This window comes from Bufo bufo, chromosome 2, assembly GCF_905171765.1.
Source record: "Bufo bufo chromosome 2, aBufBuf1.1, whole genome shotgun sequence".
NCBI classification, from domain to species: domain Eukaryota; kingdom Metazoa; phylum Chordata; class Amphibia; order Anura; family Bufonidae; genus Bufo; species Bufo bufo.
Window position 1 is genome coordinate 447,571,123 of NC_053390.1, and position 144,179 is coordinate 447,715,301.

A 144,179-nucleotide genomic window follows, 5' to 3' on the forward strand; every position below is an offset into this window, starting at 1 on the left:
GTACAGCGGTTTACGACCACATATGGGGTGTTTCTGTAAACTACAGAGTCAGAGCCATAAATATTGAGTTTGGTTTGGCTGTTAACCTTTTGCTTTGTAACTGGGAAAAAAATTATAAAAATGGAAAAATCTGCCAAAAAAGTAATATTTTCAAATTGTATCTATTTTCAATTAATTATTGTGGAACACCTAAAAGGTTAACAAAGTTTGTAAAATCTGTTTTGAATACCTTGAAGGGTGCAGTTTCTAGAATGGGGTCATTTTTGGGTGGTTTCTATTATGTAAGCCTCACAAAGTGACTTCAGATCTGAACTGGTCCTTGAAAAGTGGGTTTTTGAAAATTTCTGAAAAATTTCAAGATTTGCTTCTAAATTTCTAAGCCTTGTAACATCCCCAAAAAATAAAATGTCATTCCCAAAATTATCCAAACACGAAGTAGACATATGGGGAATGTAAAGTAATAACTATTTTTGTAGGTATTGCTATGTATTATAGAAGTAGAGAAATTGAAACTTGGAAATTTGCAAATGTTACCAAATTTTTTGCAAATTTGGTATTTTTTTATAAATAAAAATTGACTCCATTTTACCAGTGTCATGAAATACAATATGTGATGAAAAAACAATCTCAGAATGGCCTGGATAAGTCAAAGCGTTTTAAAGTTATCACCACCTAAAGTGACACTGGTCAGATTTGCAAAAAATGGCCTGGTCCTGAAGGTGAAAATGAGCCCGGTCCTGAAGGAGTTAAAGGGGTTAACCTGGAAAAGATAATGATGACTAATGACCCTCAGAATAGGTAATCATTATCACATCAGCGGGGGTCTGAGTCCTGGAATCCCGCTGATCAGCTGTTTCAGGGAGCAGCTGTGGTGAGCAATGCAGGCTCCCGGAAGCTTTCCAAGGACAGCGCCATACATTGTATAGTGGCAGTGCTTGGTATTGCAGCTCAGCCTCATTGAAATCATTGACTTGAATGGGGCTGAGCTGCAACTAGGCCACGTGATCGATGTACAGTGATGTCACTGGTAGGGTGGCCGCTTGCTTCACCCCAAAAAGCAGGACCTTATAACCAAAAGAAAAAAAGTACTGGAAGACATGAAGGTGAGCCGCAGAGGCCAGGAGTGCTTCTCTCACCCTCAGCGTGACACGTCTCCGGCTCTAGTGACTGGGGATGAGAGGAGCCTCAGTCAGTTAATTTGTCGCTGCAGCTCATACTCGTATTGCAATGTTGCTGTCTGAGTGTGGAGCCACTGAAAAGGACACCCAGCGTCCCTCCAGGCCCTGCGTCGGATGGAGCACAGGAAGCCTGAAGGCCGGACGTCTGGCCACCCTAGTCACTGGGTAAGGAAGAGGCAGCATGGAGCACCCAGCCTCTTCTAACAGCTGATCAGTGGGGGTCCCGGGTGTCGGACCCCCACCAGATGTGATATTGATGACCTATTCTGAGGATAGTCCAGTCATATAAGAAATAGAAGATTGTCAAGGCGTCCCTGTACAAACCACGTCACTTTGTTAAGGTGGTGCTCAGACTGTAAACATATGAAAAGCAATGGAGCGGGGCGCAGCCGTAGCGAAATGCGGCTTAACTATGGTGGAAGGTAGTGGCGTAAAGGGTTAAGCTTAGGCTGTAAGGAGTGTGGTAGGGGAGGAGAGATGGGTGGAGCAGCATTTTCGTGCCGGGGATTTAAGGCAGTGAGGGGAGGGGCTTGGTGAGTTTTAAGAACGTGGAGTTACCCACCCACCCTCCCGTGTTTTTTATTATAGTTGGGGGGTATTTTAGTATATTGCTATTGTCGTAGCGGGCAGGTAGAAGAGGGATCCTGGGAGGCAAAACTTGGAATAGGTGCATGGCTCTATCTCTTTTTCGGCGTGCATCTAGGAGGTTGTGGTGAATGGAAAGCTGGGGGATCCTGTTTGGGCTAATAGCCTGGCAGAGGATCCTGTTTGGGCTAATAGCCTGGCAGGGGTATAATTTGCAGGAGTTGGTGCCCTTGGGTTGGAGAGTGCGGCCAAGGGTAAAGTTGGATTAAAAATCTTGATCATAAGTGGAGGTTCGCGAGGGGCGAATATGGTTTACTTGGATTTCCTTCTAGGATACCTTCACGTCATGTAGGACTATTCGGGGACAGGAAGTGAGGAAAAAGTTTACATGTATTAATGTTACAATGGTTACAAGGTAAATGTACAATTCATGGTAATTATTGGTTGTTAATAAATTGCCGCTACGGCCTTTACACCAAGTCACATTGTTGAATCGTTCTTTGGGTTAAGGGTAAATATGAGCCAGAGAATCTTCCATCCCAGGAAGTCATGGTAAAGTCCATAGATATATAGAATATAGTAGTCGGCACTCACCAATGTAGAAAAACACACTTCTTTATTGTCAATAAAGACATTCCAATAAAAGGCAGGGGCGGAACAGCTCTCATACAGACAGGTAAGCGCCGACGGCCGTTTCACGCTCTCGTGCTTCTTCAGGCCAACCAACGTCATCACGCCACTGCGTGCTCGCTTTTAAATATCGTATGGCGGGGTAGTCATAGTAACTAATGTTACTACTGTTGATCTACTTTCAGACGTACAAATACAAAACAAGCCCCACATACATACATAGAATTAACATTTATAAGAATACACTTAAATCATTTAGGCCTAATGATCCATCTTGCTTCCTTTTGTAAGAATAGGCGGTGTCTATCGCCCCCTTGTGGGGGGGGGGGGGCAGGGAATTAATTCAATACCTGCAAAACTCAGGCAACTAGGATCCCTCCATGTGCTTCCCTCATATGTTCTATGAACCTGGGACATCCTTTTCCTGATTTTAGAGAGTTTACATGTTCCCTAAACCTCTCATACATGCATCTAATTGTTTTTCCTATATAGAAATGGCCACATTGGCACATCATCAAGTACACCCCATATGTACTTCTACTGTTATCAAACTTTTTACTCTGTGACAAATTCCTCCAAAACTGGGAACCTTATCCTGGGAGTTATATTTACAAAAGGGGCAATTTCCACACCTAAAATTACCCCTAGGCCTACAAGTCTGTAACCAACTGGTATTCCTTTCTTCTACACAGCGGCTTCTTACTAATCTATCTTTTATAGTATGGCTTCTTCTGAAGGTCACTAATGGTTTATTCTTCACATACTCCACTAAGCTGCACTCATTTTTTAAATTAACCCAATTATTATAGATTGCCCTGCGTATAGTTTCTGCCATAGGTCTATACTTAAAGGAGAAAGTAAGTCTCTTCTGATCTTCTCTCCTATTTTTTCTACTCCCCATCAAAAGATCCACTTGGGAAAACTCCCCCGCTTTTTTCATGGCTAAATCAAAGGTTTTACTCGGGTAACCTTTCTCTAAAAGGTGCTCTTTTATATCCAAAGCTTGGGTTCTATAACCTTCCTCAGTACTATTGATCCATTTTCCCAAGTGGACCTTTTGATGGGGAATAGAAGAAAGAATAGGAGAGATGATCAGAGGCCCGGCAGTGGTAGGGGATCAGTAATGGTGACTACTATTATTTATTTTTATTTCCCTGCAAAATCCTGCCTGAATACATTTTTATACAGCTCAACAAGCACAGTGCTGTCCATTGCATGGCAGCTGTGCTTTGAATTGCAGCCCAGGCCTATTCACTTGAATGGGACTGAGCTGCACCCAAGCTATGTGACCGATGAACGTGACATCATATGGCCTAAGAGCTCACTGAGCACCACCGCCTCTTCATATAGCCCTTGAATGAATTTCAGTGCTTCAAATGGATGTTTTGCAACGGGACAAAACAGAACACACTAATAGGGTTTCGAGAAAGTTTCTAGGCTCAGTCTGAAAAAGGGGAAGAGCTTTGCGGAAAGTGTCCATGGCCCGAGATGTGATGGTTTTAGCCAAAACTGCCCTTCTCTTTAGCCTCATTCACATGTCCGTTTTCAAATCCATGAACAGGTGGTCAGTGATGTCTCCGTGAAAGGATCAGTGTTTGGTCCGTGTGTCATCCGTGTTTCACTGACACTGTGCAGCTGAAAAACTATTTTCAAAGCATCTCTTCCTAATGAAACACGGATGGCATCTTTGGTTTTCATGGACCCATAGACTACAATTGGTGTGATGGATCTGTGAACATGGACAAAATAGAGCATGCTAATACACGCATGTGTGAATACACATGAAGTAAGCCGGATTGGGGTAATGCACTCTGACGCTATAATATGCAATGACTGGGTCAGGTGTAGGTAATAGTTAATAGTTTTGTTCATGACGCCAATTGCAGCGTGCGCAGGGTACAGTCTCAGGGCCCTTTAAGGTGTTGCAACTCACGTACCAGGTTAGGAATGCCAGAGTGGTGTAATGTCTCTATGTTATAGTGCCAATGGTGTCAACGGTGTCTCCTACCTTGGTACGGCTGGACTCCTGGATCCTGGCTCACTTGCAATAAAATGAGTGTTGCTAGTAGGAGTAATTGAGGGATTGAGTAGAAATAATTGAGATCCAGACTTGGAATATAGTTCAAACTGGTCTTTACTTGATGCAGCAGTAATCCATGTGAGATACAGCAATAGTCTTGGGTCCCAGCAGGTATTGGCAATGTGTGGCAGGGATCTTTATCTTCTGCTTCTATGATGTGCCTGGAGCTCTCTACAGAATAAGTTGTCTGCTTGTGGCTCTGTAATGTGTCAGGAATCTATATCTTCTGCGCTGTCTTCTGCTGTATTGGGGACTGACTAGCTGAGGAGGAATTTGGCTTCTCCTGGTCTCTGGATGGTACTCACAGTTGTGCTCACAGGGTATGCTTCTTCCTGGAATACTGGAGATGGCTGCTTGCTTACTACCAGCTGAGGCTGAAGGCTCAGACTGGGAATGATGATCTTTTGTCTCAGCCGAGACAAGATTCTGGCTTGGATCCCTGGAACTGGGAGCTCCTACCAGCACAGCCTTCCCCTAGCAGGGGTGGCTGGCAAACTAACTCTAACTTCCTTCCCCACCCATGAGGCAGGATGTGGGAACATTCCACACCTCCTCAAAGAGGGGGGGAGCTAAACTGGAATGTACTATTCCAGTCTAGATATGCTAAACTGTTACTAAGGCCCTGCTGACACATTGCTGACACCTGCTGGTAAACATTGAAATTACAGCAATATATGATTTACAAGGCTTCCAATGCACATTAGTGAGGTTGTGATGTTAAATTACACAGGATGACAATGCAGATACACTTAACAGGTTGTAGCGGGGTAAAAGAGTTTCGTAACATAACTCTGGGATGTTACACACACATTAAAATTTATCGGTACGTGTTCTGTCCATGGAGAACACGTATACAGCATGTGTACGTGGAACATTGATGTGTGAATGAGGCTTTAAAGTAAGCCAACCAATAATTAGTACACAACAGATAAGTGTCTAGCCATGCACCCAATTTATCATCAAGCCTGAGGCACTGTGATAAATCTGGTGCATGCCTGGACAGCCTAAATTTATGCCAGTTATAGGATTAGAAAATCTGCCCAATGTCTGCAAATTATAGGAAAGAATAAGACTCTGGGGCTAAGTATCACAAGCTGTGTCATGTGAGCCCGACAACCCTGTTCACTAGTGTGCATGGGGGCAGTGTTGCTGTGCTACCCCCTGATGTTTCCTCCTGCTCCCCGTATAGGTAAGACTACCCTAGCCTGACTCCTTGATCTGTGAGCCCCCTCCCTGGAAATTGTCGGGATTGGTAGAGATCGAGGGCAAGTTTATGATATAACAGCCTACACTTGTGAAGTTTTATCTTTACTGGTTAAAGGGAGCCTGCCAGCAGTTTTGGACATGATAAACAGTAAAAACATACCTTTTGTGGATCTTTTCTCATTAAGTAGTGTGAATATGAAGTTTCATTCTGCCAGATTCTGCTCCAGTAAGGGCAGGGAAGTGCTTTCTGCATTGAGCTGCTTACAGCCCCTCCCCTCTGCTTGACAGATGCACTGGTCTCCTGGTTGGATCTACAGCTGTCACTCAGAGCAGGGGGTCCAGGGCGCAGAAGCAGAATTTGGCAGCATAAGGGTATGTTCACACAGATTTTTTTTTTTTTTCAGCCTACAAAAAAAACAAGTATTTTTTTTCCCATGACATTGTTTTTGATGCATTTTTTATTCCGCCCATTGTCAATGGGAATTCTGGATGCAGATTACATCTCAAGAATAGACACGTCACATTATTATTTTTTTCTTTCAGTGGTGCGTTGAAATTAACTGGGAAGATATGCATAGTACATATTCTCATTACTGCCAATGAGAAGCCCTACAAAAGAGAATTGCATTACTCTCCCTAGCCCCTATATCAGGGATCAGCAACCTCTGGCACTCCAGGTGCTGTAAAACTTCAACTCCCAGCATGCACATTTATTTGGCTGTTCTTGTAATTCTCATAGAAGTGAAAGGAGGATGCTGGGAGTTGTAGTTTCTTTACAGCTGGAGTGCTGATCCCTGCCCTAGATAGTGCTGTCAGCAGTTTATCATGGTCAAAATTGCTGACAGACTCTGCACCTGGATGTGTTTGTGAAAGTCTTAAAAGAAACTGAGGCACCCAAGTTGCACGTATTGTATTCAACAAACTAAGCTGCAAAAACCAGTGTCAGGCAGCTGCTGCCAAGGCCAATAAGATAATGGGTTGCATCAGAAGGGGCATAGATGCCCGTGATGAGAACATAGTCCTACCACTTTACAAATCATTAGTCAGACCACACATGGAGTACTGTGTACAGTTCTGGGCTCCTGTAAACAAGGCAGACATAGCAGAGCTGGAGAGGGTCCAGAGGAGGGCAACTAAAGTAATAACTGGAATGGGGCAACTACAGTACCCTGAAAGATTATCAAAATTAGGGTTATTCACTTTAGAAAAAAGATGACTGAGGGGAGATCTAATTAATATGTATAAATATATCAGGGGTCAGTACAGAGATCTATCCCATCATCTATTTATCCCCAGAACTGTGACGAGGGGACATCCTCTGCGTCTGGAGGAAAGAAGGTTTGTACACAAACATAGAAGAGGATTCTTTACGGTAAGAGCAGTGAGACTATGGAACTCTCTGCCTGAGGAGGTGGTGATGGTGAGTACAATAAAGGAATTCAAGAGGGGCCTGGATGTATTTCTGGAGTGTAATAATATTACAGGCTATGGCTACTAGAGAGTGGTCGTTGATCCAGGGAGTTATTCTGATTGCCTGATTGGAGTCGGGAAGGAATTTTTTATTCCCCTAAAGTGAGGAAAATTGGTTTCTACCTCACAGGTTTTTTTTTTTTGCCTTCCTCTGGATCAACTTGCAGGATAACAGGCCGAACTGGATGGACAAATGTCTTTTTTCGGCCTTATGTACTATGTTACTACTATGTAACAGTATACCCACCGTTATATACTCTGCAGCTGACTGGCATTTAAAAAATGAAGGTAAAATCAACTTTGTGGGAGGGAGGGTGACTTTCTCCTTGCAGCTCACGCTCAGACTGCACAGTGCTGCTGTCTGAGAGTGAGCTGTTCAAAAAGACATACCTGCGTCCGTCCAGGCCCTGCGTCGGACGGAGGACAGGGAGTCAAACCTGTACTGTCGGACTTAGAACCAGACCTCTGGCCAACCTACCCACCATACATGCTGTACTGCTGTTCCCTTTGTGATCAGATGAGGCTTGACCGTCCTAACCTCAGTTCAGATTGCTAGACTATTGTGATCCAGATTACCACTTGGAATTGTAATGTCAGACAATGGTAAAAACCATATTCAAAGAAATCAGGTTTGTGATTACTCTGTGCTAGGGGACTTAACCCATTAGTGACCACCAATATGTCTTTTTATGGCAATCAATAAAGGGCCTTTTCAAGGCGTCCCAGCCTGTGCTTTACCATTCTCCCATGCAGAGGGGAGTGGGGTCTTGGCTCTCGACTGCTTTAACAGTCCGGACTGGCAGGAGCACCAATCCGGGTTGTTTAACCCCTTCAATGCCATGGACAATAGCGACCTTGGGATCCAAGCAGTTACAGAGGGAGCGGACTCCCTCGGTCTCCCATTGAAACACCACAAATTTGTGGGGTGCAAATGCATTGGCATTTCAGCCTAGGACTAATAAAGGCCCATGCCTGCTTTCAGCACACTTCTAGCAGGCAGACCCTCTCTGGCGCAGCCTGCTGGTGGATGTTAGTATAGCACTGACAGAAAAATACATTGCATTAGCAATACAATGTGTTATAGAAGCAATTAAAAGACCACCTATTAAAGTCCCCTTGTGGGACTAGAAAATATAAAAAAAAATTAAAAAAAGTTTCAAAAAATACATCCTTTTCCATTGAGAAAAAAAGCTTTTTAAGATAAAATCCCTTCCACATTACCAAACCAGAGATATGAGCAGTAGTGTTGGGCGAGCACCGCGTGCGGGTAAGTACTAGCACTCACTGTAATGCCGTAGCCATGTTGGTCATTGGCATTACAGTGATTGGCTGGCCGGAACATAGTAACATAGTACATAAGGCCGAAAAAAGACATTTGTCCATCCAGTTCGGCCTGTCTTCCTGCAAGTTGATCCAGAGGAAGGCAAAAAAAAAAACTGTGAGGTAGAAGCCAATTTTCCTCACTTTAGGGGAATAAAAAATTCCTTCCCGACTCCAATCAGGCAATCAGAATAACTCCCTGGATCAACGACCCCTCTCTAGTAGCTATAGCCTGTAATATTATTACACTCCAGAAATACATCCAGGCCCCTCTTGAATTCCTTTATTGTACTCACCATCACCACCTCCTCAGGCAGAGAGTTCCATAGTCTCACTGCTCTTACCGTAAAGAATCCTTTTCTATGTTTGTGTACAAACCTTCTTTCCTCCAGACGCAGAGGATGTCCCCTCGTCACAGTCCTGGGGATAAATAGATGATGGGATAGATCTCTGTACTGACCCCTGATATATTTATACATAGTAATTAGATCTCCCCTCAGTCGTCTTTTTTCTAACGTGAATAACCCTAATTTTGATAATCTTTCAGGGTACTGTAGTTGCCCCATTCCAGTTATTACTTTAGTTGCCGTCCTCTGGACCCTCTCCAGCTCTGCTATGTCTGCCTTGTTTACAGGAGCCCAGAACTGTACACAGTACTCCATGTGTGGTCTGACTAATGATTTGTAAAGTGGTAGGACTATGTTCTCATCACGGGCCAACCAACGTCATCACGCCACTGCGTGCTCGCTTTTAAATATCGTATGGCGAGGTAGTCATAGTAACTAATGTTACTACTGTTGATCTACTTTCAGACGTACAAATACAAAACAAGCCCCACATACATACATAGAATTAACATTTATAAGAATACACTTAAATCATTTAGGCCTAATGATCCATCTTGCTTCCTTTTGTAAGAATAGGCGGTGTCTATCGCCCCCTTGTGGGGGGGGGGGCAGGGAATTAATTCAATACCTGCAAAACTCAGGCAACTAGGATCCCTCCATGTGCTTCCCTCATATGTTCTATGAACCTGGGACATCCTTTTCCTGATTTTAGAGAGTTTACATGTTCCCTAAACCTCTCATACATGCATCTAATTGTTTTTCCTATATAGAAATGGCCACATTGGCACATCATCAAGTACACCCCATATGTACTTCTACTGTTATCAAACTTTTTACTCTGTGACAAATTCCTCCAAAACTGGGAACCTTATCCTGGGAGTTATATTTACAAAAGGTGCAATTTCCACACCTAAAATTACCCCTAGGCCTACAAGTCTGTAACCAACTGGTATTCCTTTCTTCTACACAGCGGCTTCTTACTAATCTATCTTTTATAGTATGGCTTCTTCTGAAGGTCACTAATGGTTTATTCTTCACATACTCCACTAAGCTGCACTCATTTTTTAAATTAACCCAATTATTATAGATTGCCCTGCGTATAGTTTCTGCCATAGGTCTATACTTAAAGGAGAAAGTAAGTCTCTTCTGATCTTCTCTCCTATTTTTTCTACTCCCCATCAAAAGATCCACTTGGGAAAACTCCCCCGCTTTTTTCATGGCTAAATCAAAGGTTTTACTCGGGTAACCTTTCTCTAAAAGGTGCTCTTTTATATCCAAAGCTTGGGTTCTATAACCTTCCTCAGTACTATTGATCCATTTTCCCAAGTGGACCTTTTGATGGGGAATAGAAGAAAGAATAGGAGAGATGATCAGAGGCCCGGCAGTGGTAGGGGATCAGTAATGGTGACTACTATTATTTATTTTTATTTCCCTGCAAAATCCTGCCTGAATACATTTTTATACAGCTCAACAAGCACAGTGCTGTCCATTGCATGGCAGCTGTGCTTTGAATTGCAGCCCAGGCCTATTCACTTGAATGGGACTGAGCTGCACCCAAGCTATGTGACCGATGAACGTGACATCATATGGCCTAAGAGCTCACTGAGCACCACCGCCTCTTCATATAGCCCTTGAATGAATTTTAGTGCTTCAAATGGATGTTTTGCAACGGGACAAAACAGAACACACTAATGGGGTTTCGAGAAAGTTTCTAGGCTCAGTCTGAAAAAGGGGAAGAGCTTTGCGGAAAGTGTCCATGGCCCGAGATGTGATGGTTTTAGCCAAAACTGCCCTTCTCTTTAGCCTCATTCACATGTCCGTTTTCAAATCCGAGAACAGGTGGTCAGTGATGTCTCCGTGAAAGGATCAGTGTTTGGTCCGTGTGTCATCCGTGTTTCACTGACACTGTGCAGCTGAAAAACTATTTTCAAAGCATCTCTTCCTAATGAAACACGGATGGCATCTTTGGTTTATCCTGGACCCATAGACTAACAATTGGTGTGATGGATCTGTGAACATGGACAAAATAGAGCATGCTAATACACGCATGTGTGAATACACATGAAGTAAGCCGGATTGGGGTAATGCACTCTGACGCTATAATATGCAATGACTGGGTCAGGTGTAGGTAATAGTTAATAGTTTTGTTCATGACGCCAATTGCAGCGTGCGCAGGGTACAGTCTCAGGGCCCTTTAAGGTGTTGCAACTCACGTACCAGGTTAGGAATGCCAGAGTGGTGTAATGTCTCTATGTTATAGTGCCAATGGTGTCAACGGTGTCTCCTACCTTGGTACGGCTGGACTCCTGGATCCTGGCTCACTTGCAATAAAATGAGTGTTGCTAGTAGGAGTAATTGAGGGATTGAGTAGAAATAATTGAGATCCAGACTTGGAATATAGTTCAAACTGGTCTTTACTTGATGCAGCAGTAATCCATGTGAGATACAGCAATAGTCTTGGGTCCCAGCAGGTATTGGCAATGTGTGGCAGGGATCTTTATCTTCTGCTTCTATGATGTGCCTGGAGCTCTCTACAGAATAAGTTGTCTGCTTGTGGCTCTGTAATGTGTCAGGAATCTATATCTTCTGCGCTGTCTTCTGCTGTATTGGGGACTGACTAGCTGAGGAGGAATTTGGCTTCTCCTGGTCTCTGGATGGTACTCACAGTTGTGCTCACAGGGTATGCTTCTTCCTGGAATACTGGAGATGGCTGCTTGCTTACTACCAGCTGAGGCTGAAGGCTCAGACTGGGAATGATGATCTTTTGTCTCAGCCGAGACAAGATTCTGGCTTGGATCCCTGGAACTGGGAGCTCCTACCAGCACAGCCTTCCCCTAGCAGGGGTGGCTGGCAAACTAACTCTAACTTCCTTCCCCACCCATGAGGCAGGATGTGGGAACATTCCACACCTCCTCAAAGAGGGGGGGAGCTAAACTGGAATGTACTATTCCAGTCTAGATATGCTAAACTGTTACTAAGGCCCTGCTGACACATTGCTGACACCTGCTGGTGAACATTGAAATTACAGCAATATATGATTTACAAGGCTTCCACTGCACATTAGTGAGGTTGTGATGTTAAATTACACAGGATGACAATGCAGATACACTTAACAGGTTGTAGCGGGGTAAAAGAGTTTCGTAACATAACTCTGGGATGTTACACACCACATTAAAAATTTTATCGGTACGTGTTCTGTCCGTGGAGAACACGTATACAGCCTGTGTACGTGGAACATTGATGTGTGAATGAGGCTTTAAAGTAAGCCAACCAATAATTAGTACACAACAGATAAGTGTCTAGCCATAGCACCCAATTTATCATCAAGCCTGAGGCACTGTGATAAATCTTGGTGTGCATGCCTGACCAGCCTAAATTTATGCCAGTTATAGGATAGAAACTCTGCCCAATGTCTGCAAATTATAGGAAAGAATAAGACTCTGGGGCTAAGTATCACAAGCTGTGTCATGTGAGCCGACAACCCTGTTCACTAGTGTGCATGGGGGCAGTGTTGCTGTGCTACCCCCTGATGTTTCCTCCCTGCTCCCCGTATAGGTAAGGACTACCCTAGCCTGACTCCTTGATCTGTGAGCCCCCTCCCTGGAAATTGTCGGGATTGGTAGAGATCGAGGGCAAGTTTATGATATAACAGCCTACACTTGTGAAGTTTTATCTTTACTGGTTAAAGGGAGCCTGCCAGCAGTTTTGGGCCATGATAAACAGTAAAAACATACCTTTTGTGGATCTTTTCTCATTAAGAGTGTGAATATGAAGTTTCATTCTGCCAGATTCTGCTCCAGTAAGGGCAGGGAAGTGCTTTCTGCATTGAGCTGCCTTACCAGCCCCTCCCCTCTGCTTGACAGATGCACTGGTCTCCTGGTTGGATGCTACAGCTGTCACTCAGAGCAGGGGGTCCAGGGCGCAGAAGCAGAATTTGGCAGCATAAGGGTATGTTCACATCTGATTTTTTTTTTTTTTCAGCCTACAAAAAAAACAAGTATTTTTTTCCCCATGACATTGTTTTTAGATGCATTTTTATTCCGCCCCATTGTCTATGGGAATTCTGGATGCAGATTACATCTCAAGAATAGACACGTCACATTATTATTTTTTTCTTTCAGTGGTGCGTTGAAATTAACTGGGAAGATATGCATAGTACATATTCTCATTACTGCCAATGAGAAGCCCTACAAAAGAGAATTGCATTACTCTCCCTAGCCCCTATATCAGGGATCAGCAACCTCTGGCACTCCAGGTGCTGTAAAACTTCAACTCCCAGCATGCACATTTATTTGGCTGTTCTTGTAATTCTCATAGAAGTGAAAGGAGGATGCTGGGAGTTGTAGTTTCTTTACAGCTGGAGTGCTGATCCCTGCCCTAGATAGTGCTGTCAGCAGTTTATCATGGTCAAAATTGCTGACAGACTCTGCACCTGGATGTGTTTGTGAAAGTCTTAAAAGAAACTGAGGCACCCAAGTTGTACGTATTGTATTCAACAAACTAAGCTGCAAAAACCAGTGTCAGGCAGCTGCTGCCAAGGCCAATAAGATAATGGGTTGCATCAGAAGGGGCATAGATGCCCGTGATGAGAACATAGTCCTACCACTTTACAAATCATTAGTCAGACCACACATGGAGTACTGTGTACAGTTCTGGGCTCCTGTGAACAAGGCAGACATAGCAGAGCTGGAGAGGGTCCAGAGGAGGGCAACTAAAGTAATAACTGGAATGGGGCAACTACAGTACCCTGAAAGATTATCAAAATTAGGGTTATTCACTTTAGAAAAAAGATGACTGAGGGGAGATCTAATTAATATGTATAAATATATCAGGGGTCAGTACAGAGATCTATCCCATCATCTATTTATCCCCAGAACTGTGACGAGGGGACATCCTCTGCGTCTGGAGGAAAGAAGGTTTGTACACAAACATAGAAGAGGATTCTTTACGGTAAGAGCAGTGAGACTATGGAACTCTCTGCCTGAGGAGGTGGTGATGGTGAGTACAATAAAGGAATTCAAGAGGGGCCTGGACGTATTTCTGGAGTGTAATAATATTACAGGCTATAGCTACTAGAGACGGGGTCGTTGATCCAGGGAGTTATTCTGATTGCCTGATTGGAGTCGGGAAGGATTTTTTATTCCCTAAAGTGAGGAAAATTGGCTTTCTACCTCACAGTTTTTTTTTTTTTTGCCTTCCTCTGGATCAACTTGCGAGATAACAGGCCGAACTGGATGGACAAATGTCTTTTTTCGGCCTTATGTACTATGTTACTACTATGTAACAGTATACCCACCGTTATATACTCTGCAGCCTGACTGGCATTTAAAAAATGAAGGTAAAATCAACTTTGTGGGAGGGAGGGTGACTTTCTCCTTGCAGCTCACGCTCAGACTGCACAGTGCTGCTGTCTGAGAGTGAGCTGTTCAAAAAGACATTCCTGCGTCCGTCCAGGCCCTGCGTCGGACGGAGGACAGGGAGTCCACACCTGTACTGTCGGACTTTCTAACCAGACCTCTGGCCAAACCTACCCAACCATACATGCTGTACTGCAGTTCCCTTTGTGATCAGATGAGGCTTGACCGTCCTAACCTCAGTTCAGATTGCTAGACTATTGTGATCCAGATTACCACTTGGAATTGTAATGTCAGACAATGGTAAAAACCATATTCAAAGAAATCAGGTTGTGATTACTCTGTGCTAGGGGACTTAACCCATTAGTGACCACCAATATGTCTTTTTATGGCAATCAATAAAGGGCCTTTTCAAGGCGTCCCAGCCTGTGCTTTACCATTCTCCCATGCAGAGGGGAGTGGGGTCTTGGCTCTCGACTGCTTCAACAGTCCGGACTGGCAGGACTCGGAGCACCAATCCGGGTTGTTTAACCCCTTCAATGCCATGGACAATAGCGACCTTGGGATCCAAGCAGTTACAGAGGGAGCGGACTCCCTCGGTCTCCCATTGAAACACCACAAATTTGTGGGGTGCAAATGCATTGGCATTTCAGCCTAGGACTAATAAAGGCCCATGCCTGCTTTCAGCACACTTCTAGCAGGCAGACCCTCTCTGGCGCAGCCTGCTGGTGGATGTTAGTATAGCACTGACAGAAAAATACATTGCATTAGCAATACAATGTGTTATAGAAGCAATTAAAAGACCACCTATTAATGTCCCCTTGTGGACTAGCACAATATAAAAAAAAAATTAAAAAAAAATGTTCCAAAAAATACATCCTTTTCCATTGAGAAAAAAAAGCTTTTTAGATAAAATCCCTTCCACATTACCAAACCAGAGATAGAGCAGTAGTGTTGGGCGAGCACCGCGTGCGGGTAAGTACTAGCACTCACTGTAATGCCGTAGCCATGTTGGTCATTTGGCATTACAGTGATTGGCTGGCCGGAACATAGTAACATAGTACATAAGGCCGAAAAAAGACATTTGTCCATCCAGTTCGGCCTGTCCTTCCTGCAAGTTGATCCAGAGGAAGGCAAAAAAAAAAACTGTGATGGTAGAAGCCAATTTTCCTCACTTTAGGGGAATAAAAATTCCTTCCCGACTCCAATCAGGCAATCAGAATAACTCCCTGGATCAACGACCCCTCTCTAGTAGCTATAGCCTGTAATATTATAACACTCCAGAAATTCCATCCAGGCCCCCTCTTGAATTCCTTTATTGTCTCACCATCACCCACCTCCTCAGGCAGAGAGTTCCATAGTCTCACTGCTCTTACCGTAAAGAATCCTTTTCTAGTTTGTGTACAAACCTTCTTTCCTCCAGACGCAGAGGATGTCCCCTCGTCACAGTCCCTGGGGATAAATAGATGATGGGATAGATCTCTGTACTGACCCCTGATATATTTATACATAGTAATTAGATCTCCCCTCAGTCGTCTTTTTCCTAACGTGAATAACCCTAATTTTGATAATCTTTCAGGGTACTGTAGTTGCCCCATTCCAGTTATTACTTAGTTGCCGTCCTCTGGACCCTCTCCAGCTCTGCTATGTCTGCCTTGTTTACAGGAGCCAGAACTGTACACAGTACTCCATGTGTGGTCTGACTAATGATTTGCAAAGTGGTAGGACTATGTTCTCATCACGGGCATCTATGCCCCTTCTGATGCAACCCATTATCTTATTGGCCTTGGCAGCAGCTGCCTGACACTGGTTTCTACAGCTCAGTTTGCTGCTTATTAAAATTCCTAGATCCTTTTCCATGTCAGTGTTACCGAGTGTTTTACCATTTAGTATATATAGCACCCGATGACACGTGGGTCAGCTCAGTTTTAGTCAGGGAGAGCTGCAGCAGAAGGGACAGATAGTGTAGGGACAGGAATAGTTTTTTTTCAGGCAGGGTTTACTGTTGAAAGGTGTTAGAAACCCAAAAGTCCTTTTAAGGACTATTGTTTTATCGGGCTGCAATATATATTTTAGCGCAACCTGCGCTAAATTGTGTGCAATTGTTTGGCCGTTGCTGACAGTGATACAACCTCTGCTACATCTGTTGTTTTACATTTGCGCATCCTAAATATCTGTGACATTCAGCACAATTGTTTGGCCGCTGCTGACAGCAACATTACCTGCGCTACATCTCCTGTATAACGTTTGCCCATCCTAAATATCAGTGACATTCAGTCTAATTTATTTGCGCATACACTTACAAAACCTGCGCTACTGTACGTGTGACATACTTGCAAGTATATACCATTTAATATGCAGAAGGCGAGCAGTAAGGGACGGGAAGTGGGCCGTGCTGCTGATGGTGCATGCAGAGAAACTGTGCTGCTGCCAGAGCACAAGAAACCACACTCATCCACGATACCTAGCTTCAGTCCCAGTTTGCAGGGCGGCGCAGGACACCACTCTCACAGTCACACCAGTGCGACCAGGGGTCGGTTGGATGCAGCGCTTCCAGTCGGTTAAGCACCACCTTGTCTTCCACAAATTCCAGTCTCAGTAGCCAAGAGTCTGGTCAACAGATCCTCCGTCCTTCTACCATGGAGAGTCTTGGCAAACAAGTGATCCCACACTCAGATATTCTGAGGAGCTGTTTTCAGCGCCATTCCTTCATTTGGGCATCTCGCCAAGCCCGCTTGAAGAGGGACATGAGGAGATCTGTGCACTGATTCACAAACTCTTGAGCATCCACAGTCAGAAGAAGATGACGGTGGGGAACGGCAAATTTGTGTTTTCACCAAGGTGGATGATGATTATGAGACACAGTTGCCAATAAGTCAACGGCAATTAGTGTCTCAAGAGGTTGATGATGAGGATGAGACACAGTTGTCAATAAGTGAGGGTCTTGTTAGGTCAACAAGTCAGGAGGATGACCAGAGTGAGGAAGTGGAAGACAATGAAATCACTGACCAAACCTGGGAAGGTGGCAAGCCGAGTGAGGACAGCAGTACAGAGAGGGAGAGATCCGCAGCACCGCAACAGGCTGGAAGAGGCAGTGGGGTAGCAAAAGGGAGAAGGCGGGCCACACCAAACAGGCCCACAACTGTTCCCCGGAGCACCCCCTTGTGGCAATCTCCCTAGGTGTTCCACAGTCTGGCCCCTTTTTTAAAGGGAAAGTGCGGATGATAAAATAATTGTCATTTGCAAACCTATGCCGTACCAAACTGAGCAGGGGCGGTGACAACTAGTAACCTCATGACCAACAGCATGAGTCTGGGGCGCCCCTCACGACCAACAGCTGTCATGGCGTCTGGGGCGCCCCTTACCTTACACATGAGGGCAGATTCTACATATCTTGAGGTGCCATATACCCTCAGTCTCCCCCATATATGTATGAACAGTATGTGCTTTCAGTGGGGGGAGAGGAGAAGAGACAGTGGTGGTTATCTCCTGAGACAGCAAATGGATCAACCGCTAATAATGTTGGGGGAGAGTCTTGAGGTCCACATAGACATTGCCCCACTGAAAACACTGTTTGTATGCAGTCCTTTAGCTCTGTGCACCCGAACGATGAGTGGGGGGGCTGGATCCAGAAACTGCATTTGGTATCATGCGCTCGGCAGAGCCTTGAATTTGGAGGTTATACAGGTCTCTAGTATGGAGCCTCTTGGCCTCCCCACACAGGGTACATACGTTCCCGTTTGCCAAATTTTTTGCTTCTGAAAATCAGTTCCATTCGTTTGAATGGGGCAGCGAGCACATGGGTTTCTGCTTGCCCCATTTCAGATGAATGGAACTGATTTTCAGTTACGGAAAATTCTGCAACAAAAATTTGCAGCGTGTGGGTTATGTTCAGATGTCGGATTTTGAGCGCAGGTTTCAGTGTAACTTGGCTGAAGTCACCTGTCATTGTTTCCAATAGGAGGCTGTGCTGCAGTTCCTATGTGGCTCAGGGATTTGCCTAAAATGTACAGGCACCTAGTTATTGTCACTGTACCCTCACAATGGAATTAACCCTATAGCAGATCCGCATGAAAACCCACAGCAGAAACCCAATCCGTGATGAAATCTGCTGCGCATCTGACGGCAGAAACAGCTGCTGTGGGTTTTCACGCAGACCCACTGTAGGTTTAGCTCCATTTGAATGGCGCTAAACCACGAGCATACTCCAACTGCAGCTTTGTGAGGGGTCCTTGGCCACATGAACTGTGGTGCAGCATCAGATCTGCGCCCCAAAATCCTTCTTCTGAACATGCCCTAATACACAGGCGGCAGAGTGGGATATGGTTAGTTATATTAATAAGGTAACCGGATTCGTCACAAACACATTCGTATTCCAGCAGGAGGGGGTGTCACATCTCTACGGAAGTGTTCTGTGTAAGGAGGCAACGTGCGGCGTTTGGTTAACTTCAGTGGTGTAACGGCAGCGCAGACAAAACAAGACTGGCAAAAGTTTGGAGCATTGATTGGGGAAATACTCATTTGTCTAGTCATCTTCAGTCAGCGGAAACCGACGGGGTCAGTTCTGCAAATAGTTTGGGTATAAAACCAACGCATTTCCCACAAACGTCTGATAGATTTTCACCATGGAGAAATGTCAGTAATGTTGTGAACTGGTTTATGGTGACTGGTGAGGTGTTGCCGCTATCCTTCATGGGTCATGTTATTTGGCACGGGGCAGCCACAGGGAGATGCTATACTGTACTGGGAGAGGGGCACCCACAAGGAGACGTTACTTATTAGTCCGATGTGACAAGTTGATTCGTGCAAGTTGATTCACTGATTTAGCGTTTTTTTTTAATCTACTTTGGCATCTTAGAAAGTTAACCCCTTCCCGACCTTTGACGTACTGTTACATCATGGGAACCACTGAGTTCCCGCAATTTGACGTAATAGTACGTCATAGTGATTGCGCGGGCACCGGAGCAGTGCGCGCGCGATCACTGCAGGGGCCCGGCAGTCCGTGGTACCCAGGCCCCTGCTGTATCCGCCGGCATCGCTGTAAAAGCCGATGCCGGTGGATTAACCCCTTCTATGCCGCAGTCCATGCTGACCGCGACATAGAAGAGGTTTGTGTTGGGTGAGCGATCGCATCGAGTCCCCGCGCTGCTGTGGCGGGGACCCGATGCGACACAAGGCAGCCCGATGCCGTGCAGAGAACTGACTTCTACGGGAGCCGAGGAGATCCAGTCTCAGGCTTGGTCTCCTAAGCAACCTGTTAGTGTATGACTCAGTGTCATACACTAACAGGCAATGCATTACAATACAGATGTATTGTAAATGCATTGCAGAGGGGATCAGACCCTCAAAAGTGAATGTCACAAATAAAGTAAAGTGTTAATAAAATTAATAAAGTAATAAAATTAATAAAGTAAAAAAGAAAAAAAAATGCCCCTTTCCCCTTATTTTATAATAAAAAACAAAACCCACACATATTAGGTATTGCCACGTCCGTAATGACCGGCTCGATATCACATGATCCACCCTGTCCGATAAACACCATAAAAAAATGAAATAAAAAAATAAAAACTGTAAAAAAAGCGCCATTTTTGTCACCTTACATGACAAAAAGTGCAACACCAAGCGATCAAAAAGGCGTATGCCCCCCAAAATGGTATCAATAAAACAGTCACCTCATCCCGCAAAAAATGAGCCCCTACCTAAGATAATCGCCCAAAAAAAAAAAAAAAACTATAGCTCTCAGAACATGGAGACACTAAAACATCATTTTTTTTGTGTCAAAACTGCTATTATTGTGCTAAAGTGAAAAAAATATAAAAAAAAGATACATATTAGGTATCGCCACGTCTGTAACAAACAGCTCTATAAAAATATCACATGACCTAACCACTCAGGTGAACACCGTAAAAATAAACTGTGTAAAAAAGCCATTTTTGTCACATTAAATCACAAAAATTGCAACAGCAAGTGATCAAAAAGGCGTATGCCCCCCAAAATAGTACCAATCAGACCGTCACCTCATCCCGCAGGAAATGAGACCCTACTTGAGAGAAACGGTCAAAAAATAAAAAAGCTATGGCTCTCAGACTATGAGACACTAAAATATGATTATTTTTTGCTTCAAAACGGCTATTATTGTGCTAAAGTGCGAAAAATTAAAAAAGTATACATATTAGGTATTGCCACGTGCGTAACGATCTGCTCTATAAAAAAAAGTCACATAACCTAATCCCTCGGTTAAACGCTGTAAAAATAAAAAATATAAACGGTGCCAAAACATCTATTTTTTTTGTTACCTTGCCTCACAAAAAACTTAATATAGAGCAATAAAAAAAATCATATGTACCCCAAAATTGTACCAATAAAACTGGTACCTTATCCCGTAGTTTCCAAAATGTGGTCACTTTGAGTTTCTACTGTAGGGGTGCATCAGGGGGGCTTCAAATGGGACATGGCATCTAAAAACCAGTTCAGCTAAATTTGCCTTCCAAAAAATGTATGGCGTTCCTTTCCTTCTGCGCCCTGCCGTGTGCCCGTACAGCAGTTTACGACCGCAGAATCAGGGTTATAAATATTGAATTTTATTTGGCTGTTAACCCTTGCTTTGCTACTGGAAAAAATGGATTAAAATGTAAAATCTGCCAAAAAAGTGAAATTCGGAAATTTCATCTCCATTTTCCATCAATTCTTGTGGAACACCTAAAGGGTTAAGAAAGTTAGCAAAATCAGGTTTTGTATACCTTGAGGGGTGTAGTTTCTAAAATGGGGTCATTTTTGGGTGGTTTCTATTATGTAAGCCTCACAAAGTGACTTCAGACCTGAACTGGTCCTTAAAAAGTGGGTTTTGGAAATTTTCCCCAAAAATTTCAAGATTTGCTTCCATACTTCTAAGTCTTGTAACGTCCCCAAAAAATAAAATGTCATTTTCAAAATGATCCAAACATGAAGTAGACATATGGGGAATGTAAAGTAATTACTATTTTTGAAGGTATTACTATGTATTATAAAAGTAGAGAAATTGAAATTTGAAATTTGCAAATTTTTCTAAATGTTTGGTAAATTTGGTATTTTTTTTTATGAATAAAAAGGTGTTTTTTTTTTACTTATTTTTACCACTGTCATGAAGTACAATATGTGACGAGAAAACAACCTCAGAATGGCCTGTATAAGTAAAAGCGTTTTAAAGTTATCACCACATAAAGTGATACGTCAGATTTGCAAAAAATGGCCCGGGGTTGAAGGGGTTAATGGGCAAAAGCCGAGAGGCAAACGTTTGTGTGAACCTGTGTGCATCTGTAAAGATACACATCAGGGTTACTAACAAGAAGGGGTGTAGTGCTTTTTTTTTTTAAAAAAAGGAAATAATTTTTTGGGAGACCATGCCACTAAGTAATAACGTACTAAAATGCAAACATCTTTCTTTGGGACTTCAGAAAAAAAAGCTGCAACGTCAGAAGATGCAAAGCAACTGCAGATGACAAATTTCTTCGCAAAGACCTCTTGTTTGGAAAGTGAAGTGGAACTTCTTACTGCAGAACCAACCTGCACAAGAGAAGAACAACCAGCAGAGGAGTCCCCTTCAACAAGTCACTCTCAAAATGATGGAAAAGGGAAGTGTAAGCAATATTGGTGCAAGGAACTCACGTGGTTAAAATTTGACCATAACATGGGTATAGCCATATGTGAGATCTGTGCTTACTTCCCTGGGATTGCTGACCAAGCATCTAAGGCTTCATTCACATCATTGTTTAGGAGCAGGAGAACGGAAAGGACGGAAAAGGCACATAACTGACGCCAAACTGAGTCAAACGGAGCCTAAGGGCCCCATAGACTATAATGGGGTCCGTTATGTTTCCGCTCAGAAGATGATTTTTAAGCAGAGACAAAAGTTGTGCATGCAGGACTTTTGTCTCCGCTTAAAAATCATCTTCTGAGCGGAAACATAACGGACCCCATTATAATCTATGGGGTCCTAAGGGCTCAGTTTGGCGTCAGTTATGTGCCTTTTCCGTCCTAAACGGAGCAGGAGAACGGAAAGGATGAACGGTGATGTGAACGTAGCCTAAGTGTGTGAAAGGGTTTTCAGGACCATTTAAACTGGAGACCTTCAATAAAAACATGGAAAGTCTCTCCAGCATGAAAAATGTGTAAAGGCAAAACATGCTCTTTTGGCTCCAGAAGCTACGCCATTGGCTGCATGTGTTAAGAAAATTCATCAAGAGATGTTCAACCACATGAACGTTCTATTTAATGTGGCTTATTATATTGCAAAACATAACAGACCATATACAGATTTTGAAGGTTTGCTAGAGCTGACTGGGAAACTAGGGATTGCTGTGAGAGAGGAGTATGGAAATGACAAGAGATGCAAGGAATTCATCTCGCATATTGCAAATGTTATCAGGAAAGAACTCATCTGCGAGCTAAAGGAGGCGAAATATGTCAGTTTGATGCTATACGGATCAACTGATAAAGGAGGAGTCGAAGAGCTTATATTGTAGGTACATCAAGAAGAATAAGATTAATGAAGTATTTCTATCAGTCCTACCTCTTGAAATGGCTACTGCAGATGGGTACGTAGAAACCATTACTAAAGACCTGAAGACACATGGCCTCAGACTGGCTTTCTTCAAGCAAACTGATTGGATTTGGTACAGATGGCGCTGCCAGCATGATTGGAGCTAAAAATGGACTGGTACAGAAAGTACGGCAAAATCTCACACATTTAATTGCCATTCACTGTGCTGCACACAGATTAAATTTAAGTGTATTAAGCTCTGTTTTAAGACAGAAAATACATTGATGACCTCGACTCTGTTTTAAAGAAGCTGTACCAATTTTAATCAGTATTCACCCAAGAGATTGCGACAGCTGAAGCAGGTAGCTGATAGTTTTCAGGCAAAAATCCTGAAATTTCAGTACTAGCATAACGTAAAATGGGTGTCGAGCAAAGTCAGTGCTCTCTCTGCACTCGTCAAAGACTGGAAATGTGTGACAGTCCACCTTGAAAGTGTTGCTTCTTCTGCAGTTGCACATGGTTTGTTAACGAAACGAATCGATTTTAAATTCGTTCACATGCTCCATTTTCTGCTTGATTACCTTGAAATTATTAAGAACCTTTCTCTTTTATTTCAAAGGGAAGAGCTTTTCTTAAGCACAGTTGAGTTGCATGTGAAAAACACAATTTCATTCTTAAACGCACTCAAAGATGTGCCAAAACAGCATGAGGACAGATTTATCAGTGGAACATCACTTAACCACCTCCGGACCGCTGTACGCACAGACGCGTCCTGGAGGTGGTTGATTCATTCCTCCTGGACGCGCCGGCGCGTCCTCTCGCGAGACGCGAGATTTCCTGTGAACGCGCGCACACAGGCGCGCGCGCTCACAGGAACGGAAGGTAAGAGAGTTGATCTCCTGCCAGCGGCGATCGTTCGCTGGCAGGCTGGAGATGTGTTTTTTTTAACCCCTAACAGGTATATTAGACGCTGTTTTGATAACAGCGTCTAATATACCTGCTACCTGGTCCTCTGGTGGTCCCATTTGTTTGGATCGACCACCAGAGGACACAGGTAGCTCAGTAAAGTCCCACCAAGCACCACTACACTACACTACACCCCCCCCGTCACTTATTAACCCCTTATTAGCCCCTGATCACCCCTAATCACCCCTGATCACCCCATATAGACTCCCTGATCACCCCCCTGTCATTGATTACCCCCCTGTCATTGATCAACCCCCTGTAAAGCTCCATTCAGATGTCCGCATGATTTTTACGGATCCACTGATAGATAGATGGATCGGATCCGCAAAACGCATCCGGACGTCTGAATGAAGCCTTACAGGGGCATGATCAATGACTGTGGTTATCACCCCATATAGACTCCCTGATCACCCCCCTGTCATTGATCACCCCCCTGTCATTGATTACCCCCCTGTAAAGCTCCATTCAGACGTCCGCATGATTTTTACGGATCCACTGATAGATGGATCGGATCCGCAAAACGCATCCGGACGTCTGAATGAAGCCTTACAGGGGCATGATCAATGACTGTGGTGATCACCCCATATAGACTCCCTGATCACCCCCCTGTAAAGCTCCATTCAGATGTCCGCATGATTTTTACGGATCCACTGATAGATGGATCGGATCCGCAAAACGCATCCGGACGTCTGAATGAAGCCTTACAGGGGCATGATCAATGACTGTGGTTATCACCCCATATAGACTCCCTGATCACCCCCCTGTCATTGATTACCCCCCTGTAAAGCTCCATTCAGACGTCCGCATGATTTTTACGGATCCACTGATAGATGGATCGGATCCGCAAAACGCATCCGGACGTCTGAATGAAGCCTTACAGGGGCATGATCAATGACTGTGGTGATCACCCCATATAGACTCCCTGATCACCCCCCTGTCATTGATTACCCCCCTGTCATTGATCACCCCCCTGTAAAGCTCCATTCAGACGTCCGCATGATTTTTACGGATCCACTGATAGATGGATCGGATCCGCAAAACGCATCCGGACGTCTGAATGAAGCCTTACACGGGCGTGATCAATGACTGTGGTTATCACCCCATATAGACTCCCTGATCACCCCCCTGTCATTGATCACCACCCCTGTCATTGATCACCCCCCCTGTCATTGATCACCCCCCCTGTCATTGATCACCCCCCCTGTCATTGATCACCCCCCTGTCATTGATCACCCCCCTGTCATTGATCAACCCCCTGTCATTGATCAACCCCCCTGTCATTGATCACCCCCCTGTCATTGATCACCCCCCTGTAAGGCTCCATTCAGACATTTTTTTGGCCCAAGTTAGCGGAATTATTATTTTTTTTTCTTACAAAGTCTCATATTCCACTAACTTGTGACAAAAAATTAAATCTCACATGAACTCACCATACCCCTCACGGAATCCAAATGCGTAAAATTTTTTAGACATTTATATTCCAGACTTCTTCTCACGCTTTAGGGCCCCTAGAATGCCAGGGCAGTATAAATACCCCACATGTGACCCCATTTCGGAAAGAAGACACCCCCAGGTATTCCGTGAGGGGCATATTGAGTCCATGAAAGATTGAAATTTTTGTCCCAAGTTAGCGGAACGGGAGACTTTGTGAGAAAAAAATAAAAAATATCAATTTCCGCTAACTTGTGCCAAAAAAAAAAAATTTCTATGAACTCGCCATGCCCCTCATTGAATACCTTGGGGTGTCTTCTTTCCAAAATGGGGTCACATGTGGGGTATTTATACTGCCCTGGCATTCTAGGGGCCCCAAAGCGTGAGAAGAAGTCTGGTATCCAAATGTCTAAAAATGCCCTCCTAAAAGGAATTTGGGCCCCTTTGCGCATCTAGGCTGCAAAAAAGTGTCACACATCTGGTATCGCCGTACTCAGGAGAAGTTGGGGAATGTGTTTTGGGGTGTCATTTTACATATACCCATGCTGGGTGAGATAAATATCTTGGTCAAATGCCAACTTTGTATAAAAAAATGGGAAAAGTTGTCTTTTGCCAAGATATTTCTCTCACCCAGCATGGGTATATGTAAAAAGACACCCCAAAACACATTCCCCAACTTCTCCCGAGTACGGAGATACCAGATGTGTGACACTTTTTTGCAGCCTAGGTGGGCAAAGGGGCCCATATTCCAAAGAGCACCTTTTGGATTTCACTGGTCATTTACCTACTTACCACACATTAGGGCCCCTGGAAAATGCCAGGGCAGTATAACTACCCCACAAGTGACCCCATTATGGAAAGAAGACACCCCAAGGTATTCCGTGAGGGGCATGGCGAGTTCCTAGAATTTTTTATTTTTTGTCACAAGTTAGTGGAAAATGATGATTTTTTTTTTTTTTTTTTTTCATACAAAGTCTCATATTCCACTAACTTGTGACAAAAAATAAAAACTTCCATGAACTCACTATGCCCATCAGCGAATACCTTGGGGTCTATTCTTTCCAAAATAGGGTCACTTGTGGGGTAGGTATAATGCCCTGGTATTTTAGGGGCCCAAATGTGTGGTAAGGAGTTTGAAATCAAATTCTGTAAAAAATGACGAGTGAAATCCGAAAGGTGCTCTTTGGAATATGGGCCCCTTTGCCCACCTAGGCTGCAAAAAAGTGTCACACATCTGGTATCTCCGTACTCAGGAGAAGGTGGGGAATGTGTTTTGGGGTGTCATTTTACATATACCCATGCTGGGTGAGATAAATATCTTGGTCAAATGCCAACTTTGTATAAAAAAATGGGAAAAGTTGTCTTTTGCCAAGATATTTCTCTCACCCAGCATGGGTATATGTAAAAAGACACCCCAAAACACATTCCCCAACTTCTCCTGAGTACGGAGATACCACATGTGTGGCACTTTTTTGCAGCCTAGGTGGGCAAAGGGGCCCATATTCCAAAGAGCACCTTTTGGATTTCACTGGTCATTTACCTACTTACCACACATTAGGGCCCCTGGAAAATGCCAGGGCAGTATAACTACCCCACAAGTGACCCCATTTTGGAAAGAAGACACCCCAAGGTATTCCGTGAGGGGCATGGCGAGTTCCTAGAATTTTTTATTTTTTGTCACAAGTTAGTGGAAAATGATGATTTTTTTTATATATTTTTTTTTTTCATACAAAGTCTCATATTCCACTAACTTGTGACAAAAAATAAAAACTTCCATGAACTCACTATGCCCATCAGCGAATACCTTGGGGTCTCTTCTTTCCAAAATGGGGTCACTTGTGGGGTAGTTATACTGCCCTGGCATTCTAGGGGCCCAAATGTGTGGTAAGGAGTTTGAAATCAAATTCTGTAAAAAATGACGAGTGAAATCCGAAAGGTGCTCTTTGGAATATGGGCCCCTTTGCCCACCTAGGCTGCAAAAAAGTGTCACACATCTGGTATCTCCGTATTCAGGAGAAGTTGGGGAATGTGTTTTGGGGTGTCTTTTTACATATACCCATGCTGGGTGAGAGAAATATCTTGGCAAAAGACAACTTTTCCCATTTTTTTATACAAAGTTGGCATTTGACCAAGATATTTATCTCACCCAGCATGGGTATATGTAAAATGACACCCCAAAACACATTCCCCAACTTCTACTGAATACGGAGATACCAGATGTGTGACACTTTTTTGCAGCCTAGGTGGGCAAAGGGGCCCACATTCCAAAGAGCACCTTTCGGATTTCACTGGTCAGTTTTTACAGAATTTGATTTCAAACTCCTTACCACACATTTGGGCCCCTAGAATGCCAGGGCAGTATAACTACCCCACAAGTGACCCCATTTTGGAAAGAAGAGACCCCAAGGTATTTCGTGATGGGCATAGTGAGTTCATGGAAGTTTTTATTTTTTGTCACAAGTTAGTGGAATATGAGACTTTGTAAGAAAAAAAAATCAAAAAAAAAAATCATCATTTTCCGCTAACTTGTGACAAAAAATAAAAAGTTCTATGAACTCACTATGCCCATCAGCGAATACCTTAGGGTGTGTACTTTCCGAAATGGGGTCATTTGTGGGGTGTTTGTACTGTCTGGGCATTGTAGAACCTTAGGAAACATGACAGGTGCTCAGAAAGTCAGAGCTGCTTCAAAAAGCGGAAATTCACATTTTTGTACCATAGTTTGTAAACGCTATAACTTTTACCCAAACCATTTTTTTTTTTACCCAAACATTTTTTTTTTATCAAAGACATGTAGAACAATAAATTTAGAGCAAAATTTATATATGGATGTCATTTTTTTTGCAAAATTTTACAACTGAAAGTGAAAAATGTCATTTTTTTGCAAAATAATCGTTAAATTTCGATTAATAACAAAAAAAGTAAAAATGTCAGCAGCAATGAAATACCACCAAATGAAAGCTCTATTAGTGAGAAGAAAAGGAGGTAAAATTCATTTGGGTGGTAAGTTGCATGACCGAGCAATAAATGGTGAAAGTAGTGTAGGTCAGAAGTGTAAAAAGTGGCCTGGTCTTTCAGGGTGTTTAAGCACTGGGGGCTGAGGTGGTTAAAGGACTGTATCAAAACATACAGTTACATGGACTCAGCCATACTGCAAATTCTTCTATCCAACATGAAAAAGACTAATTGATTCAGCATGGTGTTGCATATCTGGAAGAGCGATTTCTGACTCCGAGGAAAGTGAACGTTCCACAGCAGTGTTTGATACATTTGCCTGGCCCATACAGGACTATGGGGTTGATGACATTACAGCATGGGCTCGTCATTTCCAGAAACAACTCTCACTGCCTGAAATGCATGACAAATGTATGCAATTCACAATGAGTGGTATGAATTTAAAGTCCTTGGCAAAGGGAAGAAACTGAGTGATCTTCTGGATTTGGCACTCTCCAACACAGACAGATTTCCAGTTTTGGGAAACTTGTTGTCTATAGTGTCTGTGCTGCCTGTCTCAACCGCATGTTGTGAAAGAGGGTTCAGTTCAGATCATCAATGCAGCAAGAAAGTTTAGGTGATTTGTTAATGATCAACATGAATGGACCATCTGTGAAGGAGTTTGATCCTGCAAAGGCTGTTGACCATTGGTACTTTAATTTAAAAAATACAAGGCATGTTCATGGCCACAAAAAGCAAAGTGAAAAAAAAATTATCTATTTCATAAAAATAATCTGGTGTGTCACATCATAATATTTTCATTATCTTGTTAATGCCCATGTTGTTTGGTTCTAGACTTCTTTATATGTTAATTTAAGAGGTGTTATTTTTGTCGCTGAAAATAAGGCTTTATAAAAAGGAAAAAAAACTTAAAAAAAAAAACCAGTTCCTAATTTGTCAAGACCTGTTTTAGAGGGTCAGATCAGCAGCAGGCCCTCACCCCTAATGTTTTAGATGGTCAGATCAGCAGAAGGCCCTCACCCCTAATGTTTTAGATGGTCAGATCAGCAGCAGGCCCTAACCCCTAATGTTCTTGAGGGTCACCAGCAGGCCATCAATGATAATTTTTCAAGGCTGTGTATTGTGCCCTCCTTTATGTGTAATAAAGGGTGTATTGTAGTGCCGGTTCCTTCTAATTTTTAGCAGCCCTTTCCCGTAGTGCATAGACTTTATGAGTCCCACTACCTGAACAATTGTACCACAATGTGAATGAGGCCCTCCTTTATGTGATATACAGGTTGTATCGGAGTGCCTCTTCCTTGTAATTTTTGGCAGCACTTGCACTTTATATACAAGTAAATATACAGGAAAGAATGTTTCCTAACAATGTTTCCTCTAAAATCGATTTTATCTTCGGTTTTGTGCGTATTATTGTCAGTCTGTAAAGTGGCGTACTACTCGGACAACATCGTTCCCAGTAGCGACCTGGGAGTCTAAGATGCACCCAGACATCCTCCCCATGCTGTTCCCGAACCATTTCAGTGGTGTTTCCATCAATTTCTGACCTTTTCCTATGAACCAGACCCCCTCCCCTCTTCAGAGCAGGGTGTGCCTGGTTTAATGCTCTGGTTCTCCCATTGACTTCCATTGTGCTCGGTAGAGCACCAGAGCATCCCGAAGTGTACTACTCGAGCACCAGAGTACTTTGGTGCTCAATCACACTAATTAGCAGTTAAAGGGAGTCTGTCACCAAAATTTGACAATATAAACTGCTTACGTGGCGCTCTAGCACAACTACACAAGATTCCAATGGTACCTTTGTTGTATTCTTCTGACTTTCACCAGCTGAAAAAACAGTTTTATCTATATGCAAATGAGGGCTCGCAAGTGCCCAGGGGCGGGGTTCTTGTTGTAGGTGCCCAGGCTGCTCTGCCTTCTTTTCATATTACCCCTCCCCAGCCTCTTGCTGGTCCCGCCCTATAAGGCCGTTTCATCATCCCAAGTACCGGCCGAGATCCGGCGCGTGCGCAGTTCAGCGCTGGCCCGGGCATATGCACTACGATGCTCAATGTGGGGAGCAGCATCACTTCATGTTGTGTGCATGCACCAGCGGACGGCATGAAACCAGCGGCAAGGGGGCGGACCAGAAGCAAGCAGGGAGACTGGAGGCAAGCCGAACAAGAGAAAGGTAAGTACAGGGTGGGCCATTTATATGGATACACCTTAATAAAATGGGAATGGTTGGTGATATTAACTTCCTGTTTGTGGCACATTAGTATATGTGAGGGGGGAAACTTTTCAAGATGGGTGGTGACCATTTTGAAGTCGGCCATTTTGAATCCAACTTTTGTTTTTTCAATAGGAAGAGGGTCATGTGACACATCAAACTTATTGGGAATTTCACAAGAAAAACAATGGTGTGCTTGGTTTTAACGTAACTTTATTCTTTCATGAGTTATTTACAAGTTTCTGACCACTTAAAAAATGTGTTCAATGTGCTGCCCATTGTGTTGGATTGTCAATGCAACCCTCTTCTCCCACTCTTCACACACTGATAGCAACACCGCAGGAGAAATGCTAGCACAGGCTTCCAGTATCCGTAGTTTCAGGTGCTGCACATCTCGTATCATCTAAAGGCAATCGTCTATGTATCCATATAAATGGCCCACCCTGTATATCCACATTGCAGTGCGCATGCCCGGGCCGGCGGTGAACTGCGCACACGGATCTCGGACGGTACTTGGGACGATGAAACTGCTTTACAGGGCGGGACCATCAAGAGGCTGGGGATGGGTAATATGAAAAGAAGGCAGAGCAGCCTGGGCACCTACAACAAGAACCTCGTCCCTGGGCACTTGCGAGCCCTCATTTGCATATAGATAAAACAGTTTTTTCAGCTGGTGAAAGTCAGAAGAATACAACAAAGGTACCATTGGAATCTTGTGTAGTTGTGCTAGAGCGCCACGTAAGCAGTTTATACTGTCAAATTAAACCCTAAAATGGTTCCTAAAAAACAAAATATCCTGCAACCCCCGAAAAATAAAAATGAAAAAGTTATGACTGCTGGAACACAAAAGGGGTAATTATTGGTCCTTAAGGCCAAAATTAATGATGTCACTAAGAGGTAAAAAATTCAAGTGTCCCCCGAGTTTTGCGCCAACAAGATTTACTGCTGACACATTAAAAATCTACAATAAAAAAGTGACATTTTTGGGAGGGTTTTTTCCAATTTTAACATGACTGTTAAGAGGTTAAAATGATACCAATGAAAAGTACAAGTTGTTCTGCAAAAATTAAGCCTTCACACAGCTCCATAGAACGAAAAATAAAAGTTATGGGATGCAGCAACGCAAAAACTTTTTTTTTAAATTTTTTCTTTAATTGTGCAAAAGTAGTAAAACTTAAAAATACATATGCATTTGGTATCACTGTAATTGTACTGACCTAGAGAATAAAATTATAAGGCCTCTTTCACAAGAGCGTGACAAATTGGCTCCGGATGCGTTCAGTGAAACTCGCACTATTTTGCAAGCAAGTTCAGTCAGTTTTGTCAGCAATGCGTTTTTCACGCGCGTGATAAAAAACGGAAGATTTACAAACAACATCTCTTAGCAACCATCAGTGAAAAACGCATTGCATCCGCACTTGCTTGCGGATGCGATGCGTTTTTCACTGAAGACCTATTTACTCCTATGGGGCCAGGGCTGCGTGAAAAACGCAGAACATAGAACATGCTGCATTTTTTCACGCAACACAGAAGCGATGCGTGAAAAAAAAAAAGCTCATTTACACAGACCCATTGAAATGAATGGGTCAGGATTCAGTGCGGGTGCTATGCGTTCACATCACGCATTGCACCCATGCGGAAAAGTTGCTCATGTGAGAAGCGCCTAATGTTGTTCATGCTGTGAGAGATGGATTTATTATTCTATGCATATATAATGCGAATATTCTGTAGTACACATTTCTGTCCACTAGATGGCTGCAAACCATATGTATGAGAAGGTCAATAAGGGAGGGGGAAGAGGGGATTACATTACAGTTTTCAAATACACCTATAGACTCAGTTGAAGTTGCAGAAACCACTCCTATCAGGTTAAGGAGCGAATAGTCTCTTCTTAAGGAACACCCCTTTTGTGATGTCATGTCTGCTATTTAAAGTGAAAGTACTGTGAATAAAGGGTCTCTTCTACCATGGCTCAGGGAAGATGAGAAGATGCTTTCATGAAACCACCTAGTGTGTCTGGTCTCATTATAAAGCTGTATGGCATGCACATACTTCTACTTCTAATTGATTTGGCACCACACAAAGAAGAAGGAGAAGCGCATGAATTGCGCTAACAATGCTAAAAAATAAATGCAGAAAAATTTGACATAAAAACTAAATCGCGGTATTGCTGTTTTTCCCACCCCTCCCCTCAAAAAGAGAGTTAATAAGGCCCCTTTCAGATGAGAGCTATGTAACCCTTAGAGGTCTGGAATGTATTGGATAACACTGACAGCATTATGTCAGTGTCATTAATACATTCCAGAACTCTAAGGCCCCTTTCACACAAGCGAGTATTCCGCGTGGGTGCAATGCGTGATGCGAACGCATTGCGCCCGCACGGAATCCGGACCCATTTATTTCAATGGGTCTGTGTACATGAGCGTTAGTTTTCATGCATCACTTGTGCGTTGCGTGAAAATCGCAGCATGTTCTATATTCTGCGATTTTCATGCAACGCTGGCCCCATAGAAGTAAATGGGGCTGCAAGCAAGTGCGGATGCAATGCGTTTTTCACGGATGGTTGGGATGAGAATTTTTTTGTATACCTTCAGTTTTTTATCACGCCCGTGCAAAATGCATTAAATCGCATTGAACCCGCGATATAAACTGAAAGCGATCGCAGTTTTCACTGAACGCATTCGCAACGCATCCGGACCTAATCCGCACACGCTCATCTGCAAGGGGCCTAATGCATCATAAATCAATATAATGCTATGTGACCACGGCAGTGCTTGGAGTTCGGGTCGGGTGCTTTGCTGCGAGTCTGCAGCGAGACACTCGCTCGTCTGAAAGTTAATTAGCAAGTTATGTGTGAACCAAAATGGTGCCATTAAAACTTACAACTTGCTCTGCCAAAAACAAGCCCTCATACAGCTACATCGAATGAACCATAAACTTCTAGCTCTTGGAAGGTGACGATGAAAAAAATAAATAAAAAAAATAACTTGGTCACTAAAGCCCAGAACAGACTGGTTACTAAGGGGTTACAACATAATTAACACAATTGGGTCTATTGGTGCAGACTACATCAATACAGAAAAAGGGACAGTGGTAACAGCTGATGTCATGGTACGTTATGCATACCACGACATCAAGACCACAATTGTTCATTGCGCACATATCTGAGGACTATGTGTAAACAGGAATTTAGGGGGGGGGTTCCGATTGTGGGTCTCAGTTCCCTTGGCATACTCTGTGGGAGATTTATCAAAACTGGTGTAAAGTATTACTGACGTAGTTGCCCACAGCAACTAGGGATGAGCGAATCTGAAACATCCAAAGTCGATTCGCATAAAACTTCGTTCCAATACTGTACGGAACAGGAGCTCCATACAGTATTAAAAATGTATTGGCTCCGATGAGCCGAAGTTATTGCCTTGTGAAGTCTCGCAAGACTTTGGGTAATAACTTCATAAATTAATCTGTACTGTAAAAATCTATTTCTTGAACTCTGGTTCGATTCCAAGTGGTACCTTGGAACCGAACCCAAGTTTGGGAAATGTTTTTTTTACAGTACAAATTAATTTATGAAGTTATTACCCAAAGTCTTGCGAGACTTCACAAAGCAATAACTTTGGATGTTTCAACCGTAGTGGATTCGCTCATCCCTAATAAGCAACCAATCAGATTCCACCTTTCATTTTTCACAATCTACCCCTCTACATTAGCACAGCGGCCAAGCTGAATAAGCAAAGTAACACCTTGTGGAATTTGAATTTTTGTTGGTTTTTGGTCCTAAAAAAGTGTATTTTGGCACATAGAATTTTTTTGGACATTTTATCACTTTCGAAGTGGGTGGGAAAGCAGGCGTGGTTAACTTGTCAAATAGGTGTTCGCCAGATTTAAAAAAAATACAACCTTTTAAAAAAGTTGCAAAAATGTAGCAGTTTTACTCCTATGGATGGGTGCAAAAAAACGGATGTAAAATTTCCAGACATAGTTAGAGATGTGCCTACACAGACTCAAGCAAAATGGATTTAAAAAATGTCCCTCCTAATCAATCTCTCTCCTTGAGTCTCTGGAAGCCTAGAGTCACCAGAAATGTCACCTGTGGTGGACGTCTGATTCCAGTAGACTACATGAACCAGTAAAGCTGAGCTGAAGTCACAGCTCTATCCTAATGGAAGAGAACGAGACGGCAGTAAACTAGGTCAGACTATAGATAAGGGTTCATGCACAAGGCCGTTGTGCGGTCGTTTCGAGCATTGGGGACCGCAAATTGCAACATCCGTGCGGTGGCCGGGACGGATAGAGACCTATTTAACTTGAATGGGTCCGTGATCCATCTGCACCGTAAAAAAATAGAACTTGTTCTATTTTTTTGCGGTGCGGAGGCACGGACAAACACCACGGAACCACTCAGTAGTGCTTCCATGGGCCTCCGATCCGTGCTTCCGTTCCGCATCGCGCGGATTACGGACCCATTCAAGTGGTGCTGGTCGCAATACGGCCACGGCCGGGTGCATGAGCCCTAACACTATGAGAAGCTGCAGATTGTTAGATCACGTCCACGCCCTCCCTATCAAATTGCGGATCTGCAAAACACGGACACCGGCCATGTGCGTTCCGCATTTTGCAGACCTCACATGGCCGGCCCTGTGATAGAAATGCCCATTCTTGTTCGTGGATGTGGACAAGAATAGGACATGCTCTATCTTTTTTTGCGGGGCTGCAGAACAGAAGTGCGGTCCGCATTTTTTGCAGCCCCGTTGAAATGAATGGGTCTGAACCCGTTCTGCAAAATTGCGCAATGGATGCGGACGTGTGAATGGACCCTTAATGGAATATACCGGTTATATCAAGTTATCCCCTTCCCAGAAGTTAGGGGATAGCTATTAGAGATGGCTGGAACCTGCACTGATTGTTAGACCCATATCCAGCAGAACCACCCCAAATGAATAGATTAGCAAGTCAAGCTTGTGTCATGCTGCTCCATTTATTCTCTACGAGACTGCCGGAAATAGCTGAACACTCTACTCTGCCACTCCATTCATTTTGGATGACCTTGCGGGATATGGTTCTTATGATCGGTGGAAGTACCAGTAGTTGGACTCCTCACCGATCTAATAATTATCCCCTATCCTGTGATATCCCTTTAAAAAAATAAAATAAAAAAGACAAAAAATTGTATTGATGCAGTCCATGACATAGTGCTGGGTAGCATAACACACTCAATAAAAGACACAAAATCCATTTTCTCTGAACCCATTTATTGTAGGTTAGTTAGCACCTGCCAGCTGCATGCAAGCCTCGCTTTAAGACTCAATAATCATTCATAACCTCGAATAAACAGGAAGAAAGTGACTATACAAACTTTTTAAACAAAGATAGAATTACTGAATTAAGAACTCTGGGGGTCATTTATCAAACTGGTGTAAAGTAGAACTGGCTTAGTTGACCATAGCAACCAATCAGATTCCTCCTTTCATTTTCCAAAGGAAATGTCCAAAATGAAAGGTGGAATCTGACTGGTTGCTATGGGCAACTAAGCCAGTTCTACTTTCCACCAGTTTGATAAATGACCCCCTCTGTCCGTATAAATTCACAATGTCATTCTGTATGACAGACTGCTTCTTCTGCAATACTATACGAATAGTATACACAACCATAACGTGGTAATAAAGCAGCCTAACGACCAGTTCCTGCCAGGCTGGTGCTGTGCTTCTGTGACTCCTCCTTTAGAAGTTCGGAGGCGGCCTCTGAAGTCAAACTCCCATCAATCGGTAACTTTTGGCATATTTAAGTGATAAGGTAAAATTTACTATGGGGTCAAATGCCCTTGAAATGGGTAAATTGTTAAGAGGAGGAAATACTTTACATGAACAGAAGTATATTTAAAAATATTAGACACTTCACTAATGACCACGACATCTCCATAATCCCACGTGGCCCAGCCACACACAATGGTTTGGCTTTGTCAATTTTTTATCTGCTTGTGCAGCCGGCTATACAAATACACAATTACAATTCTATAGAACACATCTCTGATTTGCTTCTGACATTTAGAGAAGAGCAGGTCACAGCGGAGTAATAACGCCCTGTGCGGAGCAATAAAGAACAATGCTGCTGGGAGACGGGTTTAGTTTTCCACAACTAAAAATCTGTTCCAGCAGTACGGTGCCTTGCAGTGCTGGGGTCCTGGGTTCGAATCCGACCACGGACAACACCTGCATGGAGTTTGTATGTTCTCCCCGCGTTTGCGTGGGTTTCCTCCAGGTACTCCAGTTTCCTCCCACACTCCAAAGACAGACTGATAGGGAATTTAGATTGTGAGCCCCATTGGGGACAGCACTATAGAAGCTATATATAAGTGCATAAAATAAATGAAAATAAAATTCATTTAAATTGGGCGGCAAGAACATTTATTTCTGCAAGCCTCATTCAGGTGAACTAATTTTCTGCAAAATCCACAGCGTGTGAAGGCACCTTAAGGGTACATTCACACGACTGTATAATTTTAGCCGCTTCCGATTCGCATCCGTTCCGCATTTTGCAGAATAGATGTGGATCCATTCATTCCTATGGGTGAATAAAATGTGCGGATAACATGTCCGCATCTGTGTTTCCGCATTTCTAGTCTGCAAAAATATGAAGCTTGTACTACTATTGTCCGCACAGATCAGTCCGCAGCCCCATTCAAGTCAATGGATCCGCAAATTGCGGATGACATACGGAATGTTTTCCGTATGGCATCCGTTTTTGCGGATCCGTTTCTGTATTTCCTTGACAACTATGAATTAATAATTCTTTTTTTTTTTTCCCCTTCCGTTTTTTGCGGACCGTAAAAAACAGCAGACATACGAAACATAAACACAAGTCATTCGTCCGCAAAATGCGGACACACTGTTCCATAATTTGCGGTCCGCAAAACGGAAAGGATTACACACGGTCGTGTGAATGTACCCTAGCTCCTCAAGTATAGGGCTGGCATCAGCATTTCAACTGGAGGTAGGAGGAAAGCAGCAATTCTGGAGGGCAGAACTCTCTGTTCCTGTTGACCACACGCATCTGACGTTTGCCGTCGAAATTGGAACCTAGACAGAGGTTAAAAAGGGTAATTAAAAAAAGAAAATGAACCAACCATTATAGTATTCATCAGTCTCATATGCTCGTGGATCTAAGCATTTAAAGTGATACTGTCATGAGATGGGGGTGCTTTATTCAGGGGCTAAACAAGCTGGCACACAGCCTTTTACTACAGCTGTAGGTACTGTACACCACTTCAGCCATGCTTGTGGAGGTATATTCTGTCAGAGGCTCTTCTCCATTCAAAGTAGACAAGGTCTCTAACTGCTGGTTTCATGCTTAACCCAATTCATAGTAACGGGTTGATCCAATTTCATGGTATTCATGACATCAGTTCCATATTGATAGGGGTTCAACTCCCGACACCCCCACCGTTCCTCTGGTTGAAAGGGCCGCAGCGCTCATGTCCTCATCTATGTTTTCCTGCACGCCATCCTCTTGGTAGCGGCAGTGCAATTTCAGCTGTTCATCCTGTGCACTTAAATAGGAGAGGAAGCTGTAATTACACCGCGCCACCACTACAATATAGGCAAACACTGAAGAGGATGCAGCACTGGCAAGACTGCCGCGGCCCCATAGGGGTGCCTTGAGTCAGACCATCGATCTGATGACCTATCTTGAAGAGAAGTCAGAAACATCATGAAACTGAAAAAAAACCTTATTATACTCAATAGGCCTTGACACCTACAATCATCTATGGTGACATTTAAAGGGTTAGAAACACACTGCCTGACCAGACGGTAAAAGAAAAATAAAGAACACTATTTAGTTATAATGATAAAAAAAAGGTACTGAAGCCCCCCTGTGGCTATCTCAACTTCCAGGCTAGATGTAGTGCAGCACAGCCTCCGGTGCTCGTGTGGCCATCTACGATGGCCATCAAAGCCACACGAGTGTCGGAGGCTGTGCTGCAGGTTACCAATGTGGCCAGCGTTCCTCTGATTGCTAAGGCACTAGTCTCTAGGGCAAACTCTTGATGAAACACTGTAAACAATAGTGTGGAAACACGTTTTGTATCTACAGCTAGTTATTGTAGCAAGCAATGTAACAGACACTCATCGGAGCAGAACCTGGAGCAATAGTTGTATGGCAGAAAGCAATGGCTGATGGGTCTGTGAAGGCAATAAAACAGCCCCTACAGTAGAATACAGACCTAAAGCCAGCCTCCCTCTGACTGTGTGTTACCAAGGAGGGATCTGATGTCTATGTGTAATGGTATCTCCCATGGTCAGTTATATGGAGTGAATGGGATGTTTGACTAGGTTTATAGAGATGCATTATATTTGCTATGGCTAGCATCCCGTAGACCAACGGTCAATACAATTTAGGAGTGTGGTCTCTATTATCACATCAGGGACACACACCTTTACTGGCCTGCATACTCCAAACACTACATCTAGCCTGAAAGTTGAAATAGCCACAGGGGCTTCAGTACCTTTTTTTTCATTATAACCAAATAAAGTTTTTTCATTTTTCATTTTGCTTTTCCAGTCTGGTCAGGCAGTGAACTTCAAATCTATTTCAGACAAAAACCTTTTTCACCTTCAGCTGTGATAATTGACATTTTAAGGCCTCATGCACATGACCGTTGTTTGGGTCCGCATCCGAGCCGCCGTTTGGCAGCTCGGATGCAGACCCATTCATTTCAATGGGGCCGCAAAAGATGCGGACAGCACTCCGTGTGCTGTCCGCATCCGTGGCTCCGTTCTGCGGCCCTGCAAAAAAAAATATAACATGTCCTATTTTTGACCGCGCTTTGCGGACAAGAATAGGCATTTATATTGCCGGCTTCCGTTCCGCAAATTGCGGAAGGCAACACGGGCGCTTTCCTTTTTTTGCGGATCCGCGGTTTGCGGACCGCAAAAAACGGCACGGTTGTGTGCATGAGGCCTAAAGGGTACCTATTATTTTAACAAACTTTTACATTGGCTTCAGGTGTTGAGGCCCCACCAAATCACTAAAATAAAAAGGGACAGAAGTGTTCAGCTCATTTTTGATCATCTCAGCTAGACTTCATTCTGTGAATCAGTACAAGGTTCCCTCTGTTCTTCAGTGAGAGAAGAGCAGAAGAAAGAAGGGACACAATGCTCAGCTGAGCGCTTCTGCCCCTTTATTTTAGTCATTGGTGGGGGTCTCGACTCCTCCACTCCAATTATCAAAACTTCTGACATGGCACTTTGCTTGCTAAAATGATAGGTATACTTTGGTGAGAGTTGGTCAATGTAGTGCAAGTATGGCCTACTGACGTGTCCACGACAACCAATATTTTCCAGAACAAAATGGACTAGCAGTTTTCTACAGGGACACTAAACCCCAATGAGATATTTAATTTACTGAAAATCTGGGCACTTCTGAATGGCTGCTGCTCCATAATTTAGGAAACAAGTGGAGTTATGAGTAGTGTTGAGCGAACTTGTGTTTTAAGTTCGGCGTCTAAAGTTCAGGTTCGAGTTATCGAAGAATCGCGTTATGGATTCTAAATTTCGTTATGGTCCGTAATAGCGGAATCCATAACGCGTTTCTTCGATAACCTGAACTTTAGACACTGAACTTAAAACACAAGTTCGCTCAACACTAGTCATAAGATCAAACGCCACCATTGTAATCTTCTAACATGCAGCATGAACATGCCAGAAGGTCAATTTTGGGCAGATTTCCACCACTTGAAAAATAGGGGGTCACAGACTGCATCACATGATGGGATTCCTTTTAAGGGCTCTTTCACACTTGCGCTGTCCGGATCCGGCGTGTACTCCATTTGCCGGAATTACACGGCGGATCCGGAAAAACGCAAGTGAACTGAAAGCATTTGAAGACGGATCCGTCTTCAAAATGCGTTCAGTGTTACTATGGCAGCCAGGACGCTATTAAAGTCCTGGTTGCCATAGTAGTAGTGGGGAGCGGGGGAGCAGTATACTTACAGTCCGTGCGGCTCCCGGGGCGCTCCAGAATGACGTCAGAGCGCCCTGACGTCACTCTGGAGCGCCCGGGGAGCCGCACGGACGGTAAGTATACTGCTCCCCCGCTCCCCACTACACTTTACCATGGCAAACAGGACCTTAGCGTCCTGCAAGCCATGGTAACCATTCAGAAAAAGCTAAACGTCGGATCCGGCAATGCGCCGAAACGACGTTTAGCTTAAGGCCGGATCCGGATTAATGCCTTTCAATGGGCATTAATTCCGGATCCGGCCTTGCGGCAAGTGTTCAAGATTTTTGGCCGGAGCAAAAAGCGCAGCATGCTGCGGTATTTTCTCCGGCCAAAAAACGTTCCGGTCCGGAACTGAAGACATCCTGATGCATCCTGAACGGATTTCTCTCCATTCAGAATGCATAAGGATAAAACTGATCAGGATTCTTCCGGCATAGAGCCCCGACGACGGAACTCTATGCCGGAAGAAAAGAACGCAAGTGTGAAAGGGCCCTAAGAGCTGCTGACTGACTTGAGGGAACCATGTGATACAAGCTATGACTCCACAGAAACAGGAAATACTTTCCTTACATCTCCCTTTAGGGACTGTTTAGCGGGTACAACTGTATCAATTAGCTTGGGTGTAAATGCACTGACTAGTATAACTATAAAAGAGGTCTTATTTTATTAGGTGACAGTATCACATCCCAATTTAGACCTTCACATGGATAGCCCTCATATAGTCATTTGCCCTGTTGGCAAGGTCCCAGGAGCCTGTATTCTCTTGGTTAGTGTTGAGCGAACTTCTGTTTTCAAGTTCGGCGTACAAGGTTCGTGTTATCTAAGAATTCCTTTATGGATTTTGCTACCATGGACCATAAATGAATTCTTAGATAACCCAAACCTTGTATGCCGAAGTTGAAAACACAAGTTCGCTCATCCCTACTTGTGGTGCACTGCAAAAACACATGTAGTAAAGCCAATTGTCAGCCATCCCATGGGATGCCCGGTGCCTACACTGCAACAAGACAATACAGACTGATGGCATCATACTGGAGTACTGAATACCGCTAATATAATCGAAGCTCACGCTTCAGTAATACGGCAGGGTTTAGTACATATCATGAAGCATCCCGTCCCAGACACCATAACTGCATTTGAAGATTTCCCAATCTACATCCCACACAAATCCCAGAGTTCTTACTGGCAGAGGCCAGATCCATGTACTGACACACAGCATGCAGCAGGAGGCGCTGATAACTGCGAAAGAACCAGATGAGAAACAATGAGACTGAAATACATAGCACATGGAATGTACTATAAAATAAATGCATTGCTGTTTTCTAAACGGTTGTGGTGCTGGAGATCTTCTCTAGTTAAATAGACAGATTCAGAAAAATAAAAAAATATATATTCTCACCAGTTTATATAGAGCTACAATCTACATATAACAAAAACAGAACGTCACATCTGTACATAGAAGAGATGTCAAATAAACTGAACATTTTGTGCTGGTTCCGATTTGCCGTATGTATTATACAATAGGTTTGCATTAAAAGTACTGCTGGTTGCTACTAGAATTATTGACATCAAACCTAAAAAGGCAACTCCTAAAGGGGTTGTCCAGGTGCAGAGCTGAACCCGGACATATTCCCATTTTCACCCAGGCAGCCCCCCTGACTTGAGCATCGGAGCAGTTCATGATCCGAAGCTCTCCTTTGTCCTGCGCTAAATCGCGCAGGGCAAAGGCATTTTCAAGAGTTCCGGTGACTTACCGGGGCTCTCCATGGGGCTGCCAGGAAGCCCGATGATGTCATTGGCACTGATGGGCGGGCTTTAGCGCTGCCCTAGCCAGTAAAATGGCTAGGGCAGTGCTAAAGCACGCCCATCAGAGCCGGTGACGTCACCGAACACACTACCGGGTGGAAGCCTCCGCCCAGCAGTGTGTTATTGTAAACAAAAGAGCCCGTGCCCTGCGCGATCTAGCGCAGGGCAAGGGAGCGCATCAGATGCTCCGATGCCAACATCAGGGGGGCTGCCTGGGTGAAAATAAGGGTATGTCTGGGTTCAGCTCTGAACCCGGACAACCCCTTTAAGATCTTGCCATTCCTTCTGAAATGCTCTATTAGGTCAGATTCACATCTGTGCTGTGAACTCGGTTCTGGTCACTGTATCCCAGTCGCATATATCCCGGCTTTTAGGGAGACCAAAAAAAATAATAATAATAAAAAAATAATATATAAATACTACACAAAGCATTTTTGCCCAGGTGAAAGCAGATATATATATATATATATATAAATATATATATATATATATATATATATAAAATCTCTATATCTCCCGTAAAGCCGGATCCCATTATAATTTCAGATTCAGCAGACTGCCAGAGATCACAGCACAGATGTAAATTGAGGCCTTCGATTTAGTTAAAGGGGTATTCTGTGTTATAGATAATAATGACTTAACCTCTGCATAGCCAATCAATATCAGATCAGTAGGATAGGCCATCAGCTGTTCACAGCAGGCGCCAGAACTAAGGCAGAGAATGGAGTCGGAAGCACAACCCCATCCACTGTGCAGCAGCCATGCCAGGTTGCTGCAGCTCGGCTCCAATTCAGGTGAACAGAAGTAGAGCTGGAGGAACCAGTATTTGGAGAAGTAAGAAATGTTGAGTTCAACAGTCTGCACAATTTTGAAATAATGAGAATGGCCTAACAAATTCACATTTACTATTCACCTTTTACACAAGCAGATTTCTGCCTGCAATAAGTACCGGTCGAAGATCATGTGCTCGCTTGTCAGCTGAACATTGGGTATGTTTATACAAAGTAATGATTGGGAACACAATCACAATTGTTCGCTTCATCATCTATACGTGTAAGGGTGAGAGAGGCGGCAGGGAACCACACGAGATCCCGTCCTTTCCGCCTCCCTTCACTGGTCTTCCAGTCCCCATCTGAACTTGTGGAAGTTTACAAATTGGGCCAGAAGACCTGTGAAGGGTACTGGAAAGGAGCAGTGGGGTGAAGTATTTTTATTTTTTTGGTTTTTCACCACAGGCACAGTAGGCTTGGGTTGAAATTTTCAAAAGTAAAAAAGCTGGACAACCTCTTTATCTTCAATGGTTTGTCGGGTATTTGCAAACATGATGAAATTCTAAAAGGGAGTCTTCACACGTAGCAGAATCTTTCTGCGACTGAAAATCAGTTCCATTCGTTTGAATCGAGTTGCTTTGGCAGCAAGCATGTGGATTTCTGCAAGCCTTGGTCCGATGAATGGAACAAATTCCCAGTCGCAGAATACTTTTGCAGCACAATCTGCTGCGTGTGAAGGCATGCTAAAAGTTGCAACAAGCTGCATTTCCTGCAGTCAGTTTTACAAATACGGTTACTGCATAAAAACAGAAACATTGAATAAAACGAAGATTAAAGGGGTTGTCTCACTTCAGCAAATAACTTCCTAATACAAGGCAGTTACTAATGTATTGTGATTCTCCATATTACTTCCTTGCTTTTTCCATAACATTATACACTGCTTGTTTTTCATGGTTACGGCCACCCTGCAATCCAGCAATGGTGGCCGTGCTTGCAGCTTTTTCCTATATTGTGCAAGCATGGCCACCACTGATGGATTGCAGGGTGGTCGTAACCATGGAATCGAGCGGTGTATAATGTGATGGAAAATGAATCAGCCAGTAAAGGAAGCAATATGGATAATAACAATACATTAGTAACTGCCTTGTAGTAATTTTCTCTGCATGATAAATACCACCTGCTGAACGGAGACACCGCTGCATCGCTCTGTACCAGCGGAGGAACATGCCAGCCCCCTCTCTGCCAATGTCTCTTTGTCCTTGCTGAATATCTTTTTGCTTCATTTGGGCAGACATTCCTGGGTGGCAAGTACTTGAATATCATACTAAGCTCCTCACATCCAAACTATTTCTTCTATCTCATATTTGTAGTTTTTCCCTTTATTACCCCCTGATGAACCCTTGCTTTGGGGGGAAACGCGTTCGAGTGCAGGGACTATTAAGCTACCATTTACATACACCATTGACGTCATATAGGGTGTTAGGGTGGCTTAAGATAGGAACCAGGACAGGAAGCCCCTACCTTCTGGGGGTATCCCTGGAATGAGGGCTATACAGGGTCTATCAGGGAGAGATTATCCCATTCCCAATATTGGCTCTTTTGACCTACATTTGATATCTATTGTTATCCTTTACCATAAAAGGACTTTTTCTTATTATTTTTTCTTTTTTCAGTGTGTTTTTAGCACTTGATTAACATATATTTTTAATTATATCTTTAATAAAGGTTTGGTTTTAGGTAGGGGTGCACCGAAATGAAAATTCTGGTCCGAAACCGAAAATTCAGGATGCCCTTGACCGAAAACCGAAACTGCCTTTTTGCCCAAATACTTTTAAAATACTTTTTTTTTAATGATTTTATTAATAATTCTTTTTCATGAATGAAATTCATCTGTGGGTGGCGCTGTTATGGAGGGGGGGATATGTGCACTGTTATGGGCATAACAGTGCACAGATCCCTTTCCCCATAACAGTGCACAGATCCCTTTCCCCATAACAGTGCACAGATCCCGTTCCCCATAACAGTGCACAGATCCCGTTCCCCATAACAGTGCACAGATCCCGTTCCCCATAACAGTGCACAGATCCCGTTCCCCATAACAGTGCACAGATCCCGTTCCCCATAACAGTGCACAGATCCCGTTCCCCATAACAGTGCACAGATGCCGTTCCCCATAACAGTGCACAGATGCCGTTCCCCATAACAGTGCACAGATGCCGTTCCCCATAACAGTGCACAGATGCCGTTCCCCATAACAGTGCACAGATGCCGTTCCCCATAACAGTGCACAGATGCCGTTCCCCATAACAGTGCACAGATGCCGTTCCCCATAACAGTGCACAGATGCCGTTCCCCATAACAGTGCACAGATGCCGTTCCCCATAACAGTGCACAGATGCCGTTCCCCATAACAGTGCACAGATGCCGTTCCCCATAACAGTGCACAGATGCCGTTCCCCATAACAGTGCACAGATGCCGTTCCCCATAACAGTGCACAGATGCCGTTCCCCATAACAGTGCACAGATGCCGTTCCCCATAACAGTGCACAGATGCCGTTCCCCATAACAGTGCACAGATCCCGTTCCCCATAACAGTGCACAGATCCCGTTCCCCATAACAGTGCACAGATCCCGTTCCCCATAACAGTGCACAGATCCCGTTCCCCATAACAGTGCACAGATCCCGTTCCCCATAACAGTGCACAGATGCCGTTCCCCATAACAGTGCACAGATGCCGTTCCCCATAACAGTGCACAGATGCCGTTCCCCATAACAGTGCACAGATGCCGTTCCCCATAACAGTGCACAGATGCCGTTCCCCATAACAGTGCACAGATGCCGTTCCCCATAACAGTGCACAGATGCCGTTCCCCATAACAGTGCACAGATGCCGTTCCCCATAACAGTGCACAGATGCCGTTCCCCATAACAGTGCACAGATGCCGTTCCCCATAACAGTGCACAGATGCCGTTCCCCATAACAGTGCACAGATGCCGTTCCCCATAACAGTGCACAGATCCCGTTCCCCATAACAGTGCACAGATCCCGTTCCCCATAACAGTGCACAGATCCCGTTCCCCATAACAGTGCACAGATCCCGTTCCCCATAACAGTGCACAGATCCCGTTCCCCATAACAGTGCACAGATCCCGTTCCCCATAACAGTGCACAGATCCCGTTCCCCATAACAGTGCACAGATCCCGTTCCCCATAACAGTGCACAGATCCCGTTCCCCATAACAGTGCACAGATCCCGTTCCCCATAACAGTGCACAGATCCCGTTCCCCATAACAGTGCACAGATCCCTTTCCCCATAACAGTGCACAGATCCCCCCTCCCCATAGCAGTGCCATAGACCGATCCCCCTACCCATAACAGCCCCGGCCCTGCTGCTCACAGCAGACTAATCACTCACTGCATCTTTATTTTACCTTACAATCGTGACGCTCCAGTAACAACTCTGCAGGCAGAGCGGAGGGCGGCGTAACGTCACTTACTCACGTGACGCACCTGCTCCGCCCACTTTATGAATGAAGGAGGCGGAGCAGGCGCGTCACGTGAGTAAGTGACGTTACGCCGCCCTCCGCTCTGCCTGCAGAGTTGTTACTGGAGCGTCACGATTGTAAGGTAAAATAAAGATGCAGTGACTTAAAGTAAACCGCCCGCCCGGGTGACAAATCCCAAACCCCATATTTTCTGCCGATATGTACCAATATCGGCCGAAATGGATTAGGCCCATTTTCGGCCGATATTTTCGGCCGCCGGAATTTCGGTGCACCCCTAGTTTTAGGGATCACTGGCCTAAGGGTGCTGCCACATGTTCAGTTTTTTGATGCAGTGCTGGAGCCCAAGTGTGGATCAAGAAAGGAGAGAAAGTATAAAGGACAGATACTATCTAGCTGTTTATTTGAATCCCCTCCTGGTTTTGACTTAAAAACCTGAATGTGTGGCAGCACCTTTAGGGTAGCTTCACACGATTTTTGGAGGAGGTTTAAAGGCAGATCTGTTTGCAGGTTTTTCAGCCAAGGCCAGAAGTGGATTTGAAAGAAATCGGAAATATAAAGAAAGGACTTCTACTTCTCCTTCCTGGTGGAACCACTTCTGGCTTTGTCCGAAAAACTCGCAGGAGAATCGGTCTCAAAACCTCCCTCAAAAAAAGACCATGTGAACGTACCCCAACTCACTCCTTCATTCCATTGCAGTCCAGCATGTGTTATCTGCTCCACCCAACCGCACAGTATACCAGTAATAAAGAACAAGAACAACATACAATAATGTTTTAATGTTCCAACTTTGCCACTTTTAGCAGTGAGGCAATCTCCCCTCGGGTTTTCTTTCATATCCTCAGACTCTGGCACACCGTTCTTTATTACTGGTGTTTCAGGAGAAAGGGCAGAACAGAGCAAGGAAGGAACCGAGAAAAGTCCCCATGCTGCTCCATTCTGCCCCTTGGCTCTCAAGTTGTTCTATACATGTGTTTGTTATTTTGCCACCTGTAGTATTCAGGCAGCATTCGAGATCTCAGAGCAGGGACCACCACTCTTTGATCTTTACTACTCCGGCACAGCAGCAAGATTTCAGGGCCTAGGCATCAGAGCAGCGTGGACGCTGGCCCTCTTAATCTCACCGGGAGAGGTGGAGGTGAAGAGGTGTGTCTAGCACCTAGTGTCGAGCAAACTTGTGTCTTCAAGTTCGGCGTACAAGGTTTGGGTTATCTAAGAATTCAGTTATGGATTCCTCTTCCACGGACCATAGCTTATGGTCCGTGGTAGCAGAATCCATAATGGAATTCTTAGATAACCTGAACCTTGTACGTTGAACTTGAAAACAGAAGTTCGCTCAACACTACTAGTACCTCATCTCCAAATACTAAAAAGAATTTCTCTGGATCGGTAATACCCCTTCTTTACCGGGCCAATTTTTCAGTTTTAGAAATGGGCCTATCTAACTTCAAGGAACTAATTTGTTTCTAAATCAGCCTACATGCATTTGATATTTTTCACAGGACACATTATACCTTTGTTTTGTGCCATTTAGATGACAGATATATAATTTTTTTTTTATATTTAAGGAAAACTGAAGATGAAAAAAAATATATGAAAATATATTTTTGTTAATTTTTTTTCTGCTACAAAAGGTCTTCCGATAAAACCATTACCATATGGGTGTACCATGAAAATGGATGCTATTTGTGTAATTTATCTACTGGCTGGACCTGCCACAAAACTTCAAAAGGACAAGAGCACATTTTGGAGGTCTATTTTTTGCTTTTTTAATAAATGAAAAAAATATGCGTGTTTGTATATTTTATGCAGGACCCCTGCCCACCCCCTGATATACTAAATATGGGTTAAAATTAATACCTAGCTTTTCAAATGTATTTATTTTTTTAACAAAAAGGAAAAACTGTGTGTATTTGTATATTTTACATACAACGTCTGCTATACTATTGCTAAAACAAATACAGAATATATTTTTATTTTTTCATGAAAAAAAGGGGGAGGGGGAAATGTGTGTTTTATTACTTAAATTTTTTTAAGTATTTATTTATTTATTTTACTTTTTATTAATGAAAAAAGTTATTTAATCCCTTCCTGCATGCAAGCTCACAGTGAATTTTACAGCCAGCAGGGGTTTGCTCTTCTTGATCAAGACGAGACCTCCCCTGCCCGATTTTACCCTTTACACTGTGATGGATGCCACGCATAGAGACCGCTTCTGCTCGTCTTTGGCAGATTTACTGTTTGCTGGAAGATCGCAATGTAACCCAACGCTTTTATACGTCAGGTTACCGTTCAGAGCTTACCGCCATGATGTTTAAAGCCATGCATCAGTAAAAGTAAGTGGTTAAAGTAGCATTCTAAGCAAAAAAAATACACATCCTTCATGTATATCCTACACAATTATACATGACACAAATAATGATGTCCACTGATGTGGTCGTTATTGACATGGAAAAACCCTGAGGACACTTTCTGTACCTGTTTTCCATCATAGAAATGTACACAGATTCTGGGTTGACTGAGAAAAATGAAAGCATCTCCTCTTCCAAGTCCTCCAGTGTACCCTGGTTAAAGAAAGATGCATCAACAATTGCATTATTTCAGATTACATAAACTATTGCATGTTCTTATCACCCATGAAGACCTTGCTACCTGGAGCTTTAAACTTTAGGCTACTTTCGCACTAGCGTTTTTGGGGATCCGTCATGGATCTGCAAAAACGCTTCGGTTACAATAATACAACCGCATGCATCCGTCATGAACGGATCCGGTTGTATCGTGTCTTCTATATGGATGACGGATCAGTCTTGAACTCCACTGGAAGTCAATGGGGGACGGATCAGTTTTCTATTGTGCAGATTGTGTCAGAGAAAACTGATCCGTCCCCATTGACTTACATTGTGTGCCAGGACGGATCCGCTTGGCTCTGCTTCATCAGACGAACAGCAAAACGCTGCATGCAGCATTTTGGTGTCCGCCTCCAGAGCAGAATAGAGACGGAACGGAGGCAAACTGATGCATTCTGAGCAGATCCTTATCCATTCAGAATGCATTGGGGCTAAACTGATCCGTTTTGGGCCGCATGTGAGAGCCATAAACAGAAAGCCAAAATGCCAGTGTGTGAAAGTAGCCTAAAGCTGGCCATATACCGAGTGTCAAGAGGCATACGTTACAATGTATCTGCAATCTCAGGAGTAAATCTCCACCATCTGCAAGGGATTTAGCAGAATAAATGTGATAACAGTAGTCTTAGTATGTATTATTGAGTATGGCTGGGGTGATCTCCAATTCATATAGGATATCTTTGTCAGGTTTCTACTTTCCCCTCTGCATCTCATGAATTATGCAATTTCATTAAGAACTGCACTTATTCTGAATATTTCATTTTTATGTAGGGTTACCTAGAGCTGTCCACACAATTAAGCCAGGTCATTTTTTAAGCCTTCAGGAGCACATACATATACACACACACACATACATATACATACATATATATATATATATATATATATATATATATATATATATATATATATATATATATACACATATACATATATATATATATATATATATATATACCCAAAATCATTGTTTGTGTAATTGTGCTACCCAGAAACAACGAATCTCTATGTGGAGGAGCAACTGCATTAAGTGATCACTGGTCACCATACAGTGGAGGTGATTGCTGCATGTAAATCAGGCAATTATCAGGAACAAACCCTTATTACAGATAACTGCCTGGTCAGTCAGCCCATGTAAAATGTCATTTAGTAAACTGGGGAGAAAGACGAGTCTGGTAAGAGGAGGAAGTATTTTTTCTGTGATGAGATATATTACAATGTTTCTTAAATTAGCCTGTACTATTCATTTCTGGGGGGAAAAAACAACTTGACAGTTACTCTTTTAGTTGCCTCAACTACCTGAATCCCTTAATGTACCATTGCCGCAAGGGAATAATGAATTAGCTAAATGATATAGTGTATGTATACTTTCACTTTTTCTGCTGCACAGTAATTACTTTTTATATTAAAAGGAGTTTTTCAAGACTAAAAACTTCTTTAATAGCCCTCTTCAGAGTGGCTGGACCAATGGTGGGCTTCATACTTAGCTGGTCTCCTCTGCTGGATTCAAGCTGCATTGCTCCATGGCCTGTCACCCGTGCGGCACGTGACCCAGTACTATACTGCATGGGTGACGTGGAGCGGTGCAGCCGGAATCCAGTGGTGGGGACAGGGTCCAACCATTCCAAAGTTTAGTATTGGATAACTCATTTATAGGGATCTATCAGAATATTAAAAAAAATATATAAATTATACTTATTGTTTGCATGCCGCTGATCTATCCTTCCCACTGGCATTGGTTGCAACATACTATATGTGACCACTGCAGTCAATGACTGACTCCAGCGGTGTCATGCTGCATACCGCTGAGGTCAGTGACTGGCTCAAAAAGCCGTCTGCAGTATATGGCAGATCATCACTGCAACCAAAACATTATGTCGCAGCTGCAGGGAGGAGAGGAGCTGCTGAGCTGGAACGCAGAGGGTTCTGGAGCGTACCACTCAAACATAAGGGCTCAGTGCGGGCACTGGCCGTGTGCACTTCATGGTACGGATGCTGACCCACTGACTTGAATGGGTCCACGATCCGCCAGATATGACCGGTAACCTCTTATGTTTTGCGGAGTGGAGGCAGTACGAAGCGCTTCTGTGTCTGTGCCTCCGCACCACAAAAGATAAGACATGTCCTATTTTGTGAATCGCAGACCCATTCCAGTCAATGGGTCCGCATCAGGAGTGCACACGCCCAGTGCCAGTGCATTGCAGACCGCCATTTGCGGTCCCCAGCATGGGCACTGACCCCTTACATTTATCTGCAAGAGCCCTAAGGCTAGTTTCACACTAGTGTTTGTGAGATCCAGCAGACTATTCCAGCAGGGAACAGCCTGACTGATCTCTCTGTATCGCTACATGGATGCAGTCCAACCCCATTAACTATAATGGGGACGGGCAGAGATCCTGCTGCAACCGGTCTTACAAATACCACTGCGTGCACAACAGCTTGCTAGATCTCACGACTGCTAGTGTGAAACTAGCCTCAAAGTATAACCTTAAAATGAAAGCTGGCATGCTAACGTGACCCAAGGCTGACTATTTTGAACAGGCCAGCTGACCATCTAATCTGTATTGGGTCCTCCCTATTATCTCCAGATAGCAGATATTGGAGGAAAGAAGATCTATTTTTGGGGAGTCTGGCAGTGGCTTCCTCCACTTTCACCATTCAGAACACATGTACATGATTTAGTGTCCATGTGTATTGGGGGGAGGGTTAGGAGGAATAGCCATTACCCAACAGTTTTCTAAAGTGTATGGCCAGTTTAGTTTAAGACGTAACATAAACTAGTGATAAACACTACAGAGTGCGGACTGGACAAAATGCTGACTCACAAGTGATACATTTATCAGCCCTGAACAGAATGAGGAATACGGAGGAAGAACTGTTCCGGAAAAGAATGCGTCTGACTAGAACAACTAGTATAACAAAAGCCTTGATTGCAGAGGGCACCACATTCTGCGCTTCAATTACTACCATAGACACCAAATGCAGTGTAACAAGTTGTACAGTGCCATCTGGATCTATATATTACATGGTGCGGCAAGCTTACTACCTCCCCTATCAGATCAATTAGATGGAATGTTATTTTTTCATATGGAGGTTTAAAAAAAAAATATAAAAATGTAGTTTAACCCTTTCACTTCCAAGAACACATGTAATGCAACAGGATTTTAAAGGGTTTCTGTCATCAGAAAAATGGTTATGTAGCTGGCTGACATTAGCGATGTGCATAACTGTATGACTTATATCTCCCTGCCTGCCGCCGTTCGCGCTAAATAATGACTTTTATAATATGCAAATGAGCCTCGAGGTGCTAGTGGGGCGTTGCTGCAGCACCTAGAGGCTCCGTCCTCTCTCACTGTTTGGCACGCCCTTGTAAAGGTGATTGACATCCTCGGTCTCCTCCGTGCCCCGCAAATCCTGCGCCGTCCATTTTAGTATTAGGAGCAGTGAGTGAAGGACGCTCACCTGCTGCCATCCTTCACTCACTGCGCCTAATACTAAAATGGACGGCGCAGGCGCGGGATACGGAGGAGACCGAGGATGTCAATCACCTTTACAAGGGCGTGCCAAAGGGAGAGAGGACGGAGCCTCTAGGTGCTGCAAAAAACGTAGATTGTCCAGCTTTACCTCGCAGTGCGTGTTTTATTAGGAAACGTGCTTAAAAACCAAACATCAGGCTCATTTCATCAACATGTTTCGGATCAACATATATTACAGATCCTTCCTCTGGGTGCTGCAGCGACGCCCCACTAGCACCTAGAGGCTCATTTGCATATTATAAAAGTCATTATTTAGCGCGAACGGCGGCAGGCAGGGAGATATAAGTCATACAGTTATGCTCATCGCTAATGTCAGCCAGCTACATAACCATTTTTCTGATGACAGAAACCCTTCAAATGCCTTCTGCGGTGTTAATATCTTACAGAGTCCATTATCGTCATCTATCCCGCTATACCGCCTCCAGTGATGCTCCATTGCTTAGGAGGGATATATATAAAACTTTGGATTGGATGGGGTGTTTTTTTTTTTTTTAAACTCATCTCTACCAGAGAGATGAGCAGTTGCACGTGGAATCAGCCTCTGCAACTAAGCAGGACATCAGTGTAATCTTTGAGAGGACTACTGTTATCTGGACAATAGAGATTTTTGGTATATTATGTTCACGTATTCACCAGTACACATGTGCATGAAGGCTACACATCTGGAACTTATTTTTAGGAGGTGCTGGTGTCTCGGGGTTTGTTTAGGTCAGACTATTGATCACAAACTAGAATTTTTTTTAATTTTCTTTTGCTTTGATGGAAAACTACACAAAAGGTACTGTGGGGATTCGCTCTGGTAGTTAGGACTAGCGGATGCAGTATAGAAGCAAAGTACACAGTTCTTGAATCAAACAGCGGTCTTTATTCACACATTGGTGTTTAACAAAATGCAGATAATGTGTATCACAAAACGCAGGTAGCTTGGTGTTTGTTCACAGACAAGGAAAGTCCATAAGCAATAAAAAGTCACCTTTTCTCCTGGGTGTTAATTCACACCCTGTTAGCAGTTAAGCCTCATCAAGTCCATAGGCGGCCTGTTCGCCTTTAGAGGGGCCAAAGTCCTCCAGCCGGGCTCAAACCTCAAATCCCAGCACAGCCCTGAGTTCACAGCACACAGACTCCTGAGCTCCACTGTCAGAGGGAGGTAAATCCACCACAGCTGGCAGTGCTGGCTGGTTTTTATGCCTGGAACTAGGGCTGTTGCGATACCAAATTTTTGATTCGATTTCGATACCATAAAAAAAAAAGTATTGCGATACTCGATACCATATGAAAAAAATAAAACACCAAAAAAGCCACGTGCATTCCGCATTTAAAAAAATGGCAAATCACGCAGTTTTTATTTTTTCTGTTCTGGCGTTCACCGCATAGATTTTTAAAAAATATTTTAATACTTTGGACTTTTCGGACGTGGCGATATGTGATATGTTTATTTATTTATTGTTTATATATATATGTAAAATTGGAAAAGGATGTGATTTATACTAAATATTTTGGTATTCTTTATTTTTACTTTTTATTTAATACTATTTCCCCCCTTAGGGGCTAGAACCTGGGATCTTTTAATCCATTGTCCTATGCACCATGATAGAGCTCTATCAGGGTGAATAGGACCTCACACTCTCCCTGCTGCTCTGTGCACACAGCATCAGGGATGTTACCATGGCAGCCAGGGCTTCAGTAGCGTCCTGGCTACCATGGTAACTTATCAGAGCCCCAGGATTACACTGCTGGGGCTCTGATCAGAAGCTGCCACGGCCACCAATGAGAAGGGGAGGGGACCCTGTGGCCACTGCCACCAATGATTTTAATACTGGGGGGGTTGAGGGCGGCGGGCGCACTGCGCCACCAATGATAATTAACCTTTAATACAGGAGGCGGGTGCCTGCAGCAGATCAGCGGCAGTTAACTCCTCAGGTGCTGCACCTGAGGGGTTAACTGCCGCTGATCGCAGCTCCCTGTCAGAGGCAGGGTGCCGGCTATTTGATTCTGCTGCCAGCACCTGCCTCCTGTATTCAAAGTTAAAGACGACCTTTCATGGGTTCGGACTTTGTTAAGTAGCAGGCTACATAGAGCGGCGCCCAAGGATCTCCCTGCACTTACTATTATTCCTGGGCGCCGCTCCGTTCACCCGCTGTGGCCCAGTTACCGTCTCCTGCTCCGTATGCTAATTACTACTATCGGAGCAATGGGGAGGAGACATCGCCCTTTCTCCTGGGCGTTCCTTCTCCCTGGCTGTGACGTTCTGCGCTGCGATTGGACAGCGCTACAGCCAGGGAGAAGAAAAGCCCAGGAGAGAAGCTGATGTCTCCTCCCCATTGCTCCGATAGTAGTAATTAGCATACGGAGCAAGAGACGGTAACTGGGCCACAGCGGGCGAACGGAGCGGCACCCAGGAATAATAGTAAGTGCAGGGAGATCCCTGGGCGCCACTCTATGTAGCCTGCTACTTAAAGTCTGGACCCATGAAAGCTCCTATCATTGGTGGCGCAGTGCGCCTGCCCCTCCTCCGCCCCTCTCTCTTTATAGGCAGCGCGGCACAGGGGGGAGGGAGAGACTGCTTCCTTCTCCCCTGTGCTGCTGAGGGAACATGAGCACGCCGACAGCAGCACACTCATGTTCTGTGATACTAGACTGCGCAGCAGCGCAGCCCAGTATCGTATCGATACCGGAACAAAAGTATTGATTGGGTATCGAAATTTCGATACCCGCAACAACCCTACCTGGAACATGGGGAGTAGTCACCCACCCAGCACTTTGACTACTCCCAGTAAGAGCCGTCCCGGATCAGCTATGACAGCCATGCTAAATCTCACAGTGTCAATTAGCAATAGCTGCTGCTGACACATAAAATACCGGCTCTTACTTCACCGAGGCCAGGAACCTCGGTGACACATACCTTCCATCCACGATGATTCCAGGTACCTTCTTACAGACCCCTTTACTGTAAAGAGCTGGTTGGCTTTACCACAATATGCCCTGTATCTACTTATTTGGGTTTTTAAAAGTGTAAAACTTGTTCTGGCAGTGACAGCATTAAAATGATTAAGAGTGAGGAAATTAAAAATTACTAACCATTGGTATCTGGCGTCTTTTCAGGGTGCAACGTAGACTCCGGCTGATCCTCTGATAACACTCCTCAGGGGTATAAGCAGGATCTTCTAAAATGGTGGAAAGAAAATTAAAGAGAAACACTCACCAAAAAAAAAAAAAAAAAAAAATTAGAGAGGGGAAAAAAAAAGAAAAAGAGACCTTATATGCTCTGAAGTTACCACTACACACCCTCACAGGAGGGGCCTGCACAGTGAAGTCATAATCCTATCTGGTATACAGTAGATCAAAAACTCAGTGCTTTATCCCTAACCACAAGAACTTGCGATTAGTTACAAGATCTCTCAGTTTAGAAATACAAAGATGCTTGCACTTGCTGAAATACACAATCGGGAATGGACAACAGCAGATTTTGCAGGCACTTGATCAGTGCTGAGACAGAGGCTGGACTGCATGGGCATCCACAAGGTGACGCCAGGACGGGAAAGATTTTACATACATATTAGTAAATGTTATTCACAGATGCTACATCAGATAATAAGCACTCAAATACCTGTCCTCTCATCCTTGCATTTATTCATCTTCTCTCTAGGTTTCCTCACTTCCTGCTCCAGGTAAAAGAGCACTTTCTCCTGCTCTTCTCCAGAACGGTTCATAAAATCATTCCAAATCTGTGCGGAGACAAAGAAATAAAAAAACACACTAAAAGCCACTGCACTATTACAAAATGACTACAGCAGACAGGGTCTAAATCTAAATCATTTATACTGGTTTTACTTTTTTACTGTTGTAATCACCATTTAGTATGTGTTGCACAATTTACAACGCAGTCCAGTGCACATCTTGCATGATGTATGCAGTCCTGGAAATTACCCGTTTGGAATCGCAGATCGAGTCTCTAAATGGGCAAGTTGCAACACTGAGAGGCATTGATAATTTGCAAAAGAGTTTGCTTCTCACCGAGCAAGCACTCTTTGGGGTAGATGAGGGGGAGGGTGACAGAGAGGAGGCTGAGGAAAGTGAGGTAGCTAGCTGGGTAAAAGTTAGAAAGCGGGGTAGAGGGAAGAGTGCCAGGGAGGCTAGCCCTGATCTGACACACCCCAACCAGTTTGCACGTTTGGCAGAGGAGGGGGATGTCAGTCCGGGGACGGCACTGCTGCAGCCAGACACTTCCTCTGCCAGTCAGGGGAATGTCAGCTCCAGTAAGCAGGGAACCAGGAGAGCAGGGCAGGCCAGACAGGTGCTGGTAGTGGAAGACTCCATTATTAGGGGAACAGATAAGGAAATCTGTCACAAAGACCGTGATCGCCGAACAGTGTGCTGTCTTCCTGGCGCTAGAGTTCGACACATCGCGGATCGGGTTGACAGATTACTGGGAGGGGCTGGAGACGATCCAGCGGTCATGGTCCATATCGGAACCAATGACAAAGTTAGAGGTAGGTGGAGAGTCCTTAAAAATGATTTCAGGGATTTAGGTCAAAAGCTAAGGGCAAGGACCTCAAAGGTAGTATTTTCCGAAATACTGCCTGTACCACGAGCCACACAAGAAAGGCAGCGGGAGATTAGGGAGATTAACAAGTGGCTCAAGAACTGGTGTAGGAAGGAGGGGTTTGGGTTCCTGGAGAACTGGGCCGACTTCTCTATCGGCTACAGGCTCTATCGTAGGGACGGGCTGCACCTCAATGGGGGAAGGGGCAGCTGTGCTGGGGAGAAAGATGGCTAGAAGGTTGGAGGAGTGTTTAAACTAGGGACTGGGGGGGAGGGTAATTACGTTATAGGAGGGGAAGATAGTGCAGATAGAGACCGGGGGCAAGGTAATAAGAATGGGGGAGGAATGGAAGGAGGGACTAGAACAGTTCAGAAGGAAAGGTGTAGGGTAAAAAATATGCATAAACCTCTCAAATGTATGTATACTAATGCCAGAAGCCTGACTAATAAAACTGGTGAACTGGAATTAGTGATGTGTGAGGAGGACTATGACATAGTGGGAATAACTGAGACATGGCTGGATGATAGCTATGACTGGGCAGTTAATGTACAAGGTTACAGTCTGTTTAGAAAGGATCGTCAAAACCGGAGAGGGGGAGGGGTTTGCCTTTATGTAAAGTCCTGTCTAAAGCCCACACTCCGTGAAGATATAAGTGAGGGACATGAACATGTGGAGTCACTGTGGGTAGAGATACATGGAGCTAAAAACAACAATAAATTACTAATAGGAGTTTACTATAAACCACCTAATATACCAGAGTCCACAGAAAATCTACTACTAAACGAGATAGACGAGACGGCAAATCATAATGAGGTGGTTATTATGGGGGACTTCAACTACCCAGATATAGACTGGGAAACTGAAACTTGTATATCTCATAAGGGAAACAGGTTCGTGGCAATAACCAAAGACAATTACCTCTCCCAACTGATTCAGGACCCGACTAGAGGGACGGCCATACTGGACTTAGTATTAACCAATAGACCTGACAGAACAGATGTGCAGGTCGGGGGACACCTGGGAAATAGTGACCATAAAGTAATAACCTTCCAATTATCTCTTAACAGAGCGTTTCTACAGGGAGGAACAAAAATACCAAAACTTCAAAAAAGCTAAATTTAGCCAACTAAGAGAGGCCATAGGCCTAACTAACTGGGACAAAGTCCTCACAAATACAGACACAAAATGGGATATCTTTAAAAACATCCTAAAATCTCATTGTGAGAGGTACATACCGTATAGTAATAAAAGGTTAAGGAACAAAAAGAAACCAATGTGGATAAATAGAACTGTAAAGAAAGCAATAAATGACAAAAAGAAAGCATATAAAACACTAAAACAGGAGGGTAGCACGGAAGCACTGAAAAACTATAAGGAAAAAAATAGAACATGTAAAAAACAAATAAAAGCGGCCAAACTAGAGACCGAGAGATTAATTGCCAAAGAGAGTAAAACTAACCCAAAAATGTTCTTCAATTATATAAATGTTAAAAAGTATAAATCTGAAGGTGTCGGCCCTTTAAAGAGTAATGAGGGGGGAGTCGCAGAGAGCGACGAGGAGAAAGCAAAGCTGTTAAATATTTTTTTCTCCAATGTATTCACTGAGGAAAATAAATTGTCAGATGACATGCAGAATGCAAAAATAAATTCCCCATTAAAAGTGTCCTGTCTGACCCAGGAAGAAGTACATCAGCGACTTAAAAAGATTAAAATAGACAAATCGCCAGGACCGGATGACATACACCCCCGTATCCTAAAGGAATTAAGTAATGTCATAGCCAGACCCTTATTTCTGATTTTTGCGGACTCTATACTGACAGGGAATGTTCCACAGGATTGGCGCGTGGCATATGTGGTGCCAATATTCAAAAAGGGGCCAAAAACAGAGCCTGGAAACTATAGGCCGGTAAGTTTAACATCTGTTGTGGGTAAACTGTTTGAAGGTTTTCTGAGAGATGCTATATTAGAGCATCTCAACGGAAATAAGCAAATAACACCATATCAGCATGGCTTCGTGAGGGATCGGTCATGTCAGACTAATTTAATCAGTTTCTATGAGGAGGTAAGTTCTAGACTTGACAGCGGTGAATCAATGGATGTCGTATATCTGGACTTCTCCAAAGCATTTGACACTGTACCACATAAAAGGTTAGTATATAAAATGAGAATGCTCGGACTGGGAGAAAACATCTGTATGTGGGTAAGTAACTGGCTGAGTGATAGAAAACAGAGGGTGGTTATTAACGGTGCACACTCAGATTGGGTCACTGTTACTAGTGGAGTACCTCAGGGGTCAGTATTGGGCCCTATTCTCTTCAATATATTTATTAATGATCTTGTAGAAGGCTTGCATGGTAAAGTATCAATTTTCGCAGATGACACTAAACTGTGTAAAGTAATTAACACTGAAGAGGACAGTATACTACTACAGAGGGATCTGGATAGATTGGAGGCTTGGGCAGATAAGTGGCAGATGAGGTTTAACACTGATAAATGTAAAGTTATGCACATGGGAAGGAAAAATGCAAGTCACCCGTACATACTAAATGGTAAAACACTCGGTAACACTGACATGGAAAAGGATCTAGGAATTTTAATAAACAGCAAACTAAGCAGCAAAAACCAGTGTCAGGCAGCTGCTGCCAAGGCCAACAAGATAATGGGTTGCATCAGAAGGGGCATAGATTCCCGTGATATGAACATAGTCCTACCACTTTACAAATCGCTAGTCAGACCACACATGGAATACTGTGTACAGTTCTGGGCTCCTGTAAACAAGGCAGACATAGCAGAGCTGGAGAGGGTTCAGAGGAGGGCAACTAAAGTAATAACTGGAATGGGGCAACTACAGTACCCTCAAAGATTATCAAAATTAGGGTTATTTACTTTAGAAAAAAGACGACTGAGGGGAGATCTAATTAATATGTATAAATATATCAGGGGTCAGTACAGAGATCTATCCCATCAGCTATTTATCCCCAGGACTGTGACTGTGACGAGGGGACATCCTCTGCGTCTGGAGGAAAGAAGGTTTGTACACAAACATAGAAGAGGATTCTTTACGGTAAGAGCAGTGAGACTATGGAACTCTCTGCCTGAGGAGGTGGTGATGGTGAGTACAATAAAGGAATTCAAGAGGGGCCTGGACGTATTTCTGGAGCTTAATAATATTACAGGCTATAGCTACTAGAGAGGGGTCGCTGATCCAGGGAGTTATTCTGATTGCATGATTGGAGTCGGGAAGGAATTTTTTATTCCCCTAAAGTGGAGAAAATTGGCTTCTACCTCACAGGGTTTTTTGCCTTCCTCTGGATCAACTTGCAGGATAACAGGCCGAACTGGATGGACAAATGTCTTTTTTCGGCCTTATGTACTATGTTACTATGTATTATATAACTAAATCCAGCAAGTACAATGGTTATTATTACATTATACTTATTTTGAGCTAAAAATCATTTTTTCAATTGGTGTTTATTACAAATATATAAACCTTTTTTCTGTACAGGGCTGAGATGCTCTAATAGAGGGATCTGAATTTTCTCTCTGCTCTGTCAGCCAGCTAATCTGACAGGCTCCTTATCTCTGCTCTCTGACATTATAAACACTCATTATAGCTCAAGTCTTTATCTTACTAATAAGAATGTGGCTTAAAGGGGTTCCAGTATCTACAACAGCCCCCCATGTGCTGGGCCCCTCCGTGGGAATATACTTACCCTGCGGCGCTCCTCGTCCCCGCTGTGGTGCAGGGAACAGGAGCGCCGCGGGAAGCGGTGTAAGTATATTCCCACAGATGGCCCTGGCATATGGGGGGAGGGGGGGGGGGCTGTTGTAGATACTGGATAACCCTTTTAAATAAGTGTTTATGACCTCTTAGAAGTTTACAGAGAAGGGTAATTAGATGACTGGCACAAGGTGAGAGTACCAGTCACACAGTTAAAGGGTTAACTGTTTTTCTGTGACTGAACAGCTTAATATTTTTAATAAAGGCCAATTGAAAATATGATTTTTAGCCAAAAATAAGTTAAATGCAATCATAAAAATGGACACCGGTGACTCCAAACGGTGTACATAGCCTTTAAAGATTCCAGTGGCATATCCACCGACTGCCAAAAATGCCCGATAGGTGCGGGTTTCACCTCTTGGAAAGGGGATCCATTGACCACTGCCAATTCACAGCGGCTGCAGCCCCCAACAGAATTTAGAGAGTTATAGAAGAAAATGTGTAAGCTGTAACTTCTATACATTTCAATGGAAAGACACAGCCACCATCCACTAGACTTCTCACTATTTACCGCAGGCCCAGTGATGTCACGACTAGTATCAACTTGTCCCGGGTGTCGGACCCCCGCCGATCAGATGCGGATGATCTATCCAGAGGATAGATCATCAGTTTAAACAAACTGCAGAACCCCTTTAATACTTTTGTATAGGTATTGAATTACCTAGTAATTGCAGCATGTCCTTTCCTCCCCCAGGCATTTCAGTGGTGCGGCTAAAACAGGTGTCCTCCGTCTGCTATCTTCTATATACAGAATACGGAGAACGTAGTAGTGCGCTGTCCCGAACACTGCGTGTGCGCTCCCGTTGGACCGGGATAGTGTCGATATTCGCAATAAAAAACTTGCGATCAACCACTCAGGAGGAAGAGGGCGTGTTTAAGTCTGGAGAAAGCCGATTGGTTGGGGTGAGGCTGTGCGTTCCCGAGATGAGCCAAATGAATTCTGGGTAGTTAGGGAGGGAGGTCTTAGCCTCAGGTTAAGGGCATCGGTGGCCATCTTGAGAAGATAGTCAGAAAGAAGTCTTGTAAAGGGAGCGGTTGCTATGGACGGAATCTTATTAAACAGCTAGTACTAACATTGGTTTGACTGGAAAGGGATGCAAATGAGCTCTTAACAAGCTCTGCCTCTAATGCCACCAGATGCAAGGCAGCTATCCTATAAGTCAATGTTCAGCTCTTTAGCTAAGCCTTGAGACATGACTCTGATATTAAATAAGCCAGCAACTCATCTGCAGACAGCTGTTTCGGGGTGACTGCCCCTCATCAGTGCAGAGCAGAGAGTACTGGCTTGACTGGGTGAGAGGCCTGTCAGGGTTAGGGGGTACTATCTCTCCTTGGGGAGAGAGTGCCTTAATCAGCGTGAGGAGACTTATAGGCCATGCATGCTCCTCTGGAATTCTGGGAGGGAAGGGATGCAAATGAGCTCTTTACAAGCTCTGCCTCTAATGCCACCAGATGTAAGGCAGCTATCTAATGCCTATAACTTACCTCAATGTATATCTCATTATTGCAGGCTTCTGCAAATATGCTGGGAGATGCACACATGTAAGAGTCAACGTCATCCATAACACACTCATCCCGTTCTAGCAAACTCATTAGATAGCGATCTGCAAAAAAATAAAATAAAATTAATGTCACTTATCTTAAAAGAGGCAGATCTGCTGCGTTTTAATATATATATTTATAACTCCCTTATTCAATTATATTCCTACAGTAAATCAAAGTTAGGCATAATGAGAGCGGTGGATGGACCATTTGGGCAGTTCCATAGTGCCCAAGGACATAGGGAGCCCACAACCACTTGACATCCATATGCTCCACACTAAAACTTGAATGACTGCTCTCCATTCCTTTAGGCTCAGTTCACACCTGAGCGTTTTACAGCGCGTTCCTACGCGCTGTAAAACGCTCAACAAGGAGAAACCAATGCTTCCCTATGGGAATGGTTCTCACCTGGGCTTTTTACAGCGCGTACGATCGCGCTGTAAAACGCCCGACGCTCACACAAGTACAGGAGCGTTTTTTTTGGGCGCTTGTCGCGCGTTCCCGTACATAGACTTTCGGGAACGCGTGACACTGTGTGTACACTTGTCTCTGTATGCGCGCTTGTAAACGCCCGTACAATCGCGCATACAGAGCGCTCCTTTCAGAACGCTCAGGTGTGAACTGAGCCTTAGGTAGCACTGGCATGTGAGACTCCAAACCGCAACAAGCCCAAAATATCATCAGCTGTTCCTAGAGAAACCATATGAACATCATGTGGCTTTTTCATATATCTGCTCAAATGTTTTAAAACATCCAAGTAGCTGCAGAAGCGTGGCAGGGCTCCACCACTGTTATGGAAAGGGGACATAAAAAAACTAAAACATTTCAGTTGCACAATGTGGTTATATAAAATTAAAGATGACCTGTCGCCTCTCCAGACATGTCTATTTTAGTAACTACTTACATTTTCCATGTAACAATTCTGGAGCATCTATTCTCAACTGTGTTGTACCATTCAGTTATTATTTCTACTAGAAGGTTATGAATGAATCGTCAGCAGATGGTACAGACAAGTTTTACCAGTTGGTGGTGTGTCTCTGCATAGTCTGATACCAGCAGCAATGATTGGACAGAGTAAGACACACCCCATCTGGTAACACCCACCTGGACCTTCATTGCAGACTGCTAGCAATTCATTAATAAGTTCTAGAAGGAATAAAGGAATGGCACAACATAGAGCCATAAGAATGGATGCTTTAGAACTATTACATGGGGAATGCAAGTAGTTACTAAAACAGACATGTCAGGATTGGCGACAGGTCCTAGTTAAAACAAAAAAACAATCTTAAATAAAAGTGACATAAAAATAAAGTCTTATATCTCACCGAAAAAAGGCACAAAAATTATTTATATAACCAAATGGAAAAAATGTTAGACTTTCAAAGACTCAAGTTCCAAAAAAAAAGAAAAAAGAAAAAGAAAATGAGACGGAAAGGGGGGCGGGGGTTTGAGTAAAATGAGCCTGGTTGAACAAGTTAAAGCAGTTGTCCCAGAATTACATCAGCAGGGACCCCCCCCCCTCCCATCTGTTGCACCCCCCTGAACACAAGGATGGGGTCCTGTGCCCCTATTTGAAAGGTTGGTGGTTGAGCATGTGCACAGTGTTCTGCTTTCGCTGGCAGTGCCATAGACTTTGATTGGATCAGTAGTGCACATGCTCAACAGCTGCTTCATTCAAATTGGGGGCATTGAACCCTGGTTTTGTGAACGGTGTAGTCCCAGCGGTCAGACCTTTATTACCAATTCTGTGGGCAGGTGACGACTGGCCATTCTGGGAATACTCCCTTTAATGCAAGTAACCAGGGTGGATTTGATTTAAATCAAACTGATTTAAATCACGATTAAATCACTAGTCAGTAAGGCTTGATTTAAATCATAGTTTTCTACATAAAGACTAATTCTTGCTGGTATAACTTATAATATGCAAGTAGATTTTTAGAATAACAACTTTTCATATTAGGCCTCATGCACACGACAGTTGTTTTTTGTGTCCGCAAATTGTGCGTCTGCCCCAAAAAAACGGATGCGGCATCCGTTTTTTTTGGAGGATCCATTTTTTTACACAGATCCCTTGTAATAAATGCCTATCCTTGTCCACAAATGTGAAAAAAGTAGGACATGCACTATTTTTTTTGCTGAAGGGAAACATGGACAACGGACGCGGAACACAAACGGATAAACTATCAGCATTTTTTTGCTGACCCATTGAAATGAATGGGTCCCCATCCTATCCGCAAAAAAAAAGGAACGGAGGCCGAGAAAAACAACTGTCGTGTGCATGAGGCCTTAGTTTGATTAGGTTGATTCTGTATTCATAGGTTTGTAGAAGTTAGGATTAAGGTCTTTTTCTCAATTCTGTTCATGTTATAACATTTTTGCTGTGAAGAAGAGGCATGTGATCTCTGCTGAGTCGAATTCAGTTTTGAGAACTGCAAAAGTAAACCAAGCATCTGTGATAATATCTTGTAGGCAGAGAAACTGCCCAATAATCTTACAAAAATCCCTGGAAGAGCATGACATTGTGAATGGATTAATGGAATTCAAATCTTACAAGCAGCTTAGGCCTCTTTCACACTTGCGTTGTTGGGATCCGGCATGCACTTCCGTTGCCGGAGGTGCCTGCCGGATCCGTAACAACGCAAGTGTACTGAAAGCATTTGAAGACGGAACCGTCTTCCAAATGCTTTCAGTGTTACTATGGCACACAGGACGCTATTAAAGTCCTGGTTGCCATAGTAGGAGCGGGGAGCGGGGGAGCAGTATACTTACAGTCCGTGCGGCTCCCCGGGCGCTCCAGAATGACGTCAGAGCGCCCCATGCGCATGGATGACGTGATCCATGTGATCACGTGATCCATGCGCTTGGGGCGCCCTGACGTCACTCTGGAGCGCCCGGGGAGCCGCACGGACGGTAAGTATACTGCTCCCCCGCTCCCCGCTACACTTACCATGGCTGTCAGGACTTTAGCGTCCCGGCAGCCATGGTAACCACTCTGAAAAAGCTAAATGTCGGGTCCGGCAATGCGCCGAAACGACGTTTAGCTTAAGGCCGGGTCCGGATCAATGCCTTTCAATGGGCATTGATCCCGGATCCGGCCTTGCGGCAAGTCTTCAGGATTTTTGGCCGGAGCAAAAAGCGCAGCATGCTGCGGTATTTTCTCCGGCCAAAAAACGTTCCGTACCGGAACTGAAGACATCCTGATGCATCCTGAACGGATTTCTCTCCATTCAGAATGCATTAGGATAATCCTGATCAGTATTCTTCCGGCATAGAGCCCCGACGACGGAACTCTATGCCGGAAGACAATAACGCAGGTGTGAAAGAGCCCTAAACTAGTCAAATTTGTTCTAATAGTCCTGTCACTACAAGACAGCTTCTTAAGGGGAGGTGCCGTGCAGAATTTTTCTACTCTGCAAACGGCACCGTCCCATGGATATTCTCACTGTTTTCCAGGCGACGAAGACTCTTGCGCCCTTTAGCTTTAGGAGTCAGATCAGAGTTTCGGATTGCACGGTTTATATAGTACTGCTTGCGCTTAGCACTAGAAGTCTTCTTGGATGGAGAGCTTGGCAAAGGAGATAGGCAATCCTCGATCAACCTGAAGAAGGAAAAAAATAATAATAATAATCTGTGTACTGTAGATTACAGTGTGTGAAACTGAAGAATATAACATCTATTAATTCTTGAGTGACCATCACCAGAACACATTAGGTTCTGTTCACACTACAGTTGCGGCTTCTGTTATAAACTAAAGACAATGCAATACCAGATCAGTTGTACAACGGATACCAATGGTGCCCAACAGACCTTACTGAATTCTAAAAGAATCCAGGTTCAATCGTGGTGGTGGTCATTTTGCTGGGAAGTGCTGGGAAGCGTAGGAGCCTTGAAGAACAAAGGGGGTCCCTTTATATGCACCCCTTACATGTGACAAAGACTGCATCAGAGGCCTACGTCATAAACTAATCTGATGGCCACTCAAGCTAGACCTTGGCTGCCATGCTACATGACAAATGTGTTTTATGTGAACATCTGTCATTGCAAGGACGTAGCCATAAAATAAATTGCCTAAACATTCTTTTACACAAGTACACTTTTGATTTGCATTTACAAGAAATCTCTAAAAACAGCATTACCATGGCACCCGAGCTCAATCTTAACAGCATGGAATGTGCCCAAAGAGAACACTGTTTTTATAAGGAAAATTATAATAATTTGAGCAGCATAATTGGAAGGCAGTGTCAAAAGATAAAGATGAAAAGCACAAAAAGCTGTACGTGCAATTCAAAGCAGCTATTTACAAAGAGGGTTTCTCTAAGGGCTCGTGTAAACAACCATATTTTTGGATCTACACTACTCACCTACCTAAAATTCACTTTAAGGCTACTTTCACACTAGCGTTTCTATATTCTGGTATTGAGATCTGTCATAGGGTCTCAATACCGGAAAAAAACGCTTCTGTTTTGTCCCGATTCATTGTAACTGAACAGAACGGAATGCTCCAAAATGCATTCCGTTCTCATACCGGAGAGCAAACCGTAGCATGCTGCGGTTTGCTTTCCATCCTGGGATGCGGAGCAACACGGATCAGTCATGACCCACAATGCAAGTCAATGAGGACGGATCAGTTTTCTCCGACACAATAGAAAACAGATCCGTCCCCCATTGACGTTCAATGGAGTTCATGACAGATCCGTCTTGGCTATGTTAAAGATAATACAACAGGATCCGTTCATAACGGATGCAGATGGTTGTATTATCAGTAACAGAAGCGTTTTTGCCGAACACTGCTGGATCCAGCAAAAACGCTAGTGTGAAAGTAGCCTAACCTTTACAGGTGACCTTAATGTGACCTTCTCTAAACTTTTAAATGAACATGTTCAACTGTTTAATGTTTGAGTACTTTTTGCACAACTTGCTGTTCTCTAACAAGGAGTTTAACAGCAAAATTCACAGGCGTTTGATCCATAAATCTCCCAATAAATCTCCCAGTTCAATTAGAATTGGTATTGAAACAGTCCTCCTCATCATGCTGTTCACATTTTGACATCATGAGACCAAGACGACACCTAACAACTGATCAACGTGTTCTCAGACGGAAGTGGCCTCTGAGCTTAGAGTGTCATCACAGGTTGAAACAGAGATAGAGAGACTGGAAGAGTCGCAGAAAGGCATAGGAGAGGACGTACTTTGGCCACATCCCACACTGATGACTGCTTCATTGTGAACAATGCCCTGCAGAACTGGATGATGAATGCCAGACAACTCCAGGCAAATTTAAGGGAGGTGAGAGGCACCCAAGTGTCACGTCAGAGCATTCAAAACCGTTTAAATCAGCGTGGTCTGCGTGCTAGATGACCTGCAAGGGTACCTGACCACAGGCTTCATTGTCTTGCATGGGCCAGGGAGCGACTTCACTGGATGAGGGACCTGTGGGCCTCAGTGCTCTTCACTGATGAAAGTCGATTCACACTAAGCAGAAATGATGGCTGCCAACGATGTTGGAGACGTCAAGGAGAGCGGTATGCATCAGCCACTATGTGAATGGTACAGTGACAAGCCCATACTACTTGAATAACATCATTAACCCAGTCATTGTACCTCTGCAGCAACAACACAGACCTAATTTCATCTTCATAGACGACAATGCGCCAGCTCATCGAGGTCACATCATTAGGGAACGGCTGCTGGAGACTGGGGTACCTGCACTTTCTCCAGACCTGAATCCCAATGAAAACCTATGGAATCAGCCAAGTCACTGTGGAGAGGTTTGTTAGTGCCAGCCTTCTCTGGCAGGAGGAACAGCCTGCCGGATCCGTGCTACCGCTAGTCCACCGTGCCGCCAGAAGTCCACTCCGGCCCCATTCACTATAATGGGGGTGGGCCGGAGGTCCGGCTTCAACACGGCAAACATGCCGAGAGGCGGCCGGAATAAAACTACATGTCGTAGTTATATTCCTGCTGCCTCTCATCATGTTTGCTGTGCTGCAGCACGGTGCACTAGCGGTAGCACGGATCCGGCAGGCTGTTCCCCCGCCGGAACAGCCTGCCAGAGAAGGCTGCCGCTAGTGTGACACTAGCCTAAATTGTTTGAGGTGAAGAAATCACCATTGCATGCTTCTACTTAAATACCCTACTTTCATGATATAATATCACTGTAGCGTGAACTTTTTAAGTTTTCCATAAATTTCACCCGAAAGCCAAATATCTCTGACTTTGTGGGTAGTGTGTCAGATCCGCATTTTCTGCAAATCACACACGAACCCATTCATTTCTATAGGTCTGCAAAACAGACAGCACATAGATGTCATCCGTGTGCTTTCCGCAAATTATAGAACATGTCCTATTCTTGTCCCCAAAATGTACATTAACCACCTCCCGACCGCCTAACGCAGGGATGCGTCCTGCGGGTGGTTTGTTCCTCGTTGACGCATCAGCGCGTCATCTCGCGAGACGCGAGATTACGCGCATAGCCGGCCCGCGCAGTACGGGCCGCCAAAAGTTACAGGAGGAGTTCGTCACCAGCCTGCCAGCCAATGATCATCGCTGGCAGGCTGGTGATTTTCAAAAAAATCGAATCACAAGCCATTTAACACATTAAAAGCAGAGAGCACACATCACTGTGAGTACACCAAACACTACACATTTAGCCCCAGATCACTCCTCCATCACCCCAATTAACCCCTTGATCACCCATGTCAATCACTAGTGAAAGGGAAAAAAAATGATCAGTGTAAACTGTCACTTTCTTTTCCCCACCAGTATTGACTGTTAGGTTTAGATTAGTTTAGGCCCCTTCGGTAGTTAGCTTCAGTTAGCGCCCAGCCCACCGCACCGCAGTCACTGATTCGCTGATTAGCGTATCGCTAATCAGCATTGGTACTTTTATAGTATCTGTAAGTGATCAGAACTGATCACAGTCAGATCTATAATAGTATTAGTGTCACCTTAGCTCGCCCTCCACCCAAAACGCAGTGTTTGCCCGATCAGGCCTGATCGGTCGCCCACACGTGCGTTCACCCACGCCCGCCCCAATGACAAAAATTTTTATTATTTTTTATCACTGCACATTCACTACACAAGCGCTGCGGCTTGCTTTTTTTCTTGGGTAGTCTCAGGGAATACCCCCTAAATTTAGTTGACCAAATGGCAAATAAGGGGTATTCTTCAGAAGAGGCCTACAGGCTTCTGACCCAGTCGGATGAGGAATGGGAACCCTCATCTGACGAATCCAGCGGATTCGAACCTGTAGAAAGCAGTGGCAGTCTGACCCAAAGTTCGGACGATGAGGTTGAGGTCCCCGATACCACCAGGCGAACCCGGCCCTGTGTTGCTAGACATCAGGTTGCGCAGGATCCGCTTCAAGGGCAGCAGAGTGGGGCTGGCGCTGTCGGATTACGTGGTGAGGCATACACCAGCAGCGCAGCCCACCTAGTACCAGCACTGCCGTAGAACATGGTGAAGTGGCGAGCACCAGAAGGGCAGTTGAAGCTGGTACGGTGGCACGTGCAGTAATTCCCCCGTCGCAGCCACCGCACAGACAGGCCCGTAGAGCCCCTAGAGTCCCTGAGGTGCTGGCAAACCCTGATTGACAGCCCCCATCTTCAGCCGCACCAGTAGTTACCCCTTTCACCGCCCAGTCTGGAGTTTGGGTTGAGACAGCTCAGATCGGATCGGCACTGGGGTTTTTTGAGCTGTTCTTCACTGCGGAGCTCTTAGACTTAGTCGTGGCAGAAACAAACCGGTATACCACTCAAATTTATAGCCGCCAACCCGGGAAGCTTTTATGCCCAGTCTTTCCGGTGGAAACCCGTCCAAGTTTCCGAATTTAAAACTTTTCTGGGCCTTCTCCTCAACATGGGCCTGACAAAAAAGCATGAATTGCGGTCATATTGGTCCACGAACCCAATTCATCACATGCCCATGTTCTCTGCTGCCATGTCCAGGACACGATTTGAGACCATCCTGCGTTTCCTGCACTTTAGTGATAATAGCACCTCTCGTCCCAGAGGCCACCCAGCTTTTGACCGGCTCCACAAAATTCGGCCCCTCATAGACCACCTTAACACCAAATTTGCAGATTTGTATACCCCTGAGCAAAACATCTGCATAGACGAGTCCCTGATAAATTTTACCGGGTGCCTTGGCTTCAAACAATACATCCCAAGCAAGCGCGCCCGGTATAGGGTCAAATTGTATAAGCTCTGTGAAAGGGCCACAGGCTATACTCACAAATTTAGTGTCTATGTTAAAGATCAGACCCTGGAGCCGGTGGGTTGCCCTGACTACCTGGGGAGCAGTGGGAAGACAGTCTGGGACTTGGTGTCACCCTTATTTGGCAAGGGGTACCACCTTTATGTGGACAATTTCTACACAAGCTTGCCCCTCTTCAGGCATTTGTTTCTAGAACAGATTGGCTGCTGTGGCACCGCGCGACCTAGTTGCCGGGGATTCCCCCAACGGCTCGTTACCACCCGTCTTGCAAGGGGGGAGAGGGCTGCCTTGTGTAACGAAGAACATGCTCTCCTCCATTCAAGCAGACACAACAATCCAAATTGAACGGGCAACCAGTGTCATTGAAAAGCCCCTCTCAGTCCACGACTATAACCTTCACATGGGAGGGGTGGACTTCAATGACCAGATGTTGGCTCCTTATTTACTGTCCCGCAGAACCAGACGCTGGTATAAGAAGGTGTCTGTATACCTAATTCAATTGGCAATGTACAATAGTTTTGTTCTCTACAGTAAGGCTGGGAGAACAAGATCCTTCCTCAAATTTCAGGAAGAGATCATCGAGAACCTCCTGTATCCAGGAGGTTCTGTGGCCCCATCCACCAGTGTAGTGAGCCGTCTACACGAGCAACATTTCCCCAATGTCGTTGCTGGTACCTCAAACCAACCACCACCCCGAAAAAGATGTTGTGTCTGTAGCAGGAGTGGAATAAGGCGTGACACCCACTATTTCTGTCCTGACTGCCCTGACCACCCTGCCCTATGCTTAGGGGAGTGTTTCCAGAAGTACCAGACACAGGTAACACTTAGCATAGGGATTGCGTTTCACAGGACAGGCACACAGGGCTATTAGGGCCTTTTCACACAGAGCTGCTGCAAACCTCTCCTTTCACCTGGGACAAAGTGCATAATGTACTTCGCCACATCTCTGGGCAATTTGCGCTTTGCACATTGTCCCATGGGGAAGGAGAGGTTTGTCCTATAAAAGGTAAAAAAAAATAATGTTCCAAAAGTTCAATAAAGTTTATAAAAGTTAATGTTCTGTTTCAAATGTTATATAAAGTTAATATTAATAAATTGATTGCGTTGCGGCCTGTTTTTTTTTTTTTTTTTACCTTCTAGGTGGACCAACCGATGAACCAGCTGCAGCACTGATGTGCATTCTGACAGAAGCATTGCGCTGCTGTCAGATTACACAAAAGTCGGTATATACGGCGCTGCAAGACGAGATTTCTCCTCTGCAGTAGAAAAGATACGTTTGCCGAGGCTTATGAGCTGAGGGGCGGTGTTCATATGCTTTGGCAAACACTTTGTATATAAAAAAAATATTAAAAAAATTCCGGCAACGATTTATTCAGCCCAGAGGCTGAACGGAAAAAATAAATAAAAATCTTATTACCCGTATGCTCAATATAAGGAGAATAGAAGAAACTCCTAATGCTGGCCATACATGTAATGATTGTGGAGACCCTCAAATGCCAGGGCAGTACAATCACCCCACAAATGACCCCATTTTGGAAAGAAGACACCCCAAGGTATTCGCTGAGGGGCATATTGAGTCCATGAAAGATCGAACTTTTTTGTCCCAAGTTAGCGGAAAGGGAGACTTTGTGATAATAAACAAAAAATAAATAAAACAATTTCCGCTAACTTGTGCCAAAAAAAAAAATAATCTTCTATGAACTCGCCATGCCCCTCACGGAATACCTTGGGGTGTCTTCTTTCCAAAATGGGGTCACATATGACGTATTTATACTGCCCTGGCATTTTAGGGGCCCTAAAGCGTGAGAAGTAGTTTGGAATCCAAATGCGTCAAAAATGCCCTGTGAAATCAGAAAGATATTCTATGGAATTTGGGCCCCTTTGCGCACCTAGGCTGCAAAAAAGTGTCACACATATGGTATCGCCGTACTCAGGAGAAGTAGGGCAATGCGTTTTGGGGTGTATTTTTACATATACCCATGCTGGGTGAGAGAAATATCTCTGTAAAATGACAACTTTGTATAAAAAAAATGGGAAAAGTTGTCTTTTACAGAGATATTTCTCTCACCCAGCATGGGTATATGTAAAACTACACCCCAAAACACATTGCCCTACTTCTCCTGAGTACGGCGATACCACATGTGTGACACTTTTTTGCAGCCTAGGTGCGCAAAGGGGCCCAAATTCCAATGAGTATCTTTCCGATACTGTGAAAATCGCAAGCATCCACAAGCAAATGCAGATGCGGTACGATTTTCATGCACGGTTGCTAGGAGACAATCGGGATGGGGACCCGATCTTTATTATTTTCCCTTATAACATGGTTATAAGGGAAAATAGTATTCTTAATACAGAATGCTTAGTAAAATAGTGATGGAGAGGTTAAAAAATAAAAAACAATTAATAAACTCACCTTAATCCACTTGAACGCTCAGCCTACCAGGTCTTCTTTATTTTTTGATGAAAATGACCTGTGGTGACGTCACTGCGCTCATCACATGGTCCATCACCATGGTGATGGACCATGTGATGAGCACAGTGACGTCAAAGGTCCTTTAGCCAGGTCCTGAAGAAAGTAGAAAGAAGAGGAGATCCGCTACGCGATCAAGTGGATGGGGTGAGTTAAATTTGTTTATTATTTTTAACCCCTCAATGGACATTTTACTAAGCATTCTGTATTAAGAATGCTTAGTAAAATGTCCATTAAGGGGTTAAAAATAATAAGCAAATTTAACTCACCCCATCCACTTGATCGCGTAGCGGATCTCCTCTTCTTTTTACTTTCTTCAGGACCTGGCTAAAAGGACCTTTGACGTCACTGTGCTCATCACATGGTCCATAACCATGGTGATGGACCATGTGATGAGCGTAGTGACGTCACCACAGGTCCTTTTCATCAAAAAATAAAGAAGACATGGCAGGCTGAGCGTTCAAGTGGATTAAGGTGAGTTTATTAATAGTTTTTTTTTATTTTTTAACCCTCTATCACTATTTTACTAAGCATTCTGTATTAAGAATGCTATTATTTTCCCTTATAACCATGTTATAAGGGAAAATAATAAAATCTACACAACACCGATCCCAAATCCGAACTTCTGTGAAGAAGTCCGGGTTCGGGAACCAAACATGCCGATTTTTCTCACGCGCGTGCAAAACGCATTAAAAAAATCGCGCATTTTCCCGCAACGCCCGTGTGAAAGAGGCCTTAGGCCTCATGCACCCGACAGAAAAAAAAAATCCGTTAAAAACGGACACACTTTCAGTTTTTAATGGCCATTTTGCATCAGTGTGTGCATCCATTTTCTGGCCGTGTGTCCGTTTTGCATCAGTTTTTCATGTCCGCTAAAAACGGACATGAAAAATGAATGAATTTGACCCACCCTTCTGAGAACACCCACAGGACTGCAGGCCCCCAGCTAAAATAATTTCCCCCATACTGTAGGAATTTTTATTTTTTTGCTGCCCCCAGCTTTAATAATGCCCCCATGTAGGCCCCCAGCTAAATAAATGTCCCCCACAGTGTATATAATTTTTTTATAGTGTCCCCATCTTTTATATTGCCCCCATGTAGGCCCCCAGCTAAATAAATGTACCCCACAGTATATAATTTTTTTTAACCACCCCTAGCTTTAATAAATGCCCCCAATGTAAAGCCCCATCTTAAATAATGTGCCTCAATGTTTTTTTTTTTTTTTAAGGGCCCCCAGCTTTAGAACATCCCCCATGGTTTATATAATGCCCCCATAGTGTCCCGCAGCCAAACAAAAAAAAACCCTCACCTTACCCAGCAATCTCTTCTCTCTTCACAGAACGGGACCTGCTGAAGGTGCGCGATGATGTCACAGCGCGCTCCCACGTGGTTACGTCACCATGCAGATCGCAGGTCCTTCGGCAGGTCCTGCTTAATGAAGAGAGAAGAGACTGCCGCACCGCGAGCAAGTGGATGAGGTGATTTTTTTTTATTATTAACCCCTAAATGGCCTGTGTACCCGTTTTTAACAGCCGTTAGACAGGTGCACTCCTGTCAATGAGCCGTTAAAAACTGTCCCATTGATTTGAAATAGGACATGTTCTATTTTTGGACGGATGCTATTCACTGGCCGTTAAAAGAACGGCCATGTGACTAGCCCCATAGACTTTTACTGGTGCTAAAAATGGCCGTGTGACGGCAGTTACTTAGACGGCTGTCACACGGCTATTTTTCACTGTCGTGTGCGTGTAGCCTTAACCCCCCTTTCCTGACCATTTGAATTTAAATAGCTGTAACTTTTTTTTTTTTTCCAGTTATTGTTTATTGAAATAATTTTTTGAACCTTTTATCCGGCTTTATTTTTATGCCATTTTATTTATAGAAGAATTTTTTATTTTCATTTTTACTTTAACACTTACGGCAGAGGATTCCGATCTGGCAACCCGGACACAAATGGATGGCATTTGTCAGACGGATCCGGATGCGGATCCGTCTGACAAATGCATTGCAATACCGGATCAGTCTCTCTGGTGTCATCCGGAAAAACGGATCCGTCATGCGCGGACCGGAGGAACTGATCAGCCAATGCGGCAATTTTAATGCCGGATCCGGCACTAATACATTTCAGTGGAAATACTGAATCCGGCAAGTGTTCAGGATTTTTGGCCGGAGAGAAAAATACAGCATGCTGCAGTATTTTCTCCGGCCAAAAAACGTAAGAGGGACTGAACTGATGCATCCTGAACGGAATGCTCTCTATTCAGAATGCATTAGGATAAAATGTGACGGAACTCATTACCGGAAAATATAAAAAAAAAATGTGGGAAAGTACCCTTAAATAGCACCGAGAACAAAGTAAAATCCATTTTTAAATGGTGTTTCCCTAAGTTCCCGTCGTTTTGAAAGAGGGGCTATATAGTTTTATGGTGGGCAGGGTTACAAACTGTGGTGTGGGCTAGTGCTGGTCATACAAGACCTTTCAACCTTTTAGGGGCATTTTAACATTACTTTTTTTTTTCTATTGCCGATTTCCCCTTTAACTGAGACTGAAATAATGCCCAGTTACAGGGGGAATACAGGCTGCAGACTCCTGGCCCACAGCGACCACATGACATCTGGGAGCGCTCATTGAGGGCTGTGTATAGAGTGATGGGAAGGCAGGGACAGTGAGCTCATCTGGGTCTGCTAAAAACCAGTAGCTCATGCAGTCATCCAGCCCCAGTGATTACATGATCACTAGGACCAGAACAGGAACCTCGCCATGAAATTTTGCTTGTCCTGTGCTCATTGTCATTGAATGTGTATGGCCAGTTTGAATGACTAGCGCCCAATATGGATGAAAACTGTCAGTGTAACAATTGTTCTCCAGCTTAAAGGGGTTGTCCAGGTTCAGAGCTGAACCCGGACATAACCCAATTTTCACTCCTCTAGCCTCTCTAACCTAAGCATCGGAGCATTTCATGTAATGTGCAGGGCAAGGGCTTGTTTGTTTATATTTTCACACTGCTAGGTGGAGGCTTCTGCCTAGCAGTGTTGCTGGTGACGTCACTGGCACTGATGGGCAGGCTTTAGCTCTGCCCTAGCTGTTTTACAGGCTTCATAAAAAGCCTTTTCCCTGCGCAATTCAGTGCAGCACCGATGCTCATATCAGGGGGCTGCCTGGGTGAAAATGGGATTATGTCCGTGTTCAGCTCTGAACCCGGACAACACCTTTAACTTTCAGCCTACTTCTATCTAATGGTTATGGCCACCTTATAGGTGTTGTGTCAGGTTATTAACATACACCCAATCCACAGGTAAGCATCTGATGGGTGGGTTCTGACTGTTAGGACCCCCATCACTAATAAGAACAGGGGTTCCATTCCCTAGAGTGAGTGGAGTAGGACATTGCACAAGAGATCTGCAGCCCCATTTATTCCCTACAGGACTGCCAGAGAAAGCCGAGTGCTGTACACGGGAGCATTCTTGTCATCGGTGGGGGTCCCAGCATTTGGAGCTCCACTGAACAAATGCTTATCCCCTTTGGATTGGTGATAAGTTAAAGGGAGACTGTGAGCAGTTTTGGGCAAGATAAGCTGCCTACAGCACTAGGTAGGTGCTAGGGAGTAGGGAGAGCAGGAAAAACATCAGGAGAGGTGTGAATATGAACTATTATTTTGCCAGGCACTGTTTCTGCAACTGCACTGGAAGCGGAGCTTCACTGTGGAGTACTATCTGCCTTAATCTGCTTCATAGCCCCTCCCCACTGCTCTAGGTGACAACTGTAGTGGTCTTCTGAATGGGTGCTACAGCTGTCACTCAGAGCAGAGGGGAGGGGCTATTAAGTAGCTCAATGTAGAGAGTAAGTCACTATGAAGCTCCACCTACTGGGCACTAGCAGGAACAGAATCTGGCAGAATAACTTGAATAACCTGAAAATAAAATCTCCACAAAATGTATATTTGTACTGCTCTCCCCAGTTCCTACCTAGAGCTTGCATGGTCATTATTTTCTAGGTCTCACGCTTGGAAGAGACAAGCTCTGTTAGACTGTGTGTGTACAGGGACAGAATGGGGCACATTTACTATAGTGTTTGTGCCTGTTTTTAGTCTAGAAAATGCGGTTTTAGACAGTTTTTTTTAAAAGTTGCATTTACTACTGAAATTGCACCTGTCTTGGAGGCTTCTGCACCTCATCCGACCATTTTGAATGTCCAACCCATAATAAAACAGTCCTATCCTTGTCCGTAATGCGGCCAAAAATAGGACATGTCCTATATTTTTGCAGATGTAACAGAATGGACAATGGATGCTGTCCTCATATTTTGGGACCCCATTGAAGTGAATCGGTGCTCAACCGACCCGCAGAAAATGTGAATCAGATGCGGACAAAAAAAATACATTTGTGTGCATGAGACCTAATTCAGAAGTTTTCTAACTTTTCCGACTTTTTTCAGACCTATTTTTGTAAGTGTGCCTTAATTTGTCGCAAAAACATTCTAATTTCTACTCCACCCCAAGGCTGGTGTACTTTTCTTTGTCTGTTTTGGAGTAGTGAAATGTAATTTTTAATGCAAAAAAAAGGCGCAAATTGTTTAAGTGAATATGAACCTGTCTAAACTGGAAAACAACCACTAGAGGTCAGACTAATAACAATAGGTATAGTCTAATTTATAACAGCTTTGCCACTTCTAATAAATACTAAAATACTAAGTCCGCCAAATTAAATACGCCTGTCTAATTTTATGGCCAAACGCAAGCAAGCTTGATAAATGTGCTCCAGCGTCTCCACAAAAGTCTGATGGATCAGTCGCCAGTACATTTTTCTGTTGGATTTGTATGGCATCCGATCGAAAGGAACAGCTAATACCCCATGCACCTCTATGAAAAGCCTATTATAAAAATCAAACAAAATAAGCTTAAAAAAAATAAAAACGGACTGTGCATTATGGCTCCAAGTCAATTAGATTTAAATGGTGCCGGCAAAGAGGAGGTCAAGTGTTCTTTCTTATCTTCCATTTAAAATCCATTGAACTAAAAAGTTGGAATGCACAAAACACAGTTCAAGTCCTCTTAGCATACCCCAAGTCATATAGATTTTCTATTCCATTAAGTGAACAGACTTAAAAAGCTAATCACGGTGCAGCCATGGCAATGCGACAGAGCTGCACTCTTTCCACGGTCACGCTGCAGAGCCTCTTATGTTAGGCGATTGCCACTTAAAAAATACGACGATGCAACCTTCTAGTAATGGGCTCTTAGCATTGTGACATGTGCATTAAATCTGCAAAAGCCCCTCTTTAATCGGACTGGGCTTATCCACAAGGAACTTTCTATTGAAATACATTCCATATGGCTAATCTGCAATGTGCGAAAAGAACCGCCATCAGCACGAACAATGGCGCCTTCAGCTGTTGGCAAAGCCTATACTTTCTGACATGCTTTCTTCTCGTGTCTGGAGTAGCACTGAGAACAAAACCCTCGCTACCTCTCAAGGTATTATGAGCTTATTTTCACCGTCAGAAAACACATTTATGATCAATTCTCACTGCACTTCACTTGCAAGGGACTACAAAATGTCGACAGCAGCGCTTTCCGGTTATTATGGCACAATTTATACACCGCAGATGGGAGATCATCTACCAGACCTTACAGAAGTGCAGAGGGGAAGCCAGCTTTAATCTTACAGCACAGGTTACAAATTCAAAGTCATTTATGACAGTCATAATTAGCAGCCCACAGCACGAGGAAATTAGACAAATTACCCACATCCCTTTGATGCTGCAAATTGGCATTTATTAGACATACATCATACTCACTGAAAAACACACGTTTTTTTTAAATCAATGGCCACGATTTAGGGCTCATGCACACGGCTGTTGCACGGTTGTGCCTTTATTGTGGCCCACAAACAGTGCGTCCGCAATATACGTGCACTGACCGTATGTACACAATATCACAAAATATTGGGTCTGTAATCCGGAAGAAGCGGTGCGGAATGGAGGCACGGAACCCCCATGGAAGCACTATGTAGTCCTATTCTATTTTTTTTTCAGTGCGGACGAATCACTGACCTATTCAAGTTGAATGAGTCTGCGGCCGCAAATTGCAGTCCCCAATGCACTTTTTTTGTTTATAATTTTTGTTACCCAGGAAAAGTAAAAAAAGATAAAAAATAAAATGAAGGCACAAGGCGCAACTAATATACGTTTTTAAGTTCTACCTTCTTTCCATAAAGTCTGTTCCTCAGGGGCAGGGCTACAGCTGCAAGAAGGGCTATACAGCAATCGACAAGGCAGGTATTCAAAACAAACAAACCATCATTGCCTTCTCTATGGGGAGCTCTCCTGTCACTGACAACTGACTCCTCGTTCCTGCAGATGAACGATTGGCGTACAGCTGCTCCCTCTACAGGGACGTTTAAGAACATCTTTGAAGAGAAGTCTGGACTGTCCCGATGTGTATAACCAAAGGTGATCCTAAAAAGGTACAACTTCCCATTCCCACTTAATTGGGTACAATTTGGCGCATCTAGTTTTAGAAAAATCCACTGCTAGATTGCCAAGGGGTGTGGCTTAGAGGAAAAGCGGTTCTGGCCTATGGCGCCACATTTGTGCCAAAGTTGTTCACAAATTTTTGCACTAAATTCTGTCACATAGTAAGTCACTTAAAAGATAGCATAAAGTTAGACAGAAGTGTCAATCTATGCACACATTTCTCATCCACTATGATAAATTTGATGCATGTCTAGAAAGGCGGTCTACGTTTTTACCATCTACAGGCTTAGTAAATCTGCCCCACCTGTGTTTGCACCCAGCCCAAGTCCAGTATGCGGTCCAGTTTGTGTAACAGGTGAATTTCCCTGAACGACAGCTCAGCTGACCCAAAATCACTGAATCACAAGTGATTTATGATGTTGCGAGTTCCAGCCTGACTGCGGACCTACTGTCCGGTACTCACCACTAGATGAAGGAAAATGTGGTATTACAAGGCGACCATTCAGATGAATGGCAGTTCATATAATGCATGGAGGGGCTGGAGCACACCTAGCCTTTATTCTCAAAAGAAATCCAACTCTCCCCTTTGTAACGGCCCATATGCCCCAACAGTGCATACATACAAGGGTTGTCAGCCACGTTAACACTTGGTTGGCACAGGACTGCACCTTATACCATCCAATTATTTCAAATAACTGCTGTGCTTACCAGTGATATCGGAACACTGCAAATAGTGCACAGACAAGAATGCTTAGCTTTCCAGCAAATTGTACTATTCTCTGCAAGTTGAACAATTATTTAACCCTTTCCTGACATCCACTGTACATTTACGGCAGATGGCTGATATTTAAAGGTGCTCAGGAGCTAAGAGGGCGCGATAGAGGCCGGATTCCTGCTGTTTCACACAGCAGACACTGGTGGCAGAGTCCACAATCGGCGACAACTACGATCATGTATTTTTAACTAGGGATCGACTGATATTGATTTTTTAGAGCAGATTCCGATAATCTGTGAACCTTCAGGCTGACAGCCGATAATTTATTCCGATATTCTGTGAATTTTCATTTGTGAAAAAAATAAAAATTCCTACACAAATCAGCTGAAAATAAACATGTTTATTGTTAACGTGTAGGTTTTTTTTTTGGAAATCTTTCTTTCATTTATACTTAGGGACTAGAACCCTTGTCCTATTCACCCTGATAGAGCTCTATTGTGGTGAATAGGACTTCACACTGTCCCTGCTGCCCTGTGCTTTCTGCACACAGCAGCAGGGAGCCAACTATAGCAGCCAGGGCTTCAGTAGCGTCCTGGCTGCCATAGTAACAGATTGGAGCCCCAGGCTTACACTGCTGGGGCTCCGATCAGAAGCGGTCACTGTACCACCAATGAGGAGGAGGGGAACCTGTGGCCACTGCCACCAATGATTAATACTGGGGGGCGCACTGCGCCACCAATGAAGGTAACTCTCTCATTAATTCATATACATAGCCGGCTCCCGACCTCTATGAGCAGTAGCTGAGATCCGCGGCAGTTAACCCCTCAGGTGCGGCACCTGAGAGGTTAAATACCGCAGATCGCAGCTACTTGTCATAGAGGTCGGGAGCCGGCTATGTGATTCTGCAGCCAGCTCCCGCCTCCTGTATATGAATTAATGAGATAGTTATCTTCATTGGTGGTGCAGTGGCCATAGCCCCTCCCCTCATTGGTAGCAGCGGCACGGGGGGGGAGGGAGACACTGCTTCCTTCTCCACTGTGCAGCTGGGGGAACACGGATCGCGCTGTCAGCAGCGCGATCCGTGTTCCCGATTTATCGGAATATCGGCAAAATAGATGCCGATAACTTTCAAAATCCTGAATATCGGCCGATAATATCGGTAAGACCCCTGCAACACTGCTCTACCAGTGACTGAACTGCTCTACCAGTGACTGAACGGTTCTCCTGCAACAAGATTGTGGGAGCTGTTCAGTTGCCATGGTCCCTTTGAATGCTCCAAAGCCTGCCATAGTAATGATTCTCCCACAGTATGCAATGGCAAACCATTGCAGTATATAGTATATGAGATTAGACAATTGCATGTTAACGTCTCCTAAAAAGACTAAAAATAAATAAGAAAATGTTAAAAAAAAATATATATATATATAAAAAAAAAAGAAGTTTTACAAAAATATTAAATTTAACCAGCTGAAGACTGGGCTATTTATTCCCCTTCTTGACCAGGCGCATTTTAATTTTTTTTTGCATAGGCGTCTCAGTAAACAGCAGACCGTGGGGAGATTTATCAAAACTGGTATAAAGAAAAACTGACTTAGTTGCCCATAGCAACCAATCAGATTCCACCTTTCCAAAGGAGTTCTGACAAATGAAAGGAGGAATCTGGTTGATTGCTATGGGCAACTAAGCCCATTTTCCTGTACACCAGTGGTTTTTTTTTTTATAAATCTTCTCTAGGGAGGGTTGCTAAGGCACAAAATGTATCAGTTCAGAGCTATTTTTCTAATAGAAATGTACGATTTCAGTAGTTAAAGGGTTTTCTTTCGGAAACTTTAATACTGATGACCTATCCACAGGATAGGTCATCAGTATCTGATCGGTGGGGGGTCCGACACCCAGGACCCCCGCCAACCAGCTGTTTGAGAAGGCACCAGTGCTCGTTTCCGTGGTTACAACCACCCTGCAATCTTCAGTGGTGGTCGTGCTTGCACACTACAGGAAAAAGCACTGGCCTATGGCCCCTTGCAGACGAGCGTGTCCGAATTAGGTCCGGATGCGTTGCGTCTGCGATCAGGGAAAATCGTACGAGTAGGTACACAATTGCAGTCAGTTTTGTCTGCGATTGCGTTCCGATGTTCAGTTTTTATAGTGCGGGTGCAATGCGTTTTGCATGTGCGTGATAAAAAAAACTGACTGTGGTACCCAGACCCGAACCCGGACTTCTTCACTGAAGTTCGGGTTTGGGATAGGTGTTCTGTATATTTTATTATTTTCCATTATAACACCCATCCCCATTCATTTCTTTGGGGCTTGCATTGTGTGAAAAACGCAGAATATAGAACATGCTGCGATTTTCACGCAACGCACAAGTGATGCGTAAAATTCACCGCTCATCTGAACAGCCCGATTGAAGGGAATTGGTCCGGATTCAGTGCGGGTGAAATGCGTTCACCTCATCCATTGCACCCGCTTGGAATTCTCGCCGGTGTGAAAGGGGCCTATGTGTCCTCTCACAGTCTCAGCACGGCCGGCACTTTTTCTATAGTGTGCACGCATGACCACCACTGATGGATTACAGGGTGGTCGTAACCATGGAAACTAGCAGTGTATAATGTGATAGAAAAATGAATCTAGCCATCAATGGAAGCAATATGGACAATCACAATACATTAGTAAGCGGCTTATATTAACTTCCTCTACATTATAAATGCAATTAGTTCAAAGTGAGACAACCCCTTTAAAAGGGGTTTTACCATCACATACAATGGGGGCATATTGCTAGGATATGCCCCCATTGTCTGATAGGTGCGGGTCCCACCTCTGGGACCCGCACCTACAACAAGAATGGAGCAGGGATATGAATGGAGGGCGGACTACACATGTGCAGACTCCCTCCATTCATTTCAATGGGGCCGCCGAAAATAGCCGAGCTATTTCTGCCCCATAGAAATGAATGGGAGCATTCACTTGTATGGGAGCAGGGCTTGGTGGTGGACTGACCCCGGGAAACCTGGGGTCCTCCAGCCACAGCTCTCCACACGCCGTTCTCGTAGGTCCAGGTCCCAGAGGTGGGACACGCACCTATCAGACAATGGGGGCATATCCTAGCGATATGCCCCCATTGTATGTGATGGGAATACCCCTTTAAGAAGGGATGGAAAGAAGTCATTAAAGTTTCCTTATGCATAAGGAGCATTATTTTTTTTATCAAACTATCAAATTGGGACAACCACTTTTTAAAGATTTAGCAACAGACGTTGCTGCCAAATTAGGCTTAAATAAAATAAATTGAAGCAGCCTCCCATGCATCGACATAGGGACCCCATATCCTCCGAGGGCAAGGGACTATTATTCGACAATTTAGCCAAGGACTAGGGATGAGCGAACTTCAAGTTTTGAAGAAGTTCGAGTTTGGGTATATGCTGAATTGCGTTATGGATGTCGTTACAATGAACCAAAACTCAATTCCATGACGGAAGGAGAGGACTCCGGCATAACGGGACCTGTACGGCCATAGACTTCTATAATGACGGAATGCATAACGGAAAGCCTTTAGAGGGATTCTGTCATGGAATTACATTATGGTTCGTGGTAACAGAATCCAAAACGCAATTCGGCATATAGCCGAACTTAAAACTTGAAGTTCGCTCATCCCTATCAAAGACGCATCTACTTTTGGACAGTCAGTAAACATTTGTTACTCAAACAGAAGCCTACAAGGAGTTCTCCACTCATGCCAGGTTAAAGAATGTAAATGCTTATATACTGGAAATACATACGGTGTTTCTTCCACTCTCAAGGCCACAGTACATTACCTTGTGTACAGTTCTCTGAACTTTCACATTCTTAATACCCATAGTCACCTGACAGTTTTCAGCAACTGAACCCCTTCTTTCTAAGTGTATTTTGAGCAGATGCAGGAAATTTTCTCCATAGCTGAATGAATCTCAAGGCTAACAAGACATTTTATTTCCTCTCTTAAAGGGGGTTCTCCGCTGACGATAGGTCATCAATATAGTTTAAAAAAAAAAAAAAAAAAAGAGAATCCCTTTAAGGAACTTTTCTAACAAATCGACCATACTAATCTTTTTGGTGCATTTTTCAGGATGTTTAAGCAGAATAAATGCCACATCTAAGGCCTTAGGCTACATGCACACAGTGTTTTGCGGATCCACAAAACACGGATGCCACCTGTGTACGTTCCGCAATTCGTGGAATGGAAAGGGCCGCCGATTATAGAAATGCCTATTCTTGTCCGCAAAACGGATAAGAATAGGACGTGTTCCATTTATTTATTTTTTTGCAGGCCATGGAACGGAGCAACGGATGCGGACAGCATACTGAGTGCTGTCTGTATCTTTTGCAGCCCCACTGAAGTGAATAGATCTGCATCTAAGCCACAAAAAATGCAGCTTGGATGCAAACCCAAACAACGTTCGTGTGCATGAGGCCTTATTCACACGTCAGTGTTTGTTCAGCCCGCGTTTCCATGAAGATGTCCATGTGTCATCCATATACCACAGACGCTACTCAGTTGAAAATTAATTTCCAAAGCATCCATCTGTGGTCAGTAAAAAACTGATTTCATCCATGTTGTGTCCGTGTTGTATCCTGAACCCATAGACTATAATGAACGCGTTTGGTCCGCATCACAGACCAAAATGATGCATATCTCAGTGATTTTTTCCCCCCTGACCCTTGGTCAGTAATTTGTAAACAGACACGTTAAAATCAATGGGCAAGTGTGCTGTCCGTGGAAAATGTGGACAGCAAAGAAAAAAATAAATAAATTTATGTGAACGTGGCCTTTACATGCAGCGATCACCACAGTATGGGGAAGAGTGATCACTAAAGTCATTGCTTGTCCCCATACTGACTCGTTGGTTGCCAGCAGCAGTGGCTGTTTAAACAGCACTATCTGCTGCCGGCAAACGATGATTTAGGCGTCTGCACAAACGACCATATTACCTGATGAACTAGCATTTTGCTTATTCATAAGGTACCTGATGACACCTTTACACCAGCAGATCAACACCAACAAGAGTTCCTATGAAAGTTTAGCTACCCGATGCTCGACCAGTGCAAAGGGGCCTCAGCCTTAGGCCTCATGCACACGACCGTTGTGTGCATCCGCGGCCGTTGTTCTGTTTTTTTTTGCGGGCCCAAAACGTTAGGTATAGAGCTAAGGACATGGGTTGCTAGATGGCCGCTAGCACATCTGCTTTACCCAGTCCCCATAGCTCTGTGTGGTTTTTTTGTGTAAAAAAAACGATTTGATACATATGAAAATTAACATAAGAGTCATATCTTACTTGTGTGACGAGAGAAGAGTCATATTTTCAAGCTCTGACTCATCTCAGGTTAATTTGCATATGTATCAAATCGCTTTTTATACACAATAAAAGCACACAGAGCTATGGGGACTGGGTATTGCGGATGTGCTAGCGGTCATCTAGCAACCCATGTCCTCAGCTCTATACCCGAAATCCCGGTGACAGGTTCCCTTTAAGTAACCAAAAGTAATGGGACAATCGGCATCTCAGCTGTGTGTTATTCCCTCATTATCCCAATTACAATGAGCAGATATAAGGTCCAGAGTTCATTTCAAGTGTGCTATTTGCATTTGGAATCTGTTGCTGTCAACTCTCAAGATGATATCTAAAGAGCTGTCACTATCAGTGAAGCAAGCCATCATTAGGCTGAAAAAACCACAACAAACCCATCAGAGAGATAGCAAAAACATTAGGCGTGGCCAAAACAACTGTTTGGAACATTCTTAAAAAGAAGGAACACACCGGTGAGTTCAGCAACACCAAAAGACCCAGAAGACCACGGAAAACAACTGTGGTGGATGACCGAAGAATTATTTCCCTGGTAAAGAAAACACCCTTCACAACAGTTGGCCAGATCAAGAACACTCTCCAGGAGGTAGGTGTATGTGTGTCAAAGTCAACAATCAAGAGAAGACTTCACCAGAGTGAATACAGAGGGTTCACCACAAGATGTAAACCATTGGTGAGCCTCAAAAACAGGAAGGCCAGATTAGAGTTTGCCAAACGACATCTAAAAAAGCCTTCACAGTTCTAGAACAACATCCTATGGACAGATGAGACCAAGATCAACTTGTACCAGAGTGATGGGGAGAGAAGAGTATGGAGAAGGAAAGGAACTGCTCATGATCCTAAGCATACCACCTCATCAGTGAAGCATGGTGGTGGTAGTGTCATGGCGTGGGCATGTATGGCTGCCAATGGAACTGGTTCTCTTGTATTTATTGATGATGTGACTGCTGATAAAAGCAGCAGGATGAATTCTGAAGTGTTTCAGGCAATATTATCTGCTCATATTCAGCCAAATGCTTCAGGACTCATTGGACGGCGCTTCACAGTGCAGATAGACAATGACCCAAAGCATACTGCAAAAGCAACCAGAGTTTTTTAAGTGAAAGAAGTTGAATGTTATGCAATGACCAAGTCAATCACCTGACCTGAATCCAATTGCGCATGCATTTCACTTGCTGAAGACAAAACTGAAGAGAAAATGCCTCAAGAACAAGCAGGAACTGAAGACAGTTGCAGTAGAGGCCTGGAAGAGCATCACCAGAGATGAAACTCAGCGCCTGGTGATGTCTATGTGTTCCAGACTTCAGGCTGTAATTGACTGTAAAGGATTTGCAAACAAGTATTAAAAAGTGAAGGTTTAATTTATGATTATATATCAGACAGGAGGCTCATATCTTATGCATTAATCCTTCTTTATTAATGCTCACAGCAGAAAAAGTATTGTTCAATTTTAACGTAAATAAACAGAAAAGAAAAGAAAACTGTAGGGACTACACTTCCCAGCAGCCCTTGGTCGTAGCCACTCCCATCCTAGACTCTATAAAAGGACTGCTCTCACTTATCTCTTCCTCTTTCTTTCTGCTCACGGCATAGGACAGATAAGTACTACGATTCATTTTAGCACTATTGTTTATACTGTATGCTAGTAGACATCGTTCTACTACTTGCTATGCTTTATCCTTAATTTATTCCTAATTTCGGGATTCGCAAACGGGGCCCCCCCCCCCTTTTTCGTTTTCCCCCTCTCCCGTTTGCTGCTACTTCATAGCTGCCTCACACTGTTTACGGAATTAGGGCGGATACTGTCACCAACGACCGTTCATCCCCCCCCTTACAGTTGTCCTAACCTTTGATTGGTACCCGGACCGTGCGGACGCTATTCTCCCCTCCGGGGTTCCGATCCTATATCCCCTCACGGAGCCCGCATTCTCGCGAGATGACGCCATCTTGCTAAGCGTCATCTCGCTCGGGCATTCAACTGCTGTACTCGGGCGCGGCTTCCTCTTCACAGGAGCCGCGCCTACTACGTGCGCGCGCGCTCCCTTCGCGCTCTTTTTCTCAGACAGACGGACACGCAGCCCAATCGCGGCTAAGCAGGACACGGAGGGGCGGACCTCCGGACCGCCCCCTCTCAGCCAACAACCAATAGGAAATCCATCTCACTAGCTTCACCTCCCACCGCAGGCCAGTCAACGCCAGTGGTCGGAGGTAGGAGCCTGATCTAGATAGCTAGTGAGCTGCTTATCTTTTGATTTAGGTAAATTAAAATATATACCAAACTATTCCCTCACCTGACAGTGCCAGAACATTAAAATATCTCTATCACTATGGCAGAAGGGGGCCCCATCACTACCCATGATGAGGAGTTGATGCTGGGCTCAGCTCAACTTCTGAGCCCTGTCCAATTGCAGGACATTATTAATAAATCAGTGCAAGCGGCACTGGCTGCAGCTATCACAAAACCCGATACGCAGCAGGCCAGAATCCCTGCCCCGTTACCGCCGCCACAAGACGGTGAGCCGCGCATGAAAGGCGGCAAATCCTTGCATAAGAGGAAACATGCATTGCTGGCACATGACTCCCCGGCAGGGGAAGCAAACAATATGCATAGAGCAGCTCCCCTCACGGACTGCCACCCCAAGCATCCTGCAGACTCTTTTCAACCCCTGGGCCTCAGGGAGTCAACTAAGAGGCACGGCTCCGCTAAACGGGCCAAACCAGACTCTTACGTTATAGAGTCAGACGAGGATTCATCCGATGAGTCGGACGGATCCGGAGTCTCCGAGTCTGAATATGACGAAGAAGAGGATGCTGGGGCATTGGCGATCCTACACGACGCCACCCCTGATAACCAGGGCAAAGAAATTATTGATGCTCTGGGAGAACCTTTGTTCAACCCAGATGCCATCTCCCACCCCCGTTCTGGAGAGTGGTCCCCGTTACCCCACGTGTCCCAGTACGTGGAGTTCTGGGCACGTAGGTCACTTGAGCGATCAAACCGTAACAAATTACGGGCGGAATGCCCTCGACCGCATATCCCAAGGAAAGTGGTCATGACACCAGACATTGACCCCATTCTTTCCAAATATTTAATGAAGACGGGAAAATTCCCCAAAAAGGGGATAGACCGATCGTTTAAGTCCATACAGGATCGGATCCTCGACCTATTTGGACCACTAACTAAGATCCTCAACTTGTCAGAACAGGCTGTGACAAACGACCAGACGGTCGACTTAACCCAACTACGTGGGTGGGCCCAAAGGGCCATCTGCTTGGTGGGCAGCGCCAACACCGCCTGCTCCATCGAACGCAGACGTTCCATCCTAATGCGGCTTGACCCGCAATTAGCACATTTAGCCGAAACAGAGCCAGGCCCCGCGGCCGAGGGGATGCTGTTTGGGGAGTCCCTAGTCAAGGACATAAACAAGTTTGTGGGGCTTTTCAACAGCCTCGACAAGGCTCAGACATCACTTAAGAGAACCGGAAATTCTAGAGTTTTTCCCCGGGCCGGTAGAAGTAGGGGTCGTTCTACCGGCCGCAATAACAACGGCAAACCGTTCCACAGACCGGCCCAACCACAATATGCTCAGGCTCCCCCTCCATATACCACAACGGCGCAACCAGCACCTTTTTTCCCACCCCGTGGTAGACCGTGGAGAGGACGCGGCCACAGAGGATACCCTCGCTCCCGCCCATACTCCGGTGAGTACCGCATACACTCCACTACCTCACACACCTGTTGGGGGACGTCTAATGTTTTTTATCCACGCTTGGTCTGCGATTACGGCAGATACATGGATATTAAACACAGTTGCAGGGTTCCACATAGAACTGATGTCACCACCAAACCTAGGTATCCTACCAACCCCGATTCGATTTGCGGAAGAAAACGTTGCTCTGATAGACAACGAACTCCGAGAATTGATATCCAAACGAGCAGTGATCGAAGTCGACCCTTCCTCCCCAGGCTTTATCAGCAATCTCTTCTTAGTCAAGAAGAAGGGAGGGGGCTACCGCCCCGTCATAAATCTGCGGGATTTAAACCAACATGTCGCTTATCGACATTTCAAGATGGAGGGGATTCATTGCCTCCGAGATCTCCTCCAGCCGGGGGACTGGCTGGTAAAGGTGGATCTGAAAGACGCATATCTCACCGTCCCCATGCATCAGGACTCCCAACACCTACTCCGTTTCAGATGGTGGGGGCGCACTTGGCAATTTTCATGCCTGCCGTTCGGCCTTTCATCCGCCCCATGGTGTTTCACAAAAATCCTGAAACCAGTAGTGGCATCACTGAGGAGCAGGGGCGTACGGCTGATTATTTACTTAGACGATATTCTCGTCATAGCATGCTCCAAAACTCTAGCTTATCGTCACATGGATTGGACGATCAACCTATTACAGAGTCTAGGCTTCTTGATCAATCAAGAAAAGTCGGTTCTTATTCCGGCGCAAGAGATGGAATTCCTAGGCTTCCTGGTAGACACCAACCAGGCTGTTCTCCGCCTGCCCAACGCAAAGTTGGCTCGGATCCGCAAAGAGATCAGAGCGATACTACGCAAGGGTTACTTATCGTTACGCATCCTGGCACGTCTGGTAGGCCTGCTGGCGGCCTCCATTCAAGCCATCTTTCCGGCCCCTCTCCATTACAGAGCCCTCCAGAGACTGAAGATCCTCCATCTGCGTCAGGGTCTCCGGTACGCGGACGTGATACTGCTCTCTACAGAGGCCAAAGTCGAACTGCAATGGTGGCTTCGACACGCCGTCGAGTGGAATGGCAAAACGATTTTCAACTCCCGCCCGGACATCATCATAGAGTCGGACGCGAGTCGCCGAGGCTGGGGAGCTCGCTTGGGAGAGACCTCGACGGGAGGGACCTGGTCCAGGGACGAAACCCTCTTACACATCAACGCGCTGGAACTTTCAGCGGCCTTATTTGCTGTACAGAGCTTTCTGGCGGAAAGATCCAATTGTTGCGTCTTACTACGCATGGACAATATTGCAGCGGTACAATACATCAACCGCTTGGGAGGCACCAGATCCAAAATTCTAGCAGATATTGCCTCAGAGATTTGGCACTTCTGTCTGTCTCGCAACATCACCCCCATGGCGGAGTACATTCCGGGCATTTCCAACTCTGTAGCAGACTGGAATTCCCGCTACCTCATCGACTCCAGCGATTGGCGCTTGTACCGTCCAACCTTCGTCAGGCTGAACTCACTTTGGGGTCCCCTGGGCATAGATCTGTTCGCTTCTCGCCTCAATCACCAACTACCCCGATTCTTCAGTTGGAGGCCGGACCCAGGGTCAGCAGCGGTGGACGCTTTCCGACACTCCTGGACGGGGGAGACGCATTACGCGTTTCCCCCATTCTCCATGATCCCCAAGGTACTGCTGCAGATTGCGAACCAGAGGGCGACGGTCGTATTGATCACCCCATGGTGGCCAGCGCAACCATGGTTCCCTCTCCTGCTGGAACTAGCCTTGGACTACCCCAGGCTTCTGCCTCCGCTCCCACACATTCTCTCCCACCCGACCAAAGGCTTACATCCTCTGGTAGAGGAGGGCACACTGATTCTCCTGGCGTGGTTGGTTTCAGGGTGCCAAGAGCACACGATGACCTTTCAAACTCGGCTAGAGATCTCCTCGCCCTGGCCTGGGCCCCCGGGACTCGATCGGCATATCGATCAGCCTGGAGGCTCTGGGTACGTTGGTGTGATCAACGGCAGGTTGATCCCATACATGCCCCTGTGACGGTCATAGTGAACTACTTGGCGGATTCTTTCGGATCCGGCAAATCATATAGCTCGCTAAATATTTACAGGTCAGCCATATCAGCTTACCACTACCCTGTAAATTCTCTCCCAATCGGCAGACATCCGCTGATTTGTAGACTCTTACGAGGCATTAGATTCAAACGACCCCCTCGCCCTAAGTACCAGTCTACCTGGGATGTCTCCAAGGTTTTAGATATGTTCTCAAGCTGGGAGGACAATGATACCTTGCCCCTCAAATTATTGTCGTTTAAGCTAACAGTCCTCCTATGCCTAATATCCATCAAACGCGTCTCAGACGTTAGGGCATTGGACATTTCCAGACGCCAGTTCTCACCGCAGGGCGTGAAATTCACGGTGGTCCGTAGAACCAAGACGGGCCTACAATCGGTGTTTTATCCCTATTTTCCTGCACATCCACGGCTCTGCGTGGTTAGATGCCTACAGGCCTACGAGACTCGCACTACGGAACTACGACCCCAGGGGCTGTCTCAACTTCTGATATCCTACGTAAGACCACATCACCCGGTCATCCCCGCCACTCTGGCGCGGTGGGTTAGATCGGCCATGGCAATGGCGGGCATAGACATTACCCTGTTTGGTGCACACTCCTCCAGAGGTGCCATGGCTACTAAGGTGGTCATGACAGGGGGCTCTCTCACAGACCTTTTAATGGCGGCCGACTGGTCTTCCGAGACAGTCTTTCGCCTCTTCTATTTCAGACCGGAGGACCATGTCTCCATGTCAGTCTTAGGATGATTACATTTATTTATTATTATAATCTTGTTAAGATGCTAATGTGTTAAGCTTTGAACTTGCATAAGATATGAGCCTCCTGTCTGATATATAATTTGAGATTTTCCTAGCCTGTGACAGAAAATATTGATTATATGAAGACAGGAGGCGAGTATCTTCCCTCCCTACCCAACCCTTTTCACGATTCTACATTTTATTTCAGGTTATTGAACAAGGTCACGACAGCGGCATGCAGACGACCTGTTGATCGAATGATGCTCAACCTTCCGGACGACCAGTTGGTCGAATTGGTTCTGTTGGTTTGTCCCCGTTGGGACCAGTTGCTGTCGACACAACCATTTTCCGATACGGAGATGTTAGGCCGGCTGGCCGAAGAGTTTGTCAGATAACGACGAAGTTCAGAGATAGACCTGGTTTCGATATCTGGGACTTACACGAAGAAAGAGGAAGAGATAAGTGAGAGCAGTCCTTTTATAGAGTCTAGGATGGGAGTGGCTACGACCAAGGGCTGCTGGGAAGTGTAGTCCCTACAGTTTTCTTTTCTGTTTATTTACGTTAAAATTGAACAATACTTTTTCTGCTGTGAGCATTAATAAAGAAGGATTAATGCATAAGATACTCGCCTCCTGTCTTCATATAATCAATATTTTCCGTCACAGGCTAGGAAAATCTCAAATTATTATTCTGTACCATTACTTTTGGTCCCTTAACAAGTGGGAGGCACATGTGCAAACTGTTGTAATTCCTACACCGTTCACCTGATTTGGATGTAAATACACTCAAATTAAAGCTGACAGTCTGCAGTTAAAGAACATCTTGTTCGTTTCATTTCAAATCCATTGTGTTGGTGTATAGAGCCAAAAATGTTAGAATTGTGTAAATGTATATATACATATATATATATATATATATATATATATATATATTACACACACATATATACACACACACACACACACACACACACACACACACACACACACTGCTCAAAAAAATAAAAGGGAACACAAAAATAACACATCCTAGATCTGAATTAAATTAAATATTCTTCTGAAATACTTTGTTCTTTACAAAGCTGAATGTGCTGACAACAAAAATCACACAAAAATGTAAAAATGGAAATCAAAATTTTCAACACATGGAGGTCTGGATTTGGAGTCACACTCAAAATTAAAGTGGAAAAACACACTACAGGCTGATCCAACTTTGATGTAATGTCCTTAAAACAAGTCAAAATGAGGCTCAGTAGTGTGTGTGGCCTCCACGTGCCTGTATGACCTCCCTACAACGCCTGTGCATGCTCCTGATGAGGTGGCGAACGGTCTCCTGAGGGATCTCCTCCCAGACCTGGACTAAAGCATCTGCCAACTCCTGGACAGTCTGTGGTGCAACGTGACGTTGGTGGATAGAGCGAGACATGATGTCCCAGATGTGCTCAATTGGATTCAGGTCTGGGGAACGGGCGGGCCATTCCATAGCATCAATGCCTTCGTCTTGCAGGAACTGCTGACACACTCCAGCCACATGAGGTCTAGCATTGTCTTGCATTAGGAGGAACCCAGGGCCAACAGCACCAGCATATGGTCTCACAAGGCATCTGAGGATCTCATCTCGGTACCTAATGGCAGTCAGGCTACCTCTGGCGAGCACATGGAGGGCTGTGCGGCCCTCCAAAGAAATGCCACCCCACGCCATTACTGACCCAATGCCAAACCGGTCATGCTGGAGGATGTTGCAGGCAGCAGAACGTTCTCCACGGCGTCTCAAGACTCTGTCACGTCTGTCACATGTGCTCAGTGTGAACCTGCTTTCATCTGTGAAGAGCACAGGGCGCCAGTGGCGAATTTGCCAATCTTGGTGTTCTCTGGCAAATGCCAAACGTCCTGCACGGTGTTGGGCTGTAAGCACAACCCCCACCTGTGGACGTCGGGCCCTCATATCACCCTCATGGAGTCTGTTTCTGACCGTTTGAGCAGACACATGCACATTTGTGGCCTGCTGGAGGTCATTTTGCAGGGCTCTGGCAGTGCTCCTCCTGTTCCTCCTTGCACAAAGGCGGAGGTAGCGGTCCTGCTGCTGGGTTGTTGCCCTCCTACGGCCTCCTCCACGTCTCCTGATGTACTGGCCTGTCTCCTGGTAGCGCCTCCATGCTCTGGACACTACGCTGACAGACACAGCAAACCTTCTTGCCACAGCTCGCATTGATGTGCCATCCTGGATAAGCTGCACTACCTGAGCCACTTGTGTGGGTTGTAGACTCCGTCTCATGCTACCACTAGAGTGAAAGCACCGCCAGCATTCAAAAGTGACCAAAACATCAGCCAGGAAGCATAGGAACTGAGAAGTGGTCTGTGGTTACCACCTGCAGAACCACTCCTTTATTGGGGGTGTCTTGCTAATTGCCTATAATTTCCACCTGTTATCTATCCCATTTGCACAACAGCATGTGAAATTGATTGTCACTCAGTGTTGCTTCCTAAGTGAAGTGTGATTGACTTGGAGTTACATTGTGTTGTTTAAGTGTTCCCTTTATTTTTTTGAGCAGTGTATTTTTGGAGGTATTACTATGTATTATAGAAGTAGAGAAATTGAAACTTGGGAAATTGCAAATTTTTCAAAATTTATAAATAAAAATTAATTTTTTTGACTCAATTTTACCAGTGTCATGAAGTACAATATGTGACGAAAAAAATCTCAGAACTGCCTGGATAAGTAAAAGCGTTTTAAAGTTATTCACACAAAGTGACACTGGTCAGATTTTCAAAAAATGGCCTGGTCCTTAAGGTAAAAATAAACCCGGTCCTTAAGAGGTTAACAGAATTCGGTATAAAAAAAGATTCCTGTCAGGGTTTTTCCATTCTTTCCTAATCAATGCTTCCCTGTTATGAACGGGAAAAACTCTATGACGTTTAGGGCCGAGACCCTCAAATACCTGGTCAGCAATAGTTTTAGGCTGTTTTACAACATCTAATTGCATAGTGGTTTTAACGGCTTTTAACAAAGGTTCAGTATCTTCAGGTGGGAATAGAGCCTTCCCCGCTGAATCCTCATCTGAAGAGAAAAATTCAGAAGATAATACCTGGCCGGATTCTATGTCCTCGTCCTCCCCAGAAAAATCTGAATTAAAGTCCATATTATAGGTACAGCTTTCTGGTGACTTCGGATGGGTCCGACCGAAGGACTTAATTTCAGACCCTATCAAGGCCTTAATGCTTTTAGATAAGCTATGGGATTCTTCCATAACTAACTTATCTATACAAGCTTGACATGGTGGTTTAACATACAAAGCTACTCTACATCCTCCACATTCTTTATGTTTAGTTTTGCCAGAAAATTTCTTTGGTGTTTTTGCTACCTAGAAAAATAAAGCAAACACCCAATGTTATTAGAAGAGGATAAATCTCACCAACTGTAGAGTCAATACCTCAGGTCCAATACCGGGCTTGTGCGCCTCGAGGGTTCCAAGAGATCGGCGCGTCTGGCGTCACCTGGTTCCGACATGCCCGTGGAAAACTCCAGATCCTGCACAGCACTGTGGGCGCAGCAAAGCTGGCTGTCCCCTCCTGCTGCCGACTTGTAACGTGCCTCGGCTCCTTTTAACTCTAGGCCCAAATACAACTAATCCGTGTAAGATGGTGCCCTCCCCCTTCCAGCCAGTGCTGCCGGGAATGACAGCATGCGCAGAGCGCATCAGAAGCGCGCGCCACCATCTTGGAAGCGGGACGCCAGCCACTGCACCACTATGGACCAGGAGCCGCCTGAACACGGCCACAGCGGCTCCCCAATGAGGCTTGCGAGGAGGCAGGACAGACTTAGGCAACGGCTCCCAAGGAGACTTACGCCGCCAGGGATAGGTCCCATTATGGTATTGTAGACTCAGACCTTCCCCAGCACCCAGAGGTGAGAACCAAGTAAGGGTACTTTCACAATTGCAGCAGGACGGATCCGACAGGCTGTTCACCATGTGGGATCCGTCCTTCCGATATTTCGCCGTGCCGCCGCTCCGTCCCTATTGACTATAATGGGGACGGGGGCGGAGCTCCGGCGCAGCACGGCGAAAGCCGCCGGACTAAAAAGTCCTGCATGTCCGACTTTTTAGTCCGGCGGCTTTCGCTGTGCACCACCGGAGCTCCGCCCCCATTATAGTCAATGGGGACGGAGCGGCGGCACGGCGAAATATCGGAAGGACGGATCCGACATGGTGAACAGCCTGTCGGATCCGTCCTGCCGCAAGTGTGAAAGTAGCCTAAGAAAGGAGCAAGAGCTCCCCAGGTACCTCCTATCCAGAGGACAGGAAACTGGAACTGAGGTGTCGTGGGGGTGTGAACCATTTTATCTCTTCGGGTTTCCTGTCCCGAATCGGAGGTCCTAGTCGCATGGGTGCCGTCATGGGTGAGGGGAAATCTATGTTATCCTTCCTCTGGGAGTCATGTACTGTTATATATAGAGAGAGGAGGATCTAATTCTTTCTTCTTTCTTCTCCCCACTCCCCCCTCCATGCAGGGTGAAATCATAGCTGGGTGAAAGGGGGAGGGCTGCTGTAACCTGACAATCTAAGCTTTAAAACCAAATTGGGATTGCGGTGCTAGCTACCTTACAACCAGAGAGTTAGAGGTCAATAGTGAAAGGTGCAAGCATATATATGTCTAATTGGGACGCATTTCAAACAGGTTTACCTGAGAAGCATTGCGGCGGGACGGTGATCCCATTCTTCTTTTAAAGGGAATCCGTCACCACATAATGCTATGAAACCATCTTACATGCCAGATGCATTCATTCTATGGGGTTGGTCATATTTCTATTGGTGGCCCCACTGTGGAGAAATTAGGGTTTTTATTTTATGCTTATTGGCCACTGGACGCAATAAGGGCGGTGCCATTGCTTCTCGCTGCTCCCGAGGCATCGCTCCTTTTCTTTCCCAGCCATGCCCCCAACTACTGACTGACAGGGCCAGGCGTCAGTACGTCTTCACTGAAGTCTCCCGAAGTCACAATTAATCGTTCACATCACTGTTCGGCACCAGCGCCGTACAGTACAGGAGCTTCCTGGCCAATGGATTCTGTATTGCGTCTGCACAGCATAGTAGAGGTGACAGGTTTCCCGTCATTCTAAGCCCATTTCTGATAAGCCTGGGAAAGACTCTTTCGGTCAAACACAAATGCCTAGGTGACACCCATAGCAACCAATCAGATTCCACCTTTCATTTTGGACAACTCCTTTGGAAAATGAAAGGTGGAATCTGATTGGTTGCCATGGGCAACTAAACCAGTTCTACTTTACAACAGTTTGATAAATCTCCCCCATACTCATACACACCAAATGGCATGCCGTAGCAATAAACTGTGAAATAATAAGACTAGAGTGGTCACAGACACCTTCTGACTAGCTCCTCATGGTAAGTGTTCAGTGAGACAGTCCTGAATTTCCAATACTATCCTGGAAGTTCTCACATCTGCCCTGGTGAAAAAGGTGCCTTCTGCCTAATAAAACTGTTTACAGCTGATCTCCAGCTCAAGTTACTGGAACGCATGAGCCGGCTATTTACAGAACGGTTGTACAGAAGTATGAGGAAGTGGTAGAGGTAGATTCTGAGCCGCACCCCGACACACCATCATGCCACTCTCTTCCATGGGCTTTGTCTAAGTGGCCAACTTCCTATTTGTGGCATATGGAACCATGGAAAAGCTGACTATATGGCACTGTGGCGTAAGGTGCCCACACATTTGTAAGAGAGACAATATAGCAGTAAGGCCTTATTCACACATCATCTGTGTTCTCCATGGACAGGGCACATACCCATTTAGGCTACTTTCCCACTTGCGTTTGGAGCGGATCCGTCTGGTGTCTGCACAGACGGATCCGCTCCTATAATGCAAACGCTTGCATCCGTTCAGAATGGATCCGTCTGCATAACTGGTTTTTTACAGATCAGATTTTTCACTTCGTGAAAACTCAGATCCGACAGTATATTCTAACACAGAGGCGTTCCCATGGTGATGGGGACGCTTCAAGTTAGAATATACTAAAAGAACTGTGTACATGACTGCCCCTTGCTGCCTGGCAGCACCCGATCTCTTACAGGGGGCTGTGATCCGCACAATTATTGTGCGAATCATAGCCCCCTGTAAGAGATCAGGTGCTGCCAGGCAGGAGGGGGCAGACCCCCTCCCTCCCCTGTATTAAATGTGACCAGTGCGGCCCCCCTCCCTCTATATTCATAGGTGGCCAGTGCGGCCCCCCATCTCTCCCTCCCCAGTATTAAATGTGACCAGTGCGGCCCCCCTCCCTCTATATTCATTGGTGGCCAGTGCGGCCCCCCCTCCCTCCCCAGTATTAAATGTGACCAGTGTGGCCCCCCTCCCTCTATATTCATTGGTGGCCAGTGCGGATTCCCAGTATTAAATGTGACCAGTGCGGCCTCCCCTCTCCCCCCCTCCCCTAATTAAAATCCCCCCCCCCCCAATCATTGGTGGCAGCGGAGAGTTCCGATCGGAGTCCCAGTTTAATCGCTGGGGCTCCAATTGGTTACCATGGCAGCCAAGACGCTATTGCAGTCTTGGCTGCCATGGTTACTTAGCAATAAATAGAAGCTTTATACTTACCTGCGAGCTGCGATGTCTGTGACCGGCCGGGAGCTCCTCTTATTGGTAAGTGACAGGTCTGTGCTATAGGCAATGCGCCGCACAGACCTTTCACTTACCAGTAGGAGGAGCTCCCGGCCGGTCACAGACATCGCAGCTCGCAGGTAAGTATAATGCTTCTATTTATTGCTAAGTAACCATGGCAGCCAAGACTGCAATAGCGTCTTGGCTGCCATGGTAACCGATCGGAGCCCCAGCGATTAAACTGGGACTCCGATCGGAACTCTCCGCTGCTACCAATGATGGGGGGGGGGGGGGGTGATTTTAATTAGGGGGGGGGGGGGGGAGAGGGGAGGCCGCACTGGTCACATTTAATACTGGGAATCCGCACTGGCCACCAATGAATATAGAGGGAGGGGGGCCGCACTGGTCACATTTAATACTGGGGAGGGAGGGAGGGGGGCTGCACTGGCCACCAATAAATATAGAGGGAGGGGGGCCGCACTGGTCACATTTAATACTGGGGAGGGAGGGAGGGAGGGGGGGCGCACTGGCCACCAATGAGTTAAATACAGGGGGGGGAGGGGGGGGGTCTGCCCCCCTGCTGCCTGGCAGCACCTGCCAGGCAGCAGGGGGCAGTCATGTACACAGTTCTCAGTATATTCTAACTTGAAGCGTCCCCATCACCATGGGAACGCCTCTGTGTTAGAATATACTGTCGGATCTGAGTTTCACGATCTAACTCAAATCCGATGATGGGGACGCTTCAAGTGAAAATATACCATCGGATTGGAGAAAACTCCGATCTGATGGTATATTAATAGGGGACTCCTGACTTTACATTGAAAGTCAATGGGGGATGGATCCGTTTGAAATTGCACCATATTGTGTCAACGTCAAACGGATCCGTCCCCATTGACTTGCATTGTAAGTCTGGACGGATCAGTTTGGCTCCGCACGGCCAGGCGGACACAAAAACGCTGCAAGCTGCGTTCAGGTGTCCGCCTGCTGAGCGGAACCGAGGCCAAACGGTGCCAGACTGATGCATTCTGAGCGGATCCGCATCCACTCAGAATGCATTGGGGCTGTACGGATCCGTTCGGGGCCGCTTGTGAGAGCCTTCAAACGGAGCTCACAAGCGGAACCCCGAACGCAAGTGTGAAAGTAGCCTTATTTTAATATTTATTCACACATCCGTGGGTCAGCGGAAAAACAAGGAGACGTGTTACTTAACAGACCCATTGAGGTCTATGGGTCAGTGAAAACCACTGACACGACAAAGATGGCATCCTTAGGGGTCATGCACGCGGCCATTGATCCGCCGTTCCGTGCATTGGGGACCACAATTTGCGGTCCCCAATGCATAGGCAACATCCGTGCGGACTCCGCAGACGGATCCAGACCGTATATTGCGGACCTGCTGTTTGTGGTCCGCAATATGGGCATGGCCGGGCTGAGCAATGTTCATGGACTATGGATGACACATGGACCAAACACGGATTCTTCGAGGTCTGTTTTCTTCACTACCGGTGACGTACTGGGCTTCACATGAGTATGCTAGGCAGAGAACGGAAAAATTAACGGTGATGTGAACTCGCCTTTATTGAAGCCAAAAACCAGATTGGATTCAAAAGTGAGAAGTAGTGAAGCAGTATCTGTTAGGGCGCATTCACACACTATGTATTTTGTTGCAGAATCTTCTGCAACTAAAAATCTGTTCAATTCAGGTGAATGGGGCGGCAAGCACATGGATTTCTGATAGCCCCATTCATGAGAACGGAACTGATTTTCAGTTGCAGAAAATTCTGCAACAAAATCCACAGTGTGTGAAGGTGACCTTATACTTTCTCTCCTTTTATGAGTCACACCTAATTTTGGCTTTAAAAACTGCACAATCTGAACATGTGAATACACCCTAAGGCCCCTTTCACACGAGCGAGCATGCCGCACGGGTGCAATGCGTGATGCGAACGCATTGCGCCCGCACTGAATCTTGACCCATTCCTTTTAAAGGGGCTGTGTACAAGAGCGTTATTTGTCGAACATCACTTGTGCGTTGTGTGAAAATCGCAGCATGTTTTTTATTCAGCGTATTTCACGCAGCCCTTGCCCCATAGAAGTGAATGGGGCTGCGTGAAAACAGCATCGCATCCGCAAGCAAGTGCGGATGCAATGCGTTTTTCACGGATGGTTGCTAAGAGATGTTTGTATACCTTCAGTTTTTTATCACTCGCGTGAAAAACACTTTAAGGCCTCATGCACACGACCGTTTTTCGGGTCCGCATCAGAGCCGCAGTTTTTGCGGCTCGGGTGTGGACCCATTCACTCTAATAGGGGCGCAAAAGAAGCGGACAGCACGCCGCAAAAAAATATAGCATGTCCTATTCTTGTCCATTTTGCGGACAAGAATAGGCATGTCTACAATGGGCCGCCCGTTCTGTTCCGCAAATTGCAGAACGCACATGGGCGGCATCTGTAACGCATCCGGACCTAATCCGCTTACACTCATCTGCAAGGGGCCTAAGGGTCCTTACACGCGTGAATTTTGGCTTTATTTTCCACCTCTTTTAGGGCACCTGTCTTTTGCAGCTTTTTTATGGGCCTTTTTTTCTCCCTGAAGTGAAAGAGATGCAAAAAGAAAAAAAAAACGCCAAGATCTACAATATGCTGTCTTTTAACGCCAACCAATGCGAATTTTTTTTTTTAAAGGGGTTCTCCAGGCTTTTAACCTCCACCCGACCGCCTAATGCAGGGATGCGTCCTGCGGGCGGCCGGGTTATTCCTCCTTGACGCATCATCTCGCGAGACGCGAGATTTCCTGTGAACGCGCGTTCACAGGATCGCAAGGTAAACAAGTTTATCTACAGCCTGCCAGCAGCGATCATTCGCTGGCAGGCTGTAGATGCGATTTTTTTTAACCCCAGAAAGGTATATTAGACGCTGTTTTGTTAATAGCGTCTGATATACCTGCTACCTGGTCCTCTGGTGGTCCCTTTTGCTTGGATCGACCACCAGAGGACACAGGCAGCTCTGTAAGTAGCACCAATCACCACACTACACTACACCCCCCCCTGTCACTTATTAACCCCTGATCACCCCATATAGACTCCCTGATCACCCCCCTGTCATTGATCACCCCCCTGTAAGGCTCCATTCAGACGTCCGTATGAGTTTTGCAGATCCGCAAAACACGGACACCGGCAATGTGCTTTCCGCATTTTGCGGATTCGCACATTGCCAGAACTATATAGAAAATGCCTTTTCTTGTCCGCAATTGCGGACAAGAATAGGACATGTTCTATATTTTTGCGGAACGGAAGTGCGGACCCGGAAGTGCAGATCCGCAATTCCGGATCCGAGCGGGACAAAGTCTGTCCCCATAGAAATTAATGGGTCCGCAATATGCGGAACAGAATTGCGGACATGTGAATGGGGCCTAAGGGTCCTTTATCACCGCCAGTTTGCCACTTGTTAGGTAGTTAGCGCCCACCGCAGTCACTGATTAGTCGCTGATTAGCGTCATCGCTGTCGCTAATCAGCACTAGTACAATATAGTATCTGTAAGTGATCAAGACTGATCGCAATCAGATCTATATCAGTACATTAGCGTCACCTTAGGCTCTACAAAAAACGCAGTGTTCGCCCGATCAGGCCTGATCTTGTGCGCACACTTGCGTTCAGTCCGCCCCACCGCAGTGACAGAAATGTTTTTTTTTCTGATCACTGCAAAAACACAGTAAAATCGCTGCGGCGCTATAAAGATCACTTTTGAGCTTTTTGGATCTTTATTAGCGAACGGAAAAAAAAAAAAATCTCATTACCCATATGCTCAATATAAGGCCTCATGCACACGACCGTGCCGTTTTTTGCGGTCCGCAAACCACAGATGCGCAAAAAACGGAAGGCGCCCGTGTTGACTTCCGCAATTTGCGGAACCGAAGTCGGCAATATAAATGCCTATTCTTGTCCCCAACTGCGGACAAGAATAGGACATGTTATATTTTTTTAGCGGGGCCGCGGAACGGAGCCACGGATGCGGACAGCACACGGAGTGCTGTCCGCATTTTTTGCGGCCCCATTGAAATGAATGGGTCCGCATCCGAGCCGCCAAAACAGCGGCTCAGATGCGGACCCAAACAACGGTCGTGTGCATGAGGCCTAAGGAGAATAGCAGAAACTCCTAATGCTGGCCATACATGTAATGATTGCGGAGACCCTCAAATGCCAGGGCAGTACAAACACCCCACAAATGACCCCATTTTGGAAAGAAGACCCCCCAAGGTATTCGCTGAGAGGCATATTGAGACCATGAAAGATTGAACTTTTTGTCACAAGTTAGCGGAAAGGGAGACTTTGTGAGAAAAAATAAATAAATCAATTTCCGCTAACTTGTGCCAAAAAAAAAAAAAATCTTCTATGAACTCGCCATGCCCCTCACGGAATACCTTGGGGTGTCTTCTTTCCAAAATGGGGTCACATGTGGGGTATTTATACTGCCCTGGCATTTTAGGGGCCCTAAAGCGTGAGAAGAAGTCTGGAATCCAAATGCCTAAAAATGGCCTCCTAAAAAAGGTACTTGTTGGACTTTCGGCCCCTTTGCGCATCTTGGCTGCAAAAAAGTGTCACACATGTGGTATCGCCGTACTCAGGAGAAGTTGGGCAATGTGTTTTGCGGTGTATTTTTACATATACCCATGCTGGGTGAGAGAAATATCTCTGTAAATTGACAACTTTGTATAAAAAAAAATTGCCAAAGTTGCCATTTCTCACACACAGTATGGGTATATGTAAAAATACACCCCAAAACACATTGCCCTATTTCTCCTGAGTACGGCGATACCACATGTGTGACACTTTTTTGCAGCCTAGGTGGGCAAAGGGGCCCACATTCCAAAGAGCACCTTTCGGATTTCACAGGGCATTTTTTACGCATTTGGATTCCAAACTACTTCTCAGGCTTTAGGGCCCCTAAAATACCAGGGCAGTATAAATACCCCACAAGTGACCCCATTTTGGAAAGAAGACACCTCAAGGTATTTCGTGAGGGGCATGGCAATGTAAAATTTTATTTTTTGTCACAAGTTAGTGGAATATGAGACTTTGTAAGAGAGAAAAAAAATAAAATAATCATTTTCCGCTAACTTGTGCCAAAAAAAAATATTCTAGGAACTCGCCATGCCCCTCACGGAATACCTTGGGGTGTCTTCTTTCCAAAATGGGGTCACTAGTGGGGTATTTATACTGCCCTGGTATTTTAGGGGCCGAAATGGAAACTTAATTGTATTTATTTTTTCTCAGAAAGAGTCATTTTACGCTAACTTGTGAAAAAAAATTAAATCATACATGAACTCACCATGCCCCTCCGCGAATACTTTGGGGTGTCTTCTGTCTAAAATGGGGTCATTTGGGGGGTATTTATACTATCCTGGCCTTCTAGCACCTCAAGAAACATGACAGGTGCTCAGAAAGTCAGAGCTGCTTCAAAATGTGGATATTCAAATTTTAGTACCATAGTTTGTAAACGCTATAACTTTTGCGCAAACCAATAAATATACACTTATTGGAATTTTTTTTTTATCAAAGACATGTAGCACAATAAATTCTGACACAAACTTGTATAGAAATGTAATTATATTTGAACAATTTAACCAGAGAAAGTTAAAAATATTTTGATTAATATCGGAAAAAAAGAAGAAAAATCTTAGCAGCAATCAAATACCACCAAAAGAAAGCTGTATTTGTGAGAAGAAAAGGAGGTAAAATTCATTTGGGTGGTAAGTTGTATGACCGAGCAATAAACGGTGAAAGTAGTGTAGAGCAGAAGTGTAAAAAGTGGCCTGGTCATTAAGGGTGTTTAAGCTAGGGGGGCTGAAGTGGTTAAAGAGGACCTTTCACCAAAAAGCATTCACGAGAACTTGAGCTTTTACACATCCCGAGGCGTGCGCCATCTTGGAGTCCCCGGCGGAGAGGATCGCAGCGGCAGCAGCATCCTGTCAGTAAGTATGAAAACTTACTGACAGGCTGCTGCTGCCGCCTATGCGGTCCTCTCCGCCGGGGACTCCAAGATGGCGCACGCCTCAGGATGTGTAAAAGCTCAAGTTCTCGTGAATCTCGCGAGAACTTGAGCTCCTTCTCCCTGGCTAAGAGCGCGGCGCTCTGATTGGATGCGCTATTAGCCAGGGAAAGAAAACCGCGCCCTATACAAATTCTAGTCACCGCCTACTCGAACCGAATCGCCTCAATAGCATGAGGCGCTAGAACTACCGGAGACCACAGCGGACGAAAGGGGGGGGGGGGGTGTCCTCTGAAAAAATATTAATCAGAAATACACTGGGGGCCGCACTGTTAGGTAATGTAACTGTTTCTATACATGTTTTTTGGTGAAAGGTCCTCTTTAAGGCCTCTTGCACACGAACGTATTCGTTCTGTTCATTAGGGACCGCAATTTGCGGTCCCCAATGCACGGGCAATGTCCGTGCAGTAGCCGGGACGGATCCAGACCAATTTCATTTAAATGGGTCCGTGATCTGTCCGTTCCGCAAAAAGATAGAACAAGTTCTATTTTTTTGCGGAACGGGACCCCGCGGAAACTATCCGTAGTGCTTCCGTGGGGTTCCGTGCTCCCGTTCCGCATCTCCGGATTTGCGTACCCATTCAAGTGAACGGGTCCGCATCCATTAAGTTGAATGTACACGGCTGGTCTCCCGTGTATTGCGGAACCGCGTATGTGGCCCGCAATACGGCCACGGGGGCACTACGGTCGTGTGAAAGAGGCCTAATACTGATATCCCCACCGATCAGCTGCATGAAGGGAAGGCGCGCAGTGTGCCTGTGCCGTCTCCCGTCGCTGTTCCTGCTCTCCATAGACAAAGCAGCAGCAATAAGGAAGAGAGAAGGGAGACGGCACACACTGCGCGCACCTTTGCTTCATGCAGCTAATCGGCGCGTGCTAGTGCATTGGAGTCTATGAGAAAAAAAAGTGTAAAAAAAAAAATATATAAAGTTTTTAAAAATATATAAAAAAATAAAAAATAAAAAAAAAAAAACACATAAAAATTCAAATCACCCCCTTTTTCCCAAAATAAAAATAAAAGAACTAAAATAAAATTTAAAAAAAAATACACATAATAGGTGTCGCGATGTGCGAAAACGCCCATAGTATAATTTTTTTTTTATATATTCCCCATATGGCAAACAGCAATATGGAAAAAAGCCCCCAAATGGCCGATTCGACGTTTTTGGTCGCTTCACTTTCTACAAAAAGATTTTGAGTGATCAAAACGTCATACACACCCCAATGAAAAGTTCAGATCCCCCCGCAAAAAATTAGCCCCCATACAACGCTGTACACATAATTACAAAAAGGTTATAGGGGGTCAAAATATGGCGACAAAAAAATAAAAATATTTTTTTTCCCACTTTTTTATTTTTTTTATCACTATCAAATCGCAAGAAAAACTATACATATAAAGGTATCGCCAGATTCGTACTGACCTGTAGAATAAAAGTAACTGGTCAGTTTTATCATACATCAAATTTCGGAAATAAAAAAAACCCATAAAACTGTGGTGGAATTGCTTTTTTTTTTTTGCAATTTCACCCCATTTGGAATTTTTCCCCGCTTCCCACTACATCATATGCAATATTAAATGGTGGCGTTGGAAAGTACAACTTGTCCCGCAGATAGACAAATAAAAAATTGTTATGGCTCTGGGAAGGCAGGGAGCGCAAAACAAAAACCTCCGTGGTGAAAGGGTTAAAAAAATGCATTCTACACAACGGTGAATTCATGGCTGCCCTGACAAGGGCACCTTTCCGGTAAAGGAGTACGCTACAAGTATCCCGGGGCGAAAGCTCATCAGGAAGGGAGTAGCTTTTCGAGAAGTAGGCTCGGACACCCCAGCATGGCCGGACGTCTGTGCCTCTAGATTTATACTGCCGACAGTCAATGGCGTGCCAATGCACACGCCCATCCATACGGATCAATATCTGTGGATGGGGGATACGTTGATATAACTGGAGTACCCCTTTAAGCGCTGTGCTGTTGAGTTTCTGCTTGGTGACTTTTTGAGGGTCACATCTGAAGCTTTTTATTATCATGTTCCATTTTTCAGATGCATCTGACGTTCAGAATTCTGTATAAGCTTGTAAGAGAACGATCACACAGGACAAAGGTCGGGGCCACACAGTACCCTGCCCAGATCTGGAGCTATAATAAGCTGACAGCTGGCACCCCGCCCCCTATTGCTGCCATTCTGTGCCCCCACCACTCACCGAGGGCTCTCGGACTCCCCCACAACCCCAGCATCGGTTCTGTGGTTAATCACCATCCTAGCGTTCGGTAGCTGCTCAGGTGCCGGTCACTCCTGGCGGAAATAACGTCACGAATGTCGCTCCTCTGGGATCAGCCGATTACGTCACGGACAAGTCGGTAGTTGTTTGTGCTTGTGCCGTGACGTCTTAGGTGGGCGGGGCTGTGTTGACCGTGTTATAGGTGGGCGGGGCTGTGAACGCTCTACGTACTGCCGCTAAACTGGGGGCACAATTAAGAAGACGGGCGGGATGCCAGACTTGGCGCATGCGTGCAGTACACCGTGTAAAAAAAAAAAAAAAAAAAGCTCTTATCTCTGTCAAGCCGTAGTGCATTCCCTCCCCTAAATGGTGCAGTAATTGCGCATGGCAAGCAAACCGGTTCCTGCCGGACTGTTCCCAGGAACCTGTGCAAAATGATTGCTGCAATCTGACAGGTTGCCATTGGCGACCAATTCATTGCTTAAAAGGCACCAGCAGGAAGTGATTATGACTGCCTTTTCCCTAACTGAATTGGAAAGTATTTTTTAACCCCTTCAGGACACTGCAAATCTGACGTGTCACTTTATGTGGTAATTGAAGGCGAATGTGACTCCATGTTGTCTTCTCTATGATGTACAGAATTGTTATAATATCTGGGAATCTCCCAGAATTAGAACAAATGTTCTAATTCACTCAGGGTCATTGGGCACAACAACGTACGTTCTTATATGTGACCTATTACATACCCATAAAAGGGATGTTCCAATTGTATCTGTATGGGCGTCAATGTTTATCATTTTATGATTGGTTTAACGCTGTTGCTATGCAAACTTTTCTGCTGCCTATATGAGGCCAAGCTATAGCATAATAAAATTAGAGTGTTTCTCAGTGATTGCCTGTGTGTGTCTGTTATTAGCAACTGAGAAACATCTCTCCTGACGTCAGTGACATCAAACCAAGATGGTCGTAGAGGTCCAGAAAGGCCCAAATCCTTTCAGTAATAACTTCGGAGCACATTTACTTATCCAACCAATTTTTTCATAACACATTGGGGGTAGGGTTGGCACCTTTCCCAACAAAAAATACCTGCCACGTTAAGCCACACCCCAAAGGGAGTGTGGTTGTGGGGGAATGGCTTAACACAGGGTGTTAAGTCGCTATGTCGTAATATGGCTCCCATTATTAAAGGGGTTATCCGAGTTAATAAAAAAAAAAAAAAAACTCTTAAAACCCATCTGGATATACATATAATTTGGTTAAGCAAGATTTCATCAAGTTAATCCCATATTTACAGCTTTTCATGGTTCTGTCATTGCTTTGTTTACATGCTGAAGTACATGCTGAGGGGGCGTATAACAACAAAGCCTGAGCTCTGCCTCATGAATATTTCTGGGCGTGAACAATCTGACCTTCCCCTCACCCTGCTCTGCACATCCTAACTTTGCATAAACCAGTCACATGATCATCTCCTAGCTCACACAGACAGATCATCCTGTCACATTGAAGAAACACAGGCTCTGTGTATCTAAGCTCTATGGCAGCTATATGTATCTAAGCTCTATGGCAGCTCTGTGTATCTAAGCTTTATGGCAGCTCTGTGTATCTAAGCTCCATGGCAGCTCTGTGTATCTAAGCTCCATGGCAGCTCTGTGTATCTAAGCTCCATGGCAGCTCTGTGTATCTAAGCTCCATGGCAGCTCTGTGTATCTAAGCTCCATGGCAGCTCTGTGTATCTAAGCTCCATGGCAGCTCTGTGTATCTAAGCTCCATGGCAGCTCTGTGTATCTAAGCTATATGTATCTAATCTATATGGCAGCTCTGTGTATCTAAGCTATATGGCAGTTCTGTGTATCTAAGCTTTATGGCAGCTCTGTGTATCTAAACTATATGGCAGCTCTGTGTATCTAAACTCTATGGCAGCTCTGTGTATCTAAACTCTATGGCAGCTCTGTGTATCTAAGCTCTATGGCAGCTCTGTGTATCTAATCTCTATGTATCTAATCTATATAGCAGCTCTGTGTATCTAAGCTCTATGGCAGCTCTGTGTATCTAAGCTCTATGGCAGCTCTGTGTATCTAAGCTCTATGGCAGCTCTGTGTATCTAAGCTCTATGGCAGCTCTGTGTATCTAAGCTCTATGGCAGCTCTGTGTATCTAAGCTCTATGGCAGCTCTGTGTATCTAAGCTCTATGGCAGCTCTGTGTATCTAAGCTCTATGGCAGCTCTGTGTATCTAAGCTCTGAGGCAGCTCTGTGTATCTAAGCTCTGAGGCAGCTCTGTGTATCTAAGCTCTGAGGCAGCTCTGTGTATCTAAGCTCTGAGGCAGCTCTGTGTATCTAAGCTCTAAGGCAGCTCTGTGTATCTAAGCTGTATGTATCTAATATAGCTTAGATAGATATAGGGGTCATATATGACACCTATATCTATCTAAGCTATATTACAGCCATATCTATGTTGACTATATACTATGTAGTCACTGTCCCCCCTCCCCCCCATACACAATGCAGTGTCCCGCACCCCTCCATACACACAATATACACAATGCAGTGTCCCCCACCCCTCCATACACACAATATACACAATGCAGTGTCCCCCACTCCTCCATACACACAGTATATACAATGCAGTGTCCCGCAACCCTCCATACACACAATGCAGTGTCCCCCACCCCTCCATACACACAATGCAGTGTCCCCCACCCCTCCATACACACAATGCAGTATCCCCCACCCCTCCATACACACAATGCAGTGTCCCCCTCCCCCCACCCCATACACACAATGCAGTGTCCCCCTCCCCCCACCCCATACACACAATGCAGTGTCCCCCTCCCCCCACCCCATACACACAATGCAGTGTCCCCCTCCCCCCACCCCATACACACAATGCAGTGTCCCCCACCCCTCCATACACACAATACACACAATGCAGTGTCCCCCACCTTCCTCTCCCCTGGAAACCTCAGAGCCCAGGCAGAAGCACATGTCTTTACTCTCCAGTGTAAACAGCAGGGAGGGCGGGTCTTTCATCTGATTGGCTGTCCTGACTTGCCTTCTCCCTTTTATTGGCTGAGCTGCTTGTCCTTTATTCCTGCTCCTGGATCACAGCAATACAGCGACTGGCAGCACCTGGGTAACCCTTTCCTAATCAGAGCTTTCCTGTACACTCTTTCAGTGCAACACAGGAGCTTCTGTTTTGCACAGTAATGACAGCCCTGCTGCTCTATTGATATGCTAATGAGATCGCGGCAGCCAGGGAGAGAGGGGGCGGGCACCAAAGGCTCTGACGTCTCGTTTACAGAGCTGGGCCACTCCCTCAAGCAGGGTGAAGCTTGTAAACGAGACGTCAGCACCAGAGAAGGGTTGATGACGTCGGGGGTCACATGACCCAAATCAGCAGTGTGGAAACAGCGCAAAATCAATAAAGTGAGTAAATTAGAAATGTATCTTTAATTATGTATAAAGCAGCCCTAACACATATTTTTTTAAGTCGGATAACCCCTTTAATAGTGCCCCCCAAGTAATATTAATGCCTCCATTAGTGCCCCCAGAATTGATAATGACCCGTATTAGTGCCTCCAGAGCACTCTGCCCCCTGAACAGTCCCCTTAACAGTGACCTTCTCCTTTAAGAATGACCTCCACAGCTCCCCTTCCCATTAACAGTGACCTCCACTCCACCACGCCCCCTTAACTGTGACCTTCACAACAACCCACCCCCTTAAAAGTGACCTTCACAGCACCCCCTTAACAGTGACCTCCACTCCACCACGCCCCCTTAACTGTGACCTTCACAACAACCCACCCCCTTAAAAGTGACCTTCACAGCACCCCCTTAACAGTGACCTCCACAGCTCCATGCCCCCTTAACAGTGACCTCCCCCCTTTTACCAATAACCTCCACAGCACCCTACCCCCTTAAAGGGGTTGTCCAAGTTCAGAGCTGAACCCGGACATACGCTTATTTCCACCCAGGCAGCACCCCTGATGTTGGCATCGGATCATCTCATGCTCTGATGCGCTCCCTTGCTCCAGGGCACGGGCTCTTTTGTTTACAATAACACACTGCCGGACGGAAGCTTCCGCCCGGCCGTGTGTTCGGTGATGTCACCGGCTCTGATGGGCGTGCTTTAGCGCTGCCCTAGCCGTTTTACTGGCTAGGGCAGTGCTAAAGCCCGCCCATCACCGGGCTTCCTGGCAGCCCCATGGAGAACCACGGACGCCAGGCTCCCTCTTTTTCCTCCTGCCGCCATACTGACAAACGCAGACAGCAGGTAGCTTAACTATGCTGGAGACTTGCACTGGTGTTTGAGCTTGCGTGGGTGTGTCTTTCTTCACCTATGAAGCAGCACATACACGCCCTCTGTCTCACCAGCCTATGGCTGGATTGCAGCAGGTATTTAAAGGTGCTTCCTACTACAGAAAGATACCTGAGCAACCTCATGGTTTTAGCTTGTCCATCTCCAAGTGCTAAGGTGGCTGTCTTGTCTGCTTCGCTGTGTACTAGGCCTTGCTTATTGAACTCCTGGACTTTGCCTGTTTACCGCCTGCCTCGGACTTCGCCTACTGATTTCGATTGATTGCTTGCCTGTCCAGACCCGACACGTCCTGGCCACGCAAGTCCCCTCGGTGCTTGCACAGAGTACTCTGAACACCTGGTCAGCTGCCACTGACTCCTGGACTGCTCTGGAGTAGCCCCTGGCAACTACCCTAACGGCCCAAGCCTATGCTCACCATCAGAGGCTCTAGTGAAGACCAGGTAGTGGCTTAGTTATGCCCCTTTAGAGCATACCCAGTCAGTGGCGCAGTGGGTCAACACCCGCTTGCATAACAGTTTGCTCAGGCCATGGACCCCGCTGATCAGAACCCTCCCAGTACTGCTGAGTTACACCAGGAGTTGGCCCAGCAGCGTGAGCGTTAGGATCAAATATTGTCCTACCTATGCAATGTGAATATGCCTCTAAATAACTTGACATCTGCTAACTCAGCGTCATCAAGCTTCTCTGCCCCGGTTAAATCGGCTCCTGCTCCTTCCTCTTGCTACGTACCCAGATCTGGACCTTGTCTCTGAGCAACCTCCACGTTTTGAACGGTGGCCCTAAGCAATGCCAGGGGTTCATAAATCAATGCACCCTTCATTTTGATCTTTTTCCTCACCAATTTGCCTCGGACTGAGCCAAAGTGGCTTTTCTTATGTCACACTTTACTGGGGAGGCACTGACCTGGATCAGTCCCCTTCAGGAAAGGAACGACCCAGTCATAATGGATCTAGAGGCCTTCCGCAAGGTGTTCGACGAGCCCAGACGCCCCACTTTCGCCACATCCTCCCTAATGCTGTTGCGTCAAGGGAACCAATCCGTGGGTCGGTATGCAGTTCAGTTCCGTACGCTAGCCTCTGAACTTTTCTGGAATAATGAGGCACTTGTGGCCACCTTTTGGGAGGGCCTCTGTGGGAGAATTAAAGATAAGCTGGCCGGACGGGATGTTCCTTCCACCCTGGATGATCTCATCTCCCTGGCTACGCAAATTGATTTACTGTTCCAGGAACGTGCCAGAGAAGTGGCATGTGAGAGGGGGCCTTGTCATCTGGCATCTTCTCTTCAGCAAGCCTCTAACCTTCTGCCTTCCATGTTGTCTGCAGTTCCTGAACCCATGCAGGTCGACCGATTTAGGCTGTCTGAACAGAAACATGATCACCGCCATGCCAAAGGTTTTTTTTTCTATTGTGGTGGTTCTGATCATGTGCTCTGTTCTTGTCCCCTGAAGCTGGGAAACTCCCGAGCCTAGGGTCCGTTGGAGAGGCGGCCCTAGGTGAAGATAATTCCTCTCCGCCCCTGACTCTGCCGGCAACTTTGTCGTTTAGAGATAATAGGTTCACAAAGACGGCTCTTCTGGATTCCGGATCGGCAGGAAACTTCCTGCAGCAAGCCATAGTGGATCAATATCGTAATCCAGTCCTGCAGAGACCATTGATGGTGACATCTGTTGATGGCTCAATTTGAGTCCATACAATTTTCTACTTAACCTGTGAAACTACAGGTAGGAGCTCTTCATACAGAAGAAATTTCGTTCTTGATTCTTCAAAGTCTCTCTCATCCTCTCCTTTTGGGGCTACCATGGCTCCGTACGCATGAACCTGTTGTTGATTGGAAGTCTGGAAAGGTGCTTTGTTGGGGACAGTATTGCCTTGTAAAGTGTCTTTCTCCTGTTCAGCCTACTCGGGTATCATCAAATCTTGAACATTTGCCTGCAGCATACCATGCATATGCCAACGTCTTCAATAAGAAGGAGGCTGAGACATTACCTCCACCCAGGCCCTATGATTGTCCTGTTGATCTGGTTCCTAGTTATTTACCTCCCCGTCACCTGCAGAGACACAGGCCATGTCTAATTATATTAAAGAAAATCTTGACAGAGGATTTATCCAGAAATCATCTTCTCTGGCTGGTGCTGGCTTCTTCCTTGTAAAGAAAAAAGACGGTTCTCTCAGGCCATGCATCAATTACAGGGGTCTAAATAAAATCACAATCAAGAACAAATACCCTCTTCCCTTTATTCCAGAGTTGTTTGACCGCCTCAGAGGAGCTAAGATCATCTCTAAATTAGATCTGCGTGGGGCCTACAACTTGATTCGAATTCGTCAAGGGGATGAGTGGAAGACCGCCTTCAACACCAGTGACGGTGATGCCCTTTGGACAAAGCAATGCCCCTGCAGTGTTCCAAGAATTCGTTAAAGATATTTTCAGAGACTTGTTATACTCTTGTGTTGTGGTTTATCTAGATATCCTTGCAGTGGCGTAGCGTGGGTTGCTAGCACCCGGGGCAAGCCAAGTATTGCGCCCCCCCCAACCTGTGGTCACGCCCCTGCAGCCAGCCAGTCGCAGGGGCAACACGTGAGGTGCACGGTGGACCGATGAGGGGCCAAATAATATAACACACAGTTCATCAGTTTACTCACTGTTAGCATAGATAGCCTCCCTGGGCTGGCAGCACAGTGTTGAGGTGGACAGCACGAAATCCTCCGGGGCACGCTCTGTGTTAGGAAGCATCAGCCAAGATGGTGGTTGAGGTGCCCTTGATGTTAGGGGTACTTAGGGTGCTTGTTGCGGCTGAGTCCCTTGATGGTTTTTGTCGTGACGCCAGTACCGTTAATGGTGGTACAACCAATAATAGTAATAATGAGGTAGGCAGTGGTAAGATGCAACTCACAACTTTTACTTTGGATGTCTTTTGGTTGCAGCAGTACAAATATGCAGTCTTTAGATGGTATAGAGTTAATTCTGCAAATCCACTGTTTTAGGCTGTTTAGGTTTCGTGGCTTTTGAGAAGTGGGTTAGGTGTACCTAGTTCCTTTAGATGTGTTGGATCCTATTCCTTGTCTTTCCCTACAAGCTGAATATTTTAGACTGGAAAACTCAACTGTCTCTTAGAAGTTTGGTGTGGCTGCCTGAAGCTATAAACCTCCACCATGCAAAGGTGTCTGTGGCCCTCAATAATGGCTCTTATCACTGATGATTCCTAGGAATGCTTGTTTCTTTTCCAGGGCGGCAAACTCTTCTCCTACTGGTCAGGGATACAAGTGTATAGTCCGGCCACAGAAGGAAAACGCTCTTCTGCGCCTCACATCTGGGTATCACCTACTAGCGAAGTTGGCTCCACTCACTAATCTGGGTCATGAAGTCTTCACTCTACCTTTCCTCCCACTAATCTGATCTGACTACCTCAGATCTGCTCTCTTCTCTAACTACATTTTTCCAACTAAACCTCTGATCTGCCTCACTAGGCCTGACCTAGGTATATATAAGACCTGAACTTTATCCCCATCTAGTGGTGGGATGTATAAATTGCACCTAATCTGCCTGGTAACAGGGATTTTACAGATACATACACATAAAATCATACATTACAACCTAGTACTATTGACAAGGTAAAAAGTGCTTTTAAGCAGTGCCCACACACACGTAGTGGGACGCTGCACCCCTTTTTACAGATAATGCAGTAGATATCACTTGCAGTCATATGTAACATCACAGATAACAGTGATAACTCTGAGTACAGACAATGTAGTAGATGGGTCATGGGTGTGAGCCCCCAGAATTCAGAACATGCACAGTGTGACCTGAAATCTGGGGCCAAGATGTGGCAGGGTAGGACAAATTCTATATCCACCATCCCATCACTACAGAACATACAGGGTAATACAGCGCCCCAAAGCTCTTACATCCAGTGACGTCTCCTTTGGTGTAGATGTTCTCTTTCCTCATCTTCTCCTTTCAGACCAGACCACCATTTTTCAGCCATTTCTCGTCTCTGCAGTTTGTAAAAAAAAATCTTAGTTTACTACTTTTCCATCATTCTCACATCTTCTGGACAAATCATCCTACCACCCCCAATACTGTGCCGCCGTGCTCCCCAATATTATACTGCAGAAACAGATAAACCCCTGAAAATACTAGTACCATGCAGATAATGTACCCTTAAATAATTATTGGCACACAGTGCCCTAAAATAACCGCGCCCAGCAAATAGTGCTCCTGACACTAATAGTGTAAACATAACGTCCCCCAAAAATAATTGTGGTAAGCTGATACTGTGCCAAGGTGCCCCCAAAAGTCCCACCAATAGGAATAATTCTCTGCTAGAGCACACATGGTAGTAATAATAGTGCTCCTTATGGCAGGCGCAGCACTATGAAGTGCCTTTTGCGCTGTGGTATTAGAAGAATTTTGATATCTCTGACTTTTAGTCTAACCAGACTGTCTATTACTCTGTAATTCCTCTAGCACCGTTCTATGGAAACAGTAGGTTTAAAAAGCACACCAAATGCTTCAAATAACTTCCTTATTAACTTCAACTTTTCTTCATATATAACACTGCCACCTCCGCAGCAGATAGTCAATGTACAAAACACGCGTTGAAAAGATATCACAAAATGGCGGTATGCATAAGATGGTGGTTCAACTGTTCAATCTCGTCATTCAACATAAAATGGTGGATATATTTCTCTCTTGAGTATCTGTACTCTCACTTTAAGTTATTTAAGCACTTTATGATCTCTCTGAGAGGTATATCTGAGGTCTAACTAATAGTTCACTTGCAGAATGCAATTAGCAGTGACTATTTGCAGATTGGTTGAGTATGAGCTGGTATGGTTGTATGCAATTTGGATTGCAATATGGAAACTGAATGCTTGCAATTGAATTTGTATGGTTGCAATTAGTGGAACTGTAAGTACACACATATATATCTAGTTCAGTATACAGTTCTAAACACAATACTAACACTATATAACTGTTTTAAATACCTATATTGGCCTCTTGTTCCCATAAAACTCAGCTCTCAGTGGAGTGAATGTCTCTTCAGCTACTGTCTCTTGTGAATAAATTATTCTAGCAGCAGGATCTGGGGGAATTCCCAGACAGGCTGTGTGTGAGGCTGGCTGTGATTGGTGAAAACTCTTGCTGTGTGAGAAACTGGCTGTAATAGGTCTAGACTTCTGCCCAGCAACAACAGATTAACACTATACTTTCTGTTTCTGCTGTGTCACTGAGCTTACCTTACATTACAAAATGAATTTTAAAGGCATATTATTTTTCTGCTTCTGTGAACGCAAAATATAACAGTTATATGACATCCAAAACATGATGTCACAGTAAATAACTCTGCTTTTGTCTTTAACACATAAACATAGGAACTGTATTAAGGCTATTGGCGGGTTTAGCTGTATACACATAAAGGCCATACTAGCAACCTAGGACAGGTCTTAGCTGGCCAGCTACACTCCTACATTCCCTCCAACATGTCCCCACTGTGACACAGAAGTAATAATGCTCCCATAGTGTCCATACTAGTAATCATGTTCCCCATATACCCCCAGTAGTAATAAAGCCCACCATAATGCCTCCCAGTAGTAATAATTATCCTTATAATGTGACAGTACAAAAATGCCCCCTTATAATGTATGCCAGTGCAAAAAAATACCCCCTTTTAATGCCCCCAGTTGGGCTAATGTCCCCATAGTGCCCCCATAATGTGCCAGTATAAAATACCCCTATATAGTGCCCCCAATAAATGCCCCCATAGTGCTCCCTTCCTCCTAGTGCCCCATAATGTACCAGTATAAAATGCCCCATATATAGTGCCCCGGTAGATGCCATCAGCGTCCCCCATAATTTGCAAGTATAAAATACCCCTTCTTAGTGCCCCCGTAGATGACCCCATAGTACTCCCCCTCGTTCCCCATAGTACCCACCACGATGTGTCCCAGTATAAAATGCCCCTATACAGAGCCCCCATATAAAATACCCCTCCTTTGTGGCCTCAGTAGAAGCCCCCATAGTGCCCTCCATATAAAATACCCCTTCTTTGTGGCCTCAGTAGATGCCCCCATAGTGCCTCCAAATATGTGACAGGAAAAAGTGCCCCCATAGATGCCCCCCAATAATGTGCTAGTAAGAAATGCCCCCAATAATGTTCCAGTAAGAAGTGCCCCCATAGATGGCCCCCCCAATCATGTGCCAATAACAAGTGCCCCCAATCATGTGCCAGTAACAAGTGCCCCCCAATCATGTGCCAGTAACAGGTGCCCCTATAGATGGCCCCCCAATCATGTGCCAGTAACAAGTGCCCCCCAATCATGTGCCAGTAACAAGTATTGTACCATATAAAAAAATTAACACTTCTACTTACCTCCACACTCAGTGAAGCGGTGCAAGCCTCTTCCAGCCTGTGTCCTGCGCTGTACGGCTTAAGCAGCACGATGACGTCATTGCATCTGCCTCTGATAGGCTGTAGGCACTAGGCTTGCAGCCTATCAGAGGAATGGGGAAGGGAGACGCCTCTCCCCTGCCCTGCAGCATCCATCTGTAACGCTCTCCTGAGGACGGCGATACAGATGACTATGGGGATTAGCTCTTCCACAATGGAAGCGCTCATCTCCCTGTGCCCTGCCGCTGCCCCCCACTTGTGAGCAGGGCCGCGCCGCTTGGGGAGATCACCTAACTTTGCCTAATTGGTGGTGCGGCCTTGCTGGCTCCCCCTAAAATTTTGCGCCCAGGGCAACGGCCCTCCCACGCTACGCCACTTTTTTCCTGTCTTTTCTCCCGATTTGGCTACTCACCAGGTTCGTCTGGTCCTTCAAAGGCTAAGAAAAAAATTGTCTGCCAAGTTTAAAAAATGTATCTTGGAACAAACCTTGCTTCCATTTTTGGGGTACATAATATCTGATACTGGCCCACAGATAGATCCTGAAAAGCTGTCTGCGATTTTGAAGTGGCCTCGTCCTTATGGTTTAAAGGCCAATCAACTTTTCCTGGGGTTCGCCAACTACTACTGCCAGTTTGTGCCACACCTCTTTTCTTTGACAGCCCCCATCTCAGCCTTGACGCGTAAAGGGGCGAATCCAAAAAATTTGACTGTTAAGGCTGAATTAGCCTTTCAAGCCTTGAAACAGGCTTTCTCTGTGGCTCCAGTACTCCATCGTCCTGATGCCAGTAAGCAATTTTTCTGCGGTGGGACTGCTCCCCCAATGAGAAACACGCTACAGTGTTTGGGGTTTGAGCAGCTCCCCCATATCTGCCACGATATTTCTGTGGTTCACATGCGGTGGGACTGCTCGCCCAATGAAAAACACGCTACAGTGTTTGGGGTTTGAGCAGTTCCCCCATATTGGCCACTGCAATTCAGTGATTTTGTTTTATATGTATTGAATGTGCCTTCATCTGGCAATTGAACATTCCTTTGCACCTGGAATCCTCCATCACATGGTCTGATATGGGTGTGGCTTACAGTCTTGCTTTGTTCACATTGCACTTATGGTTTAAAGGCCAATCTACTTTTCCTGGGGTTCGCCAACTACTACTGCCAGTTTGTGCCACACCTCTTTTCTTTGACAGCCCCCATCTCAGCCTTGACGCGTAAAGGGGCGAATCCAAAAAATTTGACTGTTAAGGCTGAATTAGCCTTTCAAGCCTTGAAACAGGCTTTCTCTGTGGCTCCAGTACTCCATCGTCCTGATGCCAGTAAGCAATTTTTCTTGGAGGTGTATGCATCACCTATTGGAGCTGGGGCGGTGCTTTCACAAAGATCTCCCTCAGGTAAGATGACAACATGTGGCTTCTTCTCCGCTCCTGAGCACAACTACTCGATTGGGGACAGAGAGTTGGCCATCAAGATGGCATTGGAGGAATGGTGATACCTTCTGGAAGGAGCCAGTCATCCTGTAGTGATCTATACCGACCACAAGAACCTCACCTACCTATAGTCTGCATAGAGACTTAATCCTCGACAAGCTCGTGGGTCCCTGTTCTTTGCTTGTTTTGGTTTTGTTCTTTACTTTTGTGCTGCAGATAAGAACGTCGAAGCAGATGCTCTTTCTAGATCCTTTGATTCCACTGACCAGGGGAAGGAGCCTCCATTTATCATTGATCCCGCTAAAATCTTGGCCTGTCCTTTTCAAGCTATCCGAAATCCCTCCTGGAAAGACCTTTGTAGCAGAGTCTCTCAGAAAGCAAATCTTACTATGGGGCCATTCATCTAAAGTGGCGGGTCATGCTGGTCAGTGAAAAACCTTCAGGTTCATTGCGCAGCAGTACTGGTGGCCATCCATGCGACAAGACATTCAAGAATTTGTAGCTGCTTGTCCATCCTGTGTGCAAAATAAGACTCCCAAACAACGTCCAGCCGGCCTTCTGCTTCCTGTTCCTGAGGTTCCCTGGCAACAAATAGCCATGGACTAGGGTTGTTCTGTAATTTGGGTAGTAGTTGACAGCTTCTCTAAAATGGCACATTTCATTCCTCTGCCCGGACTTTCTTCTGCTCCCCAACTGGCAAAGAAATTTATCAAGCACATTTTTCGTCTCCATGGCTTTCCACTCTGTATTGTGTCCAATAGAGGCGCACAATTCAAGTCAAAATTCTAGAGAGCTCTCTGCAAGCTATTAAATGTATCTCTGGACTTCTCGTCAGCATATCATCTTCAGTCCAATGGTCAGGTGGAGCGTGTTAACCAAATTCTGACTAACTTTTTTGCGCCACTTCACTAACAGTCATCATGACAACTGGGTCGAACTATTGCCTTGGGCAGAGTTCTCATACAACAATCATGTCAGCGAGTCTTCCAAGAAATCGCCATTTTTTGTTGTTTATGGCCAACAACCGAATATCCCACTCCTGGTGTCTCCTTCTTCTGGTATCCCTGCTGCAGCTGGCACATCAAGAGAGTTCTCTAAAATCTGGGAGGAGACTAGGGGAGCTCTGAAAGAGGCTTCTGTGCACATGAAGGAGTCCGCGGATAAAAAACGTAGAGATTCTCCTAAATTCCAAATACATCCGGCTCAAAATACCCTCCAACAAATTGGGTCCACGCTTCATCGGTCCATTTGAAATTCTTGAACAAATCAATGATGTTTCCTACAAACTTAAGCTGCCGGCCTCCCTCCGGGTACCGAATTCCTTCCATGTCTCCCTGCTGAAGCCTGTCATCCTGAATAGTTTTTTTCAAGAAACCTGTCTCTGCTCCTGTTGTGATCAGTGATGAGAACGTCTATGAGGTAAAGTCCATTCTAGGGGTGAAGAAGAGTAGAGGGAAAACCCTGTTTCTGGTGGATTGGAAGGGATTTGGCCCTGAGGAGGGATCTTGGGAACCCAGAGAGAACATCAATGCCCCTCTTCTGAAAAAATTCTTGTCAAGGACCAGCCCTGAGGAGAAGGGGCGTAAGGTGGTGGGGGGGTTACTGTTAGCCTAGCGGTCTGTGCCAGCGCCACTGCACCTTACTTCGGGCACGGGCTCCCTCTTTTACCTCCTGCCGCTATGCTGACAAACTCGGCAGCAGGTAGCTTAAAGGGAACCTGTCAGCACCAAAATGAATCATAAACAGCCAGCAGTACCTTAAAGCTGTTAACATCCGGCTTCTAATGATGTTCTTGTGTAAGATGTCTGAGGCGCATGATTGTTGTAAAACAACTTTTATTCCCCCGCAGGTCGTATGCAAATAAGGCTTTCTTGCTTCGAGTCTAGGTAAGCACGCCCCCTAACCGTCCCCTCTTTTGTTAGATTGACAGCCTGCAGCGCGGCCAGGATGGCACAAGGTTCGCCCATGCGCAGTGCGCCGCTGAAACCCGGGTAACAGCGGCAGCTGGAGATAGGAACACGCCTTACCAAGGAGCGCACCGCGCATGCGCTAGACTTATGCGATTCCGGCCACACTGCAGGCTGTCAATCTAACAAAAGAGGGGACGATTAGGGAGCGTGCTTACCTTGACTCAAAGCATGGAAGATATGACTCTTTTCTGTTAATTAGCATAAAAGGCGGGATCTCGGAACCGAGAACCGCCTCGGATCTCGTTTATGGACTTTGTTTGTTTACCGCCTGCCTCTGACCCCGGACTTCACCTACTGACTTCGATTAATTGCCGCCTGTCCAGACCCGGAACCTCCTGGCCACTCAAGTCCCCTCGGTGCTGCCACTGACTCGGGGACTGCTCTGGAGTAGCCCCTGGCAACTACCTTAACGGCCCAAGCCCAAGACTAGGTAGTGGCTTAGTCACGCCCCCTCCAGAGTATACCCAGTCAGTGGCGCAGTGGGTCCACACCCGCTTGCATAACAATGTGTATGTGAAGACTGAAGGACCTGCAAGCTTCTATTCGCCAAAAAGGTTCATGTGACTGTGTGTATGGCAGTTAGGATACATTTTTATAGCCAAGTGTTTCTAAATTCTAGGAAACAGTTGTGGGGTCAAAGTGCTCAATACACCCCTAGAAAAATTCCTTGAGGGGTGTAGTTTCCAAAATGGGTTTATTTTTTTGGGGGTTTCCACTGTAGGGTAACTCATGGTCTCTTTAAATGCCACATGTCGTCTAAAATCCTTTCCAGCAAAATCCGGCCTCCAAAACCCATATAGTGGCTCGCTTCTGAGCCTTGCTATGTGCCCATAAAGCTGGTTATGACCACACAGGGGGTGTTTTTGTAAACTAGAGAGTCAATGTATTAAATTTTTAGGTTTGTTTTGTTGTTAACCCTTGATGTGGTGCAGGAAAAAATTTATTAAAATGGAAAATCTGGAAAAAAGCGAAATTAAAAAATTTTACCTTCATTTTGGGAAACTGAATTGGTCTTTAAAAAGTTGGCTTTGGAAATTTTCTTGAAAATTTGCAATGTTGCATATAAAATTCTAAACATTCTAACACAGAGATGGGCAAACTACGGCCCGGCGGACCTTTTTATCCGACCCACAGTGTTACTCATGTGACTGCGATGGGAAGGGACGGAGCCGTGGTGAAGTTTAGGCGTCGATTGAGGATTGCGGCTTCCGGACTCCATGCTTCCTCCCAGGGCCATTTCTGTCCGGAGGTAGCAGGAGTAGAGATGAGCGCTTCCATTGTGGAAATGCTCATCTCCATATTCATCTGTATCGCCGTCCTCAGGACAGCGATACAGATGAATGGTGCGGAGGAGCAGGGGAGAGGCGTCTCACTTGCCCGTTCCTCTGCTGGGCTACAGGCCTAGTGCTGATGTCATTGCGCCGCCTGAGCCGTACAGAGCGGGACACAGATCAGAAGAGGCCTGCATCGCATCACTGACAGCAGCATAAGGTAAGTATATGTGTTTTATTGTTTTTATTATTTATAGTATACTGTGGCAAGAAGGGGGGTGGGGGCCCTATATACTGGCACAATATGGATTGGTACTATGGAGAAGAGGGGAAGCACTATGGGGGCCCTATATACTGCCAAAATATGGGGGGGCACTATGGGGGCCACTATAGAGAAGAGGGGAAGCACTATGGGGGCCCTATATACTGGCACAATATGGGGGGGCACTATGGAGACTTTGATGCCTTAACAAAAAAGGGAGACCAACAACACTGTTCCCACTAAAATTGAAGGTGAGTTATACATACTATGTTATGAAAGAAATACATAAAAGTTTTGTACAATAACTCTTTTTATGCTTTTCTACCTTGAATTAAACTAAACCTTTAATGTTATGAAATTAAAATTTAATTTATATTAATTCACACAAATGCCCCATCCATCTACTCTTGGTCCGGCCCCCGGGTCCAATATATGAACCCATTGTGGCCTACGAGTCAAAAAGTTTGCTCACCTCTGTTCTAACATCTGAAAAATAAAATGAAGGGAATAATAATTAAAAACTATTTTGTAATTATCACTGTCTGTCTCAAAAGGATAAGAATTAAAATTTGGAAATTTGCTAGTTTATTCAAATTTTCAGTACATTTAAAAAGAAAAAAAAAATGATAAAAACACATTGACCCAAATTTACCATTACCATGAACTACAATGTGTCACGAGAAAAGGTCTCAGAATCAGTTGGATAAGTAAAGGCATTCCAAAGTTATTGCAAAATAAAATGACAAGTCAGATTTGCAAAATTAGAGTCACTGTATTTTCACACAATTTCATTTAATAAGAGAATAGTGTAACTAGCACATTTTTAAATCAGTTCATTTAAAAAGTATGCCTGCATCCACTTGAAAAAAAAGCTGTAAAATCATGGTCACTAGGGGTCTCTCCAGGGCCGGTGCAAGGATTTTTGCCGCCCTAGGCAAAGATCCATTTTGCCGCCCCTCATGTCACTCACTCACTGACAGACACACACACACTGACAGACACGCACTCAGACACTCACTGAATGACATACACAGAAACTCACTGACAGACATACTCACTGACAGACAGACATACATACACTCACTGACAGACATACACACACTCAGACACTCACTGAATGATGTACACAGAAACTCACTGACAGACAGACATACACTCACTGACAGACAGACATACACTCACTGACAGACATACACTCACTGACAGACAGACATACACTCACTGACAGACATACACGCACTCAGACACTCACTGAATGACGCACACAGAAACTCACTGACAGACACACATACACTCACTGACAGACATACACCTACCCACTGAAACACACACACAGAAACTTACTGACAGACAGACATACACTCACTGACAGACAGACATACACTCACTGACAGACATACTCACTGACAGACATACACTCACTGACAGACAGACATACACTCACTGACAGACATACACGCACTCAGACACTCACTGAATGACGCACACATACACTCACTGACAGACATACACCTACCCACTGAAACACACACACAGAAACTTACTGACAGACAGACATACACTCACTGACAGACAGACATACACTCACTGACAGACATACTCACTGACAGACATGCACTCACTGACAGACATACACGCACTCAGACACTCACTGAATGACGCACACAGAAACTCACTGACAGACACACATACACTCACTGACAGACATACACCTACCCACTGAAACACACACACAGAAACTCACTGACAGACACATGCCACAGTACTGCAGAATATGCTATCCCACCAGAACCAAATATCACAGTGCATCACAATATACTGCCCCAGCAGAACCAAATACCACAATGCAGCACATAACAATGCCTCAGTAGAACCAAAATCTCTAAGATGTGAAGAGGGGAATGAGAAGATGAGACACGGGCCACAGCACAGAGTCAGCTCTACCTTCAACAGCTTGTCTGGTCTTTTAGCTGTACAAAACATACAGGAGTCTACAGCACTACATACCAATTACATTCAATGACATCTCCTTTGATGTAGATTCTCTTTCCTCATCTTCTCCACTCAGTTCAAGCCAACATGAAAACTTCTTTCAGCAATGTCTTCTCTGATATAGATGTCCTCTTTCCTCATCTTTTCCTTTAGGACCAGACCATAATGATGACTTCTTTCAGCCACGTCTCGCAGAGTTTCACACTTCCACACTTTTCCCACCATCCTCCCCATCCTAGTGCCCCAAGAGTGTCTTCCTGTTGCTACCACCATTACTGTGCCTGTTGTGCTCCCTAATGGCCTAAATACAAATTTTCCCCAGTAAGAATAATGCTATCTATAGTGCCCCAGTAATAATGATGTTCCCTATAGTGCTTCCAGTAATAATAATGCCCCCAGTAATGTCCCTCACAGTGCCTGCAAGTAATGTCTCTCACAGTTCCCCAAGTAATGTCCTGCAACAGGTCTCTAACTGGTTGGGGAACATAGGTCTACAGTATTGTAAGAAGTGTTGTAGTAAAATGAAAGCTTTGCTGTGATTGGTTGCTATGGGTAAAATGAAAGCTGTGTTGTGATTTGCTTAGCAGTTGCAGTTACATTAGTGTATAGATTTTAATGCACACTGCATCAAAAACGCAGAGCTGGACTTAACAACCGCCAGTATTTTAAGATGGATCATGAAGTCTATATTTACCAAGTTTGGTTCAGATCCATCAAGGCACGTAGGAGCCTATGAAGATTTTATCATTCTATTTATGTGTAACAATCTATGCATGTATCCAACATTCTGCCTATTTAATTAGCCAGGGGTTGTTACCCCACAAGAAGTACATTATAAGGCTGCTTGGTCACCCCAGTTTATTGGTGCCTGCAAGAAAATGTTTTTTACTATGTAAAGCCAGTCAGTTGATAGACAGCTACTATGGTACCGTTATACTGTACTGCACTTACTTAGGATCTCAGATATCCTACCAGCTAGATTGAGAAATCTGACCTTTATTGAGAGTTGGGAAGAATAATCATCTGAAAGCACCTGTTGTTTTTTGCTATTTTTATTCAAAGAAGAGAGAAACTTCCTTGATAGACTGAACACATAACTTAAAGGGGTTGTCCCACTTTGCTTTTTCAATCTTACGAGCAGTAAATGTCCTGATAACTTCCTGGTTTGGCTCAGGCAGTTGAGAGAAGGCCGGCCACGCCTCCTCATGACTCACCCTGAGAGCTCAGTCCTTGCGTGCTCGTTCATGTGGATGAGTCATCATTCTGGCAGCCTGCAGAGTATGTAAAGCCCATCCCCCTGCTGGGGAATCACTCAGTGACCACTGACCAATGCTAGTGAACTAATGTAGTAACTTGTGGCTGTCCTGCATTCTAATACACTTTTACACATAAAACCTGTGTTACAAACCCATTCTGTGCAGCAAAAACAATAAATCACTACAGCCCAAATGCATGTTAGCTAGTAGCCATATGATCTGTGCTAAATATAGATAGATATATTCACTGACTTATTACCCAGCTTTCCCGGTGTCTGATATTATCACTGACTTATTACCCAGCTTTCCCGGTGTCTGATATTATCACTGACTTATTACCCAGCTTTCCCGGTGTATAATATTATTACAGACTTATTACCCAGCTTTCCCGGTGTCTGATATTATCACTGACTTATTACCCAGCTTTCCCGGTGTACAATATTATCACTGACTTATTGCCCAGCTTTCCCGGTATCAGATATTATCACTGACTTATTACCCAGCTTTCCCGGTGTACAATATTATCACTGACTTATTACCCAGCTTTCCCGGTATCAGATATTATCACTGACTTATTACCCAGCTTTCCCGGTGTACAATATTATTACAGACTTAATACCCAGCTTTCCCGGTATCAGATATTATCACTGACTTATTACCCAGCTTTCCCGGTGTACAATATTATCACTGACTTATTACCCAGCTTTCCCTGTATCAGATATTATCACTGACTTATTACCCAGCTTTCCCGGTGTACAATATTATTACAGACTTATTACCCAGCTTTCCCGGTATCAGATATTATCACTGACTTATTACCCAGCTTTCCCGGTGTACAATATTATCACTGACTTATTACCCAGCTTTCCCGGTGTCTGATATTATCACTGACTTATTACCCAGCTTTCCCGGTGTACAATATTATCACTGACTTATTACCCAGCTTTCCCGGTGTATAATATTATTACAGACTTATTACCCAGCTTTCCCGGTGTCTGATATTATCACTGACTTATTACCCAGCTTTCCCGGTGTACAATATTATCACTGACTTATTGCCCAGCTTTCCCGGTATCAGATATTATCACTGACTTATTACCCAACTTTCCCGGTGTACAATATTATCACTGACTTATTACCCAGCTTTCCCGGTATCAGATATTATCACTGACTTATTACCCAGCTTTCCCGGTATCAGATATTATCACTGACTTATTACCCAGCTTTCCCGGTATCAGATATTATCACTGACTTATTACCCAGCTTTCCCGGTGTACAATATTATCACTGACTTATTGCCCAGCTTTCCCGGTATCAGATATTATCACTGACTTATTACCCAGCTTTCCCGGTGTACAATATTATCACTGACTTATTACCCAGCTTTCCCGGTGTACAATATTATCACTGACTTATTACCCAGCTTTCCCGGTATCAGATATTATCACTGACTTATTACCCAGCTTTCCCTGTGTCTAATATTATCACTGACCTATTACCCAGCTTATTCATATAGTTGCCCCCAGTGTCCATAGATATAATATAGTTGCCCCCAGTGTCCATAGATATAATATAGTTGCCCCCATTGTGCATAAAATTCATATAGTTGCCCCCAGTGTCCATAGATATAATATAGTTGCCCCAGTGGTGTCGCCAGGGGGGGGCCAGAGGGGGCCACGGCCCCCCTACATCATGCTGTGCCCCCCCATGTGCCCCCCCCAACTAAAATGCCCCCCCCCCCCCCCCAGCGTCTTCACACAGCGTCCGGCTGCAGAGCAGAGTGAGGAGGGGAGAGGGGGCGGGGCATGCACAGCAGTTCCAGATAGGCTCCGCCCACCTTCCAGGCAGGAAAGGCAGTGAGTGCAGAGCCAGTAGCCGGAGCATGAATGAAGATGAAGAACTGAAGTCCAGACTCCAGGCCAGGCAGTGATTCAAGCGACCCAGAGTGAGTGACAGTCCCTGAGTGCAGAGTCCCACCCTGTGTAATTAGGTGAGAGGAGGGGAGAGGCGGCCATTATATTAATAACAAAGAGGGGGATATTATATTGATAATAAATAGGGGGCCAATACATTAGTATTAATGTAATGGCCCCCTCTTTATTATTAATGTAATGGCCCCCTCTTTATTATTAATATAATGGCCCCTCTTTATTATTAATATAATGGCCCCTCTTTATTATTAATATAATGGCCCCCTCTTTATTATTAATGTAATGGCCCCCACTTTATTATTAATATAATGTCCCCCTCTTTATTATTAATGTAATGGCCCCCTCTTTAATAACAAAGAGGGGGACATTATATTAATAACAAAGAGGGGGACATTATATTAATAATAAAGAGGGGGGGGGCATTATATTACTAACAAAGAGGGGGCTATTGTATTATTAACAAAGAGGGGGACATTATAATATACAGGGGAAATAATATTATGAGGAATGGGGGACTATCTGTCTGGCTCTAGCACAGTATTGGGGGGCAGCAGGAAGGAGAGGATGATAGTAAAGTGAGGAACCTAAAAAAAATTCAGTGAAACTCTGCAGAGACGAGAAGCGGCTGAAAGAAGGTGTCATGGAGGTCTTATCTCTGGATGAAGACGTCGAGGAGAGTCTACATCACAGGAGACGTCACTGGATGTAACAGGTATGGGGCGATATTATACTGTAATAATAATGTCCATGCACATATCTGTTTCACGGTAGGGTTGGGGGAGGAGATTGAGAATATGGCCCACCCTGCCGCATTCGGCACCAGACTTCAGGTCACACTGTGTGTGTTCTGAATTCTGGGGGCTTACACCCATCTACTACATTATCTGTACTCAGAGTTTTTACTGTGTTATCTGTGGTGTTACATAGGACTGCAGGTGATCTACTACAGTATCTGTTAAAAGGGGCGTGCCTGGGGTAGGGGGGGGGCGCAATTTTTGGCTTGCCCCGGATGCTTGTAACCCACGCTACGCCACTGGGGGAGGGAGAGGCGTGTCCCTTCCCCTTCCTCTGATAGGCTGCCGGCCTAGTGCCTGCAGCCTATCAGAGGCCGGCGCAGGCGGCGCGATGACGTCATCGCGCCGCCTGAGCCTTACAGCGCGGGACACAGAAAGAGTCTGCATCGCATCGCTGACACTGAGGTAAGTATAAGTGGTTTTTTTTGGTTTGTTTTTTTACAATAGTGTTACTGGCACATTATGGGGGCTTATTACAATGGGGGGGGACTATATACTGGCACATGATGGGGGGGACTTAAAACTGGCACATGATGGGGGGGACTTAAAACTGGCACATGATGATGGGGGGGACTTAATACTGGCACATGATGATGGGGGGACTTAATACTGGCACATGATGATGGGGGGACTTAATACTGGCACATGATGGGGGGGCTTAATACTGGCACATGATGGGGGGGATTTAATACTGGCACATGATGGGGGGGCTTAATACTGGCACATGATGGGGGGCTCAATACTGGCACGTAATGGGGGGGCTTATTACTGGCACGTAATGGGGGGGGCTTAATACTGGCACATGATGGGGGGCTTAATACTGGCACATGATGGGGGGGACTTAATACTGGCACATGATGGGGGGCTTAATACTGGCACATGATGGGGGTGCTTAATACTGGAACATGGGGGGGTTAATACTGGCACGTAATGGGGGGCTTATTACTGGCACGTAATGGGGGGCTTATTACTAGCACGTAATGGGGGGCTTATTACTGGCACGTAATGGGGGGCTTATTACTGGCACGTAATTGGGGGCTTATTACTGGCACGTGATGGGGGGCTTATTACTGGCACGTGATGGGGGGCTTATTACTGGCACGTGATGGGGGCTCTTGTTACTGGCACGTGATGGGGGCTTATTACTGGCACATTGGGGGGCTCTTGTTATTGGCAGTGGCACGTTATTGAGGGCACTTATTACTGGCACATTATTGGTGGGCACTATAGCGGCATCTACTGAGGCCACAAAGAAGGGGTGTTTTATATGGGGGGCTCTGTACAGTAGCATTTTATACTGGGACACATTATGGTGGGTACTATGGAGAAGGGGAGACAGGAGTACTATGGAGTCATCTACGGGGGGCACTAAGAAGGGGTATTTTATACTTGCAAATTATGGGGGACACTGAGGGCATCTACTGGGGCACGATATATGGGGCATTTTATACTGGTACATTATGGGGGGCACTAGCAGGAAGGGGGGAGAGGAGCACTATGGAGGCATTTACTGGGGCACTATATAGGGGTATTTTATACTGGCACATTATGGGGGACATTAGCTCAACTGGGGGCAAAAGGGGGTATGTTTTGCACATTATAAGGAGAATTATTTCTACTGGGGGGCATTATGGTGGGTTTTATTACTCCCCCATGGTATGACCCCCTAGTAGCAGCACCAGCCTCTCCCTGCTCTGCTATCCCTCTGCCCCTTCTCCAAATCCTTATTATGAAATCTTTCTTATTAGGATAAACACAACATCAGCTCCGCCGAGCCCCCGGCCAAAGTGTGGAAGTGGCGTCCGAGATCCCCAAGGGCCAAGCCAAGTAACTGTAAGTGTTCATGTGAAATATGTTTATTTTATATATGTACACTCCTGTGAGAGATTATAGGGAGGGAGATCTGTGGATGACACTGTTATAGGGAGGGGGATCTGTGGATGACACTGTTATAGGGAGGGAGATCTGTGGATGACACTGTTATAGGGAGGGAGATCTGTGGATGACACTGTTGTAGGGAGGGAGATCTGTGGATGACACTGTTATAGGGAGGGAGATCTGTGGATGACACTGTTATAGGGAGGGAGATCTGTGGATGACACTGTTATAGGGAGGGAGATCTGTGGATGACACTGTTATAGGGAGGGAGATCTGTGGATGACACTGTTATAGGGAGGGAGATCTGTGGATGACACTGTTATAGGGAGGGAGATCTGTGGATGACACTGTTATAGGGAGGGAGATCTGTGGATGACACTGTTATGGAGGGGGAAATGGGGATGACACTGTCATGGGGTGGATCTGTGGATGACACATATAGCATAAGATGCTATATACGGTATGTGGCATCCACAGATCTCCCCCATAGCAGTGTCATCCACAGATCCCCCTCTCTATAAAAGTGTCACCCACAGACAGCTGGACTTTTCTTCCCTGTTGCGGTTTTAGGTATTGGGTAAAGTATTGCAGCATTTCTAAGCATACTTGTGTAAATGTATCGTTGTTATAGCTGCCCCCCCTACTTTTGTCCTGGCCCCCAGTGTGCCCCCCCAAAATTTGAAAGCTAGAGACGCCACTGAGTTGCCCCCAGTGTCCATAGATATAATATAGTTGCCCCCAGTGTCCATAGATATAATATAGTTGCCCCCATCGTGCATAAAATTCATATAGTTGCCCCCAGTGTCCATAGATATAATATAGTTGCCCCCATTGTGCATAAAATTCATATAGTTGCCCCCATATGCGCGTTCATGTAGTGGAGAGGCCGGCCGATGAATTTCTTAGCCTGTAGTGCGCAGGCGCGGCAAAAGGATGCGGCCGGCGAAAAGAGGCAGTATCCATGGGACACAAGTGTAAACAAACAATTCTAATAGAAGCTGTTTGCTGAAGATTGAAACGTTTTTTGAAAAGACATATATAGGAATAAATGTTCAATGGGGGAAAATAAATCAGGGTAAACCTATTTAATGAAGTGGGAAAACCCCTTTAATACAGCAATTTCTGATATAAAAAAATGGGGCTATTTATGGGGAATTTCTATTATATAGCCCCTGAAAGCTACTTCAGAATGGAATTGATCCCTAAAAAAACATTTTTTGAAAATTAAAAATTTTTTGAAAACCTTCTATTGTTCAAAAAATCAAAAAATAAAAGTAGTTTTGGAATAGTTTGCCAACATAAAGGGACATTTGGTACATATTAATCATTAACTGTTTTATGAGGTATGATTGTCTTAAAAACAAAGAAATTCAAATTTTGAAAATTAGGCTACTTTCACACCTGCCTTAGGTGCGGATCCGTCTGGTATCTGCACAGACAGGATCCACACCTATAATGCAAACGCTTGTATCCGTTCAGAACTGATCCATTTGCATTATTCTTTTTAACAAAAAGTCTAAGTCAAAACAAATCCGTCCTGACTTACATTGAAAGTCAATGGGGGACGGATCCGTTTTCAACTGCACCATATTGTGTCAGTGAAAACGGATCCGTCCCCATTGACTTACATTGTAAGTCAGGACGGATCCGTTTGGCTCCGCATCGCCAGGCGGACACCACATTTCAGAGTACAAAAACAAAATATATCAACCAAAATTTAACGCTATCATTGTACATAACGTACAATGTGTCTCAATAAAAAAATAAACTTTGGATAAATAAAAGCATTTCAAAGTTATTACCACATACAGTAAAGTGACATGTCAAATTAGAAAAATGGGGCTCTGCCATTTGGTCAGTGCCCTAACTACCAGGGAAGAGACTGCTTTGTGGCCTGGGCTGACAAGGGGCCCAGCCGCTCAGGAGCAATGTCGCAGGCAAGTTAACATACAGTCTTAGGGCTGTTTCACACGAGCGGATGCCGTGCGTGGCATCCGCTCCGTGAAAGAGTGCCAAGACCCGATGCAGACTGCAGAGGCACGGAGCATTAACATGACTGATAATGCTCCGTGCCTCTCTGTGATCTCTTTACTACGAAATCACAGTGACAACTGTGATTTCGTAGTAAAGAGATCACAGAGAGGCACGGAGCATTGACAGTCATGTTAATGCTCCGTGCCTCTGCAGTCTGCATCGGGTCTTGGCACTCTTTCACGGAGCGGATGCCACGCACGGCATCCCCTCGTGTGAAACAGCCCTTAGCGTTTCAGGCCAGGCCGGGCCCAGCCCCTTCACATACTGTGCGGTGACGTCACATTGAGAGCCTGCGCCCCGGCCTGTTGTCCATCATCCGTTCATTAAAAGAGGGCTGCCCGCCCACTCCCATACATTGATTCCTTACTGGCACTGCAAGACTGTGCCTGCATAGGGTGCCGCAATGCCAGCTAGAGAAAAGTACAAGCCGGCAGGCACAGCACGCTATGCTAATTAAGCCCGTCCACCAAGTTCCTGACCTAAAGAAGGCGGGAGCGGCAGGCAGGAGAAGCAGCATGGCAGTCAAGAGGAGCAGCACATCACTCAGCTTTTCAGGCATGTGCTCGCTGCCTGTGCCCCCTTTGCCTGCATCCTGGCTCTTGCCTTCACTCCCCTGGCCCTGGTCTGTGTCCCCCTGGCCCTTGCCTGCACCCTCCTGGCCCTTGCCTACACCCCCCTGGCCCTTGCCTGCAGCGAAGTTCTGGGCATGAGGAGGAGGGAAGGTAGTGAGCACGCAGGGCAGGGTGGAGTAGAAGAGACTATGGAGTCCTGAACTCTGTGTGAGACTGGGAGAGTAGAGGAAAGCAGGCCAGGTACAGCAGGTTGCAGGCAGCAGCACTTCTAGCTACGCCCCTGCATTTGGTCCAAAATGGCTCCCCCTGGAATGGGTTAATCAGAGTTTATAATGGAGTTATAGTGCCACTCCTCTGTTTAGTTTATCCATTATATGTTAGTACAGTGCAAAAGTTTAAGACCACTTGAAAAATGGCAAAAAATCATATTTAGCATGGCTGGATCTGAAAAAGAAACAAGTTGAGCTTCAACATGCAACAAGAAGAAATGGGAGTGAGACAAAACATTTTTTGATAATCTAGTAAGATGTCGCACTAGGAAAACTAGACCCCAAACTGGTGCTCCTGTATAATTGAGACCACTCACTCAATCAAAAAAAGGTATATAATAAGTAATATAACAGGGCACTCAAGAAACCGTGACCATGTGGTTCATATGGTTAAACACTTTATTTGCAGTTATAATCAAAATGCTGGTATTGGATGGTATTATCATAAAGATGATTGATATTAGGCAGCAAAAATAAAAATAATTCGATTATCACAATGGATACATCAATTTGTGCAATATACCAATAATGATAAATATAATAATATGACTTGCAACTATGGATCAATAGTCCCAAAAATATCTTGAATGGGTTGGTCAATCAATAGATCAAAACATAATTGTTACACCTGAGTGTCGATGTATAAAATCAGATGTATAGTAGCAAATGTATAAAAATCAAGTCTCTGTGTCCACCCTCAGTATCAGCAGCGTCCCACCGATACGAGGCAAGTAGCGGCGTCCCGCTACGTAATTACTTGCAAGTTTTAAGCTGGTTACCTTGTCTCTGACCACAGATTGTTAGACTTCCTCTCCCTTGATGTGCGCAGCACAATGTATCAGGAGGCTTTTCCTCGACGGCTCTGTCGTTGTATTTCACGTCACTGCCTGGATTTCCGGCTTACGGCCTCTAAGTAAAGGATTCCGCGATGGTATTATACCGGAGGTTTTTGCAGCAGTGTTAGATCAGAGGTTTCTCGTCGGGAACGATGTCCAGTGGTCGATTTAAGGTGCTTGGATCTTTCAGTATAAATAAGCAGGGGGTGAGCATTCAATTTAATGAAAACAACAAATAAACTGAAACAGGCTGTTTTTCAGCTGATCAAAAGTTTAGGACCACACCTCCCCAAAAAAAATAACCCCCCCCCCCAAAACAGAAATCCAACTTCCAAACATTAACTCAGTAATGAGTAGCTCCGCCGTTATTGTTTATCACTTCAAAAATTTGTTTCGGCATGCTTGATGCAAGCGTTTCCATGAGGTGAGTGGGAACATTTCTCCAAGTGGTGAAGATGGCCGCACGAAGGCCATCTACTGTCTGGAACTGTTGTCCATTTTTGTAAACTTCCCTTGCCATCCATCCCCAAAGGTTCTCAATTGGATTTAGATCAGGGGAACACGCAGGATGGGCCAAAAGAGTGATGTTATTCTCCTGGAAGAAGTCCCTTGTCCTGCGGGCATTGTGTACTGTAGCATTGTCCTGTTGAAAAACCCAGTCGTTACCACACAGACGAGGGTCCTCAGTCATGAGGAATGCTCTCTGCAACATCTGGACATAGCCAGCGGCCGTTTGACGCCCCTGCACTTCCTGAAGCTCCATTGTTCCACTGAAGGAAAAAGCACCCCAGACCATTATGGCGCCCCCTCCACTGTGGCACGTAGAAAACATCTCAGGTGGGATCTGCTTGTCATGCCAGTAACGTTGGAAACCATCAGGACCATCAAGGTAAAAAAAATTCTCATCAGAGAATAAAACTTTCTTCCACCTTTGAATGTCCCATGTTTGGTGCTCTCTTGCAAAGTCCAAACGAGCAGTTCTGTGGCGTTCAAGGAGACAAGGTCTTTGAAGACGTTTTTTGTTTTTGAAGCCCTTCAGTCTCAGATGTCGTCTGATGGTTATGGGGCTGCAGTCAGCACCAGTAAGGGCCTTAATTTGGGTCGAGGATCGTCCAGTGTCTTGACGGACAGCCAATTGGATCCTCCGGCTCAGTGCTGATGAAATTTTTTTGGGTCTTCCACTTGACATTTTTGTTCCATAACCCTCAGGATCATTTAAGAAATTCCAAATGACTGTCTTACTGCGTCCCACTTCAGCAGCGATGGCGCGCTGTGAGAGACCCTGCTTATGCAGTTCAACAACCCGACCACGTTCAAAAAGGGAGATTTTTTTTGCCTTTGCCATTGCCATCACATCGTGTGACTACCTGACAGAAAATGACAATGAATCCACATCTTTGCACAGATTTGGCCTTTTAACCACCTCAGCCCCCAGTGCTTAAACACCCTGAAAGACCAGGCCACTTTTTACACTTCTGACCTACACTACTTTCACCGTTTATTGCTCGGTCATGCAACTTACCACCCAAATGAATTTTACCTCCTTTTCTTCTCACTAATAGAGCTTTCATTTAGTGGTATTTCATTGCTGCTGACATTTTTACTTTTTTTGTTATTAATCGAAATTTAACGATTTTTTTGCAAAAAAAATGACATTTTTCACTTTCAGTTGTAAAATTTAGCAAAAAAAACGAGATCCATATATAAATTTTGCTCTAAATTTATTGTTCTACATGTCTTTGATAAAAAAAAAATGTTTGGGTAAAAAAAAAATGGTTTGGGTAAAAGTTATAGCGTTTACAAACTATGGTACAAAAATGTAAATTTCCGCTTTTTGAAGCAGCTCTGACTTTCTGAGCACCTGTCATGTTTCCTGAGGTTCTACAATGCCCAGACAGTACAAACACCCCACAAATGACCCCATTTCGGAAAGTAGACACCCTAAGGTATTCGCTGATGGGTATAGTGAGTTCATGGAACTTTTTATTTTTTGTCACAAGTTAGTGGAAAATGATGATTTTTATTTTTATTTTTTTTCTTACAAAGTCTCATATTCCACTAACTTTTGACAAAAAATAAAAACTTCCATGAACTCACTATGCCCATCAGCGAATACCTTGGGGTGTCTTCTTGGGGTCACTTGTGGGGTAGTTATACTGCCCTGGCATTCTAGGGGCCCAAATGTGTGGTAAGGAGTTTGAAATCAAATTCTGTAAAAAATGACCGGTGAAATCCGAAAGGTGCTCTTTGGAATATGGGCCCCTTTGCCCACCTAGGCTGCAAAAAAGTGTCACACATCTGGTCTCTCCGTATTCAGGAGAAGTTGGGGAATGTGTTTTGGGGTGTCATTTTACATATACCCATGCTGGGTGAGAGAAATATCTTGGCAAAAGACAACTTTTCCCATTTTTTTATACAAAGTTGGCATTTGACCAAGATATTTATCTCACCCAGCATGGGTATATGTAAAATGACACCAAAAAACACATTCCCCAACTTCTCCTGAATACGGAGATACCAGATGTGTGACACTTTTTTGCAGCCTAGGTGGGCAATGGGGCCCATATTCCAAAGAGCACCTTTCGGATTTCACTGGTCATTTTTTACAGAATTTGATTTCAAACTCCTTACCACACATTTGGGCCCCTAGAATGCCAGGGCAGTATAACTACCCCACAAGTGACCCCATTTTGGAAAGAAGAGACCCCAAGGTATTCGCTGATGGGCATAGTGAGTTCATGGAAGTTTTTTTTTTTTGTCACAAGTTAGTGGAATATGAGACTTTGTATGAAAAAAAAAATAAAAAAAAAAATCATCATTTTCCACTAACTTGTGACTAAAAATTAAAAATTCTAGGAACTTGCCATGCCCCTCACGGAATACCTTGGGGTGTCTTCTTTCCAAAATGGGGTCACTTGTGGGGTAGTTATACTGCCCTGGCATTTTCCAGGGGCCCTAATGTGTGGTAAGTAGGTAAATGACCTGTGAAATCCTAAAGGTGCTCTTTGGAATGTGGGCCCCTTTGCCCACCTAGGCTGCAAAAAAGTGTCACACATGTGGTATCGCCGTATTCAGGAGAAGTTGGGCAATGTGTTTTGGGGTGTCTTTTTACATATACTCATGCTGGGTGAAAGAAATATCTCGGCAAAAGACAACTTTTCCCATTTTTTTATACAAAGTTGGCATTTGACCAAGATATTTATCTCACCCAGCATGGGTATATGTAAAATTACACCCCAAAACACATTGCCCAACTTCTCCTGAGTACGGCGATACCACATGTGGGACACTTTTTTGCAGCCTAGATGCGCAAAGGGGCCCACATTCATTTTATGAGGGCATTTTTAGATATTTGGATACCAGACTTCTTCTCACGCTTTAGGACCCCTAGAATGCCAGGGCAGTATAAATACCCCACATGTGACCCCATTTTGGAAAGAAGACACCCCAAGGTATTCAATGAGGGGCATTGCGAGTTCATAGAAATTTTTTTTTTGGCACAAGTTAGCAGAAATTGATATTTTTTTTTTTCTCACAAAGTCTCCCTTTCCGCTAACTTGGGACAAAAATTTCAATCTTTCATGGACTCAATATGCCCCTCACGGAATACCTTGGGGTGTCTTCTTTCCGAAATGGGGTCACATGTGGGGTATTTATACTGCCCTGGCATTCTAGGGGCCCTAAAGCGTGAGAAGAAGTCTGGAATATAAATGTCTAAAAAATTTTACGCATTTGGATTCCGTGAGGGGTATGGTGACTTCATGTGAGATTTTATTTTTGGACACAAGTTAGTGGAATATGAGACTTTGTAAGAAAAAAATATATAATTTCCGCTAACTTGGGCCAAAAAAATGTCTGAATGGAGCCTTACAGGGGGGTGATCAATGACAGGGGGGTGATCAATGACAGGGGGGGTGATCAGAGAGTCTATATGGGGTGATCACCCCCCTGTCATTGATCACCCCCCTGTAAGGCTCCATTCAGATGTCCGTATGTGTTTTGCGGATCCGATCCATCTATCCGTGGATCCGTAAAAATCATACGGACATCTGAATGCAGCCTGACAGGGGGGTGATCAATAACAGGGGGGGTGATCAATGACGGGGGGGTGATCAATGACAGGGGGGTGATCAGGGAGTCTATATGGGGTGATCACCCCCCCTGGAAGGCTCCAGGGAGACGCCTGTATGTGTTTTGCGGATCCGATCCATCTATCAGTGGATCCGTAAAAATCATGCGGACATCTGAATGGAGCTTTACAGGGGTGTGATCAATGACAGGGGGGTAATCAATGACAGGGGGGTGATGAGGGAGTCTATATGGGGTGATCACCACAGTCATTGATCACGCCCCTGTAAGGCTCCATTCAGACGTCCGTATGCGTTTTGCGGATCCGATCCATCTATCAGTGGATCCGTAAAAATCATGCGGACGTCTGAATGGAGCTTTACAGGGGTGTGATCAATGACAGGGGGGTAATCAATGACAGGGGGGTGATCAGGGAGTCTATATGGGGTGATCACCACAGTCATTGATCACGCCCCTGTAAGGCTCCATTCAGACGTCCGTATGCGTTTTGCGGATCCGATCCATCTATCAGTGGATCCGTAAAAATCATGCGGACATCTGAATGGAGCTTTACAGGGGTGTGATCAATGACAGGGGGGTAATCAATGACAGGGGGGTGATGAGGGAGTCTATATGGGGTGATCACCACAGTCATTGATCACGCCCCTGTAAGGCTCCATTCAGACGTCCGTATGCGTTTTGCGGATCCGATCCATCTATCAGTGGATCCGTAAAAATCATGCGGACATCTGAATGGAGTTTTACAGGGGGGTGATCAATGACAGGGGGGGTAATCAATGACAGGGGGGTGATCAGGGAGTCTATATGGGGTGATCAGGGGTGATCAAGGGTGATCAAGGGGTTAATAAGTGACAGGGGGGGGGTGTAGTGTAGTGGTGCTTGGTGCAACATATTACTGAGCTACCTGTGTCCTCTGGTGGTCGATCCAAACAAAGGGGACCACCAGAGGACCAGGTAGCAGGTATATTAGACGCTGTTATCAAAACAGCGTCTAATATACCTGTTAGGGGTTAAATAAAATCACATCTCCAGCCTGCCAGCGAACGATCGCCGCTGGCAGGCTGGAGATCCACTCTCTTACCTTCTGTTCCTGTGAACGCGCGCACCCAGAAGAGCAGGGCCGCCGCAAAGACGCAATCCTGCGTACCGTGGTCCTGAGAAGGTTAAAGGCATGTGGTCCTAAAATTTGGATCAGCTGAAAAACAGCCTGTTTCAGTTTAAAGGGTTTCTACCACTTCGTTTTCACATAATTAGCTTTCAGACACTAGCGATCCGCTAGTGTCTGCTCTACCAAACAATCCTAATATAATAGCTTTTGGTGCAGCCGTTTCGCTAAAAAAAGAACTTATATTGATATGCTAATGAGCCTCTAGGTGCTATGGGGGCGTCATTAGCACCTAGAGGCTCGGTCTACCTTCACAAAATGCCGCCGCCCAGCGCGTCCCTCCAGCCCGCCCATCTCCTCCGGAATGCGATCCTCCCTGTGAGCCAGCGGACGAATTCTCGCGCATGCGCCGTGCGCGTCTGTATTCGGCGCATGCGCAGTGAATGTCTGACCGATTCCCTGCTCAGACATCTCCACTGCGCCTACGCCGATGACGTCATAGTGCTCCGAGGAACAGGCGCAGTGGAGATGTCTGTGCAGAAAGCGGTCAGACATTCACTGCGCATGCGCCGAATACAGACGCGCACGGCGCATGCGCGAGAATTCGTCTGCTGGCTCACAGGGAGGATCGCATTCCGGAGGAGATGGGTGGGCTGGAGGGACGAGCTGGGCGGCGGCATTTTGTGAAGGTAGACCGAGCCTCTAGGTGCTAATGACGCCCCCATAGCACCTAGAGGCTCATTAGCATATCAATATAAGTTCTTTTTTTAGCGAAACGGCTGCACCAAAAGCTATTATATTAGGATTGTTTGGTAGAGCAGACACTAGCGGATCGCTAGTGTCTGAAAGCTAATTATGTGAAAACGAAGTGGTAGAAACCCTTTAATCGTTATTTTCAATTAATTGAATGCTCAAAAAATGTTTTGTCTCACTCTCATTTCTTCTTGTTGCATGTTGAAGCTCTACTTGAAACCTTGTTAAGATCCAGTCATGCTAAATATGATTTCTTGCCATTTTTCAAGTGGTCTTAAACTTTTGATCAGGACTGTATTACAGCCATTTGAAGCCTGTTTTAGATCATAGCTGATTTGGACTGGTGTTGCTATGATATCCATCTACAGTTGATACTTGTGATGTGGCATAACATGTACAGTACTTACATGTCCTTTTAGTTTATTATATGCTATTGCACAGAGTATATAACTGAGCAAGGCATGTCTCTGTGCCCTTCCTCTGTTTTTATAGATGCTGTAGATGGAATATAGGCAGACATCATTCTGGTTCCACACATCTCAATACCCATAACAATTACAATAGTGATAGTGGAGGACAGCAAAACCAAACTTAGCTGATGGAACTGCGACTTTTGTCAAGCCCTGCTCACTGCTCCTCCTCTCCAGAGGGAAGCTGGCAAATCAGGAGAGACATTGATAGTGGAAGTTTATTACAGCTTCTGCCTTCTCCTGTGCAGGCAGGAGAGCGCTGCACGAGCGCAGGTATGGAGAGCTGGCAGCGCCAGAGCCGCTTCCTCTGTTAGTCCTGACAGTCAGCTTTTCCTGTGTGTAATGCCGCCACAGGGGGCTGTTTTCCCCTGTAACTGGGGTTCCTGTGGATGCCCCAGTTACAGTGGAAACAGTGAAAAAAAAGTCAGTGTCCTCCAGAGGTCTTTTAATGACCTCCTGAATGAAATATTATGTGCCAAAAATAAATTAAAATAGAAGTAAAAAAATAAATAAAATACAAATAAAATAAAAAGTTAAAAAAATTAAAATGTAGTCGCTAACAGAAACTGCCCCGTTCGCTAAAACCTAGACATGTTACATATGAAAACGATCGTCGCGAAAATTATTTTGGTAGTCAAATAAATAAAAAAGCTAGAGTCACTAAACCACCACGTGTACAAAATCACAAAAAGTTGCCTAGACATCAAGGCCTTTTTTGGTCCCGGTCATGAAAGGGTTAATAAAGCTGTTAAAGTGTTTACTGTGATGGTTAGGAAACAGTTAAATGGCATTTCTTAGTATTGGTTGCTGGGCAGTGGGCTGTTTCCATTTCCCCTGGTTAGTGGAGTCTGCTAGTGATCAAGCAAGAGAGAGGATATGTCTAGTATGTGCTGCTGCCAAGTAGGCTACGAAAGAATCCTTCTCCAGGAAGATACAATTTCTGTGAGTGAAAGCTGCCAGAAAAGCAACTTTGCTGGGAACTACCACTGAGGGAATGAAGCTTTGAATTATTATGGATGGTTGGGAGCTATTTAAGGGCTGATCTTGATGTGCTTTCCGTGTCTATGTCCATTCCGCATGCATATGGCTTTAGACCTTACTGCCGGTGGTTTGGGCTGTATTGCTTCTGGCGTCGCCACACTACTGAGAGACTGCACCCCACATTTGGGAATTGCAGAGAAGCATTGAGGAAGTGCATGCCTTTGGTCGGTCATTTGGGAAGATTGCTAGTGTTTATGGAAAGAGACTCCAGGAGGACCAACACAGTAATATCCACCTCCTATACACAGCCTTTAGGAAAAGCATACTCTGTGAAGTACATGAGAACTGTGCCTACTGCTTGTGTTTGTACTGTAACCACCATCATCAATTCAGTAAAGAAGAAACTATTTTATAACCAAGATGGCCTTGTCATTGGTTTCCATATCCAGTTTCCTTCCCTGTTCTCCTGCCTTGCATCCGGCTGCTCACCTAACATCAAGGGCACCCCAGCCACCATCAGGCAGGAGACCCTGAAAGTCCAGCCACTACTCCTACTCAGTGGCGTACACACCATCTAAAGGGCCCCGGTTTGAAACTAATCCATTGGGCCCCCTCCCCGTCGCCCCCCCCCCCAAACCTGCCTCACATTAGATATGCCCATATATGTGCCCCTTACAGTGGTTATGCCAGATTACGTGCCCCCCTACAGTAGTTATGCCTTCATATGTGCCCCCCTCACAGTAGTTATGCCAGATTAGGTGCCCCCTCAAATTAGTTATGGCAGAATAGGTGCCCCTCAGTAGAGATGCCCACTTTTGTACCCCCTCACTCTAGTTGTGCCCATCAAACACCCCCCCCCCCTTGCTCCCAGTCTGCAGCGTTAGAAAACAAACAAACATATACTTACCTTCTTCCCTAATGACAGGCTCCCACACTCATCGCACTGCTGGCTGTGCTGAAGGCAGATTCCTGGGCTTTCAGCTCTCCTCCCACAGCCAGCAGCACGATGTGGGGCCAGCAGGCGGGGCTCCTGAGCTCTGAAGATCAGTGAAGCAGGGAGCAGAGAGGTTTCCCTGCTTCACTATGGAAACGAACTGCCTGGCCGGGTATTATACATGTAATGGAGGCATGGAGCGCTCTCATGGGGCCCGAAATTGCCACTGTACTTCAGGTCGGGCCCCATTAGAGCACTCCATTACATTTGAGTACAGCGGGGCCCCTGCCAGTAGCCGTTTTTTAATATGCTTTAGGGCGGCCTGGGGGGGGGGGGGGGTCCACAGGCGGCCGGGCCCAGTCGCAACTGCGACCCCTGTATGTACGCCATAGGGATTGTACCTTTACCACCTCTGAATATGTATTGTTTGCTCAGCAGCTGCAAAGGCTTAGGGGATATTCACACGACCGCATGAATTTTACGTTCCGCAAAACACAGATCTGACGTCTGTGTGATGTCTGTGTTGCATCCTTTTTTTGTGGACCTGTGAGAGATAGAACTCCATCTTGTATATCCTGATCTATCTGAACCAGAGTTCAATTAGAGGTTAATAAAATGTTAGCTGGCACTCGGCTGGGGGGGGGGGGGGGGGGGGGGGATCAGCTGACAACCCCCCCCCCCCCTTCCTGTTCTATTTTTTATAAATGCTAGCTTCTGCTGTGCTAAGTTCACATCCTCTTTTCTGATAGAGGTTTCATTTCTACTGTCTTTGTGGTTTTATATGATGCATGGGTGTTGGGCGTCTACAAATAATCATGGTATAAGATTGTCTGCTAATTTACAATAAAGTAGATTACTGATTACAACCATTGTGTGATTGTATCAGCCTTCTCTGTGCACATACACTATTTGAATTTGGAACCCATAATCATAGATACAGGGGTAATTGCAGTGGCGTAGCTAGAAATGATTGGGCCCCACAGCATATTTTTGAATGGGGCCCCCCTCCCCCAGTAATTTTTTCGCAACCCCTTCCATTCATGCCGCCCCCATTCCTGTGGCTAGTAAAGATCGCTCTCTTATACCAGGCCTGGCAGCTGTTCCATCAGTTTTCTACACTGTCTATACTGTCACTTGATATAATTTTATTGTGTAATACTGTTGAGGGGGCCCTGACAAAATCTTTTAGTCCTCCTCCTCCTGGATGGGCCCCTTCGGGGTCAGGGCCCCAAAGCAGCCGCTTCCCCTGCTTTCCCTATAGTTACGCCTCTGGGTAATTGCCCTCACAAGACCCAAAGACTCCAAGAATAGGACACATTCTATCTTTTATGGAATAGACATACAGACACGGAAAGCACATGTATGTGTTCAGGATAGGTTATCAATATCAGATTGGTGAGAACATGACTCCAAGCACCTCGGTTGATAAGCTGTTTAAAGAGGCTGCAGTGGTCCAATGATCGCTGTGGCCTCTTCCTAAGCCAGGGATCATTGGTCACATGGCCTATATGCTGAAGTGGAAAATGGGAGTTGTAGTACATCAAACGATCGCAAGACACACTTCCAACTGTACACCGTTCAATTCTTCCCAGATAATTATGTATGGATTTATGCAAGGATGGGCGTTATGGCCCTTTCCCCTCTTTATGTGTCTCATCTCTTCTGGCAGGCAAATGTCCACTGA

General features: G+C 45.1%; 1 protein-coding gene across 2 annotated transcripts; it reads right to left on the minus strand.

The window, feature by feature from the left end:
- Positions 1-35,477: 35,477 nt before the first annotated feature.
- R3HDM4 (R3H domain containing 4) lies at positions 35,478-107,158 on the minus strand. Of its 2 annotated transcripts, XM_040417533.1 has the most exons (8): positions 106,953-107,155; positions 65,798-65,952; positions 62,298-62,416; positions 56,096-56,213; positions 55,567-55,652; positions 48,807-48,892; positions 41,429-41,484; positions 35,478-37,322 (listed from the first exon to the last, which is right to left on the minus strand). In XM_040417533.1, the coding sequence occupies exons 1-8, from the start codon at positions 107,006-107,008 to the stop codon at positions 37,219-37,221; spliced, it is 780 nt and encodes a 259-aa protein (XP_040273467.1). In that variant the 5' UTR covers positions 107,009-107,155; the 3' UTR covers positions 35,478-37,218. The 2 variants fall into 2 exon arrangements, with proteins under 2 accessions (XP_040273467.1, XP_040273468.1); XM_040417534.1 differs by lacking the exon at positions 41,429-41,484 and having other exon boundaries at positions 106,953-107,158.
- Between the last annotated feature and the right edge of the window lie 37,021 nt (positions 107,159-144,179).

Bases quoted from the DNA above. Each gene is read 5' to 3' on its own strand.
- R3HDM4 (XM_040417533.1), bottom strand. From the start codon at position 107,008: ATGGTGATTAACCACAGAACCGATGCTGGGGTTGTGGGGGAGTCCGAG. The intron at 56,214-62,297 runs GTAAGTTATAGG...GTCTCCGCACAG, and splicing joins ATAATGAGATATACATTGAG to ATTTGGAATGATTTTATGAA. The intron at 37,323-41,428 runs GTAAGAACTCTG...ACCTCTGTCTAG, and splicing joins CATGGATCTGGCCTCTGCCA to GTTCCAATTTCGACGGCAAA.